The sequence below is a fragment of the Bradysia coprophila genome (assembly GCF_014529535.1).
Source record: "Bradysia coprophila strain Holo2 chromosome X unlocalized genomic scaffold, BU_Bcop_v1 contig_128, whole genome shotgun sequence".
NCBI lineage: Eukaryota > Metazoa > Arthropoda > Insecta > Diptera > Sciaridae > Bradysia > Bradysia coprophila.
Window position 1 is genome coordinate 449,971 of NW_023503295.1, and position 144,179 is coordinate 594,149.

General features: G+C 34.8%; 1 protein-coding gene and 2 long non-coding RNA genes across 4 annotated transcripts; 1 reads left to right on the forward strand and 2 right to left on the reverse strand.

The window, feature by feature from the left end:
* Window positions 1-1,316: 1,316 nt before the first annotated feature.
* Window positions 1,317-6,156, reverse strand: LOC119067697. Its single transcript, XR_005085985.1, has 2 exons — window positions 4,523-6,156; window positions 1,317-1,962 (listed from the first exon to the last, which is right to left on the reverse strand). It is a non-coding gene; the product is annotated as an uncharacterized LOC119067697 (long non-coding RNA).
* A 5,616-nt stretch (window positions 6,157-11,772) lies between these two features.
* LOC119067672 (irregular chiasm C-roughest protein) lies at window positions 11,773-114,029 on the reverse strand. Of its 2 annotated transcripts, none has more exons than XM_037170779.1 (13): window positions 112,045-114,029; window positions 19,794-20,222; window positions 19,635-19,734; window positions 19,412-19,563; window positions 19,144-19,344; window positions 18,768-18,950; window positions 14,745-14,847; window positions 14,480-14,607; window positions 13,986-14,406; window positions 13,728-13,861; window positions 13,121-13,347; window positions 12,495-12,778; window positions 11,773-12,425 (listed from the first exon to the last, which is right to left on the reverse strand). In XM_037170779.1, exons 2-13 carry the CDS (start codon window positions 20,088-20,090, stop codon window positions 12,154-12,156), a joined length of 2,502 nt encoding a protein of 833 aa, XP_037026674.1. In that variant the 5' UTR covers window positions 20,091-20,222; window positions 112,045-114,029; the 3' UTR covers window positions 11,773-12,153. The 2 variants fall into 2 exon arrangements, with proteins under 2 accessions (XP_037026674.1, XP_037026673.1); XM_037170778.1 differs by having other exon boundaries at window positions 13,121-13,350; window positions 112,045-114,027.
* Window positions 114,030-131,655: 17,626 nt separating this feature from the next.
* Window positions 131,656-134,328, forward strand: LOC119067702. The gene is made up of 3 exons (XR_005085990.1): window positions 131,656-131,668; window positions 133,795-133,798; window positions 134,217-134,328. It is a non-coding gene; the product is annotated as an uncharacterized LOC119067702 (long non-coding RNA).
* The last annotated feature ends 9,851 nt before the right edge of the window (window positions 134,329-144,179 follow it).

A 144,179-nucleotide genomic window follows, 5' to 3' on the forward strand; every position in this document is an offset into this window, starting at 1 on the left:
TCACCACTGCCACAATATCCGGTTCACCAAAATCACGTTTCAGTTCAAAGTTGTACCGTCGCCGCCACCTTTCACCTTCGCGCATTGCTCCAAAAATGGTACGGAGGACTTTACGCTCGAACGTTAGAAGCAACTGTTCATCGCTTTTCTTCACCGTCCAAGACTCGCATCCGTAGATTAGAACCGGGCGAATAAGCGTTTTGTAAACTTGGCACTTCGTTTTCTTTGATAGCAACTTTGATCGTAAATGTTTCATTAGCCCGTAATAGCACCTGCTTGCCGCCATGATTCGCCTTTGTATCTCCGGCGTGTTGTCGCCATCAGATCGAATCAGCGCACCAAGATAGACGAATTCGTCGACTACCTCGAGGTTCAACTCATCAATGCTCATCACGTCTCCTTGTTGATTGGCTACCGAATCGGGCTCGGCCTTCATGTACTTTGTTTTTGATTCGTTTATCATCAAACCCATTCTCTCCGCTTGGATTTTCAGATTTGTGAAAGTGTCCACTGCTGCTGCATGTGTGCGGCTGGCGATGTCCAAGTCATCTGCAAAGCCCAGGATTTGGACTGTTCCATTCGCCAGTGTTTTGTTGGTTTGGATACCAGCACGCCTCATGGCAATTTCCAAAGCCAAATTGAAGAGCAGGCATGACAGTGCGTCGCCCTGCTTTAGCCCTTCCATAACAGCAAAAACATCGGACAAGTCATTTTGCACCTTGACACGACATCTGGTGCCTTCCAATGTCGCTTTCACAAGTCGAATCAATTTTGTTTCGAAGCCCAGCTCTTTCATCGCCATATACAGCTCTCTACGCTTGGTCCTATCGTAGGCTTGCTTGAAGTCGATGAAAAGATGGTACGTCCGGACTCGAAATTCTCTGCCTTTTTGCAGAATCAGACGAAGGTTGAAAATTTGGTCGGTTTTTGAACGATCTCGTCTGAATCCGCCCTGGTACTCTCCTAAGACGAAGAAAAGTGACGTTATTGGGAACGAAAAGTGACGTGATTGGGAACGAAAAGTGTAAAAAAAAGTGAGAGAAAAAGTTGTTGTTTTGGTGCTCTATCTGGTGAGACAATGTGACGTTTTTGGTCCGTCTGAATGAAAAAATCATTTTTCCACTCAAAACACACGAAAATGTCCTTACTTTAGGCATTGATTATTGGAGTAGCAGATCTTAATGTCAGTAGGATGCTCTAACTAGAATCTTCATCAGTTTCATTTGAACAATAAATAGGCTAGCAAGGGATTTTATTTTTTGGTAGCTGCGTGGATCACAAGCTTTGATAGGGGTACAAAGTAAAACCACATCGGCTACTATTTACTTAATTAAAATCTTTAATTTATATTTTTTTTTATTTATAAAACAATTGAATTTCGAGGAATTGACCGTTGTGTCTAAAAAAATCGATATGTACAGGGCATATTTTCTTCTTTTCTTCTTTTATTTCTGTGTTTCTTCTTCTTCTTCTTCTTCTTTTTCTTTCTTCTTAGTAAAACTCTAATAGACTATATTAATATTTTATCTATAATATACCCACAGTCAGCGCAATAAGCTTCCATATACATAAATATTAAAAGTTCAAAATGATATATGTTCTTCATTATACTTCTTTTGCATTTTTTTTTTCATCTTTTTGTTTTTATTTAATTTGAAAATATTGATTATTTAAGTCAAAGTACTTTGAAATGTTTTTTTTGTCTCTTTTTTTTTGTTTTTGAAAAATCTGTATGCGGGTATAAGCTCTCTATATAAAAACGGCTTTGCCGAAACATTTAATTTTCATTGGTTTTTCTTCTGCTTCATTATTCTTCATCTTAAGTTTCATCTTCAAAAAAACACTCTGCATAGTTTTCATTTATATTTTCTAAAAAATCATTCCATAATTGTCAATATTTCTGCCTATCTAATGAGTGGAGTACAATAAATATATTTTCTTCTTTGCTCCATTTCTTAATTTCTTCTTTTTTTTAGGTATATGTCGTCAGCGCCCCCACCTTTTTGGGCTGGGGTTTTCGTTGCTGATTATTATGAGCTAGATTTTGTGCTTTCGAATGATGCTACCTAAAAGTTTTGTGCTGCTCAGGCACCCGAGCACAAAATTACTTTCTATTCAAAACATGTCACTTTGTATGGTAGACCCCTAATATATCAACTACACCCAAAATACAATTCTAGGACTAAAATGAACACATTGTGTGCTGACAATATCACCCCACCAATAGTTTAGTGCTGCCACCTGCGTCCAGCACAAAACTACTTTCTGCTCAAAACATGTCACTTTGTATGGGAGACCTCTAATATATCAACTTTATTCAAAATACAATTGCAGGACTGAAATCTATACATTATGTGCTGACGATATCACCCCACCAATAGTTTAGTGCTGCCACCTGTGCCCAGCACAAAACTACTTTCTGCTCAAAACATGTCACTTTGTATGGGAGACCCCTAATATATCAACTTTATTCAAAATACAATTGCAGGACTGAAATCTATACATTATGTGCTGACGATATCACCCCACCAATAGTTTAGTGCTGCCACCTGTGCCCAGCACAAAACTACTTTCTGGTCAAAACATGTCACTTTGCATGCATGGTAGACCCCTCACAATTCTCAGAGTTTGTCTTGCATGCAACAGAATTCTTGCACAATAGCCTGAGTCCATTGTGCATGTACCAAGAGGCTTGCACAATAGTCACAGTTCATTGTGCATGCATCACGATGCTTGCACAATAGTCAGAGTTCATTGTGCATGCATCTTGATGCTTGCACAATAGCCTGAGTCCATTGTGCATGTACCAAGAGGCTTGCACAATAGTCACAGTTCATTGTGCATGCATCACGATGCTTGCACAATAGTCAGAGTTCATTGTGCATGCATCTTGATGCTTGCACAATAGTCAGAATCCATTGTGCATGTGACAAAATGCTTGCACAATAGTCAGAGTTCATTGTGCATGCATCTTGATGCTTGCACAATAGTCAGAATCCATTGTGCATGTGGCAAAATGCTTGTACAATATTCACAGTTCATTATGCATGTGACAAAATGCTTGCACAATAGTCAGAGTTCAATGTTCATGCATCTCGATGCTTGCACAATAGTCAGAGTTCATTGTGTATCCAACAGAATGCTAGCACAATAGTCAGAGTTCATTGTGCATGCATCTTGATGCTTGCACAATAGTCAGAATTCATTGTGCATGTGACAAAATGCTTGCACAATAGTCAGAGCTCATTGTGCATGCATCTCGATGCTTGCACAATAGTCAGAGTTCATTGTGCATGCATCTCGATGCTTGCACAATAGTCAGAGTTCATTGTGTATCCAACAGAACGCTTGCACAATAGTCAGAGTTCATTGTGCATGCATCTCGATGCTTTTACAAAAGTCATAGTTCATTGTGTATCCAACAGAATGCTTGCACAATAGTCAGAGTTCATTGTGCATGCATCTCGATGCTTGCACAATAGTCAGAATCCATTGTGCATGTGACAAAATGCTTGCACAATAGTCAGAGTTCATTGTACATGTGACAAAATGCTTGCACAATAGTCAGAGTTCATTGTGCATGCAAAAATAGGCTTGCACAATAGTCAAACTTCATTGTGTATCCCACAGAATGCTTGCACAATAGTCAGAGTTCATTGTGCATGCATCTCGATGCTTGCACAATAGTCAGAATCCATTGTGCATGTGACAAAATCCTTGCACAATAGTCAGAGCTCATTGTGCATGCAACAGTAGGCTTGCACAATAGTCACAGTTCATTGTGCATGCAACAAAAGGCTTGCACAATAGTCAAAGTTCATTGTGCATGCAACAGAATGCTTGCACAATAGCCTGAGTCCATTGTGCATGTAACAAGAGGATTTCACATTAGTCATTGTTTATGCATTCTGTTGTATGCATAATGAACTGATGAACTTTGAACAATGCAGAATCACAAACCTTTGAATGACCGTAAATAAAAACTTATTATTAAATATCTGTGACCTTGACCTACAATCAAACTAACATATTTGCTATAAGCTATTTACCATGCATGCAAAGTGACATGTTTTGACCAGAAAGTAGTTTTGTGCTGGGCACAGGTGGCAGCACTAAACTATTGGTGGAGTAATATCGTCAGCACATAATGTATAGATTTCAGTTCTGTAATTGTATTTTGAATAAAGTTGATATATTAGGGGTCTCCCATACAAAGTGACATGTTTTGAGCAGAAAGTAGTTTTGTGCTGGACACAGGTGGCAGCACTAAACTATTGGTGGGGTGATATTGTCAGCACATAATGTGTACATTTTAGTCCTAGAATTGTATTTTGGGTGCAGTTGATATATAAGGGGTCTACCATACAAAGTGACATGTTTTGAATAGAAAGTAGTTTTGTGCTCGGGTGCCTGAGCAGCACAAAACTTTTGGGTAGCATCATTCGAAAGCACAAAACCTAGCTCATAATAATCAGCAACGAAAACCCCCGCCCAAAAAGGTGGGGGCGCTGACGACATATACCTCTTTTTTTTCTTTAATAATTTTAACATAAAATCAGTCAGTTATGCTTTGTGTCTGTACTTTTTTTTTGAATTCTTTTCTTTTTCGAAAATTAACATGGGATTTGTCTGTCTTCTTCACAAAGTAATAATTTGATCGACAAAGGAAAACATTCATTTATACAATTTGGTTTTCTTTTCATTTATATATTCAATAAGCCTATAACCCAGACTGAAATAACGAGATTTTTTTGTTTATTTGTTTTTTTTTCTATTCAACTAAAAGTGAACTTTGCGAATAAAGTTTAACATTTTGGTAATAAATTTTCACATTTCGATCATATTTTCAAAATGTTAAATTTTACCCTTTCTAGTCACTAAAAGCTTTTTGACTTTACAGAAAAAAAAATTATTTGTTTCAATAATGTCTCTGCAATGAGAGTATTCTTGCGCTGCCTTTTTATTTTTCTCGATTTTTGTACAGTTACAGTCAACCAAATTTACATCGCAATTTTCTTCAGCTGAGCCACACAATAAAGCGCGCTAGTTAGTATCACTCAATCCGCTGTAGTCGAAAATATAGTTTTCTCTTTCACTCCATTACAGTTTCCACTTGTACATAATGCATTCAATTGAGAAACATAATTTTTTGTCTAATTTTGTTGTGTTTTACATGCATTGATTGCAGAAGACACAAAATTGAATAAATGTGACATGAGTCATATACGTGTTTCTACAGCTTTACTACTTGCATTCGCATGCGCGAGGCTAAACGTTTGAACAGTGTGTTTTTGTATGAGGGGATCAGTTGGCAAAACAGCTTACTCACATCTGGTTGACTTTAACTGTAGATCGGTCGTTTTCCTAGTAATTTACTTCATTAAGTAACATGACTGCTCATTCGTTTAAATTCTAATTAAATTTCAACTAAGCAAACCGAATGATCGTTCAACGAGCAATCGTATAATCTCCAATTCAAACAGCAAATTGAATGGTTGAGAGTTATGCACTACAAATAAATGAATTTTCGTTCGGTTTTCGTTGATTTCCGAACGAAATACGAAAGTAAATCAATTACGAAATAGTTATTTTCCTAACGCATCCTAAAAGGCTTTTTTAGCTAATGGGAGGTTTCCAGCCACGAGCCGAGGGTGAGTTCTGATGGAATCGAATCCTTTTAGCATAAGTTAGGAACAACGTTTTTCCTAAACGACGTTGAAAGTACACAACGCAGTCGAGATATTTCAACGCTCGTTAGGAAAAGCATTTTTTGTACTTTGATTTTAAAACGAAACCATTTCATGTGTCACCGAAATGAAAGTCATTTTTGCTCTAAAGGTATTAAAGATACTTTCATACGGATTTTTCTGTCGTACTGGGACGTCAAACATTTTTCGATTTTTTTATATTGTCTGAAGATCAAAGTACAAAGAATATCTGGTTCGATGCACCTGCACCGTAATGTTACCTTACGTACACATCGTGTTTCCAATACGAGCCGCAGCCGATCACATCTAGTGCGTAAGTATAACACGATCATCGTGCATGGATTTATTCTCAAAACGATACCTGACTGATACACTCATATTTTCATTGAATTTATTATAATGCAAGGACGATAATAGCTATTTTCATAATATGGTAGTAAATGGGATTGTTTTGCGCACTAGATGTGCGAGCGAGGCGAGTTCGGCAACACATCGTGTGCGCAAAACCCCCATTTACTACCGTGTTAGGAACAAGGTTTTATCTCCTGTAATGTCATAATCACCATAAAAAACAAATTTCAAAAATCAAACTGAAACATAAACACGCCATGACGCCGTCACTCATTCATATTCCCCACAAATAAAACACACATCTAGTATACTGTCAAGAATTTGTCAATTTTCAGTGAATAAATGAGAAACAAGAATAGACCGGCTATAAGCCTAGTGAGGTCTTTTTTCTTTCTCTCAATTTTCTCACTTCTCGAGATACCAACTACCAAATTCTCAAGTTATAAATAGAGAAGCAGGCAGAATAATTGCATCAGTCTGTGCGAAGCTCTCGAATAGTAAACATCTCGCTGGTAATTAATTCGGTTGTCAACTATCATCGTGGTAGTCAACTATCATCGTGGTAGTCAACTACCAAATTTTCGAATTGCAATACCAACTATGAGCGATCGGTTATCAGATAACAAATAGTTATTATTTGCCTTGTGTTGATTTGCTCATAGTAGCATTGCAATTTATCATCGTGGTAGCCAACTACCAAATTCTCGAGTTATAAAAAGACAAGCAGGCAGAATAATTGCATAAGTCGGTGCGAAGCTCTCGAATAGTAAACATCTCGCTGGTAATTAATTCGGTTGTCAACTATCATCGTGGTAGTCAACTATCATCGTGGTAGTCAGCTACCAACTACCAAATTTTCAAATTGCAATGCCAACTATGAGCGATCGGTTATCAGATAACAAATAATTATTATTTGCCTGGTGTTGATTTGCTCATAGTAGCATTGCAATTTTGAATCATTGCTGTTATCGTCTCATTTTTGATTTGTGACACAGACACATGGACAGACAGACAGATGTAGTGTCCACAATAGGGTTTTTTTCTAAAAGAAAAAAAACCTAATTATCGAAGTTTTCCGTGAATAAATGTGAAATTATCGGAGTTAGCCGTGCGCAACTGAGAAATTATCGAAATTTTCAGTTAATAAACGTACGTTCTGTGAATGACGTGTTTAAATTGAGCCCATTTTGATTCTAAAAGTGACACTCAAATTGTGAATATTATGACATTACAGGAGATAAAATTATATTATTTTCAATCTCATACGCCTAGTACAAAACAAAGTGAAATTTCATTATGAAAGAACTTACGGTTTTTAAAATGAAGTTCTCTGTTATAATATGCTAAACACTAAGAACTTGAGCGTGATACTATGTTCTCTCATTCTAAAAAAAAATGGGGGAAAATTAAAAAATCGGTGGTGGTAGTTCCTTTTTGGTTACCATGTTACTTGGAATGAATTCGTCCATTTTAGCACAGAACTTTATCAAAAATTTTGGTAAGTAATTTCAAATTACATTTCACAAAATTACTGTAAATTTCGTACTGGATCAAATAACTGTACAGGTCAAGAGAAATATATTTTTTTCATCTTTTCAATTTATTTTATCCTTGGCCCATCTACGAAAGTGGAACATTTTACATTATATATCGCGTAATCAGTCCATTTTCTTTGCATCATTCCAAAATCAATCATGTAATCTAGAGCAGCGTATCAAAGTTTTTCTTTTGTATAGAAGGGGTTCTGTTATGCAAAGTCGTCACAATTTCTATATTGTAGCCTATTCGTAGGCTAATTCTCTCTAACAAAAGCATCCACAAAATAATGATATAATGATACACTGTCCGATTTCCCGCTTGTTAGCACGGTGTAAGCTTTGGCTCGAAAGACTTGCCATGGCCATATCTATCACAATCATAAGGATTTTTTGAATGAAATTATAAGGAATGCATCGCCTCTGATGCCAAACGACCTATAAATGTACGCCATCAACGGTGAAAGCAGGGCATACTTTTACCAACTCGAACTTTGAGTATTTTGATGTCCATCGATACCCGTCGATTTTCATTTAGTGTAATGAGTAGTCATTTGAAAGAGACCTAAATCGCACCACTGAGGTCAATCATAGTGTTGGAAAAGTTATGTAGATCGGCACAAATGCGAATTTCTATCACTACCAGTTATATATGGGGGTAGATCCAGATCAAGCTATTTTAGAAGAAGCACCTGACCACTGAACCTGGTTCGTATTTGTCAGATTTCAGGTAAAATGGAAATTTCGTATAAATTTGATATATTATTCAGATGATCTGGCAGGTTGCAGGTGCCACATGTAAATTCGTCATAGCAAGCTAAGGTCAGTGCCGAGCTTTTAACCAGAGGTTATGTTATCGGAATTTTAAATCTAAAAAATTCTGAATATTTTTCGGGATTTTTGTGAACTTTTTCAGAATTATTGGACATTTTTCGGAATTTTCATGATTAAAATTCACAACACAGTCGGAGACTTTCAAATGAGAGACATATTTCGTTTCAGCTGCTTTTCAGCTGATCCATTCATTCAATCTGCGGATGCTTGTTTATACGGGTAAAGGGAGACAATTCAAATTCATTAAAGTAATCAGTATGGAAACTGGGTTCTGAAGCAGATGAGACAAGAGATGATAGGGCCGGTAACGGGGCTCTTTGGTTGCAATTGACTAAATTGAGTTAATACGCCGCTCCAAATACACTGAAATTTTTGGAAGAAATTTTTTTTTTTTCGTTTTCTTGTTTGTTTGTTTGGTTTTTCACTGGTTTTTTTTACTGTTACGTTTTTTTTGCAAAGCATTTTTCTATATTTTTTCTATCCAGAACAAAGTTTGATCGTCGAATATTGACGGGGGGTGGCTATCCACCAAAGTATGATCGATTTTAATGTAAAATTTTCATAACTTTGATATTTTATTTATATAATGATTGTGTCCGTTCGATATTGATATCATTCTTAGAAACAATAAAATTTTATAAATTACACATTTTGCATCTTCTCCATCTGCTTCGTCGGTCTGCTCTATTTTCATCATCAACTTAAAAACTTAAAAATCACAGTGTTCACACTAAGAATTTTCATTATTTTTTGTTTTTTTTTTACACTTAAAACACGCTTTTTTCTATATTATTTTATAATATAATCCCATTATCTTATATACATAGGTCTTTAAATTCATATTTTATTTATGACTAATTTTTGGAAAAACTTAATGTCTCGATATATAATTAATTATAATTTAATTACATAAAATGCATCTCTAAGATTCATTTAAATATCATTTTTGTTTTTGCTACGGGTGATTTTTCACTTTTCTTTTCTTTTTGTCAGAGAAATTTGTCCTGATCATACCTTCCAGCATTGTAATTGGCAATTTTTTGTAATTTTTTTTTTTCTTTTTTTTCTTTTTTTTTTAAGTAAGGCCACACATTAAATATTTTTTCTTTTACAATTTTTTAATTAATTTATTTAATTTTTTTTACAGTTGCCAACTTTTACAACCCAGCCACTATTGAGAATTTCAAATAAATCCATTCCGATCCACATTCCATTTTTATCGAATGTCAAAAGTACTATAGCTGGCATATATTAGCGGGCTCTTTTTCAAATACCGGAAAAATGTGCGTCAAGTCAAGTTCAATTTTTGCATTGATCAATTGGTTTTGGTGATCATTCCGAGGTTCTGAAAGAACAGGTTAAGGCCAGTTCATACTCGCATACATTTTTGCGACGTATGCGACCATGAACTGGCCTTAAGACACTTACGAAGGCGGGTGAAACACAAATTTTGACATGTTTGGTTAAACACACTCATTGTTGATTGTATGAAAGGAAAACTTGAAGAAAAATAGCTATTTTGCAAACTAGTTAGGAAATGGGATGTTTTGCGGAATAGATGTTAGATTGCCGATACCAGGCATGAGCGCCGACGGAGAAACCTCGGCGGCGGCGAAAAAGTCGGCTTGAGCCGGCTTAAAACGGCTCGGCTGGAGGTTCCTTTTAACTTTTTTTCAAAATAAAAACGTTTAGATAAATTCATGGAAAATGAACTAGTAAGCATGAAAATGAAATTGTACGGAAAGCGAAAATGTAGGTAGATTAGGTTGTTCAAAGTGCAAGTGGAACTGGTCTTGTTACAAGCAAGTCTCTAAGTCTAAGGTTCACTAACACGTCAAGTTTTATTGCCTCAAAACTTGAACTAAATGGAAAATCATGCTCCGGTACACTCATTTAACTCATTAAGAAAATGGTTTTCGATAAGAAATCGAAAGCTCACGAAAATCAAGTAAAAATTGAAAAGAAAAAAAAATCGAGAAAATTCGCAAAGATCGATAAAGTTTTCTCAAATTTGTGAATTAACTGATCGTGCGCCTTCGGCTCGTTCCGCAAAGGTCATACTTGCCAAAACAACAAACTTAGAAGCGAGGACGTAATATACCATTCTGGAAAATTCATGAAAATTCAAGAAAATTTTCAAAATTTTCTTAATTTTGTAAAAAAAATTCAAAAAGTACTTGAGCTGCTTAGGATCAACAGGAATCTCGGTTTTCAAAATTATTTCACCCATTCACCTTTCGAAATCTTTATTTCTTTTTCCAGTCGTTTCAAGCCGGCTTGAGCCGTGTTTTTAGCACCGGCTCGGCTGCGGCGCGGCTTGCTCAAAAATGGCCGGCGGCGGCTATTTCGGCGGCTTATTTTCGGCGGCCACCGATACACGTTAGTAAATGGAGTTTTGCGCACACGATGTGTTGCCGAACTCGCCCCGCTCGTATCGGCAAACTCACATCTAGTGTCCAAAAACAAGCCCATTTATTAACTAGTTAGCAAAATAGCTATTTTATCAAGTTGATATTTCACACAATCTCTGATTACCAAAACCTGTCTAAAATTGTCAAAAATTGTGTGTTCACCGACTTCGTGATCAACTCAGAAGTGTCTCAACCTGTTCTTTCAGAACCTTAGATCATTCTAGTATTTATCACGCACTACAAGGGAATAGAATTGAGGTGAATTCTACTTTACGCACATTTAATTGTTGCCTCTCATTGTAAAATGATTTATGATGACGAGAAGGTACATTCGTCTCGCAAAATTTTTATTTTTTTTTCATTTCTTTTATTGTTTTGATTAATTTTTGTATTTACTTCGACGTACATTGTGTTCATCTGTAAAAAGCACCATTTTAGATTTATCAGAGCTTCAAAAATCATTGATGTTGCCAGTCGATTTATGTTCTTCCCAGTCTATATTTTGGCGTGAAATTTGAATTCGCTGAGTGATTTTCAAATTTAATGCCAAAATAACCGGGAAACACTGTGTTGACTGGGAACAACGACGCCTTTTAATACTCTAAAAAATCAGAAATATATTCCGACAAAAAAAAACCCCGAATGTATCATGGATAATAAAAAGGATCTCGTAAAAACACAAAAAAATAATCAAAACAATAAAAGAAATGAAAAAGTAACTTCGAGATGAATGTCCATTTTCGTCATCATAAATCAATGGCTTCGATGTCATTTTGACATTCGCCATTTTGATAGAAAATGTATGTTGGGATGCAGCTATAGTACCTTTGACAACTGCCAAAAATTATGGAATGTAATGTGGAATGTGGATCGGATTGGATTTATTTGAAATTCTCAATAGTGGCTGGGTTGTAGTAGTTAACCACCGCAATTAACTTTTACTTCATTTTACTGGTTTTAACCGAAAAGTGTCCGTGGATGCTTTCTATTAACCAGAGAAGCGCATTTTTACAATAGTTTTTCTTTCGTTTCTCATCATGCTAAGCGTTTGTTTTTATTTAAATACAATTTTGAAAATTTTCTATTTTCATTAATTAAATGCATTTTATCGTTCGCACCCACTACACACACACCCGTTCATACACTTTAAACACTCACCCACACACACACACACACATAAATCATAAACGTCACACTTCACATCATAATCTCCCATTCGTATAACCAGTCTTTAAACACTCATACACACACATCCCACCCAGCTATACTAAAAGTTAATTAGATTATAAATTCACGTATCGATAAAATTGAATATTAAACATGTGTTGCCAATGTACCTTTCTTTAAATTACCATTTGCTGGGAGTATAAATTGACCAGACGGGCTTGATACTGGTGGCTGTTGTATACTAGATTGTATATTTCTATTCGAATTGTATGGTGGAGGTGCCGGTGTTGCACCTGGATTTGCCGTACTGGGTGGAAGGGGCGGCAATGATGCACTCGAATTTCGTAAATATGGATTGCAATATGCTGCACTGTATCTTGGATCGATGGTACTTAAACCATTTTGCAGTAATGGTTGACCTGAAACATTCGAAACATTTTGATTCGGACACGGGATTCGAAAATATTTGTCATCACATCGCGGCTTACATAGTAGACCATTTTGTAGTGAATTTGAACTGCCCGTTGGCAGTCCGTTGTCTTGTCTGAGATCATGCCTGTTTCTGGTTAGACTTAGATTGCCACTGGGAATTTGCCCATTCATATGAGACATGTTGTTCAAACTATTCGCTGTGTTTGTTCGATTGGCTAGTGTATGTGGTGGCGGACTATAATCGCCGCGCGAATAGTCCACATAAGGTACATATCCGTTATTGTTTTGTCCAGACTTTGGTTGTAGTTGCCCTAATGTGTCGGTGTATTCACCGGAATATCTGCAAAATGCCAAATGTGTTGTTGAAGTCGATGCTAAAGCTGCAATCGCAGTTCACCGTTTCGGGTCTCCGTTTAGACAATGCGCATGCGCAGAGAGAAAATTCTCTCTGTGATCATGCGCAATATCTAAACGGAGACCCAAAACAATGAAGTGCGCTGGCACCTTAACCGTAGCTTGACACAGCAACGGAAGTACGAATTTCTTTTGTTCTAGCGTCAAATTTGACATTTAGCAACGCACTTCGAAGTGCGTTGTATTTAGACAAAAGAAATGCGATACGTACGTCGCTGTGTGTAAGGCCAGTAACGCGTTTTTGTTTCGAATTTTTCGAAATTCATACCTGTAATGATCGGGTATTTTAACTGGTCCAGCAAGCGGTACAGAGCCACCATTGCCACCACTACTACTGTTTATGCTTCCCAATGCTGTGACGGCTATTCGTGTCGCAACACTGTCCGTTCCCGAGCATGTTTCAAGGTAATCATGCGACCCAGATCGAATGTCCACTTTCACATCGCTGAGATTCGACGAACGATCACTTTCCTTGCAATTTTTATCGGTTTTGTGCTGCTGCATAGAAATATGTTCATGTTACTGGTTCGAATGGACTGGTCAGATGTTTTTCAATTGTCAAACGATTTAATAATTCCAAGAATTCCTCAACTACAATCCACCTTCATCAGGATAATAGAAATCGCCAAAATATTTCCAATTCAAACCGTTTGTTTGATACGAGAGAGAGAGAGAGCAAAAAAAAAGTTTTTTTTCGGTCTCTCAACTCATAAAAAAGTGTGCAAATTTGTGGAAATAAAAATTAAATTCCTACGTGTCCTTTCGGATAAACTTTTCCATTCCCGCACCGCCCCACCCATCCACCGAAAAACGTCTACCATTTGCATAATGTAATAAAATCGTTCAACATACACGAAACTATTTGAACAGCTTACCTCAGGTATCACATCTGCAGGTGGTAACTTTTTCTTTCCCTTTTTGAAACAAAATGCAAAAAGCATAATGAATAGCATCAGCACAGCAATAGACAGCATAGCACCAAATATTATCATCAACGATGGATAGGTCTCTGTATGTGCAGGAAATTTTAGGTAAAATTAAATCAAGTGAAAAAAGTAACTTTTTTCCATGTGTGTGATCAGACATGAGTGAGAGATAGAGAGAGAGAGAGAGAGAGAGAGAGAGAAACTTACTTTGTGCCATTAAATCAATTTCCAATACGAAATTGCCATGGTCATTCACGACCGTACAGTTATATCGTCCGAAATGCTTCGATTGACTTTCACGTATAATTAACGTTGACTTAATACCCTCCGGCAATGGGTCCTCCAGTATTGAATAATCCTGATCCGTATTCGTATTTATTTCTCTGCCATTAAATGTCCATGATACGTGCCTGGCTTTCGGAACGGAAAATGCAACACATTCAATTCGAGCATTGTCACCGATAATCCCAAACTGTTGTCTCGGAGACGTTATCGTCGGTGGTCCCTTCAAGTAAATCGATGCTTCAGCACTGATTTCTGCGAATCCCATTACGCTTGCCTTGCACTTATATGCGCCAGCTGTTTCATGCGTAACGACAACGGTTAGATTTGATGACGTGCCGACAATCTATCGGAGAGTAATAAACAAGAGAAAAATGATTTTCCTTTTCCGATTGGCGTGCTAAACGGCTATAACAAACCCTTTCGCTCGGTTCATGAATCCATAATATGTCTGGAGTGGGATTACCATTCACATCACATTGTAATGACACCGATGTATCTATGTCGGCTTCAACCGATTTCGGATAGGTTTTGAATGCAGGACCGTCTATAGATTTTGTGAGAATGTAAAATGAAATTAATTAGACGTTGGACTGTGAGTGTGTGTACTCAAACGCAAAGAACGAACCAAAAAAAAAAATTGGTTTTGTTCTTATTGTTAAATGAGATTTTTTTAATACGTACAGCTTATGTCCAATGTTTCACTTTCTTCGCTCTTTCCCACCACGTTATGAACTTCACATTTAACAATGGCATCGTGATATTTTCTCGTAACGTTATGGATGACCTGGAAATTGATAAATTGTTTCAATGTTTCGACATTGCTGAAGAAAATTTTCGGGGAAATTGTTATAAATGAACTTTGGACATTTTGCCCTTCAAGGGAAAACAAAGAGAAAGAGAGAAAAGTCTCATATACATCAGTCAAAAAATGAAAATTAGTGAGGGGACATCCATAAATGACGTCCGCCGTTTAGTGTTGACAAACACAGTTATAACACAAAACGTATGCGAAACGTTTGGCAAGTTAAATTTATGGGAAGGTTTTTGGAAGGTCGGTCATACATTTAACACTTTAACAAGTTCATTTTACATCACGATTTTTTATGGGAGCCTAGTGGGTATTGGACCCTGAAGCCAAAAATATTTTTTCTGAAAATTCCTCGATGCTTGTGTGCCGAGTGGTCGAAAATCGAAAACATGCATTTTTAGACCCGTACGAAGTACTGGGGTCTTATAGGTTTACGCATACGTTTGTAACACGTCGAATTGGACTCCCTGAGTAAGGGGAAACCTATTGTGGTTGTCTAGAGATGCCAAATCAGTGAAAAAAAAAATGTCCGTCTGTCTGTCTGTCTGTCCGTTCTCTAACTTGAGTAAAACACATCCGATTTCTAAAATTCTTTTTTTCCTCGTTTGGTAATGTCAAAAGACAGGCTAAGTTCGAAGATGGGTGATTTCGGATCGACCTCTCCGGAGCTGGGGCCCAATAAGTGCCTAAGTGTTTTTGACGATATCTCCAGTCATTTAAGCACTACACTTGTAAGTGATACGTCAAATAAAAGGTATTTACAATACCGATCGACAAAAAAAAAAGTTTATGGAAATCAGATGACCGACTCGTGAGTTAGGCCCCTTGGTGTGAAACAGGCACAGGGCGGCAAGCAGTTTTAGCTTGTAGGTCGGCTACATTTGAACATATGTCGTCTGTTTTAGCTTTATTAGATAGGTATTGACCGTACCAATCAGGGAAAAAAAAGTTTACGAAATTATGTTCTCCGGAGCGTGAGCTAGGTCTCTTGGAGTGAGCTCTTATCTGGCTACTCGGCCGTACAGTGAAAGTGGAGTATTTTGTCAATATCTCGAGTAAATTTTGACCGAATTTCATGATTTTTTTTTTGTTTGAAAGGTATTAACGAATGTAAAGCGTCGGTACTGTTTCCGGTCTCCTAACAAAATGGCTTCCGGCGGCCATATTGGATTTTAGTAAAAGCGATATATCTTGGGAAAAATGGTACTTAGAGAGTTTCTGTTAACATGGAAATAATGTGTTAAGTGTGAGGGGTTTCAGGGATTCCAAATATGGACATCTATATAAACCTATATTCACCTATATTGAGCTATATACAGGCATATAGAGCTATATAATAGCATATATTTATCTGTGAAATGTTTATTTATAGGAAAATATAGGTAAATATAGCGGTATATAGCTGTTTAAATAGGAATTTATGAAAGTTGACTTCGAACGGGGCTGTCTATATTGCCTCCGGCAATTTATTTGTATATGATAACAAGGCAAAGAGTGGATAATGTAAATGATTTTAAAGGGCGCACATTAAAGGCTTTTGATACGAATAGGTGTTTCGTACGGGTACGTAGCTAACGCCGGTTTTTTATAGCGTCGTCTCCGGCTACACGAAACGCACAAAGTCGTGTGAGGTGTCATTTGAAAGATAATTGCATGTACTTTCGGGACATTTAGGATCTTCGCGGGTTTAAAATTCATTCCCACTGAGTTACGAGCAGTTTAAAGTAAGGGTAAAAATGCGACTATTTCGGCGAAATTCCAATGGTTGCCCTGTAGCAGAAAAGTTACAGAAATACAAAAAAAAACTGTTTCCCCTGATTGCTAATGGACTTAGCTTTCTAATGACACCGAACACGATGAGTATACCTTTAAAGTGTAAATTTGAGGCTCACATCTTATACTCGAAGACCTACACGAACATCGTAGAGATTTGATCAAAAAATATTCCTTCTGGACCATGTACGGCTGCTGTTTCGATTACGACAAAATACACAAAACAACAAAATTCAAAATTAGCTCTGGAACTATGAGCTTGCTGACACCACTATTGATCCGTTGGTACCAATGCAAATTTTGAACATTTTGTTGTTTTTTATTGTTTTATGTTAGCGGTTATCGAAACCATGAAACAGCAGCTGTCTATGGTCCAGAAAAAAATATTTCAATTTTCGACCACCTCTCACTCGAGGAATTTTCAAAAAAATATTTTTGGCTTCAGTTCGCTGGAAAATGAGTCCGATTTCGGTAGATACGTTTTCAAAAGAATCCCTCTCAATGATTTGAAACCTTTATGAGGGATTCTTCTGAAAAAAAAAACAGCCTACCGAAATCGGACGCATTTTCTATTGGAATTTTTTATATGTGCCTAGAAAGGACTCCGACCCTAGAAGCCAAAACCACTTTCAAAAAAAATCTTCGAAGTTTGTGTGGTGATCAAAAACCGAAAACTTGCACTTTTCTTACAAAAATTTCTCCAGTTACACGAGCCGTCCAGGGTCGTGTGGGGTGTCATTAGAAAGGTAATCACATGTACTATTGAGCCGAATAGGGACTGATTGGGTTTAAAATTCATCGACACTGAAATATGTGCAGTTCAAGTTTTCAACCGAATACTTACACTGTTCTTACTGAAATTTCTCGAGGTACACAAAACGTACATGGTCGTTTGGGGTATCATTTGACAGGTAATTTAATGTGCTTTTGGGCCAAATAGGATCTTTTGTGGTTTGAATGCGTCTACGATGAAATAGAAGTTGAAATGTTTAGGTGTACATATTTCATCATAGATGCATCCAAACTTCATAAGACCCTATTTGGCCCAAAAGCACATTAAATTATCTTTCAAATGACACCACACCCGACCATGTACGTTTTGTGTACCTCGAGAAATTTCAGTAAGAGCAGTGTAAGTCTTCGGTTGAAAACTTGAACTGCACATATTTCAGTGTCGATGAATTTTAAACCCAATCAGTCCCTATTCGGCTCAATAGCACATGTGATTACCTTTCTAATGACACCCCACACGACCCTGTACGGCACGTGTAACTGGAGAAATTTTTGTAAGAAAAGTGCAAGTTTTCGGTTTTTGATCACCTTTCACCAGCCACACAAACTTCGAAGATTTTTTTTGAAAGTGGTTTTGGCTTCTAGGGTCGAATACCTTTCTAGGCACATACAAAAAAGTCCACTGGAAAATGTGTCCGATTTCGGTAGGCTGTTTCTCAAAAGAATCCCTCTCTATGGCAACACTGAAATGTGTCGACGTCATTTATGAATGTTCCCCAAATATTCTTACGCTTTATCATTTCCAGAAACAAATATATACCCCCCCCCATCCACGTCAAGTGTTTGAAACGGTTTACCAATTATTAGATGTCCCTTTTCACTAGCATTCAACTAATACGGAAAATCTCAACCGTTCTGAACGTGTACATAGGATACGTATATATGGATACTCTGTGTAAGACTTTAAAATATTCAATGAACGAAGGACAGTTCAATCTATTTGTATGTGGATAAGTCGGGTGCCAAATGCAATTACATGTGAAAGCCCTTTCCAATTATGCAGTCGGCCAAATTTTGTTTTTTTTTGTTTTTTGTAATAAAATTAACTGCATCAGCATCATACTCCTCCCCAAATCTATTTGTCGTACTACACACACATATCTACTAATTCGGTTTGGATTTTGTTGTTTGGTAAATTTTGACCGTACACCGATAAATTTGTCACATGGCATTTCTTACTTCAACTCTCACAGCACCAGAGCAGACATACATAACATGCACACATAGTGTACATACGTCCATCCGTCCACATATATATTCGTTTAATCCTTTTAAACTCTCAACATTATTTCAATCTCAATAACAAACATTTTCACAAAGTTCAAACTTACCATTTCCGTTGTGTAATCACCAGAAACCAGTTCTTCGTTTATATACCAATTTCGTTTCACTTCAATTGGATTTGCATCCGAATGACACGATAATGTAACATCTGCACCTTCTGGTATTCGACCACAGGTTAATGCATTACCATTGCACTGAACGGATACTGTTACTTTGGGGGCGAATTTTACCTGGGAAGAACATTATAAAATATTGAAAACATCATTGACATATTTAGGAGTTAATGTCGGGGAGTCAAACAATTGACATGGGTGACATGGGTGACCGGTAAGTTGTGTACAAAAGGATATAAAAAGACGAGCACACCAACACAACAACACTAAACTGAGAAGTGAAATTCTACACTGCACCATTTGTATTTACCTCTAATTTGAGCTTGGCTGAACGATATGTTCGATCAGCTGTATTTTGGGCTTGGCATAGAAACGTTGTGTTGTGATGTTCCTTTTTCGGAGTCAACTTTAAAATTGATTTAGCCGTAAATCGTCTCGAGTCGGCTAGCGGCTCTTTCATGTAATCAATTCCGGTCGTCAAAACGTTCCCTAAACCATCGATCCATGTTATCTGTGAAACAAACAAAAAAAAATTTTTGAGCCAGTGTTTCCAGACGACTTTCCGCTTCTGCACATACTTCGGCTGCTGGCTTTCCTCCTACCGATACGCATTCCAATTCGATTTCCCTGTCTTCTGTTGTGACCAGAAAATCTCCTTGGATGATTTTTGGCGGTTCCGGTGGAACGAGAACGGTTAAGGTGGCAAATCGTGATCGAATGCCCGGTATGCCTGTATATGCATTTCGAAATTATAACCATGTGACACGCTGGTTGATTCAATTTTTTATTTTTATAATTTACCTGTCGGACTCGGTCCAACTTGACACTGATATTTTGCATCATCGTCCAGCATGACAGGATATATGTCTAACGAATAATCACCTTCTTCGTCACTTCCGACCTGTAGATAAGATGATTTATTAATTCATCCACTCCACATATCGCCATCAATGCCCTTACCATAGAATATCGTTCAAAGCCGCTTAAATTTCGGTGCGTACCCAATCCGAAATCGTCTTTCGTCCACTGTAACCAACCATTTTTACCAATAACCCGGCACGGTAACGTAACACGCGAACCAACAATTGCTGTTTGATCCTGTGGCTCCATGGCGAATCGTTGGCCACTGGTGCCGCTATTAGCACCACTATTTGTATTTGCTAGCTTGGCCGGCGAAACAGTCACCAATAACTGGAAAACCAGCACCAACATTGAACATATTCGATTAATTTGCTGATTAAGCTTTTGTTTCGGCATATTTGTGTAGTTTTTGGTTATCCTTCGGTTCGGGGTTGTATGATGTTTTACAGTACCAGTTCAGACATTGGCAGTTTCAAGTCGACGGACATTGTAGTTTGTTGGTTGATTGATGATTGATTGATTGTGATTCTGTAATTGAAATGAGGAAAATGACATTAGTTTCTCGTCAACTTACAGTGAGTATATTGTTTCGTTAGGACTATAATATATAGGAAAAAAGAAGGCTCGTTCAACGAGCCTAGGTTTTATCTCTATGTGAGATAGAGAGAGTATTCTATTTTGTCTCTCATACGAAGTACTTTTTTGGTAAGACCGGTTATCAAAGTTTTATTTACCGTAAACGGTAATAGCCATTACCGTTTTTTTACCGGTTTTTGATTACCGGTTGCATTCACTTGTCGCAATATTTCAACACTAGTTAGGAAAATACGGTTTTAAGAATGTCTCGGCCAAAAATCAACATTTACGGTCTAAGATTCTACGCCTTGACCGGAATTTTTCAGATTATCTGATTTCAGCTTCAGGTGAGGTAAAACTCGACCTGTTCCGTAGTTTCGATGAGTTTCGATGAGTACAAGAAAATTCGATAAATTCAGGAAAATTAAAAATTTTTATGGTAAAATTTTGGTTGTTTCCAGTCAAATTTTTTTTTGGTAAAAATTATTTGGCAGATGATGAGAAAAACTAAGCCAGCTTGTTTGAACTAAAATTGGGTGTAAAATTTAATTTTTGCGTAACGAAGCTGAAAGCGTCAACTCTAGCAATATCATTCATTTTAGAAATTGTACTTCAAAGACTGCGTCACACTTTTCTCGAAGAGATTTTTGTTGGGATATCAGTCGTTTTAGAAGTTTTAGAACACTGCTTTTTATAACAGTTTATAACAGAAATTAGGAAATTTGGCGAAATTTGAAAATTTGACGAAATTCGAAAATTTGACGAAATTCGAAAATTTGACGAAATTCGAAAATTTGACGAAATTCGAAAATTTGGCGAAAATCGAAAATTTGACGAAATTCGAAATTTGACGAAAATCTGCCACCATTCAAGAAATATCTCTAAAACCCCAATTGACCCACCCATTTCCAACTTTCGACATTTTTCACAAATGCCCTTCTTTTCTACTCGTAAAACTCTGAGACTTTGCCGAAGAAAGTAATTCTCTATCTCTCATAACCCAAAGAAATATTAGTCCTTTCATCCTACGCTCGAGTAGCTCAAAATTTGGTCACTCTAATCACTCTAGCTCAAACGAATCTGCCCCGATTTTTTAAATTATTTTTTTGTTCGAATCGTGTTACGAATACCTTTCATTTGATGGGTCGCACGCCTCTGTAGGTTTCAATACAGCTAAGCTACAGCCGAAAACGCGTTCCCGACCCTCGAAAGCCACACTCAGAAACCACTTCGAGGCCAATAAAACAAAATTCTGGTTTTTCCTGGGGTAATGGCGTATCACAATTTCATTTTTATGCCCACCCTGAGGTTCCTGCAAAATTTCATGGAGATTGGCTGACTAGTTTCCGAGATCGTCCGTCGATAGATAGATAGATAGAAACATACAGAGTAAGTTGAAAGATTTTGATTGTTTGGGAAACGTTAATTTGGTGCATTTTCTATCAAAATGACCAACTTCAAAACGATGTATCTCCGGCAATTTTAAAGTTACATAGTCGAGTGATAGCTCGTTTTGCTCGTATTTGAAGCGCGAATAAGATAGAATAGGATTTGTGGTGATACAGGCCAAAGGAAAGAATCTTAAATTCTCGCCTATATATAGTTGCCGCGTCTCAAAAAAAAAATTCGTTCTTTTTTTGGAAGTTAGACTGCGTCAAGTCCTCCGCTATCGCTCCGGACATGATAAAACTGAAGAAACTAATTTCTCAAAATTAGGCCATACAATCGTGTGACTCGATTTAGAACCCGTTTACCGTATCTATAGTTTGGTCATCAAATAAACAAGTATAACTCAAGCAAGTTTAAATTTGCTGACCGAAAACTTATAACGGACATTTTGTCAATCTGTATCTGAATCTGAATCTGCGCACACAAACCATAATTTTTCTAACCGAAAATTCGGTCCGACAATTTGTATTTATAACCAAATTTTATTAATTGTCTTGTCAGCAAAAACATTAAATTGATGTCAAGCATATTATGCCTCAACACTTATTATATATAACCATGAAAATGTCAACTTTCTTTTGAACCTTTTGTGTTTTAACGACATCATATTTTGAGGGGACGAAATTGATTATATTGCCCAAAAGTATTTCGGAAACAAATTCGACGGAGGTAGAAAGAGAGAGAGAGAGAGAGAGAGAGATGTGCTTTCAATTAACATTACACATTTTATATTACGGACAACTCATTTAAAACATTCAGATCAATTAAGTGAAATGAATTAATTTCTCATGCATTCTGCTGTGTTGCTGTCTATTGTCTTTAAAGTCTTAATCAAAATCCTTTTGATGAATATGTTTACACTTCAACGCTCTATCTCTATCTCTCTCTATCTAATATATAAAGAGTTATATTTTCAGCGATGAAAATGTGTTTCATAAAATAAAATGAAATGAAACTCAATACCATGGATATAAATTCTATCATTTACTTTTTCTTACCTAAAAAATACACACCACAATTTAACCCTTCAAAAACACTTTGCTTTGGCTGAGATAAAATATACTTTTCCTTTCAAACAATTTAAACCAAATTATTTTCAAAATGGTTTTAAGATTGCTGTTTGCTTCTCTATACAAGTTAAGAAACTTAATTGATTTCCAACGTTTCAGTCAATTTATCGTAAACGGAATAGATTGTACCTAAAGGTATATTACATAGCAATTTTCCAAAGTGATATTTGCGAATTTAAGAGTGAAGAAAATTTTCATCTTGAATGGAAATTATTTTATAAAATTTTAAAGATATCCTTGTGATTCGGAGAAAATTGGTCAATGGAATTTCAATGCATTTTTGATTGCAAAATTCACGGGAATGGAACGGGAATGAGATGCCCGGTAAAAGAATCGTATAATATCAAAGTTGATATGCAGCACATATATATATATATGTAGACGAAGCATTTCGTTTAGAGGGTTTTTTTTAGGAGAAACATCCATCAGGAATCGGACGTACTTTCTTTTAGAACTTCTTTGGTATTGTAACCGTTCAAAAGTATTTGATCATTGAGTGTTTTCAGTGTAAATTGACAAACTTTGAGAGGGCGCCAAAAATCGAAATGGTACCGGATTTTCACGAAAGATGGCGCATTCGATAGCTTGATCGTTAGTCTTTAAAGGAAAAATATAAAAAAAAGTTTTCACCAAATATGAAATTTTTGAGAAATCCTAATTTTTGCAAAGGTCTGCATAGTCGGGGAACAAAGTTGTTCCCAGGCCATGCAGACCTTCGGGAAAATTAAAAATTCTCCAAATTTTCACATTTGGTGAAAATATTTTTTAAATTTTTCTTTAAAGATTAAGGATCAAGCTATCGAAAGCGCCAACTTTCGTGAACATCCGGTACCATTTCGATTTTTGGCGCCTTCTCAAAGTTTGTCAATTTACACTGAAAACACTCAATGATCGAATACTTTTGAATGGTAGAGTATATGGGTACACACAAAACAGAAGTTACATTTTTTTTATTGGCAAAGGTCTGGCAGAGTCAGTAGGTTTTCTTAAACTCTCACTATCCATGCCCTCTGTCTCTGTGGCATATACGAAGCAAAAAGAAAGCATGAAAAATGTTAGCTAAATTTTCTTCAAACTTTACGAGCTTTTACGAAAGCTTGACAGTGATTTGAATCGAAAGTCTGATAAATTCCAATTATGTTTCAATCCAGAAAAAAGATTAAGCTCGTTAGAGCTTAAATCAATTCAAACGGTATGCTTTCCTATTAATCAATTAATGATCGTAATTAATTATCTTTGAATAAATATTTTATCTTAGTGAAGAACACGTCTTGTCGTTATCAAAACTTTTCTTTCGTATAACTGCAGTCAAGTGGATATTGTCTGCAATCAACATTATGATGTTACGTTTCACAAGTATACAATTCTGCGCAATTTTACAAAATGTTACTTACATCAATAGCCACTTACGTACCGATATTGAATTTTGAATTTTCGTAGAAAAGTTTTTTCAAAAGTTTTGTTAATGTTTCCCTTGTGTCAATAAGTTAACTTGTACTTCAAACTTATACAAAACTTCAATGTATACCTTCGGAACATCGCAATATACGCACTCTTAAACTAGGCCCCACCTCTTGGGTGCGTCAGGTCCATTGACTGACTAAATTTTTCAATAATTCCAGTCTTAGTTTTCTTATCATTTTTAAATGAGAGAGATCTCGTGCTTCATTTTACTCGAATTTAATTTAATTTTCCGAAGAAACAAAAGTGAGCGGTGTTTTAGTCCCAATAAATATGAGTCTACTGAAAAGCGCTGAAAAGGTGGCGTGTTTCTTGTCTACCTCTTACATACATGAAACTCGTGTGAATAACAGCCCTCGCTTCGTTCTCACCGCAACGTTTACAATCGTTCAAATATTCTGTTCCATAAGCCTTTTAGGCCAAGGAAAAATTCTTTTAAAAATCTCGTGTTAGTCGTTGCGCTAGTAACCGGCAATAAACCTGTTACCGGTTATCTATTGTCTAAAATAAACTTCAACCAGTGTATAATTTGGCCGGTTACTTGCGCTGGCCGGTTCGTGGACGTGCATTTGCCCTAACATGGAAAAAATTGTGTTTACTCCAATCTCACACGAACTTAACCTCAAAAATTTCAATCTTCGTTGATTAAAACCAAAATTTTGAGAATCGATTAAGAATTACTCGAGTTATTGCGGTAGCGAGTGTACGGACGTTTTCTGTATTTAACGTTTTTTGCCAATGTAGAATATTTTCAAAACAGTGAACTTAGCTTTACGGACATTTAAGGTTAATTTCTGTCATAAGACCCTGACTTTCAGTCAAGCGAATAATATTTTACTCATCTATCCCATCCGACTCATTCCGGATGTTCGGCATCGTTCAATGTGAAAAAGAACAACACGTACCTTCTACCATTCTGCATTTTTAGGGCATATTCGAATAGAAAAACTGGTACAAACCATCTATGCTTTGCGTAGTGGTTGGTATTTTTAACATGTTTAGAGTGCTACAACCTACATGTTCGTAAAATAAAAAGCTCTTCCAATGTAAGTAAAGTTAGTCAAGTATTCTATTCAGTACACATTTTTTTGTGTACCATTATGTTGACTGCTAGCGTGTTTCAGAGAGAAGAAAGTCAACGACATTCGTTTTCGATTTTATTTTTTTCATTGTTGTTTTGTCTAACGTTTGTATTAGTAACTTGTTGGAGGCATTTTCGAATTGTAATTAAAACGACAAAACAATCTTAACATTTAAAGTTCAATTTACTAAACAAAAATTGTTTTTCCATTTGTCAGTTTTGATTACACATAATGAGTTGGAACGTTAGTTTGACACAACCGGATAGATTGCAATTGTTGTCAGCGTAGAAACATTTCTCAGAATTTAAACGAGCGAAATCGAAATTCATGCAAAAAAGAATCGCTCGAAAACCAAACAAAAATGGTTGAACACAAACGTTGTGCCGATTATTTTTTTAAGTTGTGGTCGAAAATGGAATAAAATACTCTTAAAGTTCAAGTTACAGGGCGCCGATTCTGGAAGCATCGTAACTTGTAAGTTTGAGATTTTAAAGATTTTATTTGAAATTAGATTTGAATAAGTTAAGGTAAGACAGGAGGAAAAGGTAATTAGCGAAAACGAATCTGTGGAATGAAGTAGCTAGTCCGACCACATAGATCGAGCGAGGAGTTCGATACCACAGAAGTACTCTATGGTATATAAGAAAACATTAAACCAAATGATGTGCCCTACAACACTGATCTCATTCGGAACACACATGGCTGTAGCGTGGTGAGAGTTGTACCGAAACTGGTTGAATACGTTTGATTATGTGTACTGAATGTTATCAAGAAGAACGAAAAGGGGGGGATTAGGGCATGATTAACCATCTTGCCAAAATCCTTACGTTTCATGTTCTCATGGGATAGCTCATAGGAGCATGTTTCATCACCTAAGTCAAGTCAAGTCAAGATTTTAATAAGTTAAGTGTGTTGAATTGTATTAAGACGAATCAACACAACGCTAAATTGCCTAAATTTGTGCGAAAAAATTGTATACTTTCGATGTTAACTTCGTATCCGCGTCCTTTGTGGAAAACGTGGCACCACCGTTCGCTTTGAGTAAAAATAATAAATGTTTGTGGTAGTACTACGAGAAAATGAAATAAATAATTTTTTCATTGACTTTACACATAGCGATTACTTGAGTTTAATCACGTGGAAGGATGACGCAGAACACGGTACAATTTACACACACTTACAAAGAAAGCAAAAACAAAATAATTAACTCAAATTTGCACAAAATTCTTAGTTTTCTCATAGTAAGCTACGTCATTGTACAAACATTTACTGAAAGCCAACACTTATTGACACAAAACGATGCTAACATTTTTTCCAGAAAGGACGCTTATACGAAGTTATCATCGAAAATACATTATTTTTGCTCACAAATTTAGGCTACAATTTGACATTGTGTTGATTCGTCTTAAGATGCATCGATGCATTGCTGAAATACATACATTTGGTCGATTGTTTATTACTGGAATTTAGTCTAATTTTGATGATATCTTTCCAGCAGAATCCTTTTTCAAAAATATAGAACCGCAATAACGACCCCGAATGTGTGCTAGCTTTCCACAGAAAATAGATTTGGTTGCAGCAGTTTGACTGAACAGTTTATGAAAATTTCGTTAAGCTGCTGACATTTCTCGGAGCTGGTCAAACGACTACAACCAAAACTAATGTTTATTCAAAGCTATCACATTCTTGGTCGTTATTACAGTCGAACATTTTTCGAAAACGATGGTGATGAAAAGAAATCATCAAAAATGAGATATGAGACACGCAAATGTAGGCTACAATTTCAGCTAAGCATCGATGACTCTGACATATTTCTGTGAATTTATACCTGGTGGTTACAGCTCAATAAAATTCAGCAGAACGGTGTTTGTAATACTAAAGCTTACAACGATTTTAAGCCGTTTAAAAACATGTTACAAGTTGTATTCAAACAAGACAATAACAAGACAACAAAAAATTCTTCGACAAATCTGGTTGTGTCGTGCTATCAACATAATTTTTTACAATTTTTATAATTTCGTTTCCCAGCATATAATAAATACGCTGCGTGCAGCGTAAATGATTGGCACCATTTGCATTTTGAGTATTTAAATGCAGGAAATCGACTCAATCTTATCTCAGTCTCTTCAGGTGTTAAACGTTTAAGACTTTTTTTTCCATTCATTGTATTCCTCATCTCGATGCTTTATATGCACATTGTATATACGCACAACGCATGTAACGATATGTGTATTATAGATCAATATATAGGTACTTAATACATATCTATAGACACAAATCTATGTTCTGTATGATAATTTGGAGCTTCATAAATTTATGTACAACTAAATTACATTATTAAATACATAAATTAATGATAATTTCTGATAATTGAATTTTCAATCACATGTTCAAGAATTCTTGATACAGACAGTGTGTGTATTACTGTATGTATTTGTGTGTGTGTGTGTATGTGGTGTGTGCGGTACTGGGGGTATTATGCTCAAAACATTGCCAAAGTGCATGCTTAATAATAGGATAGTTGATGTTGTTAATAGTAAACAATTGATATAGTAATTAAGGTATAGAGCAAACATTAAATTCGAATATTCTCTTCTCTCGCTGGCTGGCTGCTGTTATTGTGATATATAAATAATATGTGCATAATTGCAGCTAGGTTCGCTGTAATTAAATTTGAATATTATACAGTGATAGCTTATCGTAAATAATATTTCGAAATGTACCTATTCCTATGGAGTAGATGCAGACAACCACATTTTATTACGATCATGCATTCGAGTTTTATTGGATGGAGAAAATTCGACGTGAGCAGTGATATTAGATTTGGCTGGAATTTGGCTTTTTCAAACTTGAATCGAACGTTTTCTCTCGGCAAACTGGAGAAAATGTTTCGCTGGTGGATTTTATTTTTTGGTTAATTGAATTTGTTGAGCTTTTCTCGCCTTTCGTCGATGCATTTTATTATTAATAAATTGATATTGAAAGTCATTATCCGCAATTTAAGAGGTTCCGAGCCTACGCTGAAATTGTAGCCTACATTTCTGCGTTTCGAAATTTTTGATCGCTGATATCTTTTTACGAGAGCCCTTTTTGAAAAATGTACGACCACGTTTTCGAGTAAAAATATGTCAGCTTTGAATAAAAAATAAAATTGTCTGTGAAAGTTCCATGTGCTTTGAGAAAAGTGTACCTTTGATGCAAATTTGGGGCATCGGTACAGTTTTCTCAAAGCACATGGAACTTTCACAGACAATTTTATTTTTTATCCAAAGCTGACATATTTTTACTCGAAAATGTGGTCGTACATTTTTCAAAAAAGGCTCTCGTAAAAAGATATCAGCGATCAAAAATTTCGAAACGCAGAAATGTAGGCTACAATTTCAGCGTAGGCTCGGAACCTCTTAAAACCATTTGAATAAATTTTATTATAATTGCAAACAGGCAACCATTCGGGTTTGCTTGATTGCATGGGGATATGGAGTGGGTTCGTAAGAAATTCGTTTTCTTCTTTGTCGTTGTCTTCTTCCCCTTTTTATTGTTATAAGAGAATAAACATTTTCTTCGGATCAATGTTTGTCGGAATTTCTCAATTGAAAATGGAACAATGATGTTATCTGTTATTCCCCATCAGTATGAGAAAGGTCACAGTACCTTATAACTTATGCAAAGAGGGATTTCATAAGTTAGATGAGAATTCGTAGCATAAGAAGTGTTACTTCTCTTCCGATTTTTTTTCCCTTTCTTTCTTCTTTTCTATAAATACAACAAAATGTTGATCTCATATGTGACCCGTCCGATTTGAAGTTAAAATAAACATTTCCATTTTAATGAACACAATAAAGGTTTCTCTTTAACCAAAATGACGCCATTAACGTAACAAAGGAACTGAATCAGTATTGGAATGGTGGACATTGTTACTCAAACATTTTCGTGGCGATCCAAACAATTTAGTATTAATAATTCATAGACTGTTCTTAATATGGCTATTTACCAGCCTCTTGCTTTCCAAGGAGAGATTTTCGGAATTTTTTGTTCTTCAGTTTTATTTTGTTCACACCGTCTTCCAAGCTGTCAAAGTTCACTTGTTAGTTAAAATTCATAGAAACTGAAAATTAGGGACTAAAGCAGTGAAACGTAATGATCAGAACGGTTTTAATTCAGTTTCAACCTGAACAAACCTGGATCCGAAATTTTTATTTCAGGTCTGGTAACTTCAGGTTGACCTGAAATTTTCGGTGCAAATTTACAGCTTGACCTGAACCTGAAACGAGAAAGCTTGATGCGTATCAGGTCATCTTCATATCAGGTTGAACTTGGAATCTTACGTTCGGGAGAGACGAGAAATGTTAAGATCAGATTGAGGTCAACCTGAACTTAATGTTAACGAGGTCGACCTAAGCCTTAGTGAAAATGGTTCACTGGATCTAAAGCTGGAGCTCTTGGAGCCGGGTCTATTATTGGTAGATTTGTTTACCGAATTTTATGAAACTTACCGACAAACAGTAAATTCGGTAAATGAATTTACTAATAATAGGTCCTGCCTTGGAGTCAGCGTGGGTCGTGCTAGTCTGCTGTAATGATACTTATAATTTACAGCATTTAAAGGGAGAAGTATTTGACCGAGTTTGACAATTCCTTAGGATACGACAGGATAAGATGGATAGAAAAGCTGGTGCTTTCCAAGCATCTATCCCGCCAATGGGTCTGTTGTACATGCCAGAGAGGTTTCACAATTATTGTGAATTGTAAATCGTATGATTGATCTATTAGAACATAGGTGTCGCTAGTAGTTGATATAGTTGATAGAATCACCATTGTGACTCATGCATGTGACGTACGAGAATCGTGTTCAGAATCTTGGCTTTTCTGAGAGACCTATTACGGTAGTGTTAACTACCAGCAGAGGTTAATCATTTACGCTTAGGAAAACCCCTGTCTGACACGGGAGTCGAGCTTGTGACATATAAGACAAGAGTCCATCACTCTAAGAATTGAGCTACCAAAGGAATTTCGTTTGATGTGTGTAGACTGAATGAAGACTGAATCGTATTAGAATATTCGTTTTATAGCTTCCTCTCAAACCGTACGCACGAAGTTGGTTGAGTCTATACGGGAGTTTTGGAATTATTGAATGAAATTGGTTGAGTGTGCGAACAAAGCTTTCGAGTAACAATTACAACGATTGATGGCGAGGAAATGAAGTGTCAGCTCGAATTAAATCAATGATTTTGATGGAGGATGCATTAAAGCGCTATCGCGAGTTGCGCTACTGTTACTTTTCCATACAACACACGATCGACTAAAGAAGTTAAAATGATAGAGGACGATGCTTTACGTACATTATGTTTGAATTTTGATAGATCTTTCACATCATAAAGGAATTTTCTTAATTATTTTAATCAATTTTGAAACAATTTTGAATCAACTTGCGTTTCCTCTATCTTAAATTAATCTTTTAAACTTTTCCTTTCTTTTTTTTTGTTGTTGCTCATCGAGATTTCTAGAAGTTGTTTGTACATTAAAGCTTAAAATATTTCCTTTGTGAAACAGATTCGAAAAATAGAGCACAAAACGAAGCATTAAAATTGAATAAAATATTCATTAGAACTAAGTGACTCCTCTCTGTTCAGTTGTTTATTGCATATAACCATCACCACAACGGTACGCTGCTCTGTATCCATAATATTAACGTTAAAGCGACGAGAGAAGGATCCTCATAGCCCCATGAATTATATAAAATTCAACGCCTTTTTCGCTGCTCGAATTCCACATCAAACTGCATTTTTAGGTTAATTATTCTCTTTCAACCGTAACCTTAATATACATTCAGCTTTGTTTGCCGGATAAAAGTTGAACCGAATCTCTCAATGTTTAATTTCGGTAATTAATTATGTTTGCACTTTTGTTTGATTTAATAAAAAAAACGAAATTTCTGTTGTGATGAATAAATGATGAATTATGCTGAACAGAAAATAGACTTTCAACATTTAAGGTCAAGTGAATTACCCTAAGCTTGCAAACTAAGTCTCTAATTCTTACACATCATCCAAATCATTCTAACATTTGACTATCATAAAAGTCAAACACAAATGGGTTTGTCCGACACCCTTTAAACTAATGGGCAACCATGCTCCTAATTAAATTTAATTGAAGGAGATGAGTACCCGTCACTTTAGTACATCAACAAGCTTATAAACGAATCCCACCACTACATATTCCTTAGTTTAATTTTTATTTTATTTTATTTTTAATCGTTTACCGACCAACTAACAGGCCGAGGCCCAATGACAAGTCAGTCCATAAGTCCACGGTCCGCATTTATCGATTTATAGATTGCTGAGAACAATGAGACGTTTCGGTTTTCACTCAAGAATATGCCAACATTTCTTAAAGTTTCTGCCATCAGGGTGACATACTTCTTCATCTCTTGCTTAACTTCTTCTCAGTCTAGTAGTAGTCATTCATAGGTATAAAGAGTTGAAAGAGTCCTAACTTTTCTTGTTAAATTGAGTAAATTTGGTCACATTCATTTCAGTCACTCACGTAAAGGAATCATTCGACCTTATTCCCAAATGATTATCCTCATTGAATTACGTTTGTAGTTCTTAGACTACTTATTTGTTCAGCGTTTGTTTCCAAAAGTCCATATAGCTCAACAGGTTATGGGCCCAGTCAACAAATATAATGGCACGGCTGGTCAAAAATGAAAATTTGTAACTACAATCCACAAAGTAGATACATTTCTAAAGTCTAGTCACTGAACTCTTCAAAGATAAACGAAACTATAAAAACTCATTACCGCAATAGCAGAATTAGCCCCGCTTGTTTGTCTTAAAAATGAGATCGTTGCAGCACGACAAGCGAGAACAATGTAGCGTACGAATACAAACAATTTTCGCACTGTTGGTTGGTTCGGTGTATTTCTATATTTTCTACAGACATTTTAATAGGTGCCTGACGCCATGTGGACTATAAAGGAGAGATAGAAAAAAATGTGCAGAAAATCACGATAATAACAAAGGGACAGACAACAATTTTTTTTCCCCTTGTTCAATGTTCAACTACTCGCTTACATCTTTCAAGTAATTTGTTGGGCAAACATTATTGAATGAAAAAATGAAGGAAAAAATGAATGAAAATCTCCCGGTCAGTTTTAATTTCGATTGTCTGTGTATAAATTGGTCGCAACGGAAGCACTGAAAGCTTTAAAGATTTTTCGTGATGAGAAAATGTTTCCGATAATTGTTCACTGGTGAGGTGATTGCAAATTATCGCTTCGCTTGTGTACATGGTCTAGCTCCGACAATTGTTGACAGTCATTGCACAAGAGTTGAAAGTTGTAATAGACTGTTATGATCAGAGCGAGAGAACCGAAGACTAGTTAATTGTAACTTGCCTTGGGGTACTTGTCAAAATATTGCTTTCTCTTTCAACATAACACTCTATATCACTCGGAGTTTGCTTCAAAAACATGACCCCATCAGGAATATGTTTATTGACCCATCAGTTAGGTATGCCACACAAAATAAGTAGAATATTTTTTAAACGTGTCACGTCCGGCCTTATGTGCCGTATTTCCTCCAGTTTAAGACGTAAGGATAATGAAACAAAAATGGTTTAAGCTTAAGAGTCAATTTGCGAAAACTTCTAACAATTTGTATGTAAGGGAGAAGAAGCCATCGGTGATTTTTGAAAAATATCTTCTATTCTAAATGTTCAATGGTTCCATCACCATTTCAAAAATCACCGATGGATGGGTTGGTTTAAGATTGTTCGAAGTTTTCGCATCAGAGAGATGCTAATTTGACGACTGGGTCGTTTCGACATAGAGGGAATATGTCGAACGATTTTAAAATTGGCTGAGAGAAAATGTATTAATCCGTCGAAACGACCCAGTCGTTATATTAGCATCTCGCTGTTTCGCATCGGTGTTTTCAACGGCAAAAATAGGTTAAAAAACTTTTGAAAACCGAACATGAAACAATACATACGTAGCACTGCTGCTAGCATTAACACCCGTATATCAAACGTCAGAAATCCTCCAAATTTGCTTACATGTATGCGTGAACACTTGCATGTGTTATGCGTTTTTACTCACACGAAGAAAGGACAGCTCCTATCTATACTTAAGAGATGCAAAGCTTCTTCTCATACCAGTGACAATCAAATAATTACGATGTTAATGCTAGAAGCAGCACTATGGTACAAATCTGCAGCTGAATTGAACAGATAAGAACGAAATCATTAAAATGTTGTTGCTGGTTTCACGGCACAACAAACTTTACCTCTTCACAGTTTCATTACGATGGTTTATCGAAATAATTGCACGCAAAATTAACATTGCATCAGTTCCAACAAAAGAGTTTTAAATACAATAGAATCCGGTATGTTCTGTCAACACACACCAACACAAAATCCCGAATCTTTTATGCATCAATAAAGCACAAAGACTGCAATTAATTGTCCTCCTCTATTCTAAATCGAACGTCACTATGTTTGTTTATCGAACAATAGACAGAAATTGAATTAAGTGAATCGTGTCAAACCAATAACAACACTTTTTATCGACGATCTTTCACTTAATTATCCTCTAGAAAACACCGGCTAATATCCCACGATTGTCCACCCACATGTACAGTCTTATTAACCACCCACCGGTAAACATTCATATCCTTTTGTTGAGCATTCTGCAAAGTGACGCTTCGACTTTATTTACGGTATTTAGTGTGAGTTGGTGTGAGTGTGTATATAGAACCACATTCATTACGACTGGATACGAAAAGGTAATCAAACAACAGAAAACAAATTAATATTTGAAATTTTCGTTGTTTTTTTTTCGTTTCTCGTTTCGAGAACCAGTGCCGGTGCAAAACGAGGTTTCTCCATTTCATGTAACAAATTTAAAGAATTTGCTGAACGCAAAACGAGGTTTATCCATTTCATGTAACAAATTTAGTCTAGTGTGTCTAGTGTGTACTCAGCGCCTTGGACCTTTCCTAAATGAGCGCCTAATGCGAGAACTCAGATTTAAATTTTTGATTTTATGCTAAAGTCGAAGATTTTTAACTTTCTTTTTTTAACTTTTATACAAACATTGAAACCGGTATGCTCGTAATTTGCCATAAATGCACACCATTAGTGCGGCAACAGCTTACGTCAGATTGAGCTTTGTTCATATATGTCAGTTTTTTGATTTGATGATTTTGTATGAGACTGAAAACTAAAAGTGTGATATTTCTGTTAGGAAAGCCGTTTACTTCTATTTTTTTTTGGTCCAAAATGTTTAAAAAAGTGATTTGAATCGAGTGACAATAGCGCAGTTTGTGTAAAACTATTTTTTTCATTTAATTATTCTGCTAATACTATTCGATTCGATTTGGTTGTATTAAAAAATAACCGAGGGTGTAAAAAGTCTTATTGAATTAAACGCTGAATTTTTAAGTCGAGTTCGAGTGGGCAACGAAAATAACTATGTCACTGATGGTAAATAGTATGGAAATTGTACGAAATCAGAAGGAAAATACTTAAGACACGACTTGCTAGTGTCGTTATATCTTTGTCGAATTAGTAACTGTAACCAAATCCAATTAGAAGAATGACTAAGTGCAAGTATTATGCCGCACAGCGACATTTTTTGCATTTCACTTGAAACTTTTTCTACAAAACGCTCAAAATTTTTTTGCCTAACTTCACTAAAGTCTTGTACCATGGTCCAAATGGTCTCCATGTAGACGCGGCACTGTCGAGAACATAAATGCTTGAACCTTAATAGCCGAAAATGGATCCATGTATAACAAACAAAAAAGTGAAATTACTATTTTCTACGCTTAGACGTAATCTGTTATAAAGGATTTTATAAATGTATGTATAAACTATCGGCGGATGGGTATTATACCACTGAATAACAAATCCATGTCATCTAATACTCTTTTCTGCAAAATAAAGCTCCTTGAAATTTATCTTTATCTGCGAATTTTTTTTTATTTTTTTTTTTTTTTTTTACTTTAAATCAGCATAGTAATCCATTTTAGAAGGGTTCAGTTTTTTTTCCCTCAAAAAAAATATTTTTGGATAAGAATAGTAACACACATCTCTAGCAAACCAGTGCCTAATGTATATGCAATGAAGCGGGGGTGGGATGGGGGAGCGATATATGTATAGCTGATGGTTGTGTGCATGTATATATTTATATGGTGATAGATGGAATTAAATTCGATATAATGGGGTTGAATTTGGTTTTATTTAAATTGTGTGTGTTTTAAAGATACTTGTAAAAGGGGTTGCAAAGAGATTCTTGATGGATACAGCGACCATATTAAAGAAAATAAAAATTCTTGATGTGGTGTGTAAATAATGGAAGTGTAGTATATAATAATACCCGTGCATGTATGATAGATGTTGGATTTGATACAGATGATACATCAGAGAAAAAAAAATAGAAGAAAATATGTGGAAAGAGAGAGAGAGAGAGAGGAGAGTGAAAATGCTGATTTTGTAAACATCATTCATTCCTACGTCTATGCAGCACATGATCCGAACGTTGAAGTATAATCAATTTGCTTATGGAATTGTGCTTGGTGGGTGGTTGTGACAATAATGGAATTTGATGATTAAAAGTGTTTGAATTAAACACAATTATTATATGGTTTTTTGGGTTCAATTTAACGATTTTGTGACGAACTCCACGAGTGTATCTTCTCCACCTAACAAAAGTGACTTCATCGAGGAACCTTTTACAATGATCTTGATATTTACATATCGGGCAACGAACTTCAAGCAAGAGTTGTTGTACTTTAAGTAAAGTACTGAAACTGGACAGTGCATCGAACAAATGTCAAATTTTTTTAAAATACAAAATAGTGCTCTATTAGGCAGTTCAAATGCCAGTCACTTGAAATTATGGTTTTTTACCATGTCATATTAGTAGTGATTTATGACCTTGTCGACTATAAAGAACGAAGATTCGAAATATTCGAACATGGCGACCGAGACGGGGGTGGTGTGGACGCGAATTTAGAAAAGTCTTGACCATACCTATGAAAGTCGAGTCAACGAGAGAAAGGTTTGCACTATCGAAGGAGATAGTATGTCCCCTACGAAACGAGGACTATTTTTGTGAAAAAAAGGCAAATTTTCCCACATTTTCTTAAACTTTTCCATATTTACGTACATTTTCCCATATTTTCCAAATTTTTTCAAAAATAGTCCCTGTTTAGAAGATCAATGGTTAGACGACTGCATCAAACTGACCAGAATGTAATTCCTTGTGGCATTAAGCGCTCAATCCATTTTTGTTTTGTCCCGTCGTTCTTTGGTTCTTTGGTTAACGCTATTCGTTCAAGTCATTGATTCATCTAGCGCTAGTATTAAATTAGACTCACGCATTCATTCCGTTCATATTTTCCATTCTGAGCAAATGTACCATACGCTCCATAAATCTCGTCATTACACGCTGACGATATCAATACACTTCCCCATTCACGAATGGCACATCGGCACGTGATAATCCCACACACACACACGCACGATTCATCTAGTAGCCCCTACGCGCTACATTTATTTTCAATTGTTATCTGCACACTGATGACAAAAAAAAGTCTTCTGTTGAATATCTTCCTCTATTGTTGAATGTCAACATAGAGTAATCAGACCAAGGTCTGCAGATTTAATGAATTTAACCAACAACGAAATGATAAACAATTGTTTCCACAAATTTTTGTCATTTTCAATTAAACGTATACTTTAGAGAATAACACACAGAGGCGGTAGCGCAGCTAAACATTTCATAACTGGTAGGAATTGAAAGGTAAATAAATTACATTTTAAGTTAGAAATTACCAAACAATTAATTTGAGCTATCGCTCTAATCACAGCTTAAGAGTATTCATGTACACGCCTGTACACACTACTGTTTAAATAACAAAGTTGCTTCAAAAACTGCCATTATTAACATTGTGTACAAAACGTATAGGTGTTCCTTTGTGTCTCATCCTCTGAAATTGTGCTCCAAAATACAAAACGTTTTTCTCGACATTATTTATTATTCCTTTATGGCGTAAATTCGAAAATCTTGGTCATATTAGTGACACAATTCGATTTAACACATATATAATGTGCATGGTGTTCCAAATAGAGGCATACCACTGGGAAAGATAACAAAACAAAAAAAAAATACAAAAAACGAAATTCAGAATAAATGCATCGATAAACCACTCAAGTTCCCAACTTTAAACCGAAATATTGACGTGGTCGATCACGGCATTATGCATCGTACAAGGTAGAAATTCAATTCCAGCAAGAAGACTGTTATGTGCAGCATCTTTCTGACCCCGTCGATATTGGGTTATATTTAATCGAACTCTGGTCGAGTTTAAATAATTTTCGAGTTTTCGCATATAGTGGAATGCAAGAACGTCAAATAGGTATACGATTTCTTTGAGCATCGACAGTTGTACCCACGATTCACGCAGAAAAGGTTGAATATACGGGCAATCACTATCGAAAATAGTTTATTTTAAAACTCTATTTTATACGACATCAGCTGATCTGATTTGACCTAAGACCTAAATAATAATCTGACCTGACTGGATATGATAAATACAGCCGGGTCTGGGTCAGATAATTTTTGTTTTCTAGGTTAGACTGGTTATCGAAGTTTGGCCTGTCTACAATTGTGTGACACAAATTTATCCGTTTTCTCAGTATTTTCTGGTTGTCATGTCTTGGCGACTATCTGTATTTGCTTCATTTATTCACTGCTTTCACTGTGCAGGGGCTATTTTTGGGGAGACATTTTTTATTGTGGACACTTCATCTGTCGGTCCGTCTGTGTCACAAATCAAATGTGATTGATAAAAGTTAGAATTGCAATGCTACTATGACCAAACCAACACCAGACAAATCAATTATTATTTGTTATTTGGACCCCCATAATATTTAGCAGCAAAGATGTTTCTTACTCGAGAGATGCACGCCGACTGATGAAATTATTCGGCCTGATGGTCTATTATAAATCGAGTATTTGGTAGTTGACTGCCAAAGTGGTAGCTGACTACCAAGGTGGTAATTGACTACAAAAGTGGTAGTTGACTACCAAGGTGGTAATTGACTACAAAAGTGGTAGTTGACTACCAAAGTGGTAGTTGACTACCACCAAAGTGGTAGTTGACTATCAAAGTGGTGGTTGACTACCAAAGTGGTAGTTGACTACCAAAATGGTAGTTGACTACCAAAGTGGTAGTTGACTACCAAAGTGGTAGTTGACTACCAAACTAATACGGATGTTGTAGAGATGTTTGCTGCACACCGACTGATAAAAAAGGCGGCTCGCTTGCCTATTTATAATTCGAAAATTTGGTAGTTGAATACCAAAGTGGTACTTGAATGAGTACCAAGCTAGTAGTAAACAAAAATTTAAAAAAATATGAAAAAAGACCTCACCAGGCTCTTCAGCCGGTCTATTCTTGTTCTATATTTTCCTACAGTAACAAACACTCTCAATGACCGTCTTTTTCTTAATTTCTTATTTCTATAACTTCTATCATTTCTCCATTAGACATTTTGTCGAATTTTCCCAAAAGTTTTTTTTTCTGAAATTTTTCCCTTCCCCCTGCGTGAAAGAAGAAAATATGGGGAAATCGTCTTCCAAAAATCTTGACTCCGTCTTGACTTCATCGAAATTGTCTATAAAGCGTTCAATGTTATGCTCTAACAACCTTTTCCCGGCATTTCCTCGGTCTGCATTTTCATAATATGTGTCATTGTAATAAGACCCTAGAAATGCAAGCAGTTGTAGACAGTGTAATCTGGTGTATCATCTTTAATGTAAACAGCAAAGAACATTAATTTGGTGGAGACAGTCATTTTTTGTAACATTCATTGATGACAAATCTTGTTCCATACTTGTATCGTAATGGTGTCTTTCACACATGATATGCTGCCCAAACTCGCTCACAACGTGTATGTGACAATATCACATCTTGTAAGCCATTTCGTGTTTCGACACCTGTATAGAAGGTATTTTTGTGTGATGTGTTGTGTGGAAAAAATCACGGCAAATTTATCCGTTGTGCTTTGTTGTCGATTTGAAATGTTTTCCTCAACGTTACCATGATCCCGTCGATATGCATTAATAACATTTTAACAAACATTTATCTCTGCCATTTCCACCGAACACAGTATAATGGTAAATTTTTAAGTTATTTTAACGTCAACAATATTTGAAATTGTTTTCCATGGTTTTAATTGTTTATTAGTGTTTGTTTATTTCGATCCGACCAAACTGCATCGCAAAATCAGTTGAATTCTCTAATTTGTTCGGTTGATTTAGAGTCAACATTGTTGGAATTAAATACTCAAATAATTTAATTAGTAGAACAATACTAATTGCTGGTGAGTTTTACATCTAAATAGTACATTAGACCCAGAGGCTACGAGCTGAATCGTTCCCCATCGGGTCGTATGGATGACGATTGGTGTACAATATTGATAGATTTTTCAAATCGGTGTCGAAATGAAGGAGTTAGGGTCGAATCGAGAATGTAATTGGAATTCATTGCCTGACAAGATGAAAGTTGTACGCCAGACATTCCAGATGGTAAATTAATTTTTTTCAATTACATTCTACATTTGGCTCCAATATCTTCAATTCGGATTTGCTACGACAAATGTCGGCTAGGATATACAACAGTTAAGTCCTATCTGGCGCTCATGCAACAGGCATGAGCGCCGCCGAAAATAAGCCGCCGATCAAACCGCCGCCGGCCATTTTTGAGCAAGCCGCGCCGCAGCCGAGCCGGTGCCAAAAAGACGGCTCAAGCCGGCTTGAAACGGCTGGAAAATGAAATAAAGATTTCGAAAGGTGAATGGGTGAAATAATTTTGAAAACCGAGATTCCTGTTGATCCTAAGCAGCTCAAGTACTTTTTGAATTTTTTTTACAAAATTAAGAAAATTTTGAAAATTTTCTTGAATTTTCATGAATTTTCCAGAATGGTATATTACGTCCTCGCTTCTAAGTTTGTTGTTTTGGCAAGTATGAACTTTGCGGAACGAGCCGAAGGCGCACAATCAGTTAATTCACAAATTTGAGAAAACTTTATCGATCTTTGCGAATTTTCTCGATTTGTTTTTCTTTTCAATTTTTACTTGATTTTCGTGAGCTTTCGATTTCTTATCGAAAACCATTTTCTTAATGAGTTAAATGAGTGTAGCATGATTTTCCATTTAGTTCAAGTTTTGAGGCAATAAAACTTGACGTGTTAGTGAACCTTAGACTTAGAGACTTGCTTGTAACAGGACCAGTTCCACTTGCACTTTGAACAACCTAATCTACCTACATTTTCGCTTTCCGTACAATTTCATTTTCATGCTTACTAGTTCATTTTCCATGGATTTATTTAAACGTTTTTATTTTGAAAAAAAGTTAAAAGGAACCTCCAGCCGAGCCGTTTTAAGCCGGCTCAAGTCGACTTTTTCGCCGCCGCCGAGAAATTTTTTTCGGCTAGCCGCCGCCGAGGTTTCTCCGTCGGCGCTCATGCCTGGCTCAGAACTTTTCACCTTTCAAAATATATATTAATCTCCATCCACACGTCCCAATGAGGGACGATATAGCCCGTGGGCTTTGGGTCTATCGATACATCGACAATTTCCAGACATCATCTTCTTTGGGAGATTAGTACTTATATGAGAATGTGTTTGAATTGCTCATTTTTCTGCAATATTTCGTCGAACTAAAAAAAAGTTTTTACCACGAGTACACCCCAAGCGATTTTCAAGATTTCGTTTGATCGGATTAAAAAATTGATTTTGGCTTTTGGACTCATCACTTTATTACATGGTTTCATGCTTTAACATGGACTCTAATATGCCAGTCTCACTTACACAATATTTATTTCAAAAGTAATATTTTATCGAGGATATGTGCGTTGGAGACGACCATATATTCAGCCAGTTCGCAGAATCAGAAACGTTTCGTTATGGAATATTGCGTCGGTGTCTCGAGAAATAGGATTGCTTTTTGTAGACCATTTCAAATACAAAGGAAATTTTTACTGTTACTTTATGAGTTATTACGTTAATCTGATCAAATTAGGCTTACAAAACATTTTTTTTTGTAGACAATCAACACATAATTTTCAAGTGGAAAAAGAAACATATTACCCTCGGTATTACCCCGAAAATTTGTAAAATATTTTGTCAAGAGTAGTACGTTCACCAGAATGTTCTGTGGATTTTATTTATCATGCTATAGCAACATTAGCAGTATATATCGTATCGTATAGTATATACAATTCAAAGCAACGAAAAACATCAATGTTCTTATAATATGCTTGAATAATGTTCAGTACTTCCAGACAACTTATTTTAGATGGTTTATTGCTCTATCCATGTATTGTCTGCTGTATGTTTTCAATGGTTAGTGTATACGTGAAATAGGATTTTTTTGTTTTGCTTTTAAATGACGATTTTGTCTTTGTAAGTAGAAAGATTGAAATGTATGTTGTTGTATAAAAGTCGAGCTTTCGATTCTATAGCCATTCTGACTGAATGTAACGTTGAAAGGCCAAAATAAATTGCTTATTTGGGCGCTTTTTTTTCCTCTGTGCGGGAACGATTTTTATTCTTTATAAATCAATCTACAAGGCTTGTTTGGTAGGCCTCCGAATCAGTTTAGTGGCAACGACAGAATGTTACGACAATGTGGAATCGAACTAAATAGAAACAAATAAATTAATAAAAATGTTCCAACGAAACTTATATACAGCAACAACACTAAGTGGCTTTCAGCGAGGCAGACTTGTGTTTTGCTGATAAGGTCGATCGATTTGTGTTTGTTAAATTGCCGATATGAACGGCATACCGAAACATATTGTGAACGGAGTTAATACATTACTAGGACCAAAAATTACATCTTCTTGGTATGAGTAACAAATTTTCCATTCAGTCGCAACAAAAAGGCCATTTCCCAGCAAAACTTGACACAACTGGATCGAAATTGTGGGAGAAAATGTTTTCATTTTGGCTCTCTCTATCTGGGCGAAGAGGTGAAGTTTTTGGTCCACAACTTTGCATTCCCTATCACGAACTGAAAAGCTCGCAAAACGTGATGCGAGCGGATTGACACAAGGAATCCGACTAAGATATTTCTGAGTAAAATCCGAAAAAAATTAAAAAAAATTCAAGAAAATATGGGAAAACGGTTTCCCAAAAAATAGGCGCTGTATAATCCTCATCGTACATGGCATCCAGTTGGTGTCACATCTCTATTAAATAGAAATTCTGCACCAAGCGGTACTCGAACCCCAACTAAAATGTCGAATAATGACCAGGTGGCCATTCGGCTTAGCACTGGACACACATTCGCCTGGGGTTGATAATTTGACAACAATTTGTCATAAATACCTTCAAACTGCATTTGGAATCGTAAAATTAAAAATTTTAAAAAGGAAAATTTTCGAAAATTACTTTGTTCTTAGACACTAGATCGGTCGAAGTAAATTACTATTAACGACCAGCATCTACGCAGTTAATGCTAACTTATGACTGGCCTCCGTTTCTTGCTTTCTCTTTCTCTCTTTATTCGTTGTTCTGGACACCAATGAATTCCATCGTTTTTTACAACTAAAATACACGAACAATCCATTAGACAAGAAGTCCCTAACACGATGTGGTGTAAATATAGACAAGAAGAACGCCTTAATCATTCGAGCATATTGAACTAAAATTGACACAAAATCCCTTAGACAACATGAAAGAGAAACCCGAAACAGTAAATTACTACGAATTACTGGTCCCGTTACTATGAGCAGTATTCTACGGTGTTTCACATTACACATTCCAATTTACATGCAGAATTGGCCATATTATTCATTTTTGACATGGATCGGAAAACATTCTTGAGCGATATAACCAAAACTACATGTTCTATCTGCGCAGCATAACCAATGCATGCGGAGGAGGGCAAAAGTAGGTATGAAATTCGTTTCATTAGACGGCGATAATAGCATGCTAATTTACGAATGATGGAAAAACAATACTTTGTACAAATACCAGAAATTCTAAAATGGTTCACTGTCTTACATTTAAAAGTTGAACGACTGGAAGAATCCATCGGAATTTCCGTTGTTGTATTGAATTCATACAGAATGTGATAAAAGGAAATTATTGCCGAAATTGTTAAAAACAATTTCTTTTTGAAACTCTAACCTGGTTCATTGAAGAAGATTGAGTCTAGATTGGAACGAAAATGGAAGGACTGTGTTACGTGCAGTCTACATTTTAACGCATCTCTCTAAGAGTGATAGTCTACGCGTGCATGGAAATAATGCGGTATCCTGGTATCCTAGATACCGGGAAGTGATCGGGGCGAAAAATTGGATACCGGGAAATTTAGCCTTCGCCGATTTTTCTTCTTTTTTTACTGTAAAAATTAGACCTCACCGGGAAATGTCTATGAGCGGGAAGTACTCACCGGTAAATATCTATAAGCAGGAAAAATTCAGAACTAACCGGAACTAAATAGCTGTCACCGGGAAATCGGAAACAGCTGTCACATGGAAGAACTCACACCGGGAGATATCTCTCAGCGGGAAGTTCTCACTGGGAAATATCTATCAACGGGAAGAATTCAGAACTAACCGGAAAATAGCTGTCACTGGGAAGAACTCACCGGGAAATTTTATCAGCTCGAGAAGTTTCTACCGACGGGGATGAACTTATTGGGAAGATTCTGTTAGCGGGAAGTCTATCAGCGAGAAACTTTTTCCTAGTCAGTGTTCAGCGGGAAGTCTTTATCATTAGGAAGTACTCAACTGGAAGTTTTTATTAGCGGGAAGAACTTATCGAGAAGTTTCTACCAACGGGAAGAACTCATTGGGAAGTTTCTAACAGGTGAAATTCTATCAGCGGGAATTTTTTATTTTGTTAGAGAACAGTGTTAATTCTCTATCAGCGGGAAGTACTCCTCAGGAAATTTTTATCAGCGGGAAAAGTTTATCAAGAAGTTTTCGTCACCATCCCGATTCCGATGAATTATTTTCTTCAACGAACTAGACTTTTGATGAGTTACTACTTCTGGTGAAACAGTTCCTAACCTAAGAATTTAAAAACTTCGTCTGCGGCGCTTTTGTTCAAATTAAAGTTTCATTTAGAATTTTGAGTTTGTACAGTTTCAAAGAATGGTATCATTTTTGCATCATCAAAAGTCAAAATTTCACTCGCTCCGCTCGCGACTTACTTTTTTTTTATTTAAGTAAATTAAGGCAGAATTTTTGAAAGATTGTTATGCCCAACATATCTGTCAGATTAGACCATAAGACAATTTTCCAATGAGTTTATATCTGTTTTATCAAAGGATGGACTCGTCCAGTTAGCATCTTTACAAACATTCTCTTCTACATATTGATGAGTGAAAATTCATACAGAAGAAAGTCACTAAAAGGTTTTAGCATTGTAAAAACTAATGTTAGACTTAAATCTGCACAAAAAGACTAGAAAGGGCTTGGGAAATAATATTCGCGCCACCAGGAAGTTAATTGCGACCCATCGGGAAATTTTTGTCAAAATTTTCGGAGACCGGGAAGTTTTGACTTGGTTACCGGGAAGAAAACATTATTTTCATGCACGGTCTACAGTCTATCTATTATATCCTATACACACTCGTGCGATTTAATTGGTTCGTTTGACAAGACAATAAACATAACACTAAGTTTAACTTCTTATTATCATTATCACCTACCGAAATCCGTATGCAATATACAACATATACACAACACACTCAACGAATATGTAAAAAGTTTTTGAAGCACCATAACGGAATAATGCTTTGAACCCAAAACCATATCATTTTCTCCTGCAATGCTAATTCGAAGTGTTGTAGGTTTCCTTGCAAGTGTTTCTTCCCCAAGCCAACACACAAAACTTTTATTGTATATACAAATATATGTCTACATCAATTTAGAAAACACAGAAAATACTATGCATGTAGGCTCAGGTGAGCATTTTTCCAGCTATAGTAAAGGTATTGCCATACACATTTCATATGATTCCGTGTGTATATTTTATTCACACATAGTGTGGGATACGGAATGCTTTTCTGTCGATCGATATTTTGTACAGTCTCGTTTGGAATAAAAAGCTTCGCTGGAAAAGTCACTACTTTATTTATATTTGAGTATATTTGTATGTACTACAACCGTATGTATAATACGTCTATATACAAAAACCAAAAGACGAAACAACAAAAAAAAAACGAGAAGTTAAGTACAAAGTACAATATTCACCATTTTTACATCCCGGTGATCGTGGATATTTGGGGGTGAGAGTACAGTATAATATAACGTCTACTACACCGTTCACCAACGTCTTTGAATGCTTGGCAGCTGCATTCACCGAGCTTATGCCACATTTGACGTGAAACTGTCTGCGAAAAGTTTACGCTTATAAATTTGCCGACAAAACATATGAGTTATTTCCCGAATTTCGCTGCTTTTATATCTCATGAATCTAATTTGAACGGAAAGTTTTTCTTTTTTTTTGTTGCGTTGTTTCTGGATTGATTAATTTTCAGCGAAATTTTTTGAAGAGAAAATCGGATCAGTGACGAATCATTTTCGCTTGAAGTATATTCAAATTGAAGCATCAGGAATGTAACCATGTGAGCACTTGTGGTAATGAACTGATTCGAGAACTGTTTGAGATTTCTTTAAAAAAAAAGAGTTAATTTTGTTGGTGAAGCAGACAGTGATCATTTTACCGTATTTACTGCGATAGCGATTCATTGCACGTCTTACTTTGAAAACTTTGAAGAATGTTTCATCGACAATTCTTTAATAAATGGTTAGTGGAATGCCTTAGAGTATGTAACATTGCCACTCATATTGTCTATAAAATTCTGCCAAAAGAATATTCATTTTCAATGCGCACCCCACACGACCCTGTACGGCTCGTGTAACTGGAGAAATTTTTGTAAGAAAAGTGCAAGTTTTCGGTTTTTGATCACCTTTCACCAGCCACACAAACTTCGAAGAATATTTCTGAAAGTGGTTTTGGCTTCTAGGGTCGAATACCTCTCTAGGCATATATAAAATAGTCCACTGGAAAATGCGTCCGATTTCGGTAGGCTGTTTTTCAAAAGAATCCCTCTTAACGATAGTGCTGACCAGGGAAAAATTTTGTTGCTGCTATGGACAACATGTCACCGACAATCGATACACAGATTTGTCTTAGTTTGTCTTAATATTCCAATCAAATTCGAAGAATAAACAGAAATGACTGGCTCGGCATATTGTCCTTTTAACTCCACTGTAGGTGAATTCTCTGGCGAGGTCAGATGACTACAATTTTCCACATTATTTTCAAGAAGAAAATTTCAACAATTTTCTTTAGAGAATTCCGAAAAACTCTGAAAAAGTTCCTAAAAAAATCCGAATCTTTTCCGAATTTTTCTTATTTTTTTTTTCTCAAAATCTTTCGGATTTGATTGAACATTTTTGAAAAAAGCCCAGTTTGAAAATGAGATTCGGCTTGGCTTGGTATTCCAACTTTCAAAACAATGTCAACCCGAACCAGTCTCAAATCGACGATTCGTACAGTGACCCCGTTGAAATTTACGTTCTTACTTTGCACTCAATTTCGGATTCCAATGAAGCCGTCGTCTTATTACTGACATCTGATAAACAAAAAAAATCCATTCACCCGACAGAGCATTGACCTCCCAATTACATTCCCTTCGAATTTCAGCCATCAATTATTTCAAATCAATTACAAATTCGGAATCAGTTACAGTTGTAACGTAAAACGACACTTGTAAAATTATCTATCCATCTATTAAATCAGCATATAACCCAATAAAATTTTGTCCCATTCTCTGAAACCAATTATTTCGATGATATAATCAGGACTGCAACAGGGATGGAGGGATGGAGAAATGTGCGCCCCACACGCCCGGTATACTATTTAAACAATGCAATAATTCTCATCTCACTGTTTATCTATTTAAATATTTTAATGTCAATGCTTTCAAAGTGTTGATTGTTGGCTATTTCGTGTAGCTGAAATATGTAAACTACACCAAGTATATTTTGATGATGAACATAATTACCATAATAACTGTCCTTCAACAAAATTTCTACAATATCAGGTCGAGCTCTCCACATTTATATACACACACATAATGTATCATTGCCATATATCCATATATTTATAATATACGACGCTACTGCCAGCCAAACATTACCTGAGCTACATGCATAAATTAAATTAAAGGTAATTTTATTCGTTAATAGATGTCACGCAATACGCATATGGTAAACAGTAATGTACCAATATATGTCCAGTCCATAATGAACATACACTCTCTTTTAAAAGGCACGTAAACAAAAACAAAAAATTAAAAGCACCGAAAAAAATAACAATAAATAAAATAGAGTAAAATGTGATTGAATACCTTTTCACTTTCCACCATTAAATAATATTATAAAAGAACTGTTAATTAAAGTAAATGTCGTTAATGTAAATAGCTTATTGTTGGCTGAATTTATATTATAATGTGTAAGTACCTTTAATACACAAACAAACACATACACACACACACAAACACATTCACCGAAAAAAAGGAGTTAAAGGTTTTACGTATTATTAACTTTAATTACATCTACGCATGTAAGGCTAAAGCTTGTTATTTTGCGGTGTATATGAAACATCTGGACAAATAACAACAACAACGACCAAAAAAAAAATCCGTCCATATACGTACATGTCGTTAACACAGCAAATTTTTGTTTATCATCAGGAAAACTTGAAAATAATATTTTGTTTTTCCTGCCATTCGTAGACAAATGGAAGCATGAAATTTAAAAAATTTATGGAACTCAATACAGTGGCATATGCTCTGCTTTCCAAGAATGTGGTAACAGTCATGTACATTTATCGGAGTAAATGGAAATTTCGTTTTTTTTTTTTTTCAAATGTGATGAGACCATCAAATGGATGAGATTATTTGAAAATTGGAAAAAGAGAAAAAATTTTATTGGGTATCATGGATGTAAAGAGAGAGGGACTTGGTTCGGAGCTTTCGTTTTAATTAACTTTTGATAATGAATCGGAAAAGAATTTTGGCTTATACAGCTATCACAAAAAAGATAAATTTACGCTGCAATTGCGCTACAGAGGAAAGTACCGTAAGAAAAATTTAAAACAAAAGATTTTCCGAAGCCGCATCTGAGCTTTTCATACAAAGCCGATCGTCGTTGAATTTATCTTTTTTGGGATATCTGTACTATCTGCGACTACCTATTTGTGTAGTCGAGTTATCTCGCTAATTTTCAATTTCATCGCTAAAAATAACTGTCTCCGCTATCTACTTCTATCACAGATAATGTTCTGCATCGAACAAAGAATTTGGACTCAACTTTTCATTTTCCAAAACTAAATTTGTTTTGACAAACATAAACAAAATGGTCAGACCAAATTGCTTTGATTCATTGCATATGTTAGTGAATGCTAACAGACTTAACCACGCTCGAATGAGAATATTTGCTATTATCATTGCTTGACACCACAATCTGTGGTCTGCAGTTATTAGCTATTGAAGCTGTGACGCCGTATCGCTTTTGTGAAGTGATAGTTGATTTTAAGAGTTTTTTTTTGTGGAGACTACAATACATAAATGTTTCTCATATGCAGAATGAGCACCAGCTGAATATCACCAGCTGGTGTACAAACAAAAACACTTTGTATTGTATACAATTCAAAGACAACCTATACACAGTGCATTTCTACGTTAACGTCATCTACGCGCACATAACACGAATGAATGAAGTGAACACATTGTTAAGAATGTGTTTTGATTGTTTATCATACAATAAGTGTGTGTTAGCAGATCCAGCTGGTGATATTCAGCTGGTGCTCATTCTGCATATGAAAAATATTTACAGGCTGTAAAGGGCCTATTTTCAGGAATTTAATTTCTTTAATTTGTAAATTAGGCATTTTCGACAATAACTCAAGAAAAAATTATTTTAAATTGTTGTAATGTTGTACGAATGTCGGCCTTGGAAAGACCTACAGGTAGAGTATACGCACCGCTTGGTGCGAGCAGATCCACGAGAGTTACGACTAAAAATGTAGTGAATGTTCGGAGAGTCCACCTTCTCTGCAGCTTCGATGTTCCACGAAAGTGAGTATGGGGTGTTGTACCATTTTGAATTATACCAACGATATAGGCTTATAATGGAATATGGAATTACTAAAAAAAAATCGGGGAATTCCTATGGAACACAATTTTGCACTTAATCATATGACATACTGTTGAACAGAGTTATAAGCTTAATTTCCTGGAATGGAAGACTGTCGCTGCTATAGCGAAATAAGGATGATTCCGGTCAGGCTTAAATTTTAGGTGATCTTAGGTGAAATATCTTTCAGATTTGAGAAGTTTTTGTGAGAAATTCTGTCGTTGACAAACTTAAATAATCCAAGGCACTTGACTTTATGACCTTTTCTCGAGATTTTCATACTTTTATGCTGATGTCATCAAAACACTACATTGTCAACATTTAGCGCACAAGGACACACTTCTTTCAGAAGATTTTCATTTAATTGCATTCAATTTAAAAATAAGAAGAAAACTTAGGAATATTTATAGAAAACTTACGAAATGAATTCGAAAAAAAATGAATTGCATGTTCTGGCTGCTGAGTATTGTACATCTGCAGTTGATTGATTGAAACATCTATTCTTTTAAATATGATTTTCTACGAATTGAACAAAATAAACGTTATTTCCTCCATTGAAATATACCTTTCAAATGAGTATGAGACAAGAAAACTTAACAACATCAAAGAAGGCATTTCACCTAAAAAAGATTTTTTTTTTCAATCAAATCGTTCTCGGATGTATACCACTTTGATACCACTGCAAAAACACATTGCAACATTTTAATTTCTTGGAATATATTTTTATGCGTTGTATGGCGTCCTATAGACTCCGGGCAGAAAGAAAATTTTGCGAAAGCATCTGGAAAATATCTTTTTGTCTCGCACAATTGCACAACTAACTTACCTGTCATTCGAAATTTCAACCTAATAATTCGAGGAAAATCGAAGTTGTGATTCGCGTCAAGTAGGAGTTTGGTCTCACAACGAAAAACTGCATTTTTTTTTAAAAATATGATTTGTTTCGACTTTTGTGCACCAACGCTACTTTGAACTTATTTATTCTAAGGATATTATTTGCGGATTACTCATTCTGGTTAACAAACGAAGTACTAGATTTTTATAATTTTGATGCTTTCAACAAAAATCCAGTACAGTCATTCCGCAGTACTTAATCCGAAAATATGAACCACTAGAGAAGTTTTGCCGATTATCTAAATATCTTCATTCACTGTAAAATTTATATTTTCCACTGAATCCAAAACAGTCCCTTTAGAAAACCAAAGCAGGCCAATTCATTAAGTTCAATTATAAAGTGGACATAAAATCTTCCGACTCCCAACTAAACATATGCCGAAATTGTCTCTACAAAGACCAAACAGTGGCAATTGCTAACAAAAAATGTTAAATGCACTGTCCTTGACCCTCCTGAAGTAGCTGCAAAAGTGGTTTGCAATAAGACGATTTTTACAATATCTTTTGCAACTACTTGAAAAGATTGGCAGCCACCTAAAGTAGCTGCAACATTTGTAAAAAGAAATTAGTTTTTCAAACCACTTTTACAACTACGACAAGACGCTTGATCATTGCATAAAGTTCGAGTGATATACTAACAAAAGTGTTGTAAAGGGAACCGATTTGATAGAGTTCGATGTTATCTTTCGTGTGAGTACAAGACATCAACATACACTTCATTTATCATTCTTGTTTTTCTAATATTCAAATTAATTTAAAAAAAATAATAATTTTGAGTCAAAACATTTCAGTTATTAACACACGCAAGTGTAACGGTTACGAAACAATTATTTATTTAAATAAGGAAATGGTTGATTTAATAAAATTGCATTAATTATGATTGCAATGGACAACACACCAGCGATTTTATAAATGCCTAACCGTTTCTAGATTGACTGAATTGATTTTTTTTTATTTCGGTTGAATATATTGTGAAATTTGAAAAAAAAAAAATATTTTAATTGATCTTTACAAATGATCTCCCATGGAGTTGAATCAATTAACTTATGCAAATAGTAAACAAAAATTATATCTATCATTGCAAATTTATATATAATACGAAAAACGTAAAATCGAATCAACTCTGAGCACTGTAGGATAAAATATGTTTTGTCGGACTAGCAAAGCCGATATAGTTATTATATATGGCAAATGAATAGTTTAAAAAAAAATAAATATATTTTCAATCTATTAAACCGTCAAAAGCAGCTCTATCAGTGATGATCTATCCGTGAATAAATAAAATAAAGGAAAAAGTAGTCCATTAATAACCAATTATATTCAAAGTTTGTTTAATATTTAGCATATTTTTTTCACATTTTCATTTTCAAAAGAAATGCCAATCATTTTAATAAATTCGATTTTTATCTTTTGTGTTTTGCGCACGGGTATATTAATAATATTATTTCTTTTGTGTGTGTATGGAAGAGGTAGTGGACGGTTATGAAAACGTAATGTACCCTTTTGAATGCGAAAAAAAACCCGTTATATATACACACACCATTTACATGGAAATGAAAAGAAAAAGATCCCCAAAAACGAAACAACCTAAACAAAACAAAAAAAAATACGAAGAAGATAAAGAGCATTGTGTTGGAGGTAGGTTTCAATAATGAAATCGAAATAATTTTCTTTTATATTATTTTCCTTCTCTTCCTTTTATTTGTCGGAGGGGAGGGAATGCGGGAATGGGAGCAACAGTCGACACACCAGTCATCAATCAATGGGTTATATAAATTTTTACGTTTTAAGTGTAACAATATTTTATTGTATTTACAATTTCGATGGCAATGCTCCTTTTGGCATGCTATGTCTCAAGGACGGGGCGATAATTACTTTAATTACGTTTAAATTATGATGAAAAAGAGCATTGTCAACGAGGAGAACGGACGGCTACATAAACTTGTATGCCATTGTGTGCCACATAATTTTGTCACATAATTATTGTTGTATTTTGCGCCATTCAGGTGTGTAGTTATTCATGTTAGCTGTATGTACTCGGTAAATGGAGTTGAAGGGAATTAAGTAATTTTCGAATAAACACGTTTTCACTGAGGAAGTTCCTTATGAGGTTTAATGGATTTGATACATTCATATTAATCAACTAAACGAATGACTTTTTGCAGAAATCGGGCATTTGTATCTTTCGACTTAACTGGAATGTAAAAAAACGGCTAAGCCTCGATCGGTAAATTTCACATAAGAAGTACCATTTCCATCAATTGCCTCTTCTTCTTCTTCTTCTTCTTCTTCTTCTTCTTCTTCTTCTTCTTTTTCAGCCTGTTTCTATCCACTGCTGGATGTAGGCCTGTAGGACTTCTTTCCATTTCGTACCTCAATTGCCTCATTGGTAAGTAATGTACTAAGTTTTTAGGTGTCATTATCTTTCCGCCTTTGACGTAAGATGCAAGACCCATGTAAAAATGGTTTTAAAAATTCGTTTCGATTATCTGTCCCAAATATCGAAACTTTTTTTTTCCAGACTTTGCGCCACGACTGTCAACATTGTAATATCCCTTTCAATCACAAAGTTCGAAAAGATCGTATCTCGTCTGATCGCACAGAAAAATAAATCGAAAATTATTTAAATCGTGTCAGATTAGACCATCAAAATATGATGATGATGTGAAAAAAAGTAGGACGATGTTCGGGTAGAGAAAGCGAGTATAATGAGCTCCCAGGAATTATGATTTTTTTTTTCTTCTGTAATCAATTGTAAGAAAACACAACAGGGGAAAATGAAGACGGAAAAATGTCTTCAATTTATACCCCCAGTAATGTCAAATGATATTGTAATGGATTTCATTTTCTTGTCTCGTAAAATGAATAAATTAAAATGTTATGGAAAGGAGTGCTCGTTGTTCGAATCAAGAAGGAGAGAAAATTAACAGCAACGAAAAAAGTGACCAATGACCTCCGGTCTGAGTTTTCTTATAATTTAGGAAAGTGAATGTTAAAACGAATGAATTTAAGGATTTTGTGTCAAACATTAGAAGACATTTTATACAAAAAGGTTGTTTTACTCGAGGGGTAATCACTGATTTACTAGCTCAGTAAATCACGGTAAATCACGGTAAATCACGGTAAATCACGGTAAATCACAGTAAATCACAGTAAATCAAGTAAATCAAGTAAATCAAAAATGAAGTTTCTACTAAATTTGAATCTATTTACTTCAATTTGTATTAGTTCATGAAATTTATCCTATATGTTTACGGCCACGATACTTCGAAATGTAATCCAGTGACAATTAAAAAAATTTCAAAAATTTTTCAAAATTTTTTGTGATTTACCGTGATTTACTTGATTTACTGATTTACTAGTGATTACCCCCTTGGTTTGACTCCTTGATTTTGTGCCAAACATTACACGACACTTTCTACAAAATGAAGTAGCTTAATTGAAAACGCAAATGACGATACGCTTGTCGTTTCTTCAATAGGAAAGTAAATGTTAAATGAAAATATTTTACCGCCGAAGGGAACACAGCAAACATTCATTCTAGTACTTATAGTAGCGGAGTGTCACAATTGTGTCGAAATATTTTCTGTGTTTTTGTCGCGACAAAACAAAAAAAAACTTTTTGTTTTTTCATCGAGTAAAAAGTGTTTAGTGTTCAAATATGCCTTGGCGACCTAAAGAGACCATGACCGAATACAATGGAAAGAATAAGAGGTGAGTTTCTTTGAATTTTTTCGGTGAATTTTTGTGAAAACATTTTCCATACATTTTCGGGAAACTGTCCTGTACTAACTGTACTAATGACGTAAAAGATTTTGTGTCAAAATTTATCCACATAATCTTGTTGTTTCTTGTGTTCCTTATTTTGTTGAATTTGAACTTTAGAGCCTCGTCAATTCTCCGCTATCAAAATTTTTTCTCCGCCAATAACGGATTTGTTCCACAGTTTTTCCGGCTCTTTCCATCCCCGAAAGTTTTGGTTGTCCTCCCACATAACTCGGCGGTTCGCTGATGGTAAATTTTCAGAATCTGTAAAATCGTCTATCAGCGGACGCCTGAGTTTTTATGGTAAACGAATAAAACTTGGTGGAGACGATAGAGCGTAAAAAACCATGGAACAAATCCGTTATTGGCGGAGAAAAAATTTTGATAGCGGAGATCGCCGTAGAACATGGGTTTGAAAATGCAGACCTCCGCCAATTGCAATAATTTTGTATGACCAGTTACCTCAGATCAAATTTTTAACACTTTGAGGCAATAGAGGAAGGATCAGTCTAATGCCTGAAACTACGATTTTTTCTTGAAACTAGAGTTTTCAGTCTTAAAAATTGTAACGCAACATACCGTTATTGGCAAAATCTGCCCTTAATGCAAAATGAAGTAATAGATTTTCTAAAAACTATTCGACTAACACTTACCACAAAAAAGAAGATAAACCGATTCTTTGTGTAGTAAATAGCAATACATTTGTCGTTTTCAAAAATGTAGGAAAAAAATTGACATTCAAAACTTATACCGTCGTGTCGTACATAACAACATTGTGATGTGACTATTGAACTTGGCATACCAAAATGTGTATAGACTTTATGATCGACTCGTTACGTTTTCCCTGCTAAATATTGTTAGACTCATTGGAATTAATAATCGAACAACGTAAATACACTCCGATAAATGTTTTCTACTTCTTCTTCATTTCTTCAAAAGAGCTCAAATTATGTGCTGGATATACACAAATAGCATTTAAACAAAAATGTAATTCAAAAGGTGTTCTTAAACAAGGTTTGCATAATAATATATTATTCTCCGTTTCGTTTTCGTACATATATGTTTGATGGGTTTTTCAACAATTAATCAAGATTAACACCCTGTGGGCGTCGATTTGCCACGTCAGGTACACATAACATATAGTTAATGTTAGTTGAAATTGTATTATGTACCGAAGTAAAAATATTTTATTATTTATTTGTGAATTTATGTAATTTTTTCGGTTGGTTTCGGTTGGGAAAGGCGAAAGAGAGTTTCTTTTTTTGAGAAACACTTAATAATTTACAACAGTACCCCAGTACAATTTGTTTAAAAACACATATACAATACCCCATGTACACGTACATTGAAGATTGGTGGATTCAAGAAATATGTACCGTACCGAACATACAAATATATATATGGATACAGACGACGACGGTCGTGTACAACCATTATAATGCCAGGGAAAAATACGAAACACTTTTATATTTCTCGTAATAGGAATAAAAGAAGAAGAAAAAAAATATGAAAAACCAACAAACCATTCTAGCACAGAATAAAAATGAAATTCGAGTAAAATAAAAAAAAGAGTGGAAATTCAGGCATACGAACATGAACTTAAAATAAATCGACGCCGTCGTACACATATAAATGGGTAAAACGGAGATGATGTATAATTCGTCGACGACATGGATATATTTACCCCGGTACCTTTTGTATATAACCATAAAAGTAAAAGAAAAAAAAAATGTTCCATCTACTGCTGCATATATGTCTTCCAAACGGATAGATATAGCATCACTACGTACTAAAAATGATTAAACTGCAAGTAAAGTCATATTAAATGGCTGCAAATATTGGGCCAAAGCCAAAACATTCAACTTTATGTGTTGCTGATGTCTGAATAAAATTGGACAAATAAAAAAGTCATGATAAACACAGCACATGGCACATGGCTTTTGTCTGCGACAGAAATATTTGCTTCGTGGTTTTCTGTTTGCTGATGTTTAAAGAAAGCAAGCAGAGTTGAATTGTTGAACCACAATTATCAAAATCAAAGACTCTCATATATGAAAATATGATATATACATTATTGTGTGGGCTGTTGTTATACACACAATGCACATTTTACGAGCGCAACGTAGACATGATTGTTGATCGAACAAAAACATTTTTCCACCCATTGTTTTTCGTCTTTGATGCGAAATGTTATTCGATTAAAAAATTTTCCTCCCGCAATATTATTGCGTAATATAAACGTCGCGGCGTGAAACGGGAATATTGTGAAGAAGTCTCACCAAAAAAGTTCTCGCTAAGCTTTATACACCTCACGAGTTGAACAGTCTTCGTAAAACTTTTCAAACGACGTTTATATTGAATGTCGATGCTGTGGAACCAGATCTTATATTATGATATCACACGTCAAATTTCGTTCCCGGGGTCAAACTTGTATCGTAGAGGAATTATAAAACTTGGAAATATTCATTTCGGTATGATATAAACTAAGTTTTCGTAAAGTCTCTCTGAAAAGTTTTGGTGAGATTTTACAGTCGCAGTGATAGCTTAAAACAAAGAAAAGGGCAAACTGCTATGAAACACTAAACAAAATAACTTGTTAATTCATTTGCATTAAACAAATTTTTGAACTTTGGTTCGTGCATGGCAACTGAAAACTTGGTTAGATGAACGAAATTGAAACGAATGCTGATTGTTGAATTTCAACGAAAAATCGGAGCAATTACATTAAAGGGTGATGTGATGTAAATTTCATTATTAAATTAGTTTTTCAAAAACCAGGAACCGGTGTGTAGTGTATACGACTATGCACTTGAACTGAGTCTCATTTGAAAAAATTTCTTAGAATAATTGAGAGAATGCTACGCATAATTTTACCGTGGCCCATCTGGACAACGATTGTGTGACTCCGCTATGAGAAAATCCCATGCAAAAACGGTAAAGTGTGCAACAGGGTCTCTTTCTCTTCTTTAATTGACAGTTTATTTACTGAAATTACTGAAAATTGCCTGAAAATTCACAAAAATTCACCAAAATTCACCAAAATTCACCAAAAATTCACTAAGAAAGATTTTCAGTAATTTTTCAAAATTTTTCAAAATTCACCAAAATTCACCAAAATTCTCCAAAAAATCACCAAGAAATATTTTCAGTAATTTTTCAAAAAATTTTTCAAAATTCACCAAAATTCACCAAAAATTCACCAAGAAAGATTTTCAGTAATTTTTCGATAATTTGAGGTTAATTTCGACAATTTTCAGTAGTTTCAGTAAATAAAATTTTAAAATTACCAATAATAGGCCCTGGTCTGCGAACTTTTACTCGAGGAAATCGCAGAAATGATGTCACCCAATTTTGAGTAGTCGTTGACCCCTCGGGTGCGACACGGCATACAATTCCATGAAATTATTTTCATATTTGTGTGTCCGTACGATATATAGCTTTTGGGGCGGTAAATTTTTTAAGGTTTCGACAACAATTGAAATGTCGATCGAAAATAACATTCGAATATTTTGTATTCTTTTCCCATCTATATATGTTAGTGATGTGCGGTTGAATTAAGCTAGTGGTTCGTTCCGTAGAATTGGCGATGTAGCAGATACACTGCTGTTTAAAAAAAAATTAAATTAATTTTTGTTTCACTGTTAGATGGGAACGTCTGCAACGGAACATAATATTTGCGACTAAAATAGATTGGGAAAGAGCGAGGGTCGCGAGATGTCATCACGGTACGCTTTCGATGGTTTTTTTTTAAATTTTGTTCTTCAAATTTATCCAATTCAAATAAAGTTATGAATTTATAAATAAATTTAAACTGGAGTAGGCACACGAAAATTCAAAATGAATTTGGATAAACAAATTGGATTTGCTTGTTGAGCTTTAGTTTAACATTATAACATATATCTGTGCACGTATATACACTGAGACATATTATTTATGCAGATAATCCATTTCAATACGAAATTCTGATTTAAGAAAATTAATTCGAAACCATTGCTAAAAGCAATATATGTTCAAATAAGTTATCGATGTGTATTATATTTGTTCTTCTATTTTGCCGGGGAATTTCGGCAGTGCTCAACGAAAACACGGCAATTTGAATAAAAAATATCTTTCATCTCATCGATATGGAAAAACATATTTTTTTTTTGCTTTCTTCTTCTGTCGATGCGCCGAATATAATTTTATTGCAGATGACGAAAAATTTTTCATAAAAAATGTAATTTTATTTTTGTTATGAAAACATTGGCAGATGTGAAAAGACGAGGAAGACGACGAAGCGAAATATATATATAAAAAGAATATGTAAGGAAAAAACGAAAAGACATCAATCAACATAGGTCTTATGCTGGCGATAGGGTAAAATGCTGAAATTTCCATCAATGTAATTTATAAGGATACATATCTCCGTACTTTGATTAAAATTGGTTGTAAATGTATTCAAATCAATTTCAGTTGATGTGCAAATGTATTCAAATCAAAAGAACATTGAAAGCTCACCAATTTATCAATTAACTTGCTAGCCCTGGAAAATCATGTTTGCAACGGGGTAAAAAAAATGATTTTATTGAAAATGGCAGCACCCCAGCTGCAAACATGTAATCTACTCACTTTCTCGTGAAATACGATCTAGCTTTCTAGCTTTCTCGGTTCTTACACTTTCACAGTGCAGCCGACAAGCTTGGACTAGAGTTTAGAAACATTAATCCGATTTGATTCTTTTTGTTGTTTCCTTGTCCTACATTTCTTAGACAGAGCTTATTATTTGGAAATTTAATTCTTAAGAGTGATATCGCCAAATCTTCAGGTGATTTTTTTAACTTTGGAAACAAGCGGTCTCCGATTTTAATGAGTGATAGCTCGTTGGATTCGTCTTTCAATTCTAGGAAACACGTATCTTTCACTTTTTTACAAAAAAAATTTGTTTTCTTTGAAAAGCGCTCAAAAGTGAAGACATGTCAGAGGGTACCGAAAACAGTTTTTCGGCAATAACTCAAGAAAAAATTATTTTAAATTGTTGTAATGTTGTACGATTGTCGGCCTTGAAAAGACCTACAGGTGGAGTATACGCACCGCTTGGTGCTAGTTGATCCACTAGAGTTATGACTAGAAATATAGTGAATGTTCGGAGAGTCCGCCTTTTCTGTAGTTTCAATGTACCACGGAGCTGAGTATGGGGTGTTGTAGCTGGCCTCACCCACTATCGTTGCACATATAAATGAGCCCAGTACTTTTGGGCTACAAGCCTACAGAATTCTTGAAAAAAAAGTTGGTGCCAAAATGTAGATTTTTTCCTTCTGTCTGAGGGCCCAACTGCCAGAACAGCGTCTGGAACGGTTCTACGTGAGTAATTTTGTATCGTCTACTATTCCCTTACCGTATACGCTTCATAGCGAAGCGTTTTTCTATTGATAAGGTGAAAGAATAGTAGACAATAAAAAATGATTGAAGAAGTACCGTTCCAGATGCTCTTCTGGCAGTTGGGCCCTCAGAAAGAAGGAAACAATCTACATTTTGGCACCAACTTTTTTTTCAAGACTTGCAGCCCAAAAGTACTGGGTTCATTTATATGTGCAACGATAGTGAGTGAGGCCAGCTACAACACCCCATACTCAGTTCCGTGGTACATTGAAACTACAGAAAAGGCGGACTCTCCGAACATTCACTATATTTCTAGTCATAACTCTAGTGGATCAACTAGCACCAAGCGGTGCGTATACTCTACCTGTAGGTCTTTTCAAGGCCGACAAGCCGAAAAACTGTTTTCGGTACCCTCTGGCATGTCTTCACTTTTGAGCGCTATTCACAGAAAACAAATTTTTTTAAGAAAAAGTGAAAGATACGTGTTTCCTAGAATTGAAAGACGAATCCAACGAGCTATCACTCATTAAAATCGGAGACCGCTTGTTTCCCAATCACCTGAAGATTTGGCGATATCACTCTTAAATATTCTCAAAAGTTCAAAAAAAAACATAAAATTTCTTTCATTTTAAGAATTTGTATGAAAAATTCTTTGAAAATTGCTAAGAATTCCTACAAAAAATTCTGAATGATTCTCTCCCAGAGTCATAGATTTAGGAAATAACAGATAAGAGACCGAGGGATTCTTATGAAAAACAGAAGACCGAAATCGGACGCATTTTCTATTGGAATTTTTTATATAAAAAAATTCTTCGAAGCTTGTGTGGCTAAAGTGAAGTACATGCAATTACCTTTCTAATGACACCCCACACGACCCTGTACGGCGGGTGTAACTGGAGAAATTTTCGTAAGAAAAGTGCAAGTGCAAGCTAGCCACACAAGCTTCGAAGAATTTTTTTGAAAGTGGCTTTGGCTGCTGGGTCGAATATCTAACTGGGCACATATAAAAAATTCCAATAGAAAATGCGTCCGATTTCGGTCTTCTGTTTTTCAGAAGAATCCCTCACCATTTTTTGAGAAAGCATTTTTCCAGTTTACCAACATTTTCCCACTTTTTCGGGAAAATAGTGGAACTTTTGAAGAAAAAAAAAATGGGAAAATCTGAGAACAATTGATAAAAAATCGATAAAAAGAAATAAAACGTAACATACAAGAACGTGAACCGAAATCTCTGCGACGCATTCATCCCCTTCGAACTGGATACGAACGATGTGACAGGACAGCCGATACTATTATCTGATTTGTAAGACAGAACAGAACATTTGCCATTCGCTCGACTAATTTCCATATCCTATTCGAAACGGAGTGCGCAGAATTAATATCAGTAACGAGCGGTGCGGTCTCGTAACATCAAAAGTGAAACTTTTTTGCTGAGTTTTCTTTTATCGTCTTCATCTTTTGTCAAATAATTTCCAGACAATCAAACTCGAGTCTTTCTTAAACCTAACTATCATTACATCAAGAATGACATTATACTACAGACTATGTCTCATTTAGCAATGGTTGTATGAACTCACGGAAATTTGTTTGGTTCATGCTTGAATCCGTGTTGTATATTTTACGGGAACTTTCAAGTCTTCAAATACTCATAGGTGACAACATTTTCCTTAGTAGAATGCCTGTGGAACCTCTTAAATGAGTCAAATGAAGAGCTACTCAATTCCCTCGTCACTTTTAAGTTTGCTTCATAAAAGAATTCGTTTGCAGCATAGCAGCCCCAAAGCATTATAAATGATGCCTTTCGAACGTAAGCTAAGTCACACCAAATCGTACACAATCACGATTATAATTCTTTAATTAATCAGTCATTTATAAAAATTACGTGGGTGTGTAGTGTGCGCCGCTAGGCAGCATTGTCTAACACAATTTTCGTTCAGCCAGATTTCGATTGTATAATATTTTCCAAACTTGTTCTTCCCGTCTTACGTTCAAGCCATATGCAAATAATATTACAGTACTACACGGTGAGTAATGTCGAAATTATTACGAACTTAATTGATAAGCTTAACTTATGATAAACGAGATGTTTCGGATTGCGAGTGTATAGACACACAAACATGCTTTTAATAGTTGTGTATACCAAAGAAATTTGTCTCAACTAACTCGACTTTTTAAAACTATGTTACTGTATCTTTGATGGAGTTTTGTTACAGTTCGCAATATCTCGTTAAGGCAAAACTCTGAAAATGGTAACATAGTTACCGAAACTTAGTTAGCTGAAATCCATTTTCTTTTGTATGGGAACTATGAGAGGTGTGTCTCTCCTCTTCCACTATTCAAGAAAAACTCTTGTGTATCTTGTGTATCTTGTGTATACGAACTAGTAAAAAAAAAGTCTTTTACACTAACGATAGAAAGTAAAAAAGAGACGTGCACACACAACACAAACGATTTTAAAATTTTGTTACCAAATGCCGAGCAATGATGCATCCATCCAGCAGAACTTGAGCTAAATTTATGCCAAGTTGTTTATGATTGCTGACAGGCTTTTTGAAACGCAAAAAAACAGCATTGCAATGAGCCGAAACGCTTTCCAACTATTTTCTCAATTTTCTAGGAAATTAATTATGTTTTTGGTATACAGCGGGGGCTTTTTTTTTCTCCTCTTCTGTCTTCGTCGGTAAATTGTCATAAATATTTATTTTATCGCAACCATAAACATGTGGATGTGGAATTATATTTGTTTTGTTTTTTTTTTCGTAAGACACTGAAAATAATCTTCTGAATCATTCCTGAACGACTTTTACGATTCTTTTGTCTAGACAGGATTTATAACAACAGCAACAACAAAAAACACTTTCTGTTGTTATAACTAAAAATCGACAACGTATCACCGTCTCAATATAATACTACGTTGGGGAGTGAGAGTGTACGACAAATCCGAGTTGTCCTACATAAAATATTCATGTCTAAGCCATTTATCTGTGTATATATACACAAACACACTTTCCTCTGGCATTCCCTTATAAGATAAGACGCTCGAACCGTTAAGATGGTTAAAATGTTAATTGATTTGGGACAATATTCGTATATCTGCACCGAGGAAGAGTCTAAGTCGAAACGTACAGTTAGAGATTCATATATAAAGTGACATTTATGGATGGAAAACGAAGTAATTGTTTCTTTGATGACTCGGAGTCAATAAAATCATTAATGTTCCGTTCATGTTTGATTAATATTTCAAGTAGGTTTATATAGGCTTGAACCGACGTCGTAACTGATGCATAATTTATGGATGCTTCACAACTTTTAGTAGAAAATACAGTGTGTTCCATTCGAGAGCAATAAATTCAAGCGAACTTCCAATAAAACGTTGAAAAGTTCATCAAAATTGTAGGAATTACATAAAAGCTTACTTTCTGTGGAGATTCGTTTTTGATTTAATTATCTTTTTTTTTGGACGTCTCGATACGATGCCATTACATTACACCTTACAGCAGCGAAATAAATGGACATGAGATTTGTCATACAGTATATCGTAGAAACAAAAAAAAAAATCGATTCTTTATAGATACGCCAACCATCAGCAAACTTAAGTTTCGATAGCTTGCCAAATTTTAAAGTGTCGCATTTCAGTTTAGATGAAAACACTTTGCAGGATGAAGAAAATTGCAATTAAACATTTCCAAGTTTTATTCCAAGTTCAACGGAAACTGTGGAACTCGCTTCAGAACAGACAATCGACGTCAATAAAAACCATTGAACGAAAATTGAATTTTCATCGCCATTAAATGCAAAGTTCACACTGGCAAAATGGAATTGCAAATTTCACCTGTAGCGCGGGCAGCTTTTGTAGATCAAGAACCTTTGTGTACATCAGTCACCCCATGAGCCGGCAGTTGGAAACCTATGTCCATATGTCGGCATTGATAATAAATGAAAAACGGAATTTTAAAATTAAATTTATTAATTGAAGCGTTTGTCGTGCCGAACTAGTCAAATGTTAGAATGTTCTCACATCTGACACTAATTTGGACTTTTCACGATGTGTGATGACTGAGCTATAAACTAGTGCTCGTTAGGGCACTCCCAACTTTCAAAAACAAAGCTCGAAGAACAAATGTTTTTCTTAATGTTGGGTAAAGCTCAAAACTCTAGATTCAAACTGTTGAAAATTTCATCGCAGTTAACTGGTCATAAAACGTTTTTTAACAGACGGAAATGGATTTTTCTCACAGTTCTTCACGATCTATAGTCTCGAGCAAGTTTTATTCGTTCACCGTGGAAACTCAGGCGTCCACTGATAAATAATGTTTGAGATTTTGAAAATTTACCATCAGCGAACCGTCGATTTATATTGGAGGTCAACCAAAACTTTCGGTGATGGACAGAGCCGGAAAAGCTGTGGAACAAATACGTCGTTTCGGAGGCAGGCAGAGGCTTAAAAATTCCAATATTTGAAGTCATGCTCTTAAAGGGTTGGGAAAGAATATGAAAAGGACCTTAAGATCGACTGACATGCACATAGGCTCTATAAGGTTAAGTTATGTGGGAGCCAGAGTTGGCCATAAAGTGACTAATGGCAGCAATATTTTTAACTCTTTTTTTGTCAGATTCGATTCGAATTATAAGTAAAATGTTCACGAAAAGAGGACGTAATATCATGTCCGGAGCGATAGCCATTTTGTGATGGAAATGTTGTGATGATGTGTTGTGATTATTGTTGTGAAGTTGGTTGTAATTTAGTACCAAAATTTAAAGTTTTTGAATATTACGGTTTACATGGTGGGAAATTAGAAAAATTTGGCTACTTTCGGTGTATGTTGGACAGCTGTAAAAATTTGGTCACGATCGAGGTATGTTGGGCAGCTGGAAAAATTTGGTCACTTTCGGTGTATGTTGGACAGCTGTAAAAATTTGGTCACTTTTGGTGTTTATATAACGGCCATTTGTATAGTTAGTACATATATCTATATATAGTTAGTATATAGCTATATTGACATATATATATATATATATATATATATATATATATGTAGTATATAAATATATTGACGTATATTGAAATTATGGGTGAGAGTACCTAATGTAATATCGATTTTTCCTTGATCGTGAACAATTCAAATCCACATTCTTCAATTGACGTATATAAATGTAGGATATAGCTATATTTAGTTAGTATATAGCTATATCGACCTATATATAGTTAATATATAGCTATATGGACATATATATAGTTCTTATATAGTTATATGGACCTATATTTAGTTAGTATATAGCTATATGGTTCTATATATTGTTAGTATTCAGCTATATGGACCTATATATAGTTATTATATAGTTATATGGACCTATATATAGTTCGTATATAGCTATATGAACCTATATATGAGGAGAGATATGCATGAACCGAAAACTTTTTTTTTGAAAATGTCTTTTTGTGATAGTTAGTGCATAAAAATCCTCATATACGAAGGGAGGACGTAATATGCACACTAAATTCGAAAGACCAAATTTATGATTATTGGCTAGCAAACGAAACTTACCAATGCTCAATGCACTAAATTTTTCTTCATTTACATACGCAAAATCCGCGCAAAACAGGATATAAATGCATGTATAACTTCATCGCATTGATCAATGATCTGATATTTCTACAACGGCTTCGACGAAAACGTCTGTTCTTTAATAGAAATACGAGAGAATATCGTTATATAAGGTTAAAAATGTATATATTTCTCAATCGACATAAAGTAAGACATATTTGTACAAAAAAAAAATAAAAGAAGAAATAATAAAAAAAAATCACAAATCGTATCGTTGTAAACAAGCGATGATAAAGTTAAGTATGAACGTTGAACAGAATAAAAAAAACTTGTATAACAATACTCTTGATGTGACGGTTGTGTTAAGTTTACCATATATGGGATGTTGGCGCCTTCCTCATTTCAAAAATTATTGCATATTTAACATTGGTTGTTTTTTTTCGAATTTCGATGGTACACCGCGCTTATTATTATTTCACAATGATCGAGCTCTCGGTGTGTTTTATAGATATATATTCTTTTCGTAAATATCCAATTATATATTCATAATAAAGAATGCCTAAGCATCATTTTCGCTTGTGTATACATATTTATTGGTGTGATATATATATATATATATATATATATATATATGGGAGACTCAACACACAAAATATAAATATTCAGAAATAATACGCGCATAATTAATTAACGCTTTTTAAAAAAAAAAAATTGTATATTATAGTGTTATGGCCGTTGGTTGATCGCATGAAATATTTTTTCGTGTAGGCGGTAAGTAAAGTCGTGAAATTTTCATTCGTTTATACGACATAATGTTATTAAGAAACTATTATAAATTGCGCAAAACTTGTTTTCATAAAATGAAGTGTGTTTACATTTTCGAATTTTTTTTGTTTTTGTTTTTGTCGTCGTCGTCGTAGTCGTCGTATTAATGAAACGATTTTCATTTATTAATTTTTTCGCTTTTTATACGAAAATTATTTTTATTGAAACTGAACAATTAATTCAATAATTTATGCCCCTCAAATATTTCCTTGCACATTATAGAAATTCCATGTCTTTTATCGCTATCACCATCATCATCGTTCACAGTTAACTAATAAGACATGTATTTAACTACACCATCGATATGCACATACGAAGAAGAACTTCAATTTACAAGGCAAAACGCTTTTAATTGATGCAAAATAGAGAGTGGACTAGTTTTGCTTTTGCAATTATAAGAAAAATTATTCATGGCGCGTACTCAATTAACCTTCAGTCTGTGTAAGTAATTTAATAATAAAACACCCTATTGGAAGTGTGGCGTGTTTGGGAATTTTAAACAATAAGCGAGCGAGAGAAATAAGTCAGTTTCACGCTCGTAAATATTTTAGTTTGGATGTTTGTCGGCTTAACTTTACGACGATTTAAGAAGACATACAGAATATAATGGTAAGCTGACGACTAGAGGTGTGCGCCGATCTTAAAATAGTCGGCGGCGGTGCGCCGACTGGTAAAGGATCGGCGGCGGCGCGCCGGAAGAAATTTATAGTCGGCGGCGGTGCGCCGATCGGCGCGCCGATAAATTTACAAAAAATCTAAACTTTCGAAAATAATGCAAAAACATTTGAAAAAGCGTGCGCAATCATTTTTCCGAACACTGAAATCTTACTATCTTGCAATCTGAAGTATCAACCACTTATACAAGGGGAATCAACTGAGGCGTATCTCACCTTTTATATTGTGTACAATGTACAATCACCTATTATTTTGAAAACATCTAATTTAATGAATCCAAGAATGATTAATGAGTTTGCGTAAATGACATGTAAGCTATAAGTCAAATTATAATTTGGAAATTTTAAGTCACATCTTCATACCAGATGTCCTGCAGGCTTCTTATTTCCAACTTATAATTTATGTCATTTACGCAAACTCACTACTATTATCTTTCGATTTATGCAATAACCGTTCCCGTTGCCTTTAGTCCATCTTCGATGAAGGAGTGAGATCGTAGTAGAAGGTTTTCGCAAATAAGAGATTTAGATAAACTTAAATTTATAAGTAATAAGTGCATAGACTACGCCAAAATGATTTTTTTTCCCAAATTTTTTAAATAAAGCAGCTAAAAATTGAAAATAAAGATACCCGTGTCTCGTCTTTTTGACGAAAAAACTTGAAACCGGAAAGATTTTCCACTTTATAAATTCCTAAAACACGTGATTTGCGCCATTTTCCACCCAAATTCCACATAAGGTCTCAAGTTTGCCACTTTACAATTACAGTAGTTTTGACTGATTCACTGAATTTTGTTCTCCTTCTTCTTCCTCTTATATGCACAGAAAATAGAGTAACGTACCCAAGAGTTCACGTTAAGTGAGGATACAGAAAAGACAAATGCTGTTTCGACCTCGGGTATCGATGGCGGTCTCGGGCCAGCGTGATCTGACCATCCTCCGTAGTATCCATTGATACCCTTCCCAAGACAGCAGCCAACTTTTTCTTTGGACTAGTATTTATATGGCGACCATATAAAAGACGAGCTATAGGTAGACCACCAGAGAGATGGACAAACGGAATTAAGAATATTGCAGGTACAAACTGGCAGCAAATGGCAATGGATCGTACGAAATGGAAAGAAGTTGGAGAGGCCTACATCCAGCAGTGGATAGAAACAGGCTGAAAAAGAAGAAGAAGAAGTATTTAAAAATATGCATAAAACACTTGCCATCTACTGATAGAAATAGGATACGTTATAGAAAGCTACTTCGAAGATAACCCTATCGTAGCATCAGAAACAAAATCACCGTCGTACAGTGCAAGTAAGAAGAAAAACCCAAAGTTTCAACAAAAAATTTTTAACAAAAAACTCCTTTCTACGCATATAGAAACATAGCAGCATATAGAAACCTGACTTATAAATTAAGAGCGATAAACATTTGCTAAAACCTTGTACATGTACTCAGGCACACACTTTTGTATAGATTTTTCAATTTAAGTTTATATTTATTGTCGCCCATTAAAATTTCTGAAAGCACTAAACGTATAAAATTTCGGCGCGACGAAAATACAATCGGCGGCGGCGGCGGCGTGAGCTATTATTTTTCGGCGGCGGCGCGCCGAAAATTTAGCAAAAAATCGGCGGCGCGCCGGCGTAAAATCGGCGGTGCACACCTCTACTGACGACTATAATAGCAATGGCGTGAGAGAATTTCGCTAAAAATTCATGTGTTCTCACAAAGCATAGCAGAGAAATGGTGAGGTGTTGATGGAATGTGACTGTGAGGAATATTTGGATGAATTTTACTTGCAGGTTGTCAACCGATACTCGAATTTTTTTCAAATACAGAGCATCAGCTTCAGGTGACTGTTATTTCGCTGCAACAAAAAACAAAGTTTACTGCACGGCAGTTGGCAAGAAATTAAATTCTTGAAAATTCTTAAGATTATGGAAAATGTTTCCAATACTAAAAAAGGTGCAAATTGTTGACACTGTTCAAAATTCCAAGACTCAAGAATTTTGAAAATTTTTAAAAATTTTCAAAAATTTAAAGAATTTTCAAAAATTCCAAAAAATTTTAAAAAATCCAAAAAATTTAAAAAAAAAATCAAAAGTTCCAAAAATTTGTAAAAGTTTTCAAAAATTTCAAAAATTTAAAGAACTTTTAAAAATTTAAAGAAAACTCACAAATTTTTAACAGATTCACTGATCGACGGAGCTTACAAGTGATTGCTCGCTCGGAAAATTCTCCGATTTTTTTATAACAAAAAAATTTAGGATATTCCCCACCAGAGAGGACATACGACCAGCTCTGCATAAATTTCAAGTTAGCACTACAATTTGAAAACAAAATTTTTTGTAGATGTGTTAATCCGGCTAAACCACCACTTTTTAGCTGTGTGTCCATATGAATTCCAATACAGTTTGATGAGTGAAAAACCATCGACATTTTTATCATAAAAAAAGGGTGATGGGTCGTGTTGTTTGATTTGTTGCAAATTAAGTTAAGCGTAGAGCAGTTCTGTTAATTTAATTAAATGTTTAAAATAAATTGATCAAATTTTTTTTTTTTTAATTTTCAATTTTGTATTGTACAATGAACAATAAAAATTTACCAATTTCAATGAGAACTGAAACAGAGAAATAATAAATAAAAAAATAAATCTAAATAGCGACCGGGTTGAATCGAATCGCAGATACGACAATGCGCGCCATCTTGCCACCACCTCTTGAAATCGGTTGGTAAACAATTTCTGGCTTATAAAAGCAAATTTAAAGATTTATAATTCAATCTACATAAATAAATCTTTTCTGTTGAAATGCCATATTATATAAGTGCTTTAGACAGTTGCTTTACACTTTGTGTACCACTACCACAAGGAAAATCAAATCGAATTTAATCGAAATGAATCAAAAGGAAATTGAAAAAAAATATTATGAATGAATGCAGTAAACGAAATTAAATTGAAATCGATAGTCTACTCCTCTGTATAATATAACATTTTGTAATAAAATTGAATTAAATCTTTTAAATTAAATATAAAATTAGTTGAACAATAAAATGTAAACCTTACCCATAACCCAATCTATAAAATTTATCTAACTTCTTTTAAACAATGTTCAACAAAATACAATGGAACTGATGTAGCGGGAATAATATTTTATGTGTAGCGCTTCTTAATACGAAATCTTAACAAGTATAAATATAAACTCAATCACATGAAATCAAATTCCCGTAAAGTACTGTAGGTAAAGTATTCAATTAACTTCACCAGCCTAACGCACGCACATTTTTCCGTCAAGAGTGTTCGGTAGCTCTTACTGTCTGCATTGCTGCTCTGAAGAAGTTGTAAATATACATTTTTATGCTACAATTCAAGTGGAAAATAACACATGGAGGATAAGATAAGTGTGTAAAAAACATTCTATATCGACGGTGTCTACACTTAAAAGAAATTGCTAGTGTATGGCGTAAAGCGTATATTAGACGTTCAGAAACCAACCGAACGCTTAGGGGCCATCCATAAAGAACATGTTCCCTTAAGTGAACGTAGCGTCATCGAATGGTGACCCATCTCTATAGAAAAGTGGCGACAGGTTTGGGAACCATTGTACGAGCATATGTATACTCGAAGAATGGTTGCCTTAAAACAGATGGTAGAAAATTTATGAAATTTGAAACTAGACATACAGAATTATGAACGGTAGAACGGTTGTTGAACGGTGTGTTAAAATGTCGCGACCCTGTTGTTATGAGATAGATGACTGTGAGCGTTTAGAATAATAGCAGCCAGCCACTACGATTTCTGAATCGCGGAATTGTCAACTTCTGGTACAATTTGTTTTTAACAAAAAAACCTAACTTGACGAAAATTCTGTGTTTTTCCGAGTGGTAGAAAAGTAGAAAATCCTCTGTCGACCGCAGAATCCGCAGAAGTCTTTCGAACAGAAAGACCATGTTCAGGGTGGTCAGAATGAGTGAAAAAAAGTTTTTGGACGCAACAAAATAGTTATTTATCTACCAAGGTAGGTATGAAGGTATTTTTTCGCACTAGATGTCGATTGTCGATCCGAGGCGAAGCCGAGGTCGACAAGACGTCGTGTGCGAAAAAATACCGGCATACCTACCGTGGTAGATACAACGTTTTTCGCAATTTCGGGCCATAATCACCTTTCCAATGCAAAATATTACCAAAATTTCTACCAAACATTCACATGCAAACATGAATTCATTTGAACGATCAAGCAACCTGTTCTATATACACATTGCAATGTGATGTATAGAGACGCGCTAAATAAAATCAAGTAGTCAATGCTTAGTATGTACGCTTCAACAATACGTTCTGTATAACTGTGTGACTGTGTGTAGCCGAATGGCTATGGTCGTTGCTTGGTGTTAGGAAGAATTTTGGTGTTGGATGTTCAAATCCTGGTCTGTGCAAAGTTTTTATTTATAAAATTTAGTCTTTCTTAAAGGTACTGAGCTATGTAGCGTGCGAAAAAAATGTGAAAAAGCCCAAGTGCGAAAAAATAATCAAAAACGCACTGTGAAATAAATACCTTCAAAACGACATCAAATGGATGCATGGAAAGGTGATGATTATGGACCGGAATTGCGAAAAAATATTTTAAATCTTTTTGTTAAACCTTAAACCTTTGTTAAAATGGTCCAGAGCCCTCAGCAGGTGCACGGCACTGCTCAGAAAACTAAAAAATCCTTAGAAATCCAAGAAATTCCTCAAAACTAAATATGAAAATGATTGAAAAATGGAAAACCTTCCAACCCTGGCAAGAACGGTAAAGAAAATCCTATAAAAACAACCATCGACAAACCTCAGAGGATTTTTTTATTAAAAATTTTCGTAGTAAAATACCAGGTGCCTTAAAAGTTTGCGAAGTGATTTATTGGTGTTTTAGTCGATTTGCTTAGTAAAAAAAGTGAGTTAGAATTAAATCAAGCTAATCCTTACAGACGGTTATGTCACACAGTGTTCCAAAACGTTACTGCCACATTCATAAATCTATTTTTGACATCAGTACGTCACTTTGCGACAGTAGACTTTCGAAAAACCAAGAAAAAATTTCTTTGTTTTTTGGGTTTTGGAGCCCATTTTCCCCTTGAGGGTTTTGTAAATTTTCCTTGTTAAATATAAAAATCCTAAGGACGTTGCAACTTGCATTGAGTCACCTCAAGCATATTCCTTATGGTATTTTCTATGTTCCCCTGCCTCTCGCCTTTACTTACTGCTGTAGAAATGTTAGAGACAACGATTTTATTTCATGAGGCTTTTTTGAAATTTTTTGGTTATTGATGAAAGTGTGGAATAAGAGATCGGTTTTACAGCGATTGGTGAGCAGGTTGGTTCGGGAACATAGAAAATACCATAAGGTGTATGCTTGAGGTGTCTCAATGCAAATTGCAACGTCCTTAGGATTTTTATATTTAACAAGGAAAATTTACAAAAGGGGAAAATGGGCTCCAAAACCCAAAAAACCGAGAAACTTTTTTCTTGGTTTTTCGAAAGTCTACTGTTACTGTAGGGTAATTCGGTACATAAAGGGGTCGCAAAGTGACGTACTGATGTTAAAAATAGATTTATGAATGTGATAGTAACGTTTTGGAACACTGTGATGTCACGAGTCTAACCATCGAATCTAGTACTTCATTTGGTCAAAGTGATTAGCATAAGTCTTAATATACATTTTTTTGGGCAAAAATTAAAGCTATGATCACCCACAGCGTCACCATATTTCGCATTTAATTGCATAGGTGGTAATAAAATGAAAATAATAAAATAAACATTGAATTTAAAATGAATTTAAACAAAAAAAAGAAAGAAAAAAAAAATGAAAAATCAGAAATAAATAATTTTAAAATTGGAAACTGAAAAACCTTTTTATTAACACATTACACGTTGATAAGCATCACTGAATTACCCGCATGTACACATCCAAATCACAATTTACCATCGTTCGACAAAGCATTGCTTTAATTTATTTCCTATTTTATCTATGTGCATTGTTATGACAAGCAGGTCATGAGTACTAAAGTGATGCAACATCGGTAATCTTGTAGAAACTATTTTTACTTAAACTTTGTTCTTTTAAAAATTGTAATGTCAAAAATATTTGGAAATTATTCCTACGTAACTGTTAACAATTCGGGCTATACAAATTGATGTCCCGACCGAAGTATCTTCTATATTATATTGAAAAAGAAACGGTCTTATCGGAATGTTGAAGTATATACGAAAAAAACAACAATTTTTTTTGTTGATAGACACAGAACAAAAAAAATTGTTATTTTTATCTTCGTCAATATCGTCGCAGTCGAAAAAATTTTTATTCTCAAAGCCCGACTCAACGCACTTCGTACACACATAAATAAATAACTGGACTTTCATTATGCAGGAAACATTCCTGAAATTATTTTTTATTTTATTTTATTTTATTCGACTGTTTGTATAAATAGTTCACTAGTACGTGAGCAAAGCAACATTCATCGAGTTTGCATGATCAATTTTCGTGTTCTAATATATATAATCGAAATATTTTCGTCGAAAAAAATAAATAAATTAAATTTATTGCGTTTTCGGTGTGAGTGGGATGAAAGATCGAAAACAATAAAAAGGCCAAACAACTTAAAAGCAAAACTTTCGATGATATTAATTTGTATAACAAAAAAATCATTCCTAATTCTTCATTCACGCACTCATTAGAGCATTCATAATGGAATTTTTTTTGTTTAATTAAACGCATTAAATAAAGAAGACATTTCGATAAAATAAGACAGTCATGAGACATTGAGATGTTAATATATTAATATATATTTATGAACACGTCGGGTGTTCTAGTGTAATTTTTCTTTGATAGTGTGGTTAGGACTTATATCTCTAGCAAATATCGACATTTATTTCTCAAATTAGGTTTTCGACGTAAGGAAGGTACGTGATTTGTTTTATGAAAGAAGATAAAGCGGAACGAAAGGTCAGTTGTTGTCGATTTGTTGTTCATGTAAAAATCGGAACTTTTGACCATGTCCCACCATCGTCCACTCCACAATCGTCCAAATTCTCTAATTCACCCCCGTCATACCATTCAATAAATATGTACAGTCAGAGACAGTGAAATTTTGGCACGAATTTACATCAGCTGATCCACTCATTCAAAACTGTTTACACGTCTTTATATGGTTTGACAACAACCACACGTGTATAAACAAATATACACAGTTTTGTTTGTTTGTGTGGATCAGCTGAAAAACAGCTGAAGCAACTTCATGCGGAAATTTCACACCCTCTAACTGTACACACAAAAAAATTGGTAGATTGTGAACGTTCAGTTAAATTAGAGGAAATTCTTTTAGAAATTAAAATGAATTAGGCCAGGTACTCTCCAGTCCAGTTCCAGTTGCAGCAGTTACAAGTGAATTTTCAGTTCAGTTGTTTAAACTAAAAATTGATGAAACTGAATGAGTCGCTTAATTATCACAAGAATAATTTTTATTTTCATAGCGCAAGAGTTGTTTCAATGTCGTGATCGTGCTAGATGGGACCACTGGTATAATCAAAATTTGATTGGCTAGTCACATAATTGCTTTTAAATAAAATATTGGAAGAAACTGTAGTTGAAATTGCTTCTGAACGGTACAATTCAAATTAATTTAATGGAATTAATGGAAGTGTCATGCATTTCGGAACCGCTTATTTCATGCATTAAACTTGGTGTGTTTTTTTTGGGTTAGAGACGATATCACAATTTGTAATATCTGCATTATAGTTTGGAATTTCCGCACAAGTTGCTTTGAATGTGTTATCTACTTATCGCGCAATGTAGCGTCCATTCGTCTATGGACGGGGATAAATTCTACCTTCATTTGTGTGTTCTACCTTACATTTCTGCGGGAAAATTTGTTTATCCACTAGGGGAATTACCCTACAGCTTGCGATAAAGGTTTCCCCCTCGGAGATAAACAAATACTGCTCCAGATACGTAATAATTATACTGTAGCATGGTCGCTTATTGAATGTAGCGTTCGCGAGTGCGATTCTTGTTAATATTCCATGTCTATTTCGGAAAATGAAACGAATTTTTCGTTAACAAAACACTTCAGACCGCAGAGCTTTTCAATTTTTTTTTTTTTCAATCATCAAATAGCGTCTGGAGAGGGATTACGGCGTCATTTCTCTTTTCTCTATTCAATCAAACCTCTTCTGATAGATAACGATTCACTCTTTCACTGAAAGATGTCGCTGCAACAAAACCATTGTCAACAGAAAAATAATTAATTTTTTACTCGACGGATTTCAGTCAAATAAAATGCCATCGTATAGCGCATGATCTTAGGACTCCGGAACAGCAATCAGTTTTTCAATCGGCTCTATATCGGCTTAGCGATTAAAGTTTAAAAAAAGAATATGATGCAATGACAGAAAACGCTTTTTCAAATCCTTATCGCCAAGCCGATATAGGGTCGATTGAAAAACCGATTAGTGTTCCGGAGCAGGGCCTATTTTTGGATTTTTTTTTTGGAAACTGCCAAAAATGTACAAAAACTGCGAACGTAAAAAAACCGATTTTTTCCATCATTTCGAACGGTTTTGGCAACTACTGAGCTCAGTTTTGTGTTTTGTGTGATTTTGTTTGATTATTGACGCTCTCATCTTACAAATTAATCATGCTCGACTTCATTTGAAAGCTGGTAGTGTCAAGAATGGAACAAAATAATGAAGAGTCAGCTAAAATACAAGGCTAAGTTCAGGAGTTGCCATAACCGTTCAAAATTATGGAAAAATTGGGTTTTTGGACGTTCGCAGTTTTTGAAAATTTTTGACATTTTTTTTTTGGAAAAAATAGGCCCTGTTCCGGAGTCCTGAGATCATGTGCTGTACGATGGCATTTTATTTGACTGAAATCCGTCGAGTAAAAAATTAATTATTTTTCTGGTGACAATGGTTTTGTTGCAGCGACATCTTTCAGTGAAAGAGTGAATCGTTCTCTATCAGAAGAGTTTTGATTGAATAGAGAAAAGAGAACTGACGCCGTAATTCGGCTCCTGGTGCTAATATACTATAACATAGCGTCTGGCGCTAATATACTATATAGCGTCGGGTGTACGAGAAAATATTGTGTCCTGTTTAGGGTCTATATTCTGTGGCTGAATGAACAATTTTTCTTTGTATACGTACTGCATTCGTATGATACAAACGTAAAGGTAAGTACTTGAACAGAAAAAAAATAATTAACTAGTGCGTCTCAGCATCTAAATTCATTCAGTCTGTCTAGTTCTTATGTTGCAAAAGTTATGTCATGCTGCGTCTCATGTCGTACAATAACAAAATGATGTCAACTTCTTAGGATTTATGCTTCTTTTAGAGGAATAAATATAACACAAAGAGTGGATAAATTTCAACTTGACCACGTACACAACGTTTTTATGCAAATCTTATAATCCCATATGCTGAAACGTTTTACCTGAGAGTTCCATTTATACGTGGAAAAAAAGAAGCATATTTTGTGTGATTGGGGTAGTAAATTCTTTCATTTGTGTTTTTGTTTTGCAATTTTGTTTTTTTTGTGTTTGTTCTGTTGAACCAAACCTATCGATCAAAATCAAACTGGAGTGCTCTGGATAGTTCATTCTTTTGTTCTAAATTAAAATAATTTTTTAATGAAAACAAATACGAAAGCGAGAGCATAATAAATAACTATAAAATAATAAAAATAATCAACATATACACACGCCCACTCTTTAACGTGATCAGCAGCGATAAAATTAATTAATTAAAGTGTGTGTCTATTAAAGACATTTAAAAAAAAAAAATAAGGCGCGCGACTAACTTATGCATATTTGGGTTTGTTATAGTTACTTATCGTCGGCATATATCTATATTTGGAATAATTTACTACGTAACGCTAAGAATGATTGTGTTTTGCTGTGAATAATATTACACATATAAATATACGCTTGGCTGTCGTTCACCATATAATATTCTTGTTTTCCAAAATTGAATACATAAAACAATGTTGCGTTTCATTTTCAAACTTACGTGTATGGTGGTGCGTAGACTATATATATATTGTGATCGACACTAAAACACACTATTTTTAGACCATGTTAATGTAGGTCAATGTATAAGCTATTATCTTCTGCAATAAAAACATTTAAATGACACATTGTTAATCGATTATCACGCTAATTAGGATACACTTCACAAATATTTTGTGTGGCACTAAATTTATGGCGGGAAAATGTTTGAATAATTGAAGTTTATGAAACACCATAAATTAAAGCTGAATTATGTTGATATGACATCTGCAGTGATGCATTTTATTAAAAATTTAAACTTTTCGGATTTTACCAAACTTTAGGTTTCCCTCATACGGGCGTTCAACCCCTAGAAGTAAGTACGAAATATTCAGCTAAAAATTTAAAACAAACTCGAAACTTTCTACCATACTACACATCATGTACATTACAAAATCGTGAATGTACTCGGTAACACTAGGAAGAAAAGAGCAGATAAAACATTGATGGTGCGTTTATGACAATGAAGAAGATACACGAATGGGTTCCTGATGTTGAGAAAACGAGAACAGTTTTCATAGCTCACTAGTTCGTTCGGGATTACTATATAGTCCTACCTTATCAAAACTAATTTTTTGCGTCGAAAATATTTTCACTCTTATCTAACTAGCCGGTGAAATGAAATTTTGACACTAAATGTATGGGCCATCTGTCAAAATTTTGAGCTCGCGTGAAAAAATGCATGACAATTTCATTTCGCCGGTTGGTTGACTTAACTTTGCGATTAAAGTTTTCTTCCAAAAATATTTTCACGCGAATAATTTTAACCCAAAAAGTAAGTGAAATGAAACGAAAATGTGCACGTGTTTCAAAAATATTTTCCAAGTTAAAATTCTTAGCTTAGCCGTGGAATGAAATTTTGACAGAAAATATAGCGAAAAAAAGGGACAGAAAGTCAATACATTTTCTATCAATATTTTAGTTCACGTCTGACTGTAGGTGACTTAACTTAACTGAAGAAAACAATCGGCCAAACGTCCTGCATAAGGACGCACCGATTTGATCTACACAGGATAACACATTCAGAATTTGGTTTTTTAAATAAACATTCTTTCAGTGATTCCAAACGTCCTGTATAAGGACGCACCGATTTGATTATACTAGATTTTCATCCAACTGAGTTTGTTTAATTTCACAAGAGACTTTATTCTGAATTTTGTCTGATCGAAGCTACCGAAGTCAAGGGATTTGGCTTAAGTCATTTTGCTTAGGTCAGTTTTCGAGTTTCGGTTTGTAATGTTGTGCAAGAAGTAGTCACTACTTAGTAGTAGGTGTGGACGCGGTGAGTGCTTTGAATTTTTCTTTCATTTTTTGTGCGATTTTTCACTATGGATGAACTGATCTGTTTTTGCTACGATCTGGTGGTTTTTGCTTCAAAGTAGCTTTCCATCATAGTCCGAATTTTCCATCTGTAGGTGGCAACCTTTTTAAGTAGACTTTCAGCACTTGTTCAATTGAACGTTTTACTGCTGTCTTGTGAACGAGTGTGATAGAAACAACTGATGATGAATAGTTCTATGTACTATTCTGGGACCGCCATCACACTCGGAGGTCGAAACAGCGTCTCTTCTTCTAGTAAATTCACCAAGAAATTCACGAAACGTGAACCATGGGAAAGGGAAAAGCAATTGCTTTGTTTGTTGAATGATTATGATCTCGCTTGTTAAACTAATAGCCTCGAGCTGTGGGTAAGCCTTAGTGTTGTTTATAGTCCGTTGCCAAATCGCAACGTAAAAATTGTCATATGCTCTGTAACAAGGGTATCAAACGATTCTGGATACATCAAAATTTCTCACAAATTTTGGGGGCCACCACACAAATATTGTAGACCCCCCACTTTTCACGCATCAAATGACGTATGAAAACGAAACAAATTTTCGTGAGTTCTTCCTACCTGTACAAATCTCAAGTAATTTCCGTCTGAGCTACTATAAAAGACAAACAAACAAATCATATTGTTGGGGAACCCAATTTGGGAAAGTGCATAGAGACTTTAATTTATAAACGAGTGTAATGAGAACCTCCTCTGCGTTAAGTGCGTAATTTGTGAGTGGTAGCACGTCTTTTTTCAATTTACTGCAACCATCTAAATTGCTGGTAATTTATTAGTGCGTTCATCATCTTAATTCTTATTTCCAGCCTAAAATCAGTAACATAATTTTCGCTGGAACTCTTTGCATTTATTAAAACGATAAATGTACTCGTACGAATACAAAAATATTATATTGCCTGCTTGCAACAACGACGATTGAATAACCGTGTTTATTCGTTATTTATGGCATCACTTCGTCATTATCAAAGACTTTTTTTCCCTCTTGTAAACACGTAAACAGGAAAATCATTAAATTCTAATTAAATGCAAATCTTGTCATAAAATATCGATTATTAATTTGAAATTAAAGTTAAGTACAAAATGCCGTTGAACTGAGAAGAGAGTATCCTCATTCAAGACTTTTATAAGTTAGAAAATTGCCCCGTAGATGTTGAAAATAAATAAATTTACAAAAAAGAAAAATTGTATGCAAAACATGAGATGCAATTTTCTACACTCCAAGAGAAGAAACCTATAATATCACTAACATAACATAAGTCATTTCCGTTCAAACCAGTATCGTGTGTTCTTTTTTTTTTCTTTCTTTTCTTCCACTATGGAAAATCTTCATTTGTTTTATTTCCATACAATTTTTGTCGTTTTCTTTATGTTCTTGTTGTGCGTGCATGAAATGGAGCACATAAAGTATAGGTACCATCGAAGCGGTAAATTATGTTTGATCTTGTTTTGTGTGATGAATGAATTCTCTTTTTTTTAATTATTATTATATACGTAAGAGAGTCTATCTGTTTTGAATGAAAAATATCCATCATCAAATGCTCTTCCCATCAGACCCCGATCTCTCAAATCATCAATTTAAATGCATAAGAAGTATATTTCCATGTCTAATCAATTTTGTTGTTTTTTTTCCTCGTCTTCTTCTTCATTTTTTCACTTCTTTCCTGAGGAAATGGAACAAAATTCTATTACAGTTCGCCACGGTAATTTCTAATGTTCAACTTAATTCCAAAACTTTTTTTTTATTGTTATTCAGCGAGTCACATTAACACGACATTCGAAATTGCAACGTCAATCATTCAGCGATGATGTTCACAATTCGAGTTCGTCTAGTTTGTGTCATGTCGATCTATAATGCACATAATACGAAAGAGAACTAAAAAAAAAAATCTTAGATTTTGTAATAGGCAAGTGAAATGACTTTGCATATATATTCGATTCTGTCAGTTTTAATTTTAATTCGAACCAATTTTATCATTGAACGAACAAAGTGTATGTCAGTTAATGAGAAATCAATAATTGGCAAACACAACCCTTCGTTTCCGGAATGTTTTTTTTTAAACTCGTAGCTCTGCTAATTCGCTCTATCAACAATGAAATGACTGTATTAAGGTAAAATCAGTGACTTAAATTTTTAATTTTACAATTTCGTATTTGACATGGGTTTCGATGACAGGAAAATATTTTTTGAAAAAACAGAGAGAGAGAGAGAGAGAGAGAGAGAGAGAGAGAGAGAAGAAGAAGAAGTTAGAAGAAGGATGTATTACATTACATTAATCTAAATTTGGAATATACGATTATTTATAAATGGTTTTTCTACCGAATAGGTCGTGGAAGGAAACGTGACAATATAGTTGTCTTATTTTAAGCGCTGCTCCTGTTAAGAATTTAATTTCTTATATATACCCATTTACATACATATGTGTATGTATAAAGTCGGAATGATGGTGGTTGTCGGTTAGTCGTAGGGTGAGTTGATTATTTTTACTTTGAGTTTTTATTTTCTATTTTCGGAACATGAGAAATAAAATGAGATTTTGTTAAGCATTAAAACGAAAACGAAATTGAACACCGAAAATTATATTGTCAGAACGACTGCCAGCAATGTATATATATCATCTGTACAGCAAAAACGATTTAAAATATTTAATACATTCATGACTGTGCTATGGCTAGCACTTACGTCCCCACTGACACCATTTTCGGTACCTTAATCGAGATTCCTATACTCAAAATGCCTGAAATAAAGGCAAAACGAAATGTGAGTCTAATGACAAACATACACACACAAAATTGTCAACATTAAGATGTGTGAACTTCTCAACCAATTAATTAGTCAAGACATTCTTTGGCATATTGTACCTATCAAAGGAATTCTTGTTCCCCAAAATTTGCTTTGTAGGATTACAGATCGCTCATGCAAATATTTCTCTCAATTTACGTACGTATGTACCAAAGCTGATACGAAATGATTGAGACTGGGGACAACAGAGACGACACAAATTTTATCATAAACGGCACCCCAGACTACCCATTTTTTCCAGCACCAGAACTCTATAAATGTTATTGGGACTGTAGGCCTGAACAAATCAACATCGAGAGAAACACGCAACTCCACATAATGTTACCCATGCATACCAGAAGATTGTGCCTAATATAATTAATTTCGGTTTTCTAAATCTGACTCCAACACAGATACGTTCGAGTTATAAGCCCACATCCAGATTCCGACTCTAACCGTAAAAGTTGGTGAAAAGTTCTTTTAATTTATGTCCGGTTATATGGTTTACGTATTAGTCCCAACTTATCACAGAAATAAACTATCCCATCAATTCCATTAATAGGTAGAAACAGAAATTTCGTCACGAAAGAAAGTTGCGCTCCGATTTCATCACATGTATGTTTGTATGAAAGCGGTAGATTCTTTACAAAATTATTCTGGAGTAATAGAAGTATGACAATGCTCAATCAAGCTCGAGTTTTCTGATTTCGAGCAAATTGAATTGATCGTGTACAATAAATAGTAATACATCACTACATCAGACTTATGTGTTATAACGACCGATGGTAGGAAATCGGTTCACATCTCAACACCCACTTACCATCATTGGGATCGGACTCTAGAAACTAACCGAAATAGAAAACATGTTTGGCACGTGAAATAGAAGTCTTTTACTAATAGCCGTTTTCGATATAAATAGCGAAATGTGATTGCTTTCCGCACGAGTTGAGAGACTGCGATATACCCTTATCTGCAGTGAGATAAATAAATAGTTAAATGCACGTTCCCTTGTCACACTAGTGAATTATAAGAAAAAGGAAATTCGATTTGTTTCACTAATTTCTTTTAGATTATCAATCGAAAAGAAAATTCGATCTAGTTACTGTATGTATTTAACAATTCAAATAAGATAATTGTTTCGCTTAAATGTTTTTTTTTCTAAACGCTACAGTAAACACATTTGACAGTTTTTATGAGTTTAAAAAGTATTAGCGCCTTAGCGAATTCAAATTTTCCGCCTGGGAAGCTTTTAATTGACATGGGGCTTTTCAAATCCTGATAAATCTAAAATTGTGTTTTCTATGAACACACTGTAGTGTCAATTAGATCAGGGCCTATTTTTGGAGAACTTTGCTTCTGAAAAAAGTCCGTCAAATTCCAAAATTCCCCAAAAATAAGTCCTCAATTCGATGCAACCACGAACCACTCATTCTAAGTAACGGAAAATTTCTGAAATTGGTGATGTCTAATACAATCTAGAGATAGTGCTATAGAAGCCATATTACCCCATACTATGCCCAAGTCTGTCTAATTTGTTGTTTCAAATGTTTTTACTCTGCTATAATTGAAAGACATTGATGTATTGTACAATAAATTGTTAGGACGAAGTCCTCAAGGAATTATTTTGATGAATGTTTTTAAATACAACCTACACAGTCAACGCTAATTGTTTGAATTATTTTCTTGTAACGTAAATATTTAAAAAAAAAATATTTTTTTCTGAGAAACGTCTGTTTACATCCGATGTACGCGGTATATAACTAAATATAGGGGTCGTGTTGTTTATTTATTTCGTTAACATTTTTAGTTTTCCTAACTCCATATATGGGGTTCTTGTTGCTTATACACCAGTGGTGGCTTATTTCACACATCCTCAGCATCATAACAACGAAGAGAAAAAAAAACGGTTTAAATTAAAACAAAATCTTTTACACACAAAAAAAATGTCTTTCATCTTGAAACCACATGAACGCATCCACTAATGATAAATTGAGTCACATTTTTTTTATTCACGCATTAACATGATTAAATAAACATCGAAAGGTCCTAAAAGCATTTCAAAGTATGAACGAGATAACAACAAAACAAGCCGTCAGAACAGTCTTACGAAAGCCCGTACGAAGTACCTCTCAAATAAAACAAAAATTTACGAATTAATTTTAGGAATCCAAATTCGAAACTTTTTCTATCATCATGTCTATCACCCCACACACATAACCAATTACTTATCTGTTAACAGAAACTCTCTATGTACCATTTTTGCCAAGATACATCACTTTTACTAAAATCCAATATGGCCGCCGGTAGTCATTTTGTTAGGAGACCGGAAGTAGTTCTGTCAATTTACATTCGTTCATAACTTTCAAACAAAAAAAAATTTATGAAATTCGGACAAAATTTACTCGAGATATTGACAAAATACACCACGTTCAATGTACTTCCGAGTAGCCGGATATCAGCTGACTCCAAGGAACCTAGCTCACGATCCGGTGAACCAAATTTCATAAATTTTCCCTGATTGATACGGTTAATACCTATCTAATAAAGCAAAAACAGTCGAGATCCGTTCAAATTTGGCCGACCTACAAGCAAAAACTGCTTCGCGCCCTGTACCTGGTTCACATCAACTCATGAGTCGGTCATCCAATTTCCATAAACAATTTTTTTGTCGGTTGGTATTGTAAATACCTTTCATTTGACATATCACTTACAAGTGTAGCGTTTAAAATGCCGTAGATATATTCGAAAAACCCTAAAACACTTATTGGGCCCCAGCTCAGAAGTTGTTGACCCGAATATGCCCATTTTCATATGGGGTCTTGCCATTGTCATTACAAAGAATTTTTGAAATCGCTTGAGTTTTACTCAAGTTATCGTGTACACAGGCAGGCAGACATACATTTTTTTTTATTGTGGATTCGTCATCTATAATCATAGACAAATGCTTTGCCCTTACCATCTGCTTCGAATTCCACATGTTACAAACGGCATGGTGTTCTTATAAGCCCCCAGTACTTCGTACGGGGCTAAAAATAATAATAATAAAAAGAGAAACGAATCTGTGTCTGTAAGCTCTCTGAAAGACGTAAAACATCTTTTCGTAAATGATATAAAACACGAAATGATATAAATTTCGGACTTAAAAGTTTTTTTTCCCCTGATTTTCTCGACTATCAAATTTTAATTAATAATCTTTTATTTATATCGATAAGCAAACTAATTTGCTTACCGAGAGAAGAGGAAAAAAAAACAACTCATCTTATACATCGAAATATATATTGGATATTTGCATACACTTGGCGATAATAAAATATCATTCAAAACAGGTAATTGACACTGACTTATGGTGCTCTGATAAATTATATACTAAGTGTATGTATTGTATAGATATATACACCTATATATATATATCGAATGAGAAACCGAGAGGTGGGTGGCTTTAATGTTATTGAATTCTCGTCAATATTCACGCCACGCATCGCAAAATACGCATACGGCCTCAAGCTTAAGCACAATACACTTTTTTTATTTATTTTCTGATTCAATTATATATTATTTGACTGAAAAAAGCCTTTTGATTTGTATCGCTCGCATTATATATATATACGGCTAAAAGCAAAGTTTGATGCGGTAAATATATTTTATTAATGTTTATGTCTATTGCTGCGGTTATATGTATGGTACGGTTACAGCAAAATGGTATAGAAGAATATTTTTGTATATTTTCCTTGAGATTTCCAAAAATGAAAAAAAAAAAGTTAAAAAAGATTAATGATCGAATTGATCGGCTGTTATTATCCACTAATGGAATAACTTTTCTATAAATATTGAGTTTTTGTGTTGCAATTTGTATGTGTAAACATTAATTATTGAGCTGTGTTAAATTGCTTTATAGCGCTATATGCCGATGGTGAGTTTCAAAATAATAGGCTTGCTTATAGAGGTGATTCAATTGGATTATATATTACAAGAATGACAAGTATTTGTTATCATTAGGGCGTTATGTCGATTTATACATTGAACATTGAAACGAAAAAAAAAAATCGAAATAAAAATCTATTAACATTTAGTGTTCAGATACAGGTTTGTCCATTTACGATGTTTTTGTTTCTTTTTTTCTGTTCACCTAAATCACCTTTTGAAAAAGTTTTGGTATTGTTAGCACGAAAAAATTGATCTAATTTTTGAGAGCGAAAAAAAATTTATTTCTTGAACGCGTAGGTTGCACAAGATCTCATTAGTATTTGGCAAAAAGCGGTAGCAGCTATTTTGCGGAAATAGTAAAGCTGAAAACACACGAGCTTTCGTCAGTTAAGATGGACAAATATGGTGCGTCTTCCATTGTTCCAAGTTGCATAATCAGATTACAATGGAAAAATAAGGAAAATTGTTGATCTAAGCCACGACAAATTGTTGGTGTATTCTCAGCCTAAGGTCGTCTGCTTATCTATCTCTATCTAACAACCATTTTCATAGTAGTTACGATTGAAACACAAAACGAGCCATCAGAACAGTCGGAGCGTTTGCTGCGACTGAGCCCCGTACAGACCCGTATATCTATTGCGTACGTGACCCTAGTGCGTCTGTCACCCTACTTTGACCGTAAGCCTATGCGCCGGTTAAAGTAGTTAAAGTCAAATTATTATGGAATGTGTACATCTTAGAAATTGCGCATAGCGCAATTACGAAGCCCCGTACGACGTTCCTTTCAAATAAAACAAAAATTTCAAATAGCCCTAAAATTTTAATTTATTGAGTATAAATACACATAGGGCCTAGTATCGGCCTCAGTCCGAGGATTCAAATTTAATTTTTTTTTTCAACAACATTCTATTCGGTGTTCGATTATCTTTCAAATGAAACAAAAATTACGAAAAACGGATGAAATTTACTCGAGTTGTATGTAAAATACACATAGGGCCCTAGTAGCGGCCTTAGTCCAAGGACCCAAATTTAATTTTTTTTTCAACAACATTCTATTCGGCCTTTGATTACCTTCCAAATGACACAAAAATTACGAAAAACGAATGAAATTTACTCGAGTTCAATGTAAAATACACATAGGGCCCTAGTAGTGGCCTTAGTCCAAGGACCCAAATTTAATTTTTTTTCAACAACTTTCTATTCGGCGTTCGATTACCTTCCAAATGAAACAAAAATTACGAAAAACGGATTAAATTTACTTGAGTTCTATGTAAAATACACATAGGGCCCTAGTAGATTTTCACTTCTAAGGCCCTAACTCACGGTCCACTCACCCGATTTTTTTTTCCTGGATTGGTATTGACAATACCTATCATTTGCCGTGTCATTTACGTTTCCATCGTTTATTTTGCCATAAATATCACCAAAAGACCTTAAATCACTTAGGTGGCCCTAACTCACGAAGAATTATTCTGAATTCGCTCAGGGATTTTCAAATTTTGCGCCAAAATATCATAGCCTGGAACCACTTTATTGACTGGGAACATCATGACTTTCAAAACTCCAAAAAATCTCAAATTTGTTCCGAACTAAAAAAAAGCCCGCTGTATGTCTACAAATGGTTCAAAAGCCCCATTGTTACAAGATACTCGAAAGTTGTGAGTTCTCAAGAAAATTTATCGACTTCCCGAGATTTGTGTGGTAAACTCAACTCGCGAATGAATTCATATTAATGGTTTATTCCGACAAAAAGAACTGAGTAATCTTGTTGTTATCCGATGCAATTGCTAAAGGACCATATTTTGAAAATGAACGAAAAAAAAAATCCTGCAAAAAGACTGAATCTATCAGGAAAATTGTCATACACACAATCGAAATCCTATATTGGAAACAATTTTTTTTTTCTTTATTCCTTTCAACAATGAACTGCAAATTGGATCCAATTTAGCTGGAAAGAGATTAATTACATGTATAGTGTATTCGATACATATACCCCAAAAATTGATCTGATGCACACAATTTACATATATTCGTGAATAAAATGGACCACTCTTTAAATGCATAGTTGAACAATAAACCAAACATATAATCAATTAACAGAGAATGAAAATGTTTCAAATAATAACAATAAGGCCTGGCAACTGTATTGTATTTGCAACACTGTATGCAGTCGATTTTCACATAGTCACAATATAATACAAAAAAAAATCATCAAGAGCTACAGCCGATCATCGATTGCGCTTTAAATCTGGCATTATAGTAACAGCTACAATATTTTCTAGATTGAGCACATTTAGTGTTATCGTTGTTATTACATTTACGCAGCCTATACTTGAACGTTATTTCGTTTCGAATGGTTCGTAATTTCCTTTGGTATTTCCAAGGTAAATATAGTGTAGAGGTAATGGCCATTCAGACGCGCCGCGAAGCACATAAGTTCGATGCCATCGTTTTTTTAAAATGGTTGACTACGAACATATTTTCACTATTTCACAACAGATGGCCGTGTTTCTATTCCATTTTTTGCTTTTAACGAACGGATGAGATGGCCATTGTATCGCACTTTCGTGCCACCGCGTATCTGATTATATATATCATTATATATGTCATTACCTCCACACTGTATTTACCTTGGCTATTTCGTTTCACTTAGAGTGTTGATGTGTTGAAGGGAAAGTAGGACGACATCTGGTGACAATAGCGACCGCACAGTGGGCATTTCATATTTCGTAGCCGGTAAAATTGGTAAAAACCGATTGAAAATTTGTATCTTGAGCTTGGTGATTTGCAACATAGGGTGCGACGCGTTGCGGTAAATAATCGTAACAGTAAAACTGCCAAATTTCACGAAGAAACAAGATCGTAGTGAATAGACCTAATGCTGAGGTAAATCTACAGTAAATCTCGGTAAATAAAAAAATCAAAAATGTGATTTTATTAACAGAATGTTTCAGATTAGGTATTACCTAATAGGTAAGCTTGTGTTGGTTTATGATTTTTATGTTATAATATTGTTACGACAAAGATGCTTTGAAATATTGTCATAAAAGAAATTCTGAATTTTACTTAGACTTACTGACACCGAAAGTACCGACCAACATAAGTATAACAAAATTACGTAAATACGAAATGCCGACTTTCGTACGAAATCCGACACTATAAACGCGAGTGAATCTATTGAAGTGGAAACAAGGCTGGTTGTCGAAGCTCCTTCAGGAACTCATCGCTATTCAGGAATTTATCGTTTTTCCTCGCAATTTCTTAATTTTTTGTAGAATGTTAAGAAACGGCAACTTCCAGAAGAAGCGGTGAGTACCTGAACAAACTTCGACTACTCGCCTATTCGTCAGAAACTCGTCGTTTCGTCAGAAAGTCATCGATATTAAAGTCGTCGCTACTTCAGGACAATAGTAAATCTGAATACATCGATTAAACCGTCTGTGGTCTTTTCGTGAATATGACTGAAGCCGCTGATCTACTTGATATCGCCGCACACCGCTAATTTTCTATTATTTTGTTGCTGAATTTCGTAAACATTGGGGGTATTTAGAGCCATAATTTCGAAGCCGCAACATATCTATTTACGAACAAATATTATATACAACAAGGGGGGGTTCCGACACTATCTTTATACCACTAAAAACGACTAAAATAATGGAAAACACTATTCGATATTGTCGGGTATATTGATTTTTCTCCATGTATGCAGACGTGATATTAATTTAATGCCTTTCCTTTCAGCCATGCACTCACATGTAACCGAGTTTTTCGATCACGTGAGCGCTTTTAATACAATATTCTAATAAAATGGTTGTATTGTTCATAATTGTTAACATTCGTCAGGGATAAACATTTATATGGAATACTTTAACACCTTGTTAAATAAATAATTTGAAATAAGTCTTCGATGCTTTTTAGTGATTATGAAAAAAACACACACACACAATGTTACTTCATTTCACCTGTTGCATTTGCTGTATATGCTACATGTACAATTAAAAGTACGTTATAATTAATATGGTGAGAGTGTTAAATTAAAGGGATATAAAAATCCTTGAATAATTAACCCTTTTCTTCAAAATACTTGACGCCCATATTCATGTTTCTAAATAGGACTGAATTGCTTAATTTTACCGTTCTTCTTTTCTTTTATTTTCATTAAATTTGATTAAGAAATTATGTTGAATTGTTTACATTTTGGTGAAAGGGTACTAATTTCATGTGTAACAGAAATAACATACTATCATCCGTCCATATAATCTCGTTGATTGTCTAACCAGGTGCTCAGGCTATATTGCTGTAGAGAGAAAAAAAACGAGTTAAATGAAAACAATGGCACGTTTATCGGCATGTAGACTGATAACTATATTATTCGGTGATCAAGTAATTCGAAAACAAAAGATTTTCGGTGAGTTTTTGGGAGTTGTTCATTAGGGCGTATCGAATTTTGCAAATTTTAAGAACCGCGATAGCCTGTGTGCGGAAAACGTAGATCATCGAAAACTGTGTCCGGGCATGTGCTTGATGAATCCGATGGAGCCATGGAAGAAATCCCCCCGGGCGGCTTTAAGTTTCCGATGGTCATAATTCGGAAAGTTGAGAGTATTTTTGAAAACAAATGTTCTAGCGGGATGTAGAGCTTTGAAAACTCTACAAATCTACCGAAGAAACTGATGGTCCAAAAGGTGCCATTGCCAAGATTGCCTAACATCGAAAATGTGACCTTTTGGTTTTTGACTTATATTTCCTGAGAGACAAATGATTTTTTTTAGCCTGTGGTATGAGGTGGTAGAGGAGGTCGAGCACTTCCAGTACACTAGGCATGTCCCGATCGGATATACTCTTGAAATCACTTTTATAACATTTGTGAATGGAATTTTTAAGAGTGGCCACGTCGCCCACGAAGCAAGTGCAGACACTGCAACCGGTACTGGTGAGTCGAGGACACCTTGGCCAGTAAGTAGGCATAATACTCCACGACAGTAGCTGAACTTTTTCACAAAATATCTGTGATTTCGATGTGGCACACTTTGTACTACAAAATCTGAATAAATTGAATTTATGAGAAAAACGAGAAATAATCGATTTAATTAGTTATTTCACCCACGAATATAGTAGTAAGAAGTCGATTTCGTTGCAAATACACAGATTATACATATTTTTCGATATATTTACGAAAAATTGAAGTTCGTAGTATAGTTTTTCAATTCATGTGCCACATCGAAATAACAAATATTTTGTGAAAGAGTTCAGCTACTGTCATGGAATATTATGCATACTTACTGGCCAAGGTGTCCTCGACTCACCAGTACCGGTTGCAGTGTCTGCACTTGCTTCGGGGGCGACGTGGCCACTCTTAAAAATTCCATTCACAAATGTTATAAAAGTGATTTCAAGAGTATATCCGATCGGGACATGCCTAGTGTACTGGTAGTGCTCGACCTCCTCTACCACCTCATACCACAGGCTAAACAAAATCATTTGTCTCTCAGGAAATATAAGTCTAAAACCAAAAGGTCACATTTTCGATGTTACAGTTTGTTCATGTCATTTTTACACAGTTTTAGATATGTCAGAGTTTTAAATGTACCCAGTCAATTAAGTTCTTCCCAAATTATGAATTTTTGGCGCAAAATTTAAAATTTCTATCGCGAATTCAAATATTTCGCAATTTGGGAAGAACTTAATTGACTGGGTACATTAAAAACTTTGACATATCGACAATCTTTAGAAACTGTGTAAAAATGAAATGAACAAACTGTAGAACTTTTGAGGTATGGGCTGGGTACCCTCTCGCAGAGTTAGATCTCTTGATAAGTAAGTACACTTTCGTCGAAAGAGAATTTGGTGATAAAGATGCCTAGTGCTGACTTATATAGGAAAAACCTAATGAACAACGGCAACAAATTAGACGTTAATTTCAACAGAGGAAGTAGAAGATTTAACGATTTTAATGTGATACGCTTTTCGTTTGTAGCAGAAACAAAAAATCACACAAGTGAAAATAATGGTCTCCACGCACTTACACCATTTTGTTCTCGGCTTACGATCGAATAATGAAATCTCAGAGAGGGATTCTTTTGAAAAATAGCCTACCGAAATCGGACGCATTTTCCAGTGGACTTTTTTGTATGTGCCTAGAAAGGTATTCGACCCTAGAAGCCAAAACCACTTTCAAAAAAATTCTTCGAAGTTTGTGTGGCTGGTGAAAGGTGATCAAAAACCGAAAACTTGCACTTTTCTTACAAAAATTTCTCCAGCTACACGAGCCGTAAAGGGTCGTGTGGGGTGTCATTAGAAAGGTAATCACACGTACTATTGAGCCGAATAGGGACGTACTGGGTTTAAAATTCATTGACACGGAAATATGTGCAGTTGAAATTTTCAACCGAAGACTTACACTGTTCTTACTGAAATTTCTCGAGGTTCTTATTTTGTAGAAGACTTCTTGTACGTTTTGTGGTTTGGTGGTTTGGTTCGTTGCAAAATTGTGTAACGTTAAAACACCCTCTAGGAATGGCCTAGTGGATATTGATAAAATGTGCAAAATCGTCACAGTTTTGATACATCTGTCCTCTGTCGCATAAGACGTCGAATGAAATAGTCGGCACAAATAGTTATTTATTAGGAACACGATGTGTGTTATGTGACAATGACGCATCTAATCTAGTGAATATTAGACCACTTTGCACTCAATGTGCAAATAACTATCACGTCATAAAAAAATGAAATCTTTTACTTCCTTTGCTTAAAGTATCGAGTTAATCTTTTTCACAGCATCTGTTACTTCATTTGTTAAAACATACATTTTACTATATATGACCCAATTAGCCGTAGCGATCATCGCTTAGTTCTGTCGATTCTGTCGATAACAAACGACGAATCGCTTCTGAAAGGATATGTAACTGTTGCAATTCCTTGTAGGAATTACATTTTTAACCACATCAAGGGCCTCGAGGCAATGAAATACCCCTGCAAACTCCTCGATAAATTAGCTCTGTCGTAGCATCAAAAAAGCGCTGCGACGAATTAAAAGCTTAATGAAAATGATTAAAATATTGAATGAATTTTGGAAAATAAAATCAATTTTTCGTAACCTAAATAATTTTGTTCCGTGACATTTACAAAATCACTGATATTTACAATGGAAATTAATCCACAATTCGGTTATTATAACGAAAAAGTGAGCGAACAAATTTAAAACATCCGAAAAATGCCTTTCTTTATTAAAGTAAATGTAAATTCCAGAAGAATGGAATATTTTCGATGGTATGGCAGTCGAGGAATATTCGCAACATTTTGAAATCATCAATAAATTTAGATCGGTCTTAGGTGAGATGGAACAAAAACGCTGGGAGAATGGAAAAGAAAATAATTTCATATTTGAACACAGCCTATTATATACTATATAGGTATGTATGGATGTATATACGTATAATACAGAACGGAACGGTATATAAAATAAAATGTTTCCAACTCGCCTTTTACCTCGAAACATCTTTTATGGGTTTCATTATACATTATACATCGTAGTATATGAAAAGATAAGGGATATTGGATTATACATAGGTCATATATACCGTACATATTCAAACATTTCATTGATTATCGTTTGAAACAATATGAAAGTCTGAAAATCGATATAAGTGGTGGTTATGTAACTTTAATATTAGGTAGTTGCTTTTCCGAACCAAAAAGTTTAGGTAAAAAATTGTTTTGTTGTTGTTGTTGTTGTTTAAAGAAGACTGCTATCTTGAAATCATCGACAAGTGAAATGAATTTATATTGAATTATATTGGCATCGTCGAACATTTTACTTGAATTCTCGCACTTAATTAGATCGCGTTTGCTATGAAAAACACCAATTAAAGCAAAAACGTCTTATTTCCGATTCAGTTAATAACAAACATCAGGAAACTCTTACCCGACAATCCAAGGCAGAAAGGATAACCAACTAGGATAAAGTAAATTGATGTTCGCTATATTAATATAAGATTGCATGTTCACCACAAATTATCCATTTTACTATATCAGCAGCTAGTTTTCAGTATTTCTTTCTGTTGATTGTATGTGTATACGTATACGGCGTATACGGATAACATAAAACGGAATTGTAGCATTTTTGTGATGGCCACCAAATAACACTTGAACGCGCGTATACTTAACGAACGTATGTGTACTATTTATTAAGCTTAACGTCTGCATTTGCTTCCAAATTCGAATTCAATTCATTTTTCAATTAGAGTTTTCGATTTGTTTTAATTAATTTTGAATGATTATTTTCAATCCACTCACACAATACTAAATAGTAGATCCGATTATAATATGACGCCGATGTTGTGTGCGGTTTTGTATTTTACCGAAACCGATTTATAATATCCGTGATTATGAGGCTGGAGGAAATGATGAACAAAGAAAAAAATAAAGCCTAAACCAACTAACAACATCAAAATCCAATGACCCTTCTCATTAGTTGTTCCTTCGTGAAGAAGACATTTTTGGCCAGTTAGAAAGTTTTGAATTGCAATGAACTTTTTCAACAAATGATTTGGGTCTACTGAACGATTTACAAGGGGCTACACGCATAGTGCACAATCAGAATAATAACAGTCATCATATCCTCCCTGTTCATGCAACCATTTCAAATCATAAACTTTGTGTGGAGATATGTTGAAGCATTAACAGATAGCCGGGACTATTTTTTGTGAATTAGAGAAGATTTGGGAAAACTCTGAGAAAATATGGAAATTTCACATTGGGAAAACGTTTCGACAGAAAAAATTTGAACCAACAGAATTTTGACTGAAAAATTTTCAACAAAAAATTAACCGAAAAAATTCTGCAGATTAAAGTTCTCGTTGGTTTGTCCGTGAGCATCTGCCACTTTGCGACGCAGATTTTTTTTGATAAATTTTTTGTTGACAATTTTTCAGTCAAAATCTGTTGATTCAAATTTTTTCTGAAAAAATTGATTGTCCAATGGTTTGGTAAACTAGGCCAGCTAATTTCAATTAATTGGCTGTGAAATTCAATTTTGCGTAACGACGCTGACAGTGTCACCTCTAGCGATATCACTTGTTTTAGAATTTATCACAGATATGGACTGTAGACTGCGTCCAACTTTACTCTGCAAGAGTTTTTGCCGGGATATCAGTCGTTTTATAAGCTAAGTCTGAAAGTGGGTTTTGGCTCTGCTTGCGGTTCAAAAAGATTTTGGTTAAAAAAATTGTTGCGAAAAAAAGTCCATATAGCTATATACGAACTATATATATGTACATATAGCTATATATTAACTATATATAGGTCCATAATGATATATAAGTACTATATATAGAGGGGCCTACTTTTTGGAAACTAATTTCTTGAATTTCTTGAAATTTCTCGAATTTTCTCGAATTTCTTAAAATTTCTCGAATTCGAGAAATTCGAGAAACTTCAAGAAACTCGAGAAATTAGTTTCTTGAAATTTCTTGAATTTAAGTTTCCCGAATTTCTTGAATTTTCTGGAATTTCTTGAAATTTCTCGAATTCGAGAAATTCAAGAAACTTTGAGAAATTCAAGAAATATTTCTCGAAATTTCTTGAATTTCTCGAAGTTTCTTGAATTTCTCAAAGTTTCTTGAATTTCTCGATTTTCTCTAAAAGTTTCTAAAAAGTAGGCCCTGATATATAGGTCCATATAGCTATATCCTGCATATACGTCAATTGAAGAAATTGGATTTGAATTGTTCACGATCAAGAAAAAATTGAGATTACATCAGGTACTCTCACCCATAATTTTAATATACCTCAATATAGTTATATACTACATATATATGTCAATATAGCTACATACTAACTACATATATAGGTATATGTACTAGCTATACAAATGGCCGTTATATAAACACCAAAAATGAAAAAATTTTGACGGCTGCCCAACCTATACCCTAAAAGTGACCAAATTTTTCCAGCTGCCCAACATACACCGAAAGTGACCAAATTATTCCAGCTGCCCAACATACACCGAAAGTGACCAAATTTTTCCAGCTGCCCAACATACACCGAAAGTGACTAAATTTTTCCAGCTGCCCAACATACCCCGGAAATGACCAAATTATTCCAGCTGCCCAACATACACCGAAAGTGACCAAATTTTTCCAGCTGCCCAACATACACCGAAAGTGACTAAATTTTTCCAGCTGCCCAACATACCCCGGAAATGACCAAATTATTCCAGCTACCCCGAAAGTAGCCAAATTTTTCTAATTTCCAACCATGTAAGCCGTAATATTCAAAAACTTTAAATTTTGCTACCAAATTACAACCAACTTCACTACAATAATCACAACACATCATCACAACATTTCCATCACAAAATGGCTGAACATTTTTATATGAGAGAAATTGTTCTGAAAATTAATTAATTAATTACACTTGATTTTTCCTGCGATAATGATGAATGAAACTTAAGTTCTAATGGCCTGACTAAGGTTCCTGCAAAGTTTCATAGAGATTGGCAGACTACTTTCCGAGATAGCCTGTCGATAGATCGATAGATAGAAACATACAGAGTAAGTTGAAAGATTTTGATTGTTTGGAAAAAGTCAATGTGGTGTATTAAGTATGAAAAGTGACCAATTTCAAAACGATGTATCTCCGGTAATTTTAAACCTACATAGTCGAGTGATAGCTCGTTTTGTTCGTATTTAAAGCGAGAATATTATGAAATAGGTTTTGTGATGATATAGACCAAAGGGTAGAAACAGAATTTCTTCGTTCTCTTTTTGGGAGTTAGACTGCGTCAAGTCCTCCGCTCCGGACATGATAGTTGACGCGTCTCAAAAAAATTTCTTCGTTCTTTTTTTGGGAGTTAGACTGCGTCAAGTCCTCCGCTATCGCTCCGGACATGATTTACACAACCGAGTGTATATACAATGTACGATGTGTGTGTATTGTCACACTCGGCCTACGGCCTCACATCTAGCGCCTGAAAAAGCATTTATCATAGAGAGTTGTATACAACGTTTTTCGTAATAAAAGCAACGGAAAGTCCTACTTTTTGTCACTTTTGTTGCGAAAATAAATATTTTGATTGAGGCACAATAATCACTAGATTCAAATTGTGTTTTTGAAAAGCTAAGACAGATCGATATGCCGCTAGCCAAATTTTTGAAGCAATTTGCTTCAGCTGCTTACCACGTGAAATTTTACTGCTTAATAAGTGTTTATATGAGCTTACGTACGCGTGGTATTGGTAAGACTGTGTAAACACGTATAAGACAATGAGTTTGTGTGAGTGGACCAGCTGAAAAACAGTTGAATCAAATTGCGTCACAAATTTAATGAAATGAATTTAATTTGTGGCTGTAATTTAAATTTACCTTAGAATGTCATTTGGAATCGTCGGTCCACATACAAGACATACAAATTCTGCCTGCAAACGGTGACAAAAAGTTATGCGTATAGTCTAACTCTATGGCGTAGATTGTACCCTCTTCGGATAAAATAATACGGTCATTACGGCCAGCCAAATCATGTGTAGAGTTTCGACGAATCCCGCAACGAATACAGAAGTTCATTCCATTCCGTTTATTGTTTTGTCGAAAACTTTTAATTCCCGTCAGTGAATTTGAATGTTTTGGCCGAACAAATAAACAACGTACTAACCAACCCAAATAAGGTTTATTTGCATTTTCAGCTGTGTAGCACATAGCACGTCAGTCAATATTAATTAATTTTGATTGACTTCTCTAATTGTGTATCCGGACTCCGAATAAAAAGGGTTAAAAATAGATAAAATGTGATACGAAGACGGGGGGCCATAAGTTATTTGCCAATATTCTTTGATTTTCCAAAACGTTTCACATTTCCTATTTATATTTGTTAGCAAATTGATTTTTCAAATCTGCCGCTATATAGCCAAATGCCATATCATTATAATACATCTCTACATCACTAGTATGGTCATGTCCGGAGCGATAGCGGAGGACTTGACGCAGTCTAACTTCCAAAAAAGAACGAAGAAATTTTTTTGAGACGCGGCAACTATATATAGGCGAGAATTTAAGTTTCTTTCCTTTGGCCTGTATCACCACAAATCCTATTCTATCTTATTCGCGCTTCAAATACGAGCAAAACGAGCTATCACTCGACTATGTAACTTTAAAATTGCCGGAGATACATCGTTTTGAAGTTGGTCATTTTGATAGAAAATGCACCAAATTAACGTTTTCCAAACAATCAAAATCTTTCAACTTACTCTGTATGTTTCTATCTATCTGTCTATCTGTCTATCTGTCGACGGTCGATCTCGGAAACTAGTCAGCCAATCTCCATGAAATTTTGCAGGAGCCTCAGGGTGGGCATAAAAATGAAAATGTGATACGCCATTACCCCAGGAAAAACCAGAATTTTGTTTTATTGGCCTCGAAGTGGTTTCTGAGTGTGGTTTTCGAGGGTCCGGAACGCATTTTCGGCTGTAGCTTAGCTGTATTGAAACCTACAGAGTCGTGCGACCCATCAAATGAAAGGTATTCGTAACACGATTCGAACAAAAAAATAATTAAAAAAACGGGGCAGATTCGTTTGAGCTAGAGTGATTAGAGTGACCAAATTTTGAGCTACTCGAGCGTAGGATGAAAGGACTAATACTTTTTTTTGGGTTATGAGAGATAGAGAATTACTTTCTTCGGCAAAGTCTCAGAGTTTTACGAGTAGAACAGAGGGGCATATGTGAAAAATGTCGAAAGTTGGAAATGGGTGGGTCAATTATGTTTTTAGAGGTATTTCTTGAATGGTGGCAGATAGAGGGTTACTTTCTTCGGCAAAGTCTCAGAGTTTTACGAGTAGAAAAGAAGTGCATTTGTGAAAAATGTCGAAAGTTGGAAATGGGTGGGTCAATTGGGGTTTTAGAGATATTTCTTGAATGGTGGCAGATAGAGAATTACTTTCTTCGTCAAATTTTCGAATTTCGTCAAATTTTCGAATTTCGTCAAATTTTCAAATTTCGAATTTCGTCAAATTTTCGATTTTCGTCAAATTTCGTCAAATTTTCGAATTTCGTCAAATTTTCGAATTTCGTCAAATTTCGTCAAATTTTTGAATTTCATCAAATTTTTGAATTTCGTCAAATTTTCGAATTTCGTCAAATTTCGTCAAATTTTTGAATTTCATCAAATTTTCGAATTTCGTCAAATTTCGTCAAATTTCGTCAAATTTTCTAATTTCGTCAAATTTTCAAATTTCGTCAAATTTTCGAATTTCGTCAAATTTTCGAATTTCGTCAAATTTTCAAATTTCGTCAAATTTTCAAATTTCGCCAAATTTCCGAATTTCTGTTATAAACTGTTATAAAAAGCAGTGTTCTAAAACTTCTAAAACGACTGATATCCCAACAAAAATCTCTTCGAGAAAAGTGTGACGCAGTCTTTGAAATACAATTTCTAAAATGAATGATATCGCTAGAGTTGACGCTTTCAGCTTCGTTACGCAAAAATTAAATTTTACACCCAATTTTAGTTCAAACAAGCTGGCTTAGTTTTTCTCATCATCTGCCAAATAATTTTTACCAAAAAAAAATTTGACTGGAAACAACCAAAATTTTACCAAAAAAATCTGCGTCGCATGTGGCAGATAAATTTTCTTGCTGGTCTGTTCCTGAACATTTGCCACTTTGCGACGCAGATTTTTTTGCTAAAATTTTGGTTGTTTCCAGTCAAATTTTTTTTGGTAAAAATTATTTGGAAGATGATGAGAAAAACTAAGCCAGCTTGTTTGAACTAAAATTGGGTGTAAAATTTAATTTTTGCGTAACGAAGCTGAAAGCGTCAACTCTAGCGATATCATTCATTTTAGAAATTGTACTTCAAAGACTGCGTCACACTTTTCTCGAAGAGATTTTTGTTGGGATATTAACATAAAATAGCTAACAACATAGAGACGTTTGTACATGTACATTATATTATACAACATGATAATATTGTGTATGAGCGTTCCACCGAGTTACAGCACTCTCTGCCTATAACTCCATGAGAATCAATTTCATTATTTAAGCATCGCTGCACATTTTACCTTTTTTTTTCCTATATGAAAAGTGAAAAATCCTCGGTAAAGCTTTGGCTACCCATTTTCTGAATATTAAATCGTATTCTCCTCGGTCCCATGATTACATCATGTCTTCTCGTTAAGTTATATGTGTGTTGCATAATATGTGTTTTGGCACATTCATTGACAACAACAAAAAAAAATAAAAATTTGTTGAATTCCACAGTCCGGCCATATCCGTTGGGTTATGCTTTTGTATTTCTTCTTCTTCCTACGTATTCCTTCTAAATTTCTCGTTCGTGTAAGAACATCTCTATGCCCGCATAGTACTCGTGTGTGTTACATTAGTCAAGAATGTCACTACTTTACAAAATAAATAAGAGAACCAAGTCATCTCCATTGTATGTTTTCATTGATTTTGAGGTAAACTTCTACCTTACTCCGATGGAAAATGGTTTCATACACCAGTGCTCGATGATGGCATTTGCAAGGTGCTTTGTGATGGAATGGATGTCTAAAATTTATATATTTTCGGGTAGAAAGATGGAATTGTGGAACTGACTCAATATGTGTGTTGTATGGGAAGAGCGAGTGTGTTACGTTTTGAGGTATAATAGAAAATGTAATATGGTGTTTCAGTTCGTTATTGTCGGTTTGTACGACTGTACGTATGTATATTTTCAATGGAAGGACTTTAAGGATTTATGATTTATGTTGCTATGTGTGCTGAAATGCTTTGTCTTATAACATGATATTATAGCTCTAATTATCTTATATAGAAACGATTCACTTATCTACACTTCTTGTGTAACGACCGCTCTTTATGGGTGTGGGGCTATACGTTTATATTATACGTGCAGATACTGTGTGTGTGTGTTACTTGTTGTAACTTTATTGTTTGAAGTTAGTGGATGTGTAATGGGGGTTTCATCCCAAGCCTTTGTACACACACTGTGTGTAAATGGTATGTTCGTGAAAACTACTGCACAAATGAGTTCTCCGAACTATGTGGTATTTGGGTCGATCTATGGCATTACTTAAGATAATTTTCTTTGAGGTGAAAATACAGTTTTATTGGCTCGGAAAAATATGGGACCTAGGAATTATGGTCTCGATAATGCTGCAACTCCTGCAAATGAGGAATCAAATTTAAATTTTGATTTTTATTTTCAATTTCCATTCCGACCGGTCTTTTTTGCGTTCGATCAAACCAAACAACGTTTAATCAGCTTGTGTCCTTTGTACCACCACATTGGCAACCAAATATTTGATAAAATCAATCGACGTTATTTGGTGAAACAATTTTTAGCCCCGTACGAAGTACGAAGGGGCTTATAGGATTACGATGCCGTGTGTAATTGATGGAACTCGAAGCAGACGGTAAGGGCAAAGTGTTTGCCTATGTTCATAGATGACGAATCCGCAATAAAAATTTGGGCCGTCTGTCCGTCTGTCCGTCTGTCCGTCACGTCGATATCTTGAGTAAATCAAATCCGATTTCAAAATTTTTTTTTTTCCCTGAAAGATAGTCAAAATAGTGAGGCTAAGTTCGAAGATGGGCATATTCGGGTCGGCCCTTCGTGAGTTAGGGCCACCTAAGTGATTTAAGGTCTTTTGGTGATATTTATGGCAAAATAAACGATGGAAAAGTAAATGACACGGCAAATGATGGGTATTGTCAATACCAATCCAGGAAAAAAAAGTTTTTTAAAATCGGGTGAGTGGACCGTGAGTTAGGGCCTTAGAAGTGAAAAGCTACTAGGGCCCTATGCGTATTTTACATACAACTCGAGTAAATTTCATCCGTTTTTCGTAATTTTTGTTTCATTTGAAAGATAATCGAACACCGAATAGAATGTTGTTGAAAAAAAAATTAAATTTGGGTCCTTGGACTAAGGCCGTTACTAGGGCCCTATATGTATTTTACATATAACTCGAGCAAGTTTCATCCGTTTTTCGTAATTTTTGTTTCATTTGGAAGGTAATCAAAGGCCGAATAGAATGTTGTTGAAAAAAAATTAAATTTGGGTCCTCGGACTAAGGCCGCTACTAGGGCCCTATGTGTATTTTGAATATAACTCGAGCAAATTTCATCCGTTTTTCGTATTTTTTGTTTCATTTGGAAGGTAATCAAAGGCCGAATAGAATGTAGTTGAAAAAAAAAATTAAATTTGGATCTTCGGACTGAGGCCGATACTAGGCCCTATGTTTATTTATACTAAATAAATTAAAATTTTAGGGCTATTTGAAATTTTTGTTTTATTTGAAAGGAACGTCGTACGGGGCTTCGTAATTGCGCTATGCGCAATTTCTAAGATGTACACATTTCATAATAATTTGACTTCAACTACGTTTACGGGTGCAATAGGTCTACGGTCAAAGTAGGGTGACAGACGCACTAGGGTCACGTACGCAATAGATATACGGGTTTGTACGGGGCTCAGTCGCAGCAGACGCTCCGACTGTTCTGATGGCTCGTTTTTTTGCGGAAAAATATTTTTACAAAATAAAAGCATAATAACAGGCTGTCGAAATGGCACAGACGATAATTCCTATTTTGTCCCCCGGTTGTGGTTACCTTTCGCAATGAGAAAAAAAAAACTTTTAAAACAACCAACGGGATCCATAAATATTCCATCCAAATGTATTGCGACAAATGAATAAAACACAAATTCAGCAAACGGAAACTTTATCGATTTTGAAGCATTTATTCTTTCTTAGCAAAGTCAATAGTATCATTTTACAAATTAAAAATTTATTTGTCAGAAAAACAACTGGCTGGCTGCATATCTCGTACACCGTATTCAATATTCATGAAGACATCGGGCAATAGGGTTTCTGAGAACTTGTAATAAAATTTCATATTGTACGTTTCGTACTGCAATATGGATAAAGGATGCATTACTATAACAAAACCAAAAAAAAAAAGAAAAGAATTTATTTCGTTTTTCTCTCGGTTTTGTTTCATTTTGTTCTTTGTCGAACATGGTATGGTGTTCGTACCGTGAGCATTGTTCGACATTGATGAAGAGTGCAGTGGAACATAAAACATTTACGCTGAATGTGAGATTAATGTTTAAGTGGGTCGAGAAAAGACGAAAAGGGAGTAGGCAGACCTAGGGATTTGGTGACTTATTTTCGGAAACCATTAATTCTGCACCCAATTAAAAATGCGTGAAACTAGATGCGAATGGGCCAGCGGAACGGGCTTATATCGTCGGTTTCTTCTTCTTCTTTTTTATTTTACACTTACCGAACTCTATCTGAATATGGATCTTCGAGTGGGCTGTCTTCCGTTTGTATTTGAACAATTAATTAGTATTTCTAATTTTGAATCACCAATGGGCGTCGTTGAGGCATTAGCATAAAAAAAAATTATTTTGAGCATATCGAGTGCGAAATGGGAAACTCTATCACAAATTGAAATTGATATTGAATGTGGGAATGGACAGCAAAAAGGTATCAAAAACACACCGATGACCTTTAGCATTAATGCTTAATTTCGTGATAATAAAACGAATGGGTCGTATGGTGTTTGATTATCTTTTCGAAATTGTATTTACTGTTGTCGGAGAGCTTACATAAGATTAAAGGCATGAATTCATCTTAAATTTCCCAACCAAATCTATTTAATGCAATTACGACGACACATTCCAATTGATACCCTCTTCATGAACAAAATTTTCCCTTTACGAATATCATTAAAACTAAGTTACTGTCAACAAAACCACACGAATCTTAAATGGAGCTTTCATCCCTAAATTATTTCAACACCGAAAACCCACCTCGTTAAGTTCAATTATATTTTCTATCCATAATGTGTACAACCGTTTATATAGAATGTGTGCCGCATACATATTGTACGCTGCAAAATTCGAATCGTATTTTGAACACTGGGCTGGATATTGTACAAGGCGAAACATTTCGAAATTTTTAGTACGCTTTTTTTGTTGTATGTCCCCCCATTGTCTCCCCCCATAGCACATCGAGGAAGTAAAAATGAAAACCGATGTCACAGCAAATATTTATCCCCATATCTTTCGCTCTTTTTACTTACAACAAAACATTTTCAAATTTTCGACAATAACACCGCACCAAACAAATCCTCCATAATGATGGTGACAAACAGACACTCACACACTCTATATCTATCGTTCCGAACGTCCTTAATAATAGTCCCTTTTTTACGAAAATATATTTTTGTCGGGAAAATCTGATTACTCACTACGTTACACTAGATATGCTGTCTCCGTTAAGACAAAATCTTTTGTAACTGAATTGAGGGCCGTCGGAGGTTTGTTTGCTCACTTAGAAACCACTTTCGGATAATTCAAAATAAAATAAAAATATAAAGGGAAAATAGATTGAAATAAACATATTCTAAATTCTCGCCATCTATTTCTGCTAAGCTGCAGCCATTCATACATAGTATAGAATATTGTACGGAGTAGAGAAAAATAGAGAGAAAAATAACAACCTCATTGTCGTTCATATAAACATATATATATATATGTCGGGTATGTGTTGTGTATTGACACAATGATCTAAAGAGTATACGTATAATAGTGAATAGTAGTTCGTTTTTAAAGAAAACGAAACATTTGTACACTACATAAATAAAATGGACCCAATTTATACTGCTGTTGACAAACCTTTTCATTTTCTAGCAACAAAAGAGAAAAATCCTAGTGAGTGATTTTTGGTACAATTACATTTGACAAAATTTGATTGGAAAATAAGAGAAAATTCGTATTTTCGGTCTCGGAACATAAACACATCAATACGTAATATATTTGTACATGCGGGACACAAAAGAATCGGTATAGGTACACAGTGTACACTGAACGAGCATAATGAAATGTTAAAAAATTTATTCGGGTTTTCCTGAGTGTCTCTGACCTCTGGCTCGGGGTATACTGTATATTATATATAATAATCACCGTTTCGATGATTTCCTATTCGTTCGGATCGGCTTTATACAAAATATATTATTTGTGCGATTAAAAATTAAGATTTTATCGAAATATGATGTTTGTCGTTCTGGTTTTACAACATTTTTCTTTTCAAATATAGAACGACCTTGTGTACATCTCGATTAGTCGTTTAAATTTGTCTGTTTTTAATCCATTCTCCATTCTATTGAGGGATTCTTTTAAAAAACAGCCTACCGAAATCGGACGCATTTTCCAGTGGTCTTTTATATATATAGAGAGGTATGCGACCCTAGTAGCCAAAACCACTTTCAAAAAAATTCTTCGAAGTTTGTGTGGCTGGTGAAAGTTGATCAAAAACCGAAAACTTCCACTTTTCTTACAAAAATTTCTCCAGTTACGCGAGCCGTACAGGGTCGTGTGGGGTGTCATTAGAAAGGTAATCACACGTACTATTCAGCCGAATAGGGACTTATGAAGTTTGAAGGTCATAAAAACAACAAACGTATTACGATCAATCTCTTACTTCAATTGTTTAAAGAGGGATTCTTTTGAGAAACAGCCTACCGAAAATTTCTCCAGTTACGCGAGCCGTACAGGGTCGTGTGGGGTGTCATTAGAAAGGTAATCACACGTACTATTCAGCCGAATAGGGACTTATGAAGTTTGAAGGTCATAAAAACAACAAACGTATTACGATCGATCTCTTACTTCAATTGTTTAAAGAGGGATTCTTTTGAAAAACAGCCTACCGAAAATTTCTCCAGTTACGCGAGCCGTACAGGGTCGTGTGGGGTGTCATTAGAAAGGTAATAACATGTACTATTGAGCCGAACAGGGACCTATTGGGTTAAAAATTCATTGAGACTGAAATATTGGCAGTTAAAGTTTTCAACCGAAGACTTACACTGTTCTTACAGAAATTTATCGAGGCACACAAAACGTACATGGTCGTGTGGGGTATCATTTGACAGGTAATTTTATTTGCTTTTAGGCCAAAGAGGGACTTATGTGGTTTGGATGCATCTATGATGAAATATGTAAACCTAATCATTTCAACTTCTATTTCGTCGTAAGAATTTTTTCGAAAGTGGTTTTGGCTTCTAGGGTCGAATACCTTTCTCGGCACATATAAAAAAGTCCACTGGAAAATGAGTCCGATTTTGGTAGGTTGTTTTTCAAAAGAATCCCTCATTGCCCTTTTCTGGCGGCATCGAGATATATGAAGTGAATAAAGACACATTCCATCCACCTCGAACGCTATAATTAAAATAATTTCTGAACTGGAAGCATACATTGTGGAACGAATGATATTTTTAGCATAAAATTTTTGCATTATTTGAAAAGCATTAGCATCTTATATATATTCCGAGAGCGAACAATGACTGGGTACGATCTTTAGTGCATTTCTTCTTCTTCATCGTGCAGCATTTATATACCCCACATACTTCTGCGAACTCGTTATTTTAATTGCAAACGATTCGCAAAAATGTTGCAACAATTTTCAAAATGAAAATTCGACTGTACATTTGTTACAAACAAATTCATGGCATTACGGTGAAATGATGTTGTCGACGACGAAAATGTGTGTGTTCGGCGAAGAGTTAATATTCGTCATTGAGTGAAAACTTCTGACAAAAAATTTGTGTTGCATTATTTGTACTTAAATTCTGTTCCGATAATTCGTATTACGATGGATCGTCTTGAGTGGAAGTTTTCTGATAAATTTTGTTTTGACAACAGTCCTCTCTTGTTAGACAAAACTTTCGGTATCTAGTCGAATAAATTCATTTCCTTTTTCGATTGAAAAAGCTTTATTTGTAATGATGTGAAATTCATTACCGTGGATAATTTCCAGCTTAAACAAAACAGAACAGAACAAAAAAAAGATCCGATAAAAAGAAAATTGAAATCTTCGAAATAATATTACGAACAATTTCTGAATAAATAATATGTATTGACGTTGACAATGTTCTCTATCCGATTCATTGAACGGGGGAGGACGGAGAAAACGTTTTAAGAAAATTTTTTACTAACAATAAAACTGTGTCAATATACGTACTTGGTTTCTCCGTATTGTCTATCATCATAATATGCAAGAATTATTGTGAAAACAGAACAGCTCACAAAACTTGATCACATATCAAAACGACATTTGCATGCACAGCATAATAAAGAATCCTTCACAATTTTTCCGACAATTTAACTTCAGGTATTCTTGCGATTCGTGCTTTCGTGTTTCGCATGAGAAAATACTTAAATTCGACCAGAATGAAAAAAAAAATTGGAATTAATGTCAATCTGCTAAAATTTTACCAATTTTTTTTCGGTATTTTTATCGTGAAAAAGAAGTTTTGGTTAAGAGTTCCGTTTGTTGTAGATATATACAAATTATCGTACACGTTACGAGAGAGTTTCCCAGTTTTTTTTTTTTGTTGCCGAATTAAAGTGAAATGATATTAAGCACTTTTCAGACAATTAATCATTCAACCAACAAAAATGAACATTTATTACCTTGACTGAAAGTCAGGGTCTTATGAAAGAAAATACCCTTAAATGTCCGTAACGCTAAGTTCACTTTGATATTTTGAAAATGTTCTACATTGGCAAAAAACGTTAAATACAGAAATCGTCCGTACACTTGTGGACTCGATACCTCGAGTAATTCTTTACCGATTTTCAAAATTTTGGTTTTAATCGACGGAGAATGAAAATCATGAGGTTAAGTTCGTAGATGGGCAATATTGGAGTAATGAGATGGGAGTAATTCTCAAGAGATTTTTTTACTTGTTACCGCGATTCTTAGCCGATTTTCAAAGATTTTGTCTTAATCGACGAAGATTGAAACTCTTGAGGCTGAGTTTGCAGATGGATAATGTTCGAACAACGAGATGGGAGAAATTCTACACAGACGCTTTCTTTTGTTACCGCGCGATAACTTGAGTAATTTTTACCCGATTTTCAAATTTTTTGTTTTAATTGACAGAGAATAATATTGGAGTAGTGAGTAATTGTAAATATAAAATATAAATATAAATTTGGAGTAATTGTAAATATAACCTGTTATACCACGACATTTTTGCAACGGATTTCCAGAAAAATTTCTTATTTGACGAGTTGTGAAATTCTGGATTTCTGGTCTAACAATTAAGATAGAGTTTCCAAAAGAGTTTTTGCTTGCTTGCTTGAGAAACTGATAGCTCTAGTAATTCTCAGAGGCTTCAAAAATCAATCTCGACCAGTAGCGTAATTCATGTGGTTAAACTCGAACATTGGAATTTAATCGGACTAATCTGGGATATACGACAATTTTTGCGTGAAATCCGTATTCTTAAAAGATTTTTTCTCGGTCCTAAAATGTTTGAACGAGTGTGAACTTTGCGGCCAGAGCGAAGCGAGGGCCGTAATTCACACGAGTTTTATTTTTTCAAGATGTAGGCAAGAAATACGCCACCTTTTCAGCGCTTTTAGTAGACTATATAGGAGACTCATATTAGGAGTAAAACGTACGTCGCTAGACCTTCCACTCATTGCTCTTTTTAGGAGACAATATTCAATCGTTGTAAATATTGTTTGTTTGTATTCTTCTCAGTGTATATATAACATACTCAAAAATGCCTCTCCTGATAACATCGTGTTATAATTTCCTATTTTCCATGTTTAGGCTTATAAATATTTGAACGAGTGTGAACTTTGCGACCAAAGCGAAGCGAGGGCCGTAATTCACACGAGTTTAATTTATTCAAGAGGAAGGCAAGAAATATGCCATTTTAAAAGAGTTTTTAAGTACTCATACTTATTGGATGTAAAACATCGCTCGCTGAACCTTCGATTCACGCAGCTCTTAAGAAAATTAAATAAATTTTGAGTTTTCTAAACACCCAGTGAAAATAAAAGAGATACTCAATTAATGATGTAGCAAAGAGACTAAGAGACCATTCTTGTTTCGCTTTTTCATCTGACTATAATTTTCTGTTTTTCAAAACAACAGCTTTTTTAAAAATGGTAAGACAACTGGGACTGGAATTATTGAAAGTATTGATAGTCAGTCAAGGGAAATGACCCACCCAAGTGGTGGGGCCTAGTTTTGTGTGTTTCAATAAAAGGACTGAATATTTTTCTGCAATTTTTTTTTCTGTTCTCTTCCTTTCCTTTTATTGATGAAAAGAACGTCGCTTCAAACACTAAAACAATGTCATATCGATTTTTTTTATATATAGCAGAGCCGGCAGAAAACAACAACGCAACAACGAAATGATACGACAATAAAAAGCTTAACAACTCACAAACAAATGAAATGAAAAAAAAATTAAATAATTTCACCTCATTCAGCCATGAAAAACTATACCACAATTTAACTCTATTATTCGAAGGCTACATTTTCACTCATAATGTCCTTATACGTGTATTATACGAGAAATATTGAACATTATGCACACTTTCCATTATCAGTATACACGTTGCTGATAAAATGTGTTTTTTTTTTCTCGTTCTTCTGTTGAGCAAATTGAGTTGTGTGTCGTCGCAGGCGTCATGTCACAAGCTTGGAATATTAAATAAATCTGGATGCAAGGGAAAAGTCCGCATTATTTCCAACAGATTCACGGAGCGAAGGTAAAGTCGCTAAGTTTCAAATTAAAATTTTAATTATAAATATGAATCTATGAAGGTAAAAAGATTGTCGCAGATTGTAATTAGGAAACTTTATTACAGATAGCCGGGCCCATTAACTCTCGCGCGTCTGCATTATCAACGAGTTAAGGCGTTTGGATGGATGGAATCTTATTTATTAAAAGAAAGTACCTCAATTTGAACAGAAGAATATCTCTAAAGGGAAGAGAGGAAGCGATGGAAATCGTGAGGAAATATTTTTTAATTTTGTTATGTTTGCCGTGGCTTTTGCGTTTGCGTTTTTTTTTTAATGTGATAATTGCGTGTGAACCCTTATAGCTCTAGTCTGTCTGCCAGGGACTATTTTTTAGGAAATTATTTTCTCACATTTTCCTAAGTTTTCCCACATTTTCCTAAGCATTCCTGAATTTTTTCATCTTTTCCAGAATTTTTCAAATTTCGATTATTTTTTTGAAAATATGAGAAAATCTAGGAAAATGTGGAAAAATACAAGAAAATGTGTGAAAATGTTTTCCCAAAAATAATCTCTGCTGTCGACCCTTTTGAAGCGCAGCGTGTGAATCCTTATAGCTCTAGTCTGTCTGCCAAGGACTATTTTTTAGGAAATTATTTTCTCACATTTTCCTAAATTTTCCCACATTTTCCTAAGCATTCCTGAATTTTTCCGAAATTCTTCAAATTTCGATTTTTTTTTGAAAATATGAGAAAATCTAGGAAAATGTGGAAAAATGCAAGAAAATGTGTGAAAATGTTTTCCCAAAAATAATCTCTGCTGTCGACCCTTTTGAAGCGCAGCGTGTGAATCCTTATAGCTCTAGTCTGTCTGCCAAGGACTATTTTTTAGGAAATTATTTTCTCACATTTTCCTAAATTTTCCCACATTTTCCTAAGCATTCCTGAATTTTTTCATCTTTTCCAGAATTTTTCAAATTTCGATTATTTTTTTTGAAAATATGAGAAAATCCAGGAAAATGTGGAAAAATACAAGAAAATGTGTGAAAATGTTTTCCCAAAAATAATCTCTGCTGTCGACCCTTTTGAAGCGCAGCAGTTACCAACAATATAGTTGGTCAGCATACCAAACAGCCGAACACGCTTAATTCGTGTCGGTTCAAGGGAGGTTAGAAATAGACTTTGACACTGCATCCAAAATGTTGACAAAGATTTTCTAGTCGAATCTGTAAAACCCTTTCGGAAATGTAACACAAAACTACGGTTTTCCATTCCATATTGTTTCAATTCTCTTTCTGGTCTTTTCGGTACATATTATGCCTTCAAGTGATTACCCCCAAAATGTCGGCAATTCGCCGCCACAATTTTGAACGACTCTCAAATTGCGAACGTCTGAACATTGGTTTAATGGGGAACTATATATCTATGCGTATCGGTGCGTAACACATTGACATACATTTTACCGTTACATTCAATTCATTCAACACAGTAAAATTCTTGGAAATGCCTAAACAGAAATTGTTGAACAAAGTTCATCACTTTCGTATAAACATCGCCCACAAGGTTTTACCCTTGAAGACATATATAGCTACTTAACATCAATTGAAATTTATTTTCCTATTTTTCAGTTTGACATTGTTCGAGTTGATAGATCCAATTTTTTAGATTTTATTTTTACAAATTTTGCTCTATCTTTTAAATGAATTTATAATGAATGAACCATTACCCATTTTCTTGATACATACAGCAATTATAATTGACAGCCAAAGAGGAAACACGCTTTGCACACTTCAATACAAAATTTTCATTCATAAATTATTCTATATACTCAACGGGAACAAAAAGCTGTTCTTTAGATTAAACGGGCGGACAGAATCAGGAAAACGGAGTCATGTTATTCCAATTTATTGTCGTTGTGGATTTATTTTAGACGACTTTTAACGTTACCTAATGATTTATGATTTTCGTTTATTATTTTTGTTACTTTCCTTTATGATATTTGAAATGTGGAAATGGAGCAAATGGAGTAGAATTTTGAAATGATATTCGTTGCGTATAATTTTCACGACTTCTAACACATCGTCTCAGTTAAGTACTATACCGCCTCCTAACTATTAAACACATTCATCAACGGGAATTCCATAATTACGATTATTGGTAGAATGCTCGCCTGCCATAATTACGATAGATATGTGCAAAGATTTTTCGCCTCTCGTCTAAGTTTGAGCACCTTTCAGGGTAAGAGCGTACTTGCTTCACGATTATTATGTAAAATTGCAAAGGGTATGTATATCGCGAAAGGGTAAAAGATGCAAAGGACAATTTGCTTTATTAAGATTGCATAAAGATTGGATATCTTTGCATTGTACGTTACATTAAAGTCTATCGGCTAGAACAAAAAGCACAAGAATCTAGATCTTCAAATGTTAAAAGGCCGATGAATCAATAACTACTGAGTGCGTACAATAGTGACCATTAGGGGCCAAGGTACAGTGTTCTTCCCGCATAGGCCACATCCTAATCCTGTTATAAAACCATTTTGCTGTCCACCTATCATTTCTAATGTGATGACATAGCACACAAAACGACAACTCTACCCAGGGCTTACTTTAGAGAATTTTAATTCTGAAAATTACGAAAATTCTGAAAAAATTCCGAAAAAGTTTCGAAAAATTCTGAAATAATTTTTCGGAATTTTTCAGAACTTTTTCGGAATTTTTTCAGAATTTTCGGAATTTTCAGAATTAAAATTCTCTAAAGTAAGCCCTGACTCTACCAGCTCCTGTACATTATTACAGAGAAATCGCGATGAATGTCGCTACTTATAACTCAATGTTAGCGCTTAAAATCTAAATTCATTCCGAATGGAACGACCATCGGGCATATTGTCATAGTCAATCAATTTGTCACTGACACTGGAATTTCTTCATCATAAATCCAACACAGTTTGTGACCGATTTATACTCGAGCTGGCACTTTATACAAAATGATAATTCTTTCGTAAATTGAAAATTAGTCGCAAACATTCGCATCTTGGATATTCTTTAAAAAAAAAAAATCGTTGAAACTCGTTTGCTCATTCAAAGTCAGGAGAAGAAGACACAAGACAAAAAAATTAAAACGGAAGATATTTCTCTTACAAACCTTTGTCACACCTTATATATATACGCGTACTATACACACAGCTTACCAACACCTACATAATCCCATGATTTTAAACAAATGTGACTAATTAATAAAACTTCTAAAACCGGAAATTTGCCACATTTTCTCGGAGCAATCCAATTAAGTGTCTTGAATGTTTTGATACGTAAAAGTCGATACCCTCACAGCTTCACTAAATTAATTAGTATCGACAAAGCTGTGTACCTAATTTCTTTATTATACTTTCATTAAGTTTTGAATATCTCAGCATGGACGGTAGCATTTTTGCGATGTATAATATACGTACTTGGAACCGGGGTGCATGATGAAGAATCAACGTGTCCTTTATCAAATTTATCGTATTGTTTGATCGAGAGATATTTTAGTGCATTAATTAAGTGAGCGATTTTTGTTCGAACTTACTACACTACACACACAAAATGTAATATGTGGAGGACTGGTTGTAAACATCATCATCATCATCATCATCATCATGTTTAAAGAAATGGAGAGAACAAAAAATTTATTCTCGAATAACAAGTTTTATATCATAAGAAACAGTCATAAGAATAAGAATAAATTTCTGATTTTTTGTGTCGTATACAATATAAAACATAAACATACCTTTTCGGATTTCAAATGCCACTCAATATTCCAATTTGTTTGAGTTGTATCCACATAAAGTATAATCCTTTTGTAATGCAATTTTTCAATGTTATTATTCGTTTGTTTGTTGCTTTCTTCTCTCTATCGATAGGAGGTCTGATCTGTTTACATTAATATATTAAACTTTGAAACAATTCACTTTATTCCATGTAATTCACCGTACGCATTGATAACTTCTTTTATCCTAACGAAAAATACAAAAAAATTTCGTTAATACTCTGCCGATCTTGTCTTTTTTTTTGGTGTGTATTGCCGTAAAAGGGAAAATTGCCGAACGATATCACTGAACATTCACTGCCGTACACATCATACAATCAGTGTAATTTCACTTTATTTTTTTCTTCCTCAAATCAAACTGTTACGCACTGATAGACAAACAAAATAAGCTTCGAATAATACAATTATTGTGGTTTAAAGAATCCATTAAAAATATTTTTTTTTATTTTGGCTCTATCTCTCTTTCTCTCGTTCTGTCGATGTTACAAATTCACATTCGGCATTAAGTTTAAATTAAAAGGAAAAAAGCTACCGAACGTTTCACTTTTGCTTAAGTTATTGTCTTGTCACCTGATAGTGTTGTAGCTTTTTTTTCGCTCCTGTGTGTGGAAACAATGTCACGTCACAAATTATTAAACTTTGCGTGACTGGTTTTTATCCTTTTATTTTATTTTATTTTTTGGAGTGTACGTTCAAATGATGCTTGCTGGTATCATTGAAGAAAAAAAACGACGAAATACTGAAGAAAAAAAATTAAACCGAAAAAAGAAGTTAAAGAAAACTTAAAAAATTCTTTTTCCTCTTCATGGGAATTGCTTTGAAAATTTCACTTTGTTTTAAAAACATTTCAGAATTTTCCTAATGTTTTTTTTTTCTTCTTCTTCTTCTCCGCTTTCGAATATTCACATTCAGCCTCAGACACGAGAAAAACAATTTTCTTTTCAAATAAATTATTTATCGTGACATATTTTCTACCTTTTAATATTTTATACTCATTTTCCTTCTTTTTTATTATTTTGTGTTCAATGTGTACCTGAATGTACAACGAATTGCTTTTTTAACTAACAATTCAATACGTTTCCTCGGTCGGAGTATATTATGTGTTTCAATGTTTCGTTCTTTTTATTATTATTATTTTCCTTCGTTTTTTATATTTTTATTTTTAAATATTTTTTTTTAAACAAGACACAGAATAAATAAATAGTCCCAACAAAAGTATATTTCATAAAAAAAATCCTTTATTTTCACTGGACTTTTCTGTTAATTTTCATCAAAATTCTCCCTTTCTAATTAACACTCAAAAGTAATTATTCTTGAAATTTCTTTTTAATAAAAACAACATTTTCAGTGTCTCGATTTTCCATGTCATTTTCCATTTACAACAAGAAATACTATACTACAACAGTACACAATAGGGTTATAACAAAAAAAAAAGAAACGTCCCGACTGAATAATTTAAATCGAGCGATGGAAAATATTACACAAACTGGTCTTTATAACGGTAAGTAGAATATTTTTTTTCGTGTGTAACCAAACTCCGACAATACTTTGTACAGACTAAATTCAACTTAACGCCTCTATACTGCGACAACCATCTCCTGCACAAGCATCGACCAAGAAACGAAACAATTTAGCCGAGATTTGCGCGTGCCCGAGTCAGAGTATACTGAACCTTTCGAAATAACATTTTTCACTCAAACGCGCTACGTTTTCAGCTCTTCCCCTTCACGGTGTTTTTGAGTGATTTTTATCATTTTCCTTTTTGATTTCGTGTTTTTAACCTTTTATGCTGCATACACTTTTTACACGCTACTATACTCGCTCGACGCACACACCTATACCACCTCTATTCCATTTTAATTGATATGATCTCTCTCGAATGTGAGATACAGAATTTGTGTGAGATTTTTTTTTTGTGGGTCTTCTGTTGCATGATGGTATACTCTCGATTTGAATTTTTTTTGAAAGAGTGTAACTAATTTATATATCCACACACACAGCCTCTGGTTGATATAATTTTTTGGATATCATACTCGTATCATACTTGTATCATTCGGATAGTGTGTATGGTGTAACCGTGTGAATTTAACAATGAATTTTTCATAAGGTACATATCTATACAACACTCTGACATGAACAGAAATTACTTACATCATGTTATACCAATTTTAATTCAGTGTGATCATTACTTGTACTTTTTTTTGTTGCCTCAATTGTCGTCGGAGAAGGAAAAAAAATGAATAATTTTCACACGTTTACGGTAATTTTTTTTTCGTAAGAAAAATATAGTTTAGTAGAATGAAATTTACATTGAAATATAATTAAATTTTTGTTTTGTTTCATTTTTTTGTTGCTGTTGTTGTATTCGTACTTTGAATTAAAATATCATAACGTAACTGCAATATTCACTATTGAATGAGTTCACCTGGCTGGGTTTTTTTTTTGCTCGAAAAAAAATTTCAATTTATCTGGCAAGACAATTCTTTTATTTTCTGCAAGAAGATATGCAGACGCACGCATTGTTCAATTTCCCAGAAAAAATTATTGCTCGATAACTGCGAACAATGCATAAATTGTCATTCATACACACAGCGATCCATATTTTCTTTAATAAACATAGCTAACGCCGACCCGTACGAAACACCTATTCTTATCAAAATCCTTCACTGTGAAACTCTTCGTTTCTTTTACTTCATTCTCTACTGAGAAAGCTAATTAGGTAATTTTCACTTGGTGGCGGGACATTTCCACACCGTCAATATCGTCAGGAACGATATTATCGTTTTTTAGACGATACTATCGTCCAAAAAAACGATATTATCGCCCAAAAAATTTTCATCCAGGACGATAATATCGTCTAAATTGAGAAATTCTAAAATATTGTCTGGACGATAGTATCGTTTTCTGTACGATATTATCGTTCAAAAAACGATAGTATCGTTTTCTGGACGATATTACCGTTCTAGAAAATCTAATGGATATTTTCGTTTTCTGTACGATAATATCGTCCAAAACGATAATATCGTCCTGGGCGATATTATCGTTTTCTTAAACGATAATATCGTCCAGGACGATACTATCGTTTAAAAAAACGATAGTATCGCACAGGACAATATTATCGTTTAGTTTTGGGTGGTAATATTGTCCAGGACTCAATTTTACTCAGAGGTGCAGCAAGAACCGAATTCTCTTCCAAAATATCGAAAAACAATTGTCAGAGGAAATCACCTACCAAAAAATAAAAGAAGGACAATTTACTCACACAAAGTCGGTAACTTCATCCATTAAAACTCATATTTTTTATTGCAGCTATTTATCAAGTCAACGTCTTTCCTTAATGTAGAATATCTTAGCTCAACTCAAGACAATCTTGAGATTACGTTGAGTTGAGATCTCAACTCAACTCAAGATTTTCTTGAGATCTTAATCTCAACTCAAGATTACCACAATCTCAAGTTGAGTTGAGATTGAGATCTCAAGATTACCTCAAAATTAGCAGAACCTTCAGGGAAAGCATAGTTTCGATACATTAAGTGAAAGGATGAGTTTACAAAGTATTTATTGATAGAAAGTAAATAATCGTAAAATCGGTTGTGTTCACTACATACATTGGTCCATACACATCAGTGTTTAAAAACTGCAGTGTTACATGTTACAGTCGCACGAGTCGAACTCTTTGATCCCAGGGAATTCATCCTTTTACAAAATGTAACGTAAAGACGTTTTGTTCGTTCCTTCCTAGGGTATTCACACTTTTACGAAATGAAACGTAAAGGCGTTTAGTTCGTCCCTAAAGAAATCATCTTTTTACGAAATGAATACCAACTTTGATTGTACATAAAAAGCGTTTTAACACGCCGAGCGATCCGGCCCATTGCCCCGGAGCGAAGCGGAGGGCCGCAATGCGAGCCGGGCGCCGGAACGGTGTCGGAACTTAGGAGTTAATTTTTTTTTTCTCGCATCGTCTCATAATTAGTCTGTGTAATTTTTCTATATAAAATTTAAATTTACAGAACCAAATGAACCAATTTTTAATATATATTTGCCGTCTATAAAAAGGTGTTTATCTACAAGATTTTGTGTTTCGTCTTCAACAACCATCCAGAACGATAATATCGCTCAGGACGATATTATCGTCTAGAATTTTTATTTTAAATAAATTAAAAACGATATTATCGTCCTGGACGATATTATCGTCTCAAATTTAAAAAAATAAATTAATTAAAAACGATATTATCGTCCAGAACGATATTATCGTCCCAAAAATTATCGCCCAGGACGATAATATCGTCCAAAATAACGATAAATTTGTTCAGAAAAAGAAAATAACGATAATATCGTCCAGCGGATATTTTCATCCAGGACGATATTATCGTCAAAAAAACGATATTATCGTTTTTTGAACGATATTATCGTTTTTTGAACGATATTATCGTTTTTTGAACGATAATATCGTTTTTTAGACGATAGTATCATCTAAAAAAACGATAGTATCGTCCAAAAACGATATTATCGTTTTTTTAAACGATAATATCGTCCAGAAAACGATAATATCGTCCTGAAAATATTTTAGAATTTATAATTTTAGACGATATTATCGTCCAGGATGAAAAAATGTTGGACGATAATATCGTTTTTTTGGACAATAGTATCGTCTAAAAAACGATAATATCGTTTTTTAGACGATACTATCGTCCAAAAAACGATATTATCGTTTTTTAGACGATACTATTGTCCAAAAAAACGATAATATCGTTCCTGACGATATTGACCGTGTAGTAATGTCGCCTCATCTTTTCACTTACATTATCCAGTCTTTTTCTTGTCTTTGTATATGACAAAGAAATTGCCGGAGGCAACATCGACAACCCCGTACGAAGTAAAATTTCATAAATTCCTATTGAAACAGCTATTTATACCGCTATATTTACATATAAACAAACATTTCACGTATGAATATGCTATTATATAGCTATATATGCCTGTATATAGCTCTATATAGCTGTATTTAGTTATATATAGATGTCCATATATGGAATGCCTGAAACACCCCACACACATAACCAATTACTTCTATGTTAACAGAAACTCTATAAGTACCATTTTTCCCAAGATATATCACTTTTAATAAAATCGAATAACTTTACATTCGTTAATACCTTTCAAACAATAAAAAGTTCATGAAATTCGGTCAAAATTTACTCGAGATATTGACAAAATACTCCACGTTCACTGTACGGCCGAGTAGCCAAATAAGAGCTCACTCCAAGAGACCTAGCTCACGCTCTTAATTTCATAAACTTTTTTCCCTGATTCGTACGGTCAATACCTATCTACTTAAGCGAAAAAAAGCGAAATCGGTTCAAATTTGGCCGACCTACAAGGCCGCCCTGTACCTAGTTCACACAAAGGGATCTAACTAACGAGTCGGTCATCCGATTTCCATAAAGGTTTCTTTTGTCGATCGGTATTGTAAATACCTTTCATTTGACGTATTTGTAGGTTTTCCCTTACTCAGGGAGTCCAATTCGAAGTGTTACAAACGTATGCGTAAACCTATAAAACCCCAGTACTTCTTACGGGTCTAAAAATCCATTTTACCTTTAAGTAAACGAAAAATTACTGATAAGTATACGGTCGGTGCAAAAATGCATTCTGTGCCACACTTAAAACAAAAATTATATAACTTCCAGTGCCTTGCGACGAGAAACGACAGCAGAAACAAATAAAAAAAAGTTGTTTTACAACTTTGAATGGTAATTATATTGAAGAAATGAAACTGAAGGAAATTTTATGGGTTTCCTTTTCCATTGATTTTTTTTTCGCAATAAGATTAAGTGCTTCAACAAATATTTATTGTCTGAAAATATTCGAAACTCTATCTCTTCTGGACAATTTTTACATTCCTAATGGTGATAGTGAGTAACGTTTTAAGTTTTTTTTTTCGGAACAATTTGGAGAATTCGAATTTCCGGAACAATTACGTCATTTTCAAAAATGTTGAGATCGCCACCGACGTTTAAAGACATATTGATAGCAAGTTTATCGTCTCGGGATTAATGGGCTTAGTGTTGTATATGATGTGAATATTTATGATAATAATTTCAATTAGCTGTACGAGCAGTGCCAAAATTACCATTATAGACTTGGCACTGGTTACTGTTGGTTTCTCGTAAACTGATACTGTCACCTCAACACGTACGTTTTCCCATTCAGTCTGAAGCCTTTACAGAAATGCTCCATTTCCATTTCTACTTTCAATTTGTGTCTGCTTAGACATAAACTCATCATGGGACATTTTCTTCTTTGCATAACTTGATTCACTACCCTTTTGTGACGAATTTTATGTCTAGTTCTGTGTGCAACAAACAGAACCAATGAAACAAACAAACCTCAAGAGAAGAGAAAAACTTTAAGTAAAGTAATGACACCTTAATTTCAATGATAAGATCCATCAACGCACTTCAAGCAAAAGTGCTTCAAGTGACAGCTGCCAATTTTAATGAAAAAAAATTCCAGATTTTTTACAGCGAGGAGATATGTTTGGTACACTGTCCCGTTTCAGTACTCTATTTAGAATCCCAACAAAAATCTCTTCGAGAAAAGTGTGACGCAGTCTTTGAAATACAATTTCTAAAATGAATGATATCGCTAGAGTTGACGCTTTCAGCTTCGTTACGCAAAAATTAAATTTTACACCCAATTAGTTCAAACAAGCTGGCTTAGGTTTTCTCATCATCTGCCAAATAATTTGTACAAAAAAAAATTTGGACTGGAAACAACCAAAATTTTACCAAAAAAATCTGCGTCGCAAAGTGGCAGATATTCAGGAACAGACCAGCAAGAAAATTTATCTGCCACATGCGACGCAGATTTTTTTGGTAAAATTTTGGTTGTTTCCAGTCTAAATTTTTTTTTGTACAAATTATTTGGCAGATGATGAGAAAACCGAAGCCAGCTTGTTTGAACTAATTGGGTGTAAAATTTAATTTTTGCGTAACGAAGCTGAAAGCGTCAACTCTAGCGATAACATTCATTTTAGAAATTGTATTTCAAAGACTGCGTCACACTTTTCTCGAAGAGATTTTTGTTGGGATATCAGTCGTTTTAGAAGTGTAGTCAACACTGCTTTTTATAACAGTTTACAGTTTTAATTCAAAAATTTTACGAAAATCGAAAATTTGACGAAATTCGAAAATTTGACGAAATTAGAAAATTTGACGAAATTTGACGAAATTCGAAAATTTGACGAAATTCGAAAATTTGACTCGAAAATTTGACGAAAATCGAAAATTTGACGAAATTCCAAAATCTGACGAAATTCAGAAAATTTGACGAAAATCGAAAATTTGACGAAAGTAATTCTCTATCTGCCACCATTCAACTTTCGACATTTTTCACATATGCCCCTCTGTTCTACTCGTAAAACTCTGAGACTTTGCCTAAGAAAGTAACTCTCTATCTTTCATAACCCAAAAAAATATTAGTCCTTTCATCCTACGCTCGAGTAGCTCAAAATTTGGTCACTCTAATCACTCTGGCTCAAACGAATATGCCCCGATTTTTTAAATTATTTTTTTGTTCGAATCGTGTTACGAATACCTTTCATTTGATGGGTCGCACCCCTCTGTAGGTTTCAATATAGCTAAGCTACAGCCGAAAACGCGTTCCCGACCCTCGAAAACCACACTCAGAAACCACTTCGAGGCCAATAAAACAAAATTCTGGTTTTTCCTGGGGTAATGGCGTATCACATTTTCATTTTTATGCCCACCCTGAGGTTCCTGCAAAATTTCATGAAGATTGGCTGACTAGTTTCCGAGATCGACCGTCGATAGATAGACAGATAGATAGAAACATACAGAGTAAGTTGAAAGATTTTGATTGTTTGGAAAACGTTCATTTGGTGTATTTTCTATCAAAATGACCAACTTCAAAACGATGTATCTCCGGCAATTTTAAAGTTACATAGTCGAGTGATAGCTCGTTTTGCTCGTATTTGAAGCGCGAATAAGATAAAATAGGATTTGTGGTGATACATGCCAAAGGAAAGAAACTTAAATTCTCGCCTATATATAGTTGCCGCGTCTCAAAAAAAATTCTTCGTTCTTTTTTTGGAAGTTAGACTGCGTCAAGTCCTCCGCTATCGCTCCGGACATGATACTATTGTTGTTCGTTGTGTTGCTGGTCGGCTGAAAATTTATTGAGAATTGTTGTTTTGCTTGCTTCGACCAGAGTACCACTCATGCTTGAAGTGCGTTGGATCCATCTATCACACCTCTAGGTTGTATAATCCTCTTTGTTATGCACATCAGGCTCGATAGAGGATTTGGTGTCTTGGTTGTCGGCTCTATATATTTTAAACAGATCTTCAATAATAACCATCACGCTCAATATAGAATTATAGACTTAGGTGTCATGATTTCCTGACTCAAATTAACTAACTGACATCAAAGTTTTTCGCTCAGTGGCTTCAACTCACAGTCACCTCCATCATAGCCTACGATGAATGGTCTTATCCTTTTTTATTATTCATCCTTCAAAAACTGAAAATTTTCGAAGACAAAGTTTCGTGTCGGAGTACGTGAAACGAAAGATTTTCGTGTTGGTTTAAATAGTTTTACCTTGATGGTCATCTAACTAAAAAAAAGAACTCATCGACAACAATGCATTTCATAGGCAATCGAATAATTAAAATGTAAAAAAGCAAAATCATAAAAACTCGAATCAAAATTTGTTTAATTAAAACAAAATGTTTGTTGTTTTCATCAGAAATAAAATAAAATAAAATTTTATGATTTAATTGAAAATATAAATATTTCGTCACGCTATACTTGTAGATCAACATTGTTGGTTCCAGTGATTGTTTTTAATTAAAATTTTGTACACATTGTGTTGATTATTATTATTATTATTTATTTTTTTGCGTTATTTTTTCCGAACTTTTAAATTATTGAAGGATATTCAATTTTATCTATTTCCTCTATCAGTTCGAATTGTGTATGGGGGCTCTTTTTAAAAAAAATTGTCCAAATTAGTATATTGTGCACCGTGTTGCACAAAGTCGATTATTGTGGCTCCATAGTCACCCATACGATTGAGAGCGGATTTATGGAAAATGAGGACGTTATCTAAAAAAGTCAACTTAGTGCGAAAAAATTTAAAAATCAAAATCATTTGTTAGGAAATTAAATTTTCAATCACATTGTCCATGAAAATATTATTCGATAAAGTGACAGAAGTGACTGACTTGCCGACAGCGTCAATCATTGAGCGTCAATCCTGTCAAATAGTGCTCAAATCCACAATCTATAAATTTAGAAAACTTTTGACCATTTTCCATACATTTTGGTCAACTTAGAAGTCCTCGACACAATTCAGCCATTTTCCGTATATTTTGGTCAACTTGGGAGTACTCGACACAATTCTGCCATTTTCCATATATTTTGGTCAACTTTGTAGTCCTCGACACAATTCTGTCTTTTTTCAAAAAAATGACAATTTAGAGTCCATTCCACTATACAATTTTGAGACCCTCAGGCATGAGTGAAAAAAAACGAGCCATCAGAACAGTCGGAGCGTTTGCTGCGACTGAGCCCCGTACAAACCCGTATATCTATTTCGTACGTGACCCTAGTGCGTCTGCCACCCTACTTTGACCGTAAGCCTATTGCGCCGGTTAATGTAGTTAAAGTAAAATTATTATGTAATGTGTACATCTTACAAATTGCACATAGCGCAATTACGAAGCCCCGTACGACGTTCCTTTCAAATGAAACAAAAATTTCAAATCGCCCTAAAATTTTATTTTTTTAAGGGCCTAGTATCGGCCTCAGTCCGAGGACCCAAATTTTTTTCAACTACATTCTATTCGGCCTTTGATTACCTTCCAAATGAAACAAAAATTACGAAAAACGGATGAAATTTGCTCGAGTTATATGTAAAATACACATAGGGCCCTAGTAGTGGCCTTAGTCCAAGGACCCAAATTTAATTTTTTTTCAACGACATTCTATTCGGCCTTTGATTACCTTCCAAATGAAATAAAAATTACGAAAAACGGATGAAATTTGCTCGAGTTATATGTAAAATACACTTAGGGCCAAAGTAGTGGCCTTAGTTCAAGGACCCAAATTTAATTTTTTTTCAACAACATTCTATTCGGCCTTTGATTACCTTCCAAATGAAACCAAAATTACGAAAAACGGATGAAATTTACTCGAGTTCTATGTAAAATACACATAGGGCCCTAGTAGTGGCCTTAGTCCAAGGACCCAAATTTAATTTTTTTTCAACAACATTCTATTCGGCCTTTGATTACCTTCCAAATGAAACAAAAATTACGAAAAACGGATGAAATTTACTCGAGTTATATGTGAAATACGCATAGGGCCCTAGTAGCGGCCTTAGTCCGAGGACCCACATTTAAATTTTTTTTCAACTACATTCTATTCGGCCTTTTGATTACCTTCCAAATGAAACAAAAATTACGAAAAACGGATGAAATTTGCTCGAGTTATATGTAAAATACACATAGGGCCCTAGTATTGGCCTCAGTCCGAGGACCCAAATTTAAAATTTTTTTCAACTACATTCTATTCGGCCTTTGATTACCTTCCAAATGAAACAAAAATTACGAAAAACGGATGAAATTTGCTCGAGTTATATGTAAAATACACATAGGGCCCTAGTAGTGGCCTTAGTCCAAGGACCCAAATTTAATTTTTTTTCAACTACATTCTATTCGGCCTTTGATTACCTCCCAAATGAAATAAAAATTACGAAAAACGGATGAAATTTGCTCGAGTTATATGTAAAATACACTTAGGGCCCTAGTAGTGGCCTTAGTTCAAGGACCCAAATTTAATTTTTTTTTCAACAACATTCTATTCGGTCTTTGATTACCTCCCAAATGAAACAAAAATTACGAAAAACGGATGAAATTTGCTCGAGTTATATGTAAAATACACTTAGGGCCCTAGTAGTGGCCTTAGTTCAAGGACCCAAATTTAATTTTTTTTCAACTACATTCTATTCGGCCTTTGATTACCTCCCAAATGAAATAAAAATTACGAAAAACGGATGAAATTTGCTCGAGTTATATGTAAAATACACTTAGGGCCCTAGTAGTGGCCTTAGTTCAAGGACCCAAATTTAATTTTTTTTTCAACAACATTCTATTCAGCCTTTGATTACCTTCCAAATGAAACAAAAATTACGAAAAACGGATGAAATTTACTCGAGTTATATGTGAAATACACATAGGGCCCTAGTAGCGGCCTTAGGCCAAGGACCCAAATTTTTTTTTTCAACAACATTCTATTCGGCATTCGATTACCTTGCAAATCAAACAAAAATTACGAAAAACGAATGAAATTTACTAGAGTTCTATGTAAAATACACATAGGGCCCTAGTAGCATTTCACTTCTAAGGCCCTAACTCACGGTCCACTCACCCAACTTTTTTTCCTGGATTCGTATTGACAATACCTATCATTTGCCGTGTCATTTACATTTCCATCGTTTATTTTGCCATAAATATCACCAAAAGACCTTAAATCACTTAGGTGGCCCTAACTCACGAAGGGCCGACCCGAATATGCCCATCTTCGAACTTAGCCTCACTATTTCGACTATCTTTCAGGGGAAAAAAAATTTTTGAAATCGGATTTGATTTACTCAAGAAATCGGACAGACGGACAGACAAAATTTTTATTGCAGATTCGTCATCTATGGACATAGGCAAACACTTTGTCCTTACCGTCTGCTTCGAATTCCATCAATTACACACGGCATCGTAATCCTATAAGCCCCTTTGTACTTCGTACGGGGCTAAAAACTCAGAAAATTTGTATCTGTTTATTGTCTGCATCTATATGTTAAGCAACTCATAACATGCGGACACCATATGCTTAGTCGAATAATTTGTCCATGTACGGAGGGCGACATAGTACACAACAAAGTTGCTGAGTAATTATTTTGTCGGCTAATTATTTATTTTTAATTTAATTTTCTATCAAATTCACAATTTTCGAAACATGATTTTACAAACTTTTTACCTTGACTACATGCTGAATTAATTCGATTGAATAATAACCGAAACACACGAATGCAGAAAACTATTCATGCGAATCGTTATAAGAATAACAGATAAAGTAAACGTTCAGAAAGAATAACATCATATTCATTTTTACGATTTTCCATATAGAGTTTTACGTGTGCTCATAGTGTTTTCAGCAGCGAAGGTGATAATAAAAAAAAAACTCCAAAGACTTTGAACAAACTATGTAGATCCGAAAATAGAGCGCTACTCCATCATCATATTGCATCCATATGGTTTTATTCCCTAATTAGGGTATAACGAACTAAAAATAGGATTTGACAGATTACCAACCACTTCAGCTATGTTAATGCTGCATAAAGGTTCATTGACAAGAGTAGAGACGAGAGTGGAATAACACGTATGTATAAGGGGATTTAAAATGTATAAAGTAAGGAAATTAACAGTCATTGAATATGGACGCTCTCGCTATACCTCGACCGAATGAATGTTAAAATAAAAAAAAAAAAAACTGGAAGCGACTGTTCAATTGAAAAAATACAAAAAGGGATCGAGGATTGTGGTTAAAATCGGTGTGGAATTATCGAACATGGAATTGTTTTTTTTCCATTTTTTTTATTATTATTTTCAGGCTGTATATGAAGCTCATGTCCACACGAACACCATTTAAATGTAAAAAGAAACACGACAATTATATCAACTAAAAATTGTCGCAACTCTTGGCTTGCGTGTGGTATTCATAAATGAGAAACTGTCTTCCCGATCAATTGCACAAAATGACAGAAAATAAATTGTTTCAGCTAAATGCTGCCAATTTTTGACTTTCACATTTCTGTGTGTGTCCAATATTTCTATACGATAAAGACAATTTAATTAGTCGGTTAATTTGATGTAAAGGAAAGTTATAATTCATACGAATCTCATTGGTGTAATTTACATTCGTGCTTCTGTTTCAAGGACTTCGCTTTCGTTACATTGAAATTTGTCTGGTTTTCAGCATTTATTCGTCATTATACTGTTTATGACAAATGACGGATATCTTCTGCTCGAAGCACTGAAAATCAGGTAAATCAACGCACTTCAAGTAGAGTACTGAAACTGGACAGTGTATCGAACAAATTTGTAATTTTCACACTCTAACAAAATGTGTGAAATCTTTTCATACAACTCTATTTGGCAGCTGTCACCCGAAGTACTTTTGCTTGAAGTGCAATCATTAAGGGCATATCATTGCTGCTAACATCAACACTGAAACAAGCGTCAAAGGAGGCTTTAGTGATCAGTGCTACCGTTTTAAATTGTACGAATTGAGTTAATGTGTAAAAGTGCCAGCCAAAATCGTACGCTGCGAGTGGATAATGATACCTAAATAATCCCAACACACAAAAGGAGGTCAATAAATACCCATCTGTATGCTCCATCTGTATTTTCTATCATGAAATCTAACTGCACAGTCTGTGGGCACCAATTTTTCATCTAATTTTTGTATTGACCACTTGTAGTGTCATCCCCAAATGTTGCAACGATGTACATATGCCGGCTGAGATCCGGACGGCTCTTCTTCTTAAAACTAAAACTATGTTAATTTTCTGGTTGGCTCGGCGAAGTTTTTAATTTCTTAGTGCTGGCGATTGCATTGCATTTGCATTTATATACGAAAGGAAATTTACATTAGCCAAATACTCTCGAAAATGAGAATCATTTCTTTAAATCGAAGAAAAAACACACACAATCCAAATGCTAGAGATAAACATTGTGGGATATTATAGATGGATATAGAAGAGAAAAAAAAAAGAAAACTGTATCACCGAGGACGCCGAGCTATGCTATCACCATAATCAAAGCCGATTATTTGGCGAATATTTCTTAAACTGCGGCAGTAAAAACGAAATTTCGATCGCTACCATTTTTCGGTGAAAAGGAAATTATTATTCAAACGCTAAAAGGGATGAAACGAAGTTTTAACGAGATAAATATTTGAATAATGTCTTAATATTAAATAAAGAGTTATGATTATTTTCATTTCGTTTGGTCGGCGGTGTCTCTTGATTGCTTCCATTTTATCGTCTTATTTATACAACTAAAATAAAAGTGCCTTCAATTCGTTTGACGCAGCTATCATATTATTCATTGTTCAATATAAGGGTGGAACGATTCTTAGGACTTTTTTCCAGTTTCATTGAGATGAAAGAGTTCACAGTGACAAAAAAAAGGAAAAATTTCTCCGCTAGAGAGCAATAGTATCTAATGTCAGATTTTGTAAAAGTGATCAACATTCTCTAATGTTTGTACAAGGAAGCAACCGCCTATAATGTCATAGTTTGTAAAAGGGAACAACACCCATTAATGTTACAGTTGAAAGGGAGCAACACCCATTAATGTTACAGTTTGTGAAAGGGAGCAACATCCACTAATGTTACAGTTTGTAAAAGGGAGCAACACCCACTAATGTTACAGTTTGTAAAAGTGAGCAACACCCACTAATGTTACAGTTTGTAAAAGTGAGCAACACCCACTAATGTTACAGTTTGTAAAAGGGAACAACACCCATTAATGTTACAGTTTGTGAAAGGGAGCAACATCCACTAATGTTACAGTTTGTAAAAGGGAGCAACACCCACCAATGTTACAGTTTGTGAAAGGGAGCAACATCCACTAATGTTACAGATTGTAAAAGGGAGCAACACCCAATAATGTTACAGTTTGTACAAGGAAGCAATCGCCTATAATGTCATAGTTTGTGAAATAAAGCAACACACACTAATGTTACAGTTTGTAAAAGAAAGCAACACCCACTAATGTTACAGTTTGTAAAAGTGAGCAACACCCACTAATATTACAGTTTACAAAACGAAGCAACACCCACTAATGTTACAGTTTGTAAAAGAGAGCAACACCCATTAATGTTACAGTTTGTACAAGGAAGCAACCGCCTATAATGTCATAGTTTGTGAAAGAAAGCAACACACACTAATGTTACAGTTTGTAAAAGTGAGCAACACCCACTAATGTTACAGTTTATAAAACGAAGCAACACCCACTAATGTTACAGTTTGTAAAAGGGAACAACACCAATTAATGTTACAGTTTGTGAAAGGGAGCAACACCCACTAATGTTACAGTTTGTAAAAGAGAACAACACCCACTAATGTTACAGTTTGTAAAAGTGAGCAACACCCACTAATGTTACTGTTTGTAAAAGGGAGCAATACCCATTAATGTTACAGTTTGTAAAAAGGAGCAACGCAACACACACTAATGTTACAGTTTGTAAAAAGGAGCAACGCAACACCCACTAATGTTACCGTTTGTAAAAGGGAGCAACACCCACTAATGTTACAGTTTGTAAAAGGAAGCAACACGAACTAATGTTACAGTTTGTCAAAGACAGCATTATCTTCTAATGTTACAATTTGTAAAAGGCAGCAACACCCATTAATATTAAAGTTTGTAAAAGGGAACAAAACCCACCAATGTTTTCTTTCACGTTATGTGGATGATAAGTAGTATTAAAGTCTTTAAATCTTTTACATGATGACTCTGAACAATTTTAATTCTGTAAAACATAACTTGTGCAACCATAAAAAAACATTTGGTTTTGTGAAAAATTACTCTTGTGTACCTTTGGGCCACATAATTTTTTGAATACTCATCTAACTCAATGCTGGAAAATGGCCAAAAATCGCTCCCCCTATTCAATATATATATATATATTAAAATGGTGTATAGCATCGCATATCTATTGGGATACTAAACATTTTGTGTAAATTCTAATTGCTAATGATAATAATATTTATGGCGGTTATAATATAAAATTTTCCTCAAAGAAATATTATACCACCATCATCATCTTGGGTTTGTACACAACACACAAAAGCGTTCCGTGTACACCACATAAAAATTTATTTATGAATTACCACTTCTTAGCATACGTTATTATTAAATCCTAGTTTTTTTATTCTTCTTCTTCCTCTCATCTTCTCCACGTTATATGCTTTTCTTTATGTAAAATGGATACTTTTAAGTGCTCCTCGAAATTTATATTATTAGGCTTCCCGATTAACAAGCTACAACGAAAACGTGTGTATCTTAGAAAATGCACAAAAAGTCTCAAAAAAGCTTAATTTTAATTAAAACCGAAAATGCTAACAAAATATAAGAAGACGAAAAAAAAGCGATCCCAAAGGCATCAACACAAACTCTCTCTCTCTCTTAAGGGAAATAATAATATGTAACTAATCCTCCTTTCATGACTATTAAGTAAGTATATGCTTTTAAAGTGGTAATGCTTCTAATAAAAGGAAAAGACATTTTCGCATGTGCCTTGCTCAACAACGAAACAACGAAAAAAGTAAAGTTGCTGAAAAAAGAAAATCATACATCAAAGAGAATGAAAACTCAGCAGTCTCGTGTGTTTAAGGGGTCTAGGTAAATATACACATATAATATTATTAATAGAGCTGTAAGCATCTAGAGTATGGAACACAATTTTTTCTTTTGTTAATATTTGTTTAGCTGATTATATGGTTGTCACCGAATCGACATATTCCTTGGGTGTGTGTACAATAATCACGTTCGCTTGGATATATATTTTACATGAACTATAACCGACAGGAACAATACGTAAGGAGAAAATATTGAAAATATTTTTTATATCAAACAGTCCTTCACATCCGCGGCTCATAACTTTTCTTTGGGTAATTTTGAATTTGAAATTTTGATGTTCAAAGTGTAAGGAACCTAATTGGGCTGTTTAGGGAATGTCCACCAATTTCGTAAGATTTTAATTCCATGAGTCGATTCAAATAATTTCAATTCATGTAGCACCTCCTTCAGCACCTCCTACAGATCCCATTTCTAAATTCCCCATTTTAGTTCTGTTGCTCAGATCTATTGCCATTTCTCCAGCTCAAATATGCTGCTCAAATTCAGAATCGGTTCCGTAGTAATCCAATGGTCACTTCCAAATTTCCATGCGGCCAATAACTTCTACCACTCCCCGAATTTCCTTCCAAATTTCTCATTGCTATCAGTTGGACTATGGATTACACCACTCCCAACACCACTAATTTTCGTGTTTCATCCTTACTTTCTATCATATCAGTTATTACTGGAACATTTTCATTACATGCCTTCCGATCTTCCAATTTCAACCGTATCCGATCCAAAACTGTGTTGTCTGGGCCCATAACCTCTTAGATTCGCAGATTTCAGGGAGCAGCAATTAATAAAATTGTATTTCAGGAATTCCAAAAGTAGGCTGTGGGATATGGGTGAACCTGAACTGAATCATGTGCACCTGAACTTGATCGGTATTCAAAACAAGAGCCTCACTGATCAATAAATTATCTCTGAGATATCTTATGATTACATTAAAACACACCTAACATCATCGTTCATGGACTAAGTAAGGCTACACGGCTAGAGAGATTTTTGTACTTGATCTATAATTGTTGGGAACTGTTTCTCATCCAGACGAAGAAAAATGAATTGGGTCATGTTTTCTGACTTGTTGTTGTTTATATTTGAAAATTATCATTTTTAACAAATGAAGAACTAGATTTATATTTTCCGCCTTTTTGTTGGATATTCCAAAACATAAGAATCTAGGTTCTCGCCTTTCTAAATGAAATGCGTATAAATATAAGTCAAATCAGAAAACATGACGAAACTCCATTTTCTGCGAGTGTAAATTCGGGCAACAAAAAAGGACTAAGTGTTTCTGGAAACTCGTAACTCACCCTTCGGAAGGCTAAAAATAAAACATTCAAACTCCAACAAATTCCTCAATATAGCAACATCCGTCATAAATACATTTTATCTTATCAATTTTCCGAGAAAACGATTCAAAGATCGATTTACAGAAAAGTACGAAGGAAAATAAAATAATGAAAAACAACAAAGGCATTCCTTGAAAATCATTAAGACTTTGGAGTTTACAATGGGCGGAAGAAATCTTCCACGGAAAAGATATAATGATGTAAGCGGCGCCAACGGACAACCACGGCAATATACCAATACCTGTACACACACACACACACACAAATCTCACAGATTATTTCACAATTATTTTCGAGTTATATCAAAAATAACCTCGTTCAAGGAAATAAAAAACTAATTTCCGTATACTTGTCAGAGCACACCTTCATATCTCCGCAGACAATTTCATCCCTAAAAACATTTTCTTATGCATATCCCACCGTTCTCTATACCATATATAGTATGCAACAACAACAAAAACACCATCGTTGGCTATACACATCTATCGCTTCTATAATTCTGTTGTATATTTTCTGTAACCAACAATAACAGTCATATAATATTTTTGAAGTATTTGTTCCACAAACTTTAAGTGTAAAAAGTTTGCACAAGAAAATGTTCACGAATTCATTACGAAAACTTAACAAAATTGCTGCAGTTCATTAATTTCTCCAAACAAAATGAATTGTACATCTTAATAATTCTAAATGTTATTGAACAATTGCCTTAATTTCCGTCGTTAAATCCGTCCATTTGCAAATAAAAAACTACAATTTATGTGCTTGTCATTGGAGAGAACAAAAAAAAACAAAAAAAAAAAGAGTGCAGACAAAACCCCGCATAGGTGAACTACCAATGAGCATAGTCAACATTATAAATTATCAGTCGGCACACCGGTTCGAAATTGATCCTTGTTGGTAATAATTCACGAAGGAAAACCATTAAATTAGATTTTATGGACACGAGGCGAAAAAAAAACTTATTTCGCATTAATGTCGGAGTTTATGGAAAATGCCAGTTCAGTATTTACATTATGAATTCAATTAGAATTTATAGGTAACTTCCTGCATTATATGTGTTATCCAGAAAGAAATAAAAACTATCCAAAACGAAATTCAAACTATCCAGAACGAAGGATTGTGTATTATGATATTTGTGTATGAAGTACGAGAGAGCGAACAACAGCAAAAAAAAAACAACAACAAATAATTAACTTTTGCATACACTGGAATCGACTGTTCATTTAGCGAATCCTTGTGGGTTCGACGTAGCATTGAAAATAAATATATCCTGACAATAAGTTTAATTTGACTAACTGATATGACTATCCGAATTGTGAATACTGCGAATGAATGTAATGTGTATTAGCAGGTTGTTGGATTGTTGTTGCTAAAATGTTGTTTGCCGGAAGTTATTTGCAGCCATTTTGTACTAGTTTGTTGTAGCAAGAAAAACTTTTTCCGTAACTTGTATATTTTATGTGCATATGATTTATAAAATGGTATAGTGATACACAGAAAATTACATATTATAACGTACACACACACTCGCTACACAACGTCTACGGTGTTTTACATATATGGTGTGTTTTAAGCATTATTTTCTATTGGCATTAGATGAATGAACTAGAAACTCTATTAAATCGTACATTCGCAATGCTCTTCATTCAACGAATGGTATACCTAGTTATATGGTGTACGTACAGTGCATACAATTCGGTAAACGAAATGTTTATTTTCTTGTTTACTTCGTTTACATGTTTTTGTCACTGCATTTTAAGAAACGGAAGTATCCAAAAGTTTAATTTTCTTTTCTGGTATGCAGAAAAAAATTATTTTTAAGACGAGACGAGGCACGCCATGCCACTTTTTTTGGTGTGATAAATGATAAAGCGCTGGACATATTAACTAAAAAGAAATTCCTGAGAAAAAAATTCCAAATCCTTTAGAATCTGCAAGAAAGAAAAGTTCTTTGAAAGTGCAGCACTATCCCCAGAGCAATTCATTCACAGTTGGGAGCATCTCACATCAAAAGGTATTTATTGTGGTTCTGTCAGTCACTTTCGATCATTTTTATTGTGTTTCGACATAAAAGAGTCAGCTTAATCCAGCTTAAAACACCTTGCTTCATGTGTTGTACTAGAGAAAAACCGGGACTATTTCTGGGAAAGCATTTCCCCAAATTTTATAATATTTTGGAAAAATGTAGGAAATTTTAATGGTCGGAAAATTTGTGAACATTTCCCACCAAAAAAGTCCTTGGAGAAAATGTTATAGAATGACAAACGACATTTTCCTATACCAGAACACCAGAGTTGATGAGGAATTGGTGCACAATGTACACCGTTTAGAAGAATGTCAAAGACGGGGCTACTGTGCAGTTTTTAACACCAAATGATACGAACATATGAACATTTTTGTTTTTGTAATAATTTTCATCCGGCAGCTATGCTTACCTATAAGAAACCGTTGTTGGCCGGTAAAGTTCGTACAATTTTTTGTCAGTAATTCATTTTTTTGTGTCCTATTTTTATGTCAAATACTTTCCTCCGCTAAATAAACATGAAATGTTATAACACTAAAATTGGTTCATAAAACAACAGTGCGCTGACATTAGCAATTTTATGACGAAATGTATGAACATCGTACAAATTCTGCAACAGAGTGTCACAATGCTACATATTTTGTAACTCATTTGAGTTTGCAAATGTAAGATTTTTTCGCACTGTTTTTTTTTTAATGTCATTTCCGCACTGTTTTGGTAAAATTATTTAAAAAGTTGTTATAATTCAAAATATTCCTCGAAATGTCAAATAAAAATACATCAATTGTCACTGGATTTTAACCCGACACCTAGAATTATGAGCCACGTACACTGATTGATTGATTGATTGATTCGGTTGGCTACTGAAATGCGTAAACTAAACGTACAGTACAGTGGGAGTGTTTTTAGCCCCGTACGAAGTACAAAGGGGCTTATAGGATTACGATGTCGTGTGTAATTGATGGAATTCGAAGCAGACGGTAAGGGCAAAGTGTTTGCCTATGTTCATAGATGACGAATCTGCAATAAAAATTTTGTCTGTCCGTCTGTCCGTCTGTCACGTCGATATCTTGAGTAAATCAAATCCGATTTCAAAAATTTTTGTTTTTCCTGAAAGATAGTCGAAATAGTGAGGCTAAGTTCGAAGATGGGCATATTCGGGTCCGCCCTTCGTGAGTTAGGGCCACCTAAGTGATTTAAGGTCTTTTGTTGATATTTATGGCAAAATAAACGATGGAAATGTAAATGACACGGCAAATGATAGGTATTGTCAATACCAATCCAGGAAAAAAAAGTTTTTTTAAATCGGGTGAGTGGACCGTGAGTTAGGGCCTTAGAAGTGAAATGCTACTAGGGCCCTATGTGTATTTTACATAGAACTCGAGTAAATTTCATTCGTTTTTCGTAATTTTTGTTTGATTTGGAAGGTAATCGAATGCCGAATAGAATGTTGTTGAAAAAAAATTAAATTTGGGTCCTTGGCCTAAGGCCGCTACTAGGGCTCTATGTGTATTTCACATATAACTCGAGTAAATTTCATCCGTTTTTTGTAATTTTTGTCTCATTTGGAAGGTAATCAAAGGCCGAATAGAATGTAGTTGAAAAAAAATTTAAATTTGGGTCCTCGGACTGAGGCCGATACTAGGGCCCTATGTGTATTTTACATACAACTCGAGCAAATTTCATCCGTTTTTCGTAATTTTTGTTTCATTTGGGAGGTAATCAAAGGCCGAATAGAATGTAGTTGAAAAAAATTTTAAATTTGGGTCCTCGGACTGAGGCTGATACTAGGCCCTTCAAAAAAATAAAATTTTAGGGCGATTTGAAATTTTTGTTTCATTTGAAAGGAACGTCGTACGGGGCTTCGTAATTGCGCTATGCGCAATTTCTAAGATGTAGAAATTACATAATAATTTTACTTTAACTACATTAACCGGCGCAATAGGTTTACGGTAAAAGTAGGGTGACAGACGCACTAGGGTCACGTACGCAATAGATATACGGGTTTGTACGGGGCTCAGTCGCAGCAAACGCTCCGACTGTTCTGATGGCTCGTTTATGAAATAATTTCTGTGGAAAAGTATTTTTGAATTATTTTTTGTCTATTGTGACACTCTTATGTTATCGTGCCGTTGATTTGTTTTTTGAATAAATCTGTAGATTTGTCGATTTATCATAAAACTCCATATAATCCGCAACCGCTAAGCTACGATGAGTCAATTCCAATACTTTAGGCAGTAATTAACACCACAAATATTAATGAAAACAGTTATGCTTGATTTCCTCTTACGCCGTTTAGCTAAACCACGCCTCTTTTTTATTGTTTAAAGAGTAAACGGGGTGCAAACGGAGCGTAAACGGCGTAAGAGGAAATCAAGCATTAAAACATGTTTTATTAGCGTGAGTACGAGAAAATTACGACTTTTCGCTATGAGTGTGTTCACGTACGTCGTCGGCGCCCAGTTAAATATTTGAAATTAAATTCATGTCAAACCTACTTGTGGAGATCCCCTCTAGTGATTCCATGTAAAAGAAGCATCGGCTCATGACCTGTCAAAGAAAAAGTTGTTCAGCCGCACCGTGATGCACGGTCATTCATTTAATTAATTTTTTTTTTTAATTGTGTGAAGTTTGTATTTTGAAAGTTCAATTTTCGCAGCTGGTTGCAGAAAACGTTATATGCAACACGCTGCGAAACAAGGTGGTTTTCGTCACTTCGCTCGTTTGATAACATCACATCTAGTGACGAAAGCATGCTCTTTTCGCAACCCTTCCATCAATTCATTGTATACTTATACATGCCATCAATACAACTGTAAATCTACCTAAATTTATTGAGAATAAAAATTGAGTTGTTTCTTGCAGTCAGTTAACATTACCGACTAATTTCCAATTATCATCTATCCTGTTAACTCATACATGTGCAGATACAAATGTCGATTTTTGATATATATCCCGTAAAGTCAAAACATTTTAAAAAAGAATTTTTCCAGCCACAGAAAAAAGTGATATTGAAACACTATAACATCAATAAGAAGAAGAAAAAAAAAACCTTGAAAACCATAATTATTCATTTCAGCACTCATATGCAGGGAACGAGAATTATACACATAAATTATTTTAAACACTTAAAAGGGCTTTTAGCTATGACCTTTATTTCGGGTTATTGAAAAATACATAATAGATTGCACTCGTAGATCGTGCCATATGAAACCAATTGAGTAAGACATTTATCTCTCAGATTAGAACACTACCCATGTGCGATTATCGTTACAACATGTGTGAACAAAAAAAAAGAAAGAAACGGTCTAGACGAATGTACCATTTACTATGTCAACCATGTATATTATGCTTAACTTATTATTCAGCTCGTATGCATAGTTAAACATTTTTTTTTCTTCTTATGAGAACCACGTATGGGTGGCTGAACTTTTTTTTTATTATTTGATAGATTAAGAAGATAAACATTTTGTTACTTGAGATAAACAAACATTTTTTTTTTAAATGGTCCCATGTTGGTTGTCTATCGTAAAAAATTGACCTTTTATTTCAGAACACTTTGGTGGTTACATTGATGACATATTTTCGGAATAAATCAAACTTTCTTGTTCTGAAAGTAAGTGAGGAGTTCTTTAGAGTTGAGAAAACCTAAAGCTAAAAACACACGAGCAATTATAATTTTCGGTTTTAGCAATTCCAATACATGTATTCGTATCGGCCTTTATTAATCACTCAATAGTGCGAAATAGTATTTGTGCTAAAATCAACGTTTTAGTACTAAAAACTAATATATAAGAATTGATAGAATCATGCCCGCACGTTAGTAAGCGGGCGTGACGCAAGTCCACTACCAAAAATGTTTTTTAAAAAAATTTTGAGGACGGCGGAGCATATTTACAGCATTTTTTTTACTTCTCCCCCTTAACTCCAACGACCCCCAAACTAGAATATCTATACGAGTTGAACGAGCTATCACACGTTACTGCAACTTCAAAATTGGCCGAGATATTAATAATGTCCCAAAAATAAGAATGGAATTTTCAAAAGTTGGAAAAAACCCATATCTTGCGAGCTCCTCAAAGTCTCCATACAAATGCCATAAAAAAGCCAATTTATATAAATGTGTGTGTGTGTGTGTGTGTTTTGTATATTTTGATGCATGTGTTTTTTGTTGAAAATTGTGTGGATTACTAAATATTAACTTACACCAGGTCGGTTCCCAAATTTTAGGATGACAGATGATTCCTCTGGCACTACCTAACTTCCATCGGATTTTTTGATGGATTTGGGTTATATTCGACATGAGTGAGATGTTCCCAGGTTGGTTCCTAAATTTTAGGATGACAGATGATTCCTCTGGCACTACCTAACTTCCATCGGATTTTTTGATGGATTTGGGTTATATTCGACATGAGTGAGGTGTTCCAAGGTTGGTTCCTAAATTTTGGGATGACAGATGATTCCTCTGGCACTACCTAACTTCCATCGGATTTTTTGATGGATTTGGGTTGTATTCGACATGAGTGAGATGTTTCAAGGTTGGTTCCTAAATTTTGGGATGACAGATGATTCCTCTGGCATTACCTAACTTCCATCGAATTTTTTGATGGATTTGGGTTATATTCGACATGAGTGAGATGTTCCAAAATTGGTTCCTAAATTTTGGGATGACAGATGAATCCTCTGGCACTACCTAACTTCCATCGGATTTTTTGATGTATTTGGGTTATATTCGACATGAGTGAGATGTTCCCAGGTTGGTTCCTAAATTTTGGGATGACAGATGATTCCATCGGATTTTTTGATGGATTTGGGTTATATTCGACATGAGTGAGGTGTTCCAAAATTGGTTCCTAAATTTTGGGATGACAGATGATTCTTCTGGCACTACCTAACTTCCATCGAATTTTTGGGTTATATTCGACATTAGTGAGGTGTTTCAAGGTTGGTTCCTAAATTTTGGGATGACAGATGATTCTTCTGGCACTACCTACAGTGAACGACATCTCAAATGTCTCACTGTCATTTTTTTCAGAGAATGTCATTGTGAATTTGCAATGACACAATAAAATTCTCAGAAAAATTTGACAGTGAGACATTTGAGATGTCGTTCACTGTAACTTCCATCGGATTTTTTGATGGATTTGGGTTGTATTCGACATTAGTGAGGTGTTTCAAGGTTGGTTCCTAAATTTTGGGATGACAGATGATTCTTCTGGCACTACCTAACTTCCATTGGATTTTTTGATGGATTTGGGTTATTTTCGATATAAGTGAGGTGTTTCAAGGTTGGTTCCTAAATTTTGGGATGACAGATGATTCTTCTGGCACTACCTAACTTCCATCGGATTTTTTGATGGATCTGGGTTATATTCGACATTAGTGAGGTGTTTCAAGGTTGGTTCCTAAATTTTGGGATGACAGATGATTCCATCGAATTTTTTGATGGATTTGGGTTATATTCGACATGAGTGAGATGTTCCAAAATTGGTTCCTAAATTTTGGGATGGCAGATGATTCCTCTGGCACTACCTAACTTCCATCGGCGATGGATTTGGGTCATTTTCGATATAAGTGAGGTGTTCCAAGATTGGTTTCTAGATTTTTGGATTCACACTGATTTCTCTAGACTTCCATAACGCAAATCACGCAAATTTATTTTTGTAAAATTTTGTTTCACAAATTTTTTGGGTCAATTTTTTGTTGATAAAACTTTTGCGTACGACGCACAATGCGTCACCCTCAGCGATATCAGTTATTTTGTAAGTAAGATAAAGGACTTGCGTCTCATTTACCCTTTAAGGGTTTTTTGACTGATAGACAATTAGAATTGATCGTGTGTTTTCAGCTTTAACACAAACATTAAATTTGACAATCATCTAAGCATCGTCAAATAATTCAGAAAGGGTTAGGTTTAAGTCGACATTCATCAAAATTTTGTTGACCTGAGTTTGAAAGAATCAACCTGAACCTGACCTAAAAAACGTTTTAGTCGAAAACATCAAAACAGGTTCAGGTCAAATTTAGGTCGCATCTGAACTGAACCTGTCAGGTCAACCCAGACCCATTCCGAGCCTTAAATCAGTGATCTTCGAAACAAGAATATTGAATTTTGATAGTAGTGGACGAAACGATTGTTGACAAAATTCAACTGGTTGCTAGTGAGGGTAAAGTTCTTACAAACTTGAATTCGTAGGATGGACAATTACAATTCCTCGTGGGTTTTCAGCTTAAAAATAATTATATCACCGAATAGCACAGTACGTTTTCCTCGGCGTTTTCACAAGGCAACAAAAGATGTGATTTGTTATTACTCGGTTGCATAAATTACTAATAGTGTTCGCAAAGTCTTAATGGCACAAGTGTGAGTATTGAAGTCAATATACGTTCTAGAAAACCGGACCGCGTCGGTCTGCCTTCGACGATGTACATAGCTAACTGATATTGCATAAAATCATAGTACTGTTGTACCCGGCGTTATTGACATTTTCATTATCAATTTAAGTTGTTACGACTGTACACAAATAAGTGATGAGCTCTGAGTAGTGGTTTATTGTATATACCAAAAATGCGGTGTTAAAACTAATGAAGTAGAAGATTCTCCATCAAGCAATAATTTCATAATTTATACAAAATGACCGATTTAACGTTAAGCTTGCGGCTTGCCATTTCTAAAACGTCGCATCTCGCATCAATTAGCTGAAGAAACAATCATAATTAGTTATTCATGCGCAATTTCTCAGAACAATCCGGCGACAGTCGACAACATTTTATTGAAATCTTGAATAATAATTCTCAATTTATTGTTACATTTATTCGGTATATTGATCATGTTAAAGTCCATATAAATATGCTTGTAGACATTGTGCGGGCACCATATTCGTGTAATTGGTTTGACAAAATTGACAAACTCCAATAACTCAACGACCGCAAATTCGATCGGGTGCATAGAATAAATTACCAATCATATTATGAACGGTATATACCTATCGGGTCTGTCAATATAATTGTCCTAATACACAGAGCTGGCTTTTGTTGTTAAGATTTATGCAATATTTAAAGTATCTTGGTAGCAATAGCACAACGAAATGTAATTTTATTGATTGCAAACATAATAGCCTCGGTTCGTGGTTGGATGTAATTGATATTGTAATGTTATGAGTACCAATCGAATGTGCATTTTTTATCGATTGCTGAATAAGCAGTTTAACGTATAATATGTAACTGGTTTTGAAGCGAACTGAAATAGAATAGGGTGATATATAGACTAAACCAAAGAAAAATGTAAAAAAAAAATTGACTGGCTTCGGAGACCGTGGGGAGACTCGGCCGGCGAAATAATGGACTGTCAGTTATGGCTGAGTTAAATCAATAGTTTTGTGCAACAAACGAATTAATGCAAACATCAGCCGAAGGCAGAGATCTGAAAATAAACTGTTTAAAAATCTGTCGAACAATTTCGTACTAGACAGGTAGGTTAAAGACCAATAAAATGTGCTTAGATCGATGAGCCCAATTTCATGCCCAATAGCTCACTTTTTGAGTCCGAATAAGTTAACCGAAGCAATCGATTATTAGTTTGGAATCGAAGAAAACAAACTCAAACGAGTTGAAGTAGACGAACCGTTTGTGTTATCATGGACAGTAATTTGCTATTTCCTGCCCTAGGTGACGTAAATAACCATTGTGTTTATATGATGCACACTTACAGCTTGAACTCGTTCCTATTAATTCAGTTCTCTGTGACTAGGAAATGTAGCAACACACTTGAGTATGCTAGCATTTTAGCATTGCCTCGTCAAGTCATGTACAAAATGCTACAAAACTTGAAGATCCACTTATATGTGGATTTACGTAACGTTTACACAGTGAACACTGTACATACAAGAGCATGTATAACGTATGCATTGCATTCATAATATGATATTTCATTCATTTCCATTATTTAGTTTTTTTTCCTCTTCTTTTTCTCTCCTTCTCTTTTTTGTTTTTGATTTGATTTTATTACTGTGATATTGTGCTGCATTCAAACAGATGGATACGTATTATATATATACTCTCGTGTGGTTAATATTATATACAAGTATTTCATTGTGAACAGAAAGATCAACGCTTTGAAACTTAAATGTAATAAGTCCTGATGGCTACACCTGCTTCTGATGGAATGTTAAGTTTCTTCTTTTCTTTTCTTTTTTACTGTGTGTGTTCTCTCTTTACCATTTCAACAACTGTGATTGCGTTCGTATTTAGTCACCTGCATTTTCTCAATGTTAAAATTCGAACGTAATTAAAAACATTTTTATTTGAATTAAGTTTGCGGCTCTATTGTCTACAGGTAAATTTTACAATAAAACTTTCGTTTGCCAACGGCCGATTTTTTTCTGACGAAACAAAGACTATGAATGAAACGCTCTCAAAGACTATGAATGAAACGATCTTTGATCTGTAACTCGCAGAGAGTACAAGTGTTTTAGCATAACAATTGTGATGTGAATCGAGTAGATCGTATGTTGGTTACTTCGGAGCCTTTGAAAATCCTTTGAAACTTTGTAGCCAACATTTAGGCGGGAAAATATTCTTTTTTTGATGATTTCTCTGGACCAAAATCGTTTTTTGAGAAGAAAAACCATTGAAGCCCGCAAAAATGTGTTACTTTTAAGTGAAAAATTGGTTTGTGTCCCACTTGGTGAAACCTGTTCAGATTACATAAATTTACACAATCTGCAAAGGTTTCTGCAAGTAACATAAATTATGACTCACAAACCAATTTTAAAAGTAACACATTTTTGCGTGTTTCAATGGTTTTACTTTTTCAGAAACGATTTTGGTTCAGAGAAATAATCAAAAAACAAATATTTTCCCGCCTAAATGTAGGCAACATATTTGCAAGGTTCATTGCTCTTAAGTACGGTATCTACTTAAGAAAAAGTGCTCCGTATGAGAGCCGTTAGCGCCATGAGTGAGCGAGCTGTCAATTTTGCTTCAACTTTGCCTCACACTGAGTACTTTTCGGTAAGTGGAAATCAATACTTACTTGACGAACTGAATCTATTTATCGACACATCTTCGGACTTTTATTGCTCAACACTGATTCATCTGTGTTACCGTAAGACAATAACAGCGAAAGCTTTTCTAGCTCTCATTTTATGTACACTTATAAGTTAACCAACTTTTGGTAGTGTGATTAAAACAATCGACAAAAGTGTCCGACAACTAAGGAACTGTCCACAAAAGACATACATGCTTCCATCCATCCATGTTTTTCTTCCATACCTTTAACATTCTTTGTCCGGTTCGGTCGACCTCTCCCAAAATCTAGTGGTCTTTTATGGACATTCTCAAAGACCCTTTTGTTGGAATGTCCAAATATCTATGTGTTGAATTTGATCATATTCTATGGTCAATGCAATATGTGAATGAGCCTTGTCGTCTTTCTCAGTCCAATCAGCAGTAACTAGGTCCGGTTTATTGTCTTTGATCACTTTCCACAAACCCTTTCCTATCAACATCATCTCCATCTTGTACCTCCAGTTAAAATAGCTGCTGCCATTTAATTTCGTCAATGTTATCCTCGTTTCTGTAGCCATTTTTCTAGTTATTCTATTTTGTACTGTCTTATTCCCTGTCTGGGCCCATAACCTGTTGGAACATCCAAATGTCTCCAGTAAATAAGAGACAATTACAAAATAATGATCTTTATTGAGCTGCTGATTCTCAACGAATGAAAGGTTCTAACACAACGAAATAGAACTTGGTTACTCGATTATATACAAATTTTTGAGATTGCTGAGTTACTTCCAACACCTTTACGGTCTTTGTCGCGAAACACTGATATTTTATACCGAATAAAAGAGTAAATATTTTGGAACAATAATCGCATACCAATAATATGACTAATTTTCTCATCCAGATTACCGAAGCTGTACAAACATGGAATAAATCTTCTTTCAATTTCAAACGCAAACAAACAAACAGACAAACACACTTCCTTCTATTAACTGCGGATACATTTTCGATATTCGACAGATGAATATACATTTTGTGTTACATAGGAAGTTGTGCCTAAAATTAGCCGTATAATGCCAAAAATACATCTTACATACGAAAACTCGCTGAATGCAATGATTCACAGGAAGAACAAAAAAACGAGCCGTCAGAACAGTCGGAGCGTTTGCTGCGACTGAGCCCCGTACAAACCCGTACATCTATTGCGTACGTGACCCTAGTTCGTCCGTCGCCCTACTCTTACCGTAAGCAGCCTACTGCGCCCGTAAACGTCGGTAAAGTAAAATTCTTATGAAATGTGTACGTCTTAAAAATTGCGCGAAGCGCAATTACGAAGCCCCGTACGACGTTCCTTTCAAATGTAACACAAATTTCGAATTGACCTAAAATTAAGTAAGTATCATTTTCACCGATTTATATTGATTTTACAAAATTCCAAAATGGCGGCCGACGGCCATTTTGTTAGGAGGTGGAAAGTAGTACAGCTGCTTTACATTCGTTAGTTCCTTTCAAACAAAACAAAAATTTGAAATTCGGTCAAAGTTTACTCGAGATATTAACAAAAAACACCACCTTCACTGTACGGCCGAGTAGCCTCATATAACCTCACTCCAAGAGACCTAGCTCACGCTCCGGTGAATCGAATTTCATAAATTTTTTTTTCCTGATTGGTACGGTCAATACCTATCTAATAAAGCAAAATCCATCTAAATACGTTCAAATTTGGCCAACCTACAAGCAAAAACGGCTTGCCGCCCTGTACCTAGTTCACACCAAGGGGTCTAACTCACGAGTCGGTCATCCAATTTTCATAAACTTTTTTTTTGTCGATCGGTATTGTAAATACCTTTCATTTGACGTATCACTTACAAGTGTAGTGCTTAAATGTCTGGAGATATCGTCGACCGGAAGGGTCGACCCAAAATCGCCCATCTTCGAACTTAGCCTCACTATTTTGACTATCTTTCAGGGAAAAAAAATTTGAAATCGGATTTGATTTACTCAAGATATCGACGTGACAGACGGACGGACAGACGGACAGACGGACGGACAAAATTTTTATTGCGGATTCGTTATCTATGAACATAGGCAAACACTTTGCCCTTACCGTCTGCTTCGAATTCCATCAATTACACACGGCATCGTAATCCTATAAGCCCCTTCGTACTTCGTACGGGGCTAAAAAGATAATTAAACATTTTAGTGAGGTACGACGGATGGGCATTTTTTTTATCTCTCCCTATTATATCTTCGGGGTTATTTATTGGAATAGATTAGGAATACACAACAATTGGTATCGCATTTAAAAGAATTTACGGAAAGGAAGACATTTTTTGGGTCGTTTTTGTTTAACAACAAAAATAAAAATGAAATTATAATCTTATCTCTACACGTACTTTCTCGGTGATTAACCATGACTTACCCGAATAATTCTCTGCAATGAGAGTCCTTTACAAATGGAAAATATCTCACCAGATGTTTTGACGGTATGATTCTTGTTGGAAGTTTTTTTTTTTGTTATTCCTGCATTCATTCCAACATATTGCGTCATCATTCATTACAAATTAAAAAATATGTTAGTGCTGGATGTGGATAAAGTAACTCATAATCCATTTGGTAGCAATAAATATAAAAATACCAAAAAAAAACGACGAAACCAGAGGAGAAAGACGACGAAGAAGAAACACAATTCCATAAAGTAACTATTTTAAACAAAATGCGTGCAAGCGGTTTATTCAAATTTCTTGAGTGTTTTTGTCGTTTTAAAATGCGACGATCATAAACGGTATCAACACGAGACTCCAACAGCAAACAAAGAATATATGAAGACGAAGACGAACAAAAAAAAATCATCATCGTCATCATCGTTGAGAAAAGGAAGTAGACAATTTATGGTATAATTATAATTTTTTGTTGTTGCTGTTGTTGTTGAATCTAACATTTTGTAATTGGGTGAAGTTTAGACGTCAAAATCGTTAATAGGTAACTTATATTTGGATGAGAAAATATCTTTCAAATTGTTTCGGTTTTTTTCTCCATCATCATCCCTCAATCATTCAAACTAGCTAAACAATGGAATTCTAAAAAAAGTGTATCTCTTCGCTATACATAAAATCGAAACATGAATATCAGAATAGTGGAGGTCGACTGGTTTAATTTGAATATTAGAATGAAATTATAGCTTGGAGCGAAATTCCACATAGCAAAGAGATTTCATCGCTCACCG

Coding starts and splice junctions, on each gene's coding strand:
- LOC119067672 (XM_037170778.1), bottom strand. CDS start 20,090: ATGCCGAAACAAAAGCTTAATCAGCAAATTAATCGAATATGTTCAATG. Junction 19,564..19,634: donor AGTTGGACCGAGTCCGACAG/GTAAATTATAAA, acceptor ATGCATATACAG/GCATACCGGGCATTCGATCA. Junction 12,779..13,120: donor AAAATACCCGATCATTACAG/GTATGAATTTCG, acceptor GGCATTTTGCAG/ATATTCCGGTGAATACACCG.